At 41.6% G+C, this 144,179-nt stretch overlaps 1 protein-coding gene across 1 annotated transcript; it reads right to left on the bottom strand.

Annotated features, from left to right (window-relative positions):
• Positions 1-33,148: 33,148 nt before the first annotated feature.
• Positions 33,149-129,280, bottom strand: NGFR (nerve growth factor receptor). Its single transcript, XM_088443579.1, has 6 exons — positions 129,214-129,280; positions 97,234-97,369; positions 67,067-67,426; positions 49,615-49,816; positions 47,798-47,946; positions 33,149-39,776 (listed from the first exon to the last, which is right to left on the bottom strand). The coding sequence occupies exons 1-6, from the start codon at positions 129,247-129,249 to the stop codon at positions 39,478-39,480; spliced, it is 1,182 nt and encodes a 393-aa protein (XP_088299705.1). The 5' UTR covers positions 129,250-129,280; the 3' UTR covers positions 33,149-39,477.
• Positions 129,281-144,179: the final 14,899 nt, after the last annotated feature.

The following is a 144,179-nucleotide window of genomic DNA, read 5'->3' as shown; positions in this document are numbered from 1 at the left end:
GCTGCTGCACAAGCCCGGCTGGCAGAAGCCAGTGTGTGTGAAAGGAAACATTGTTTCCTATACACCACTGGCGTGCAGGGACGGCACGGGCACGGCAGCCGTCCTTCTCAGTAGATACTCCCGGCTGTTACACGGCAAACGTGCCATGCCCAGGCCGTGTGAAAGGATCCAACTGCTTCCCTGTTTATCTTTTTTTCAAACCCGACATAAAACTGGGTGGCAAAAAACCGCCCGGTCAAAACAGGCAGGTGTGAAACTAGACAGAGTATCGTGGACGTGGGAACACAATTTTGCTCCAAGGCAATTATCTGGAAAAAGAATGCTTATGCTTATTAACACAAAAGCAATCAAGCTTCTTTAAAGCAGAGGTTAGCAAAGTCATAATATTCCGAATAGATTATAAACCACACAAGAGTAGAAATACAGCAGTATTGCAATCTATTAGTAGTCAACATGATGTTTCCACTTGAGGCTTGATCTTGTGCTGCAAACGCTCCTCTTCTGAGCTACCAACAAGGCAGCCTCCTATTTCACGATCAGCCTGCTTTTGGTGTACACACAAATCCACAAGCCTAAGAGGGATTCACGTAAAAGGAAGAAGATTTGCTGATCCTCAACATCCTTTATGGTTGTCTCAGATTCTTCAGTCTTCAGCTGCCTATCCTGACATCAAGCTCATTATCACAGACAACTCTTCGGTCCCTGGCAAGCTGTCCTTGGATCTCAGGGTTTGGGCTGGCGCATTGATCCCAAGCTCCCTGATTGGAAGGGGTAGAAAGTACGCTGCTCAAAGTTCATACTTTGGTGACAAATGAAGGGCACCAATGGTGATGCAAGTTAGGACTTCTTTGACACATGCCCACCAGTATTTTAAGGAGTCACTGCAGAAAAGAAAAACACTGTTAAACTTGTGTGTCAAGCTATACACCATTAATAAGTATAATTTATAATAAATAATATATAACTGTTAGAATATACAGTGGGTTTTACTGCTTGCTGACAGCCACCTGACTTTGCATAGCAACATCTTCATTCTGGTCCTCTGTTCTGCCAGTTGTCTAGGAAAATCCAACTAGTGTCCTCTTAATAGAACCATCCCTCTCTCCCCTAGGTCAGCGGTTATGGATTGACTGTTAGTGCTCAGGCTATTGTTCCAGGGAAGTTTATATAGCATGCCTGGCAGATTATCCACTCTGGTGTTAGTTCATGTTTCGTTGTAGTGGCCTGTGCTACTGGAGGTCTGCTTCCTTGTTGATAGTTCTGTTTCTTGTTTATATATTACTGACTTGGCTGTCATTTTGAATATGGTTCATCCGCTGTCAGCAGTGGTGTAACTAGGGTATTTGGAGCCCAGGGCAAATTTGAAAAGGGAGCCCCCCCCCGCCCCGATGTGCGCAAAAAAAATGGGCGTGGTCACTTAAAAATGGGGCGTGTCAACATGACACACCCCTTTATTTTCAAACGGAACATTCCTATCCATATGCACCTTAACCCCGGTAGTACCCCTTATACAGTACCCCCAGTATGCAGTTGTGGTCCCTCATGCAGGCCCATAGTAGTGCCCCTTATACAGTATCCCCAGAAGTGGTCCCTCTGTAACAGCCCCCAATTAGTTCCCCTTACTCAGAACCCCCAGTAGTGGCCCCCCAAATGCAGTGCCCCACGTAGTGTTCCCCCTTATGCAGTGCCCCCAGTAGCAGTCCCCACAATGCAGTGCGCCCAGTAGCGGTATCCCCTTATGCAGTGCCTTTTATATGGTGCCCCCAGTAGTAGTCCCCCCCTATGCAGTGCTTTTATATAGTGCCCCCAGCAGTAGTCCCCCCCATGCAGTTTTCCCAGTAGTGGTCCCCTTATGCAGGCACCCTGTAGTGATCCCCCCTATCTAGTGTCCCCTGTAGTGGTCCCCGCAGTGCCCCTAGCAGTAAGCCCCTTATATAGTGCCCCCAGCAGTAGTCCCCCCCCTCCCATGCAGTGCCCAAAGTAGTGGTCCACCTGATGCAGGCTCCCAGTAGTGACCCCCCCTATCCAGTGGTCCCTGTAGTGGCCCTTCCTATTATTGCCCCCAGTAGTGGTCCCCCGAGTGCAGTGCCTCTAGTAATATGCCCCTTTTAGAATGCCCCCAGTGGTAGTTCCCCCCCAAGTAGTAGTCCCCAGTAGAGTAGCCCCCCCCAGTAGAGGTCCTCCCAATGGCGCCCCCAGTAGTAGCCACACCTCCCCCAGTAGAGGTCCCCCCAGTAGTAGTCACCCCCATCCCCCGTTGTGCAGATAGGTTAAAAAATAAATAAATATATATAAAAATATACTTACCTGATTCCACGCTGCTCCTGCTCCTATCCTAGATGCCGCTCCCGCCCGTCAGTCCGCCCGGGCTGGCGCGCTCAGCATTATGGGACAGACGTCATGATGTCAGTCCCATTACCCACTGCAGGAGCCGGACGGAAGTCCAGCTCTTGCAGTGGGTGCTGCAGCAGTCAATGAGAGTCTATCTGACTCTCATTGGCTGCTGTTTAACACACGCATCGCCGCCAGCGCTGGTCGGTCATTGTGGTCGGCGCTACACTGGCTAACTAGGGTGGGCGGGCCGGTACCATGGCGGGCGGCGTCCCCCCGTGCCGCCGGTCCAACGGCGCCCAGGGCATGAACACCGCTCGCCCTGCCCTAGTTACTCCACTGGCTGTCAGACCCTGACTTTATAATGTTTAAAAGTTTTTCTGTCTGTCTCCAGACATGGGCTGGCACAATCAGATTTGATTTATTCTGTTCATGTACTTTACCTAAATTCAGATAGAAGTGGTGTACATTACTATTGTATGTATTTGCAGGCCAGTACTAACTCTATATACTGTACCATCCTTGAATACTCCACTGGCAATTGAGCACTGATTATTGCATAGCAACTTGCCATCTACTCCTCAATAGAGGTTCTTATATTGTAACAAGGTCAGGAGTTATTCTTATATTATATGCCTGTGTGGACAGTTAGCAGGTACATAGGTCACGGTGATAGGGCATGTTTTCCTTTTCGCCAGAGGCGTCACTTGGTCTGGTGACACCCGTTGCGTATTCTGGATATCTCCAGAATACGCAACAGGAGGTGTGTCCGGACGAAAAGGGGGCCATGGCCTAAGGCCTAAATAAAGAGGTGTGGGGGATCCCGATAACATCACTCTAGAGCCAGTCCAGCATCACCGGAGATGCCAGGCTACCCCAAGAGACTGGACAGTGGCCCTGTTTCAGAGCCGGACGCTCTGACAGAGCGCTCGCTCTGAATCAGGGCCGGCTATATTTTTTTAGAACGGCCTCCTGGCCATTCGCATAGCTGTGGGTGACCACCCACAGCTATAGCAAGCGGCCAGGAAGATGGTCACGATGGTCAAGACCATCGTGACCATCGGGCTTGCGACGAGACCCTTGTAGTAGGGTCTCGTTGCCGCAAGCCCCAGAGAGATTTTGGCTCTAACAGAAATCTCTCCCACTAACATCACTCGTGATGTCAGTGGGGCCGCCCCCAAATGGAGGTGTTCACATGGGAACGCCTCTGTTTGGGCAGCCACTCCCCCAGCCTGCCCACCAAAGGGGGCATGCTGTCACTCAACATCGACAGCACGCCCCCTTTGGCACGAGACCCGGAGCAACGGATTGCCCATCACTATCCGGGTCTCGTGCATGTGCACGACGGAGCCGGCATGCGCACTGGCCCACCATCGACCTGGTTGTGAGCGCTCAGCGCTTGCGACCAGGTCAGAATCAGGCCCCGTGTGCACTGTCGGCTCCTTTATGACAGGAGCCGGGTGCTGCAGGAGAATGTCCCACTGCAGCACTCTACTCCTGTCACTGCAGAGGAGTCACCCCCTCTGGGGGGTGACACCTGGGTGCGGCCCGCACCCCCCTTATGACGCCACTGCTTTTCGCACTATGTGGCCCATTTATTAACATTATTTTTACAAAAAAAAAGTGAAAAGGGGTATTTTCACACTCTTTTTACATTATTTTAGTATTACATAAATTTACGAAAGTGCAATTGGAGTAGAATTCGTACAATTTAGTCGGAAATATCACACTATAACCACATTTCAAATGTGCATTGTAGTAAACAGGGCTCTATACATCAATTGGTTACAGCGGGCGATGACACTACTTTTACTTTCCAAAAACCTGTTGGCAGTAAAATTCACTTTCTTTGTAGGCCAGCTCACAAATGTGTATATCTGCAAAGACTGGTGAAATGAATCCTTAGAGCTCTGGGGCAGTATTGCTAGTGTACCACTGTGTCACTCAGCTACCTAGGCAAAGACTTTTTTTCAAATTGATGTTGACAAACATATATTTATAGCCATGATAAGCAGCAAAAAAGAAAAAGCTGACTTATTGGCACGATCAGGGTCATTGTAAATAATATACAGGTGTTTAGTCTGAAATCCTTCTTCCCAATTAAGGGCCGTATTCAATTATAGGCGAAAAACCGTAATCAGTGAAAACGTTTTGCCTATTGCTGCTTTTCACCTGTTCGGAACTTATCTCCAAATTCAATTCCAGCCGGAATTCGCCTAAGCGGAAAGTCAATGCAATGTAATAGGCGAAAAAGTTTCTCCAAAGAATAGCATGTGAAAAGAAGTGCAAACTCTTTATTTTGGGGTGCAAACATGGGGAGATGACCCAGAATCCTTGGGACAGTGCCCCAAAGGACAAATCTGGCCCAAAAAAAACAACCTAAGAACACCCCAAAAAAGTACTTTCATTTTTGGGGCAAAAAAGTAAAAAGTGGGGGGACAAGCAACTAGCGAAATAGACTTCCTGCAGGTCTGCAAGGATGGGTCAGGTGGTTTGGGGTTTGCAGGTGCATGTAGCAGATGTGTTTTTGACATTTTTAAAAAGTTCACTTTAGAAACATTAAAATATGCTTGCACCCATTTTCAAGTACCTTTCACCAAAAAATACTGCTTTATGCCATTCTTCACCACTTATGCAAAGACTCTACTAAGAAGCTATTTAAACTACTTAAGTACCTCAAACACTTTTATTAGGGCCATTACTACACATCTACATTGATTCCCTATGTTACTGCATCTTTTTTGGGGTATAGACCCCCACAGTACTTTACGCCTTTTCCACATTCGCCGCTTTCCATTTTCCCATGTTTAGGAATTGAATAGGGTGAAAAGCGAGGACATGCATGAAAAGTTTTCGCCTCTGAAACAGGCGAAGGAGGCAGAAAGTCAGACAAGCGAAACTTCTCCGACTTTTCACCTCTAATTGAATTGTTTTTGACTATAAGGAATCCTGTATTTTAATCTTATAGATCATATACATCTATCATTTGTGTAGCTCTTCCTGCTTACAGTAATTGGGATACGACAACTGCTGTGCAATGCATAATTTAAACAACTGGTAAAACTGCTTATGTCATCTTCATCTCAGGTTACTTTAATTTATTTACAGCTCTTCTATTTTTATAATCCCTCCATCAGTTCCTTCTCATTTATCAGATAATCCAATATCTTAATATAATATCCAAGAGTTGGATTCATGTGCAGCTTTAGTGAGACCATTTAGAGGTTATTGTTTTAAAACTAGCAGACATTTGTGTTTGGGAACAAAATTATTGTTCTACATTACTAAAATATGGGTTGAAATTAAAAACCAGGTTGACTGAAGACTAACACTTTTTAAATTATATAATAAATTAATCTCTTTAATCGGGTTGTCTGCTGCCAGTGGCGTATTAAGAGAGGAGGAGGCACGTGTGCAGTCTCTGTCCAGTTGCCCCCTCCTGTCTACCTGGCAGCAAGCAGACTCTGAGCACTAGTAGACTCTAGTACTGTGCCAGAGTCTACTGCGTATGTGCAAGTCTCCAAAGAAATGGCGTGGCAGCCATTTTCCCGGAGACTTTCCTACTTGCAAAACGGTGGGAACATGGTCGCTTCACCATTTTTCTGCTGATTTGTGAAGCGCTGCTTCCACTAATGTGGGACTCTGGAGAGGTAAGTATCGAAGAAATGGGTTCAGGGGGTGCGGTGTGGGCCCCACTGGACCCAGGTGCCTGTGTGCACTGTACACCCAGCACATATTATAAATAAACCAGTGGCTGCTGCCATAACCTCCAAATAAATTGCCAATCCAGTAGCAAATTTCATTACATCTGGCATGTTTGCTATTTAATCAGTGCAGCTGTTGCAGCGACTGCAAAAACAGTTCAATTTGCTATGCCACCCACTGAAGCAAGAGGTAGTGACCAGACAGAATTCCACCCTTTATATGTTTCAGCAAATGGAGTAACAGCAACATACCATCTAAACCAGGGTTGGCCAACCCGTGGCTCTCGAGCCACATGCGGCTCTTTTGTTTCTAACTAAAGAAGTAAAGAAGCCTCTGATCGCTTCAGAGGCAAGCATTCCCAGTGATGCATTGTGCGGGTGATGTCATAACATCACCCGTGATGTGAGGAGCCTGCCCTGCCCACCTGCTGGCTCTAGTTAGATCCAGTCAGAGCCAGCGTCAGTGTCAGCGGGAGCCAGAGCAGGAGCCAGAGCCATCATAGTCAGGTAAGTACTGGGCTGGGGCACTGCTTAAGGGGCACTACTTAAGGGGGCACTGCTTAAGGGGCACTACTTTAGGGGGCACAAATACAGGGGGCACTACTTTAGGGGTCACAAATACAAGGGGCACTACAAAAAGGGCACAAATACAGGGGGCACTGCATAAGGGCAAAAACTACAGGGGGCACTGCATAAGGGCAAAAACTACAGGGGGCACTGCATTAAGGGCACAAATACAGGGGGCACTGTATAAGGGGCACAAATACAGGGGGCACTGTATAAGGGGCACATACAGGGGGCACTGCATAAGGGCCAAAACTACAGGAGGCATTGCATAAGGGGTACAAATACAGGGGACACTGCATAAGGGGCACAAATACAGGGGACACTGCATAAGGGTTACAAATACAGAGGGCACTGCATAAGAGGCACAAATACAGGGGGCACTGCATAAAGGGTACAAATACAGGGGGCACTGCATAAGGGGCTCAAATACAGGGGGCACTGCATAAGGTTTACAAATACAGAGGGCACTGCATAAGAGGCACAAATACAGGGGGCACTGCATAAAGGGTACAAATACAGGGGGCACTGCATAAAGGGTACAAATACAGGGGGCACTGCATAAGGGGCACAAATACATAGGGGCCTATAGGTATTGTTTGCCTCTGATGGGTTGGCCACCCCTGATCTAATCCTACACAACAAGCCATGACATAGGGAGAGGGGGGGCGTACCTTAGTCCAGCACAATAGAAAATAGTCTCTGTTTTATGCAAGCTACTGAAACCATTTGAAGTAGTAACTAATGCAGTGAATTCAGACACTGTCAGTTTGAGTCAGGTGATTCCCTTAATAAAACTACTGGAAAAGCAGCTAGAGAAACTGAAGAAGGAGATGAAACAAAATGATTCCGCTAAGTATGTTGGACTTGTAGATCAAGTTCTTTATTCACTTTGCCAGGACCAGTGGGTTTGCAACATCTTGCAATTATATTTTGGCAACCATGCTTGATCCAAGGTTTAAGTCATATGTAATGTCTTTCTTTTCAACTGACATAGATCTTAAGAGATGCAAAGAGCTCCTTGCCAGCAAGTTGTCAGCTCAAATGGCACATGACACGATGACGTACTGGGGGTGTGGATAATGAGTCAACTCTGTGCACCAAAGTATTTAGATACAAGGCCTATTCTGAATTAATTTTTTTAAATTAATCAATCATTATTTTTTTACCTGCCTTCCACTGCATATTCCACTTCCATTGCCCTGTACTGATCTCAGGTCTCAGAGCTAGTTCCCCTTATGCACATAATAAATGTACTACAGGGGTGTGTTATCTAATTAGGAAGGAGGCAATATGGGAAGGGGGTAGTATGGCCAGCTTCTATTGCAACCCTTGTCAGGAATCCTTGGTATTAACATTGTGTTCTTTTATGGCCTTTTCTCTTCTTAGTTGCTGCAAAAGAGCTCTCGCAAAGCCAATTCTCAATTTTAACTTTTTTAAATTAATCAATCAAAAATAGTTTTTATCTGCTTTCAACTACATACTCTATCTCCCTGTACTGCACTTGGGCATCTGAGCTAGTTCCCCTCATACTCAGACTCTCTGATGCACCTTTTATGGTCTTTTCTTCTTAATTGCTGCAAAACAGCACTCGCAAGGCCACGTCTCAAATTTAATTTTCTTAACCTATCAATCAATTAATGCTTTACCTGCCTTCCACTACATACTCCACCTCAATTTCTCTTTACTACCTTCTGCCCTCTGTCTGGTCTATTTTTTGATTAATGAAACATTTTTTACTATGAGGTCGTTTACTTTATTAAACTGCTATGCTGTGTGCCACTGCTGTGCCGCAGGGTTTCATAGATGTGCTATATTCTTTTAACCTGCAGTGTGTTTGTGCCACTGCTCTGTTGCTTAGTTTAGTCATCCATCCTTTGGCCAATATTGGTGAACAATATTGTAAGTTGTGAGGTGGTCAAAATTGACTAAAATTGCTGAAAATTAATGTTATTGAGTTTAACAATAGGAATAGTAGGAACAAAAACAGACACAAAGTACATGATTTAGCTTTTTTATCCATTTTTTTAAAATATAGATCCAAAACCAAAGCACATGAGGGTGATTTTGGCAAATCCAAAACATGATGGTGAAGTATAGCCAAAATGAAAACATGAGGGTCCGCGCACATTTCTACTAAACAGGCAAGGTTTTTGATTAAAAAAATAATATAACAATTGTGTCACCTGTAAATAATAGGACATGATAAATTAGTGGCGCCATTGCAAAGTAAATGAAATGCAAAAATTTAAATTTTTTAACTCAGAAAAAACCCACCACCAATTATTACACATCGCTTTTATGGTAGAATATGTGTAGTATTGTCCTGATGGCACTTCATAAACCAAACAATAGTGTTTTTTAAAAATAAATATTGTAAGATAAAAGAGCAAGAAAAAAGTTCTGGTCAAAAGACACCGTTCCACAATCGATAATGGTGAAGTAGCAGATGACCACTCCTAAAATACAATTTATAATAATGTAAAATGACAACTGTTGCTAACGGCTTTAGAATTGTAAGATATTGTAGAGTAACAAATTCTCAAATATTGTTACAGATTTTAGGTAATCATCCAGACTCTAATTTAATTTTGTCATGGATTTAACTGTCAGTAAACCTTCAAAGTATTGATTTATGCATCTAAAACAGTGGCTCTCAAACTCGGTCCTGAATGCACCCTAACAGTGCAGGTCTTAAGAATATACCTGACTGATCAGAGATGGTTAACTCAAATTTACAGAGCTACTTTTTAAGCCACCTGTGATCGAGCTAGAGGTGTGCAGGCTCTGTTAAGTTCGTATTTTTCCTGCCAAAAATCAGGTCTCTGAAAGAGGCAAAATGTCATCCTTCATGGACAAACATCATCTTCCATTGACAAACATCATTGTTTATGGACTTTTGTCCATGAAAGATGATGTTTGTCCATGAAAGATGATGTTTTGACTCTTTCTGAGACCTGTTTTTTTTTGGCGGGAAAAATTCAAACGTGGCGGGAAAATCCAAACCGAACCGAGCCTGCACATCTCTAGTTCAAGCATGGATACTCTTAGAACCTGCACTGTTTAGATGCATTCAGGACCAAGTTTGGAAACCACTTGTCTAAACATTTGTTAAAGGTAATGTAAATGAAAATAATGTTAACTTATATAATCTAAACCAGAGTTTCTCAAACTCCACATGACAGTCGAGGTTTTAAGGCTATCTTGACACTTTCTTTTATAATTTACTGTTAGAAACTACTACAAGAGACACACAGCAAAATAGCTGCAGACTAATGTTTGCTAATCTATTATGCATACTATAACCCTGCCAAAAACGTGTACTTAAAAGTACAAAACAGTGTCTCAGACAAAATACTTTGAGCATTTATTTACAGGGCCATCTCACGCAATTCCACCAACATCATCTCCAGTCATGATTGATGATTTGGGAGAAGAGAAACACATCATTCTGATGGTCATTGATCCAGCAGTACCTGGGGAGGAGATAGCGCAAGACACCTTGGAGAACACTGTTGAATCCCAGCAGCAGCTGACCTCACACCTAACAACAAGCCTCCAAACTATGGAAGCAATGTTCAAATTAGTGGATGACTTCTGCAGAATGCAACTAGATTTTATAAGAGAAGATACAAAACAAATGAATACAATTACATTCCAGTTAAGAAAAATTGCTACAGCTGACACCACAACACAATGTATAAGGTCCAGAATGGCCACATCTATCAGCAGTTAAAGGGAATTAATCAATCCATTTGGGATCAAACACAAGCACTATGCATGCTGCATAGAGAGCTTATATATAAAATTGTTTATTTGTATGTATGTTCGCAAAAAACTTGAGAACTACTGAACCGATTTTGATCAGGTCTTCACTGATATGTTCCCTGAGATCCTCCGCGTAACATAGGCTATACACACACACCAATCCTTTTTCCTCATCAGGAAGCCATTACAGAGATAGCTTACTGGGCTTCTTCCAGCAGCAGCTCCTCGTGTAATCAGGGGGTGAGGGGGGGGGGAGCTTGTAACTCTGGAGGACCCCAGTGCAGGAGAGAACTGAAGAAGATGCCTGCATGGTTCTAAGCAGGCAGACTGACTGATCTCACTGACAACCAGATGAGAGAGTCCCCATCCACATAATACTTTAATTGTCAGTTCAGTATAATAATAATAATAATAATAATCATTTTATTTATATAGCGCTTTTCTCCTAAATGACTCAAAGTGCTTTACATTTACAGTACAAAATACAAAACAAGCTTAAACAAGGTACATTAGTGAAATGCTTGGGTGAATAGGTGAGTCTTGAGTCTATTTTTGAAGGATGTATCATTGATTAAAATTAATAATCACTCAGCAACAATGGGTAGGCACTGCTAGTCTTGTATAAAGAGAAGCTTTAGCTGCTCCATCAACATACACAGGAAGCAGCCAGCAATCACCCCAACAACCTCAGCTCAGATCATTCCACCAAGCAGTAGTGTGCAAACATGTGGGGGGATAATCAAAGAGCTAAGTAGGGGCAAAGTTGTGGACACGCAACCCAATGAAAAATAATTTAATTTATTATGTTTTGTTTTACTGCATATGTGTTTGTTATTTGTGACTTTAGTAAACTCTGTTGAGAGATATATATGTTTGAGCTTCTGTAATATCTGTAAAGTACATACCACATGTATATATATTACACATTTCCCCATTGTTGAAACAAGTAATACATGCCATTGTGAGCATTTTTTTCATAATTTCTTTTTCATAAGTAGCTTTTAAGACCAATATTTAATAACACACTTACCAGTTAACAATTCAAACACAGTTATGCCAGCACCTCACATAGGTAGATGTATACAGAACTAGATTTAGGGGGAAGGGAGCACAGGGGTCATGTGCCCCAGGCCCTCTATCAGGAGGGCACTGCTAGGCCTCCAGCTATAAAGGCGGAGACTGTAGGGATGACCATTAACTATTGATGATTTAAAACCATTGATGATTAACTACCGATGGTTGATGGTTTTGCTATCGATGGCGAAGATCCAATGGTTACCCCCCATCGATGGCACAGAGCCCCACAACATTTTTTTTTCTACCTTGCTCTGGGACACGGAGCAATGCTCTGCCCCTGGCACTACCTGCAAAGCCCACCCTCAAATCTGATTGGCCACTGCCCTATAGAGCAGGGAGGACTATTAGAGTAGCGCTGACCATTGGTGGGTGCAACCATCAATGGTTTCATGCCAATGGTTACACATCATCAATGTTAACCACTGATTGTACCATTGGTGGTAACCAATGATGGTTAACCCACCTATGGCCATTCCTAGGAGACTGAAAGAGAAATGGAGTCAAAGCAGGGGCGGGGCTACACAGCTGTACAGTCAGTGCCAGAGCCCAGAGAATCATGGGAGAGAGATGGGGAGGAGCTGCTACAGACAGTGTGCCCAGAGGAATGAGGATTATCCAGCCTGTAAGGTGTGAATAGGGAAGAGGGGGACAAAATATTGTTTGTCTGTATGTGTGTGACTTTATGTATGGATGCATGTGAGTATTAGTGTGTGGCTATGTACTGTATGTGTAAGTGTGTGACTGTATGTATGTATGTGTATAACTATGTATGTATGTATGTGTGTATAAGTGTGTGACTATGTCTGTGTGTATAAGTGTATGACTATGTATGTGTGTGTGACTATATAGAGGAAATCAATTAGCGGCAGAATTTACCCCCCTGCACCATGTAGTAAGGCAACAGGGAGGTGTTGGGCTGGAGAGGCGCCGATGCCTTCTCAAGTTGCCAGACACCCACTGAGATTATATTACCAGCAGACAACTGGTGACTCTTCCCCTGCACTCCAGAGCTCCACCTTCTAGCTCCTGCAGTATGTATAGGAAGAGACGGCATTACATCTCTCCCATAGTGCCGAGCACGAGGAGCTGTTGGAAACTGTTGGGTGCAAATATATATATTATATATATTGTGGCAAAGACTGTACTTTGTCACATTCTGATGTCTAGTACAGAAATTCCCCAGGAAAAGGGGCAGATATGGTTAAGAATCTGCTGTTTACTACAGGATAGGTTTCACACACAGCTGCACTACCTGGGTGTGACTGATTTGGTGTGTGAAGGTATAAAGGATTGTGGGATCCAGTGGGCGGGGCATCTGATGCTGATTAGCAGCTGGACAATAGAGTAGGACTAAGAAGCCATCTGATGTATCTAAATGTGATGTGATAACATTTGGAAGAAGATAATAATCCACCTGACTGTGAAATGGTGTCAACAGTTTATATATATATATATATATATATATGTATATATATTTTTTGGTCGGTTGAGTCATGATAAGGATAAAAAGACTAGGAATAATCTGTTTAAGAGTGAACAAGTAGCACTAAAAATTTTGGAGAAGAATAATAAAATAGTTATAAAAAATGCTGATAAGGGCAGGGGAGTTGTTATGATGAACCACACAGATTATTTAAAAGAAGCAAATAGACTGTTGGATGATAATAAGACATATACTTAGGTTATTGATGACCAAAGCAATAGAATTTCTAATGAGATAATTATATTACTGAAAAGATGGTTAGATGATGGTTGTATCACAAATGAGAAATATGGGTATTTTTATGTTAACCACCCAAAAATACCCATATTCTACTTCTTATCTAAAATTCATAAGAGCTTGTGAAACCCCCCAGGATGCCCTATAATCTCAGGGTTTGATTCAGCTACAGCCCATCTGTCGGAGTTTGTAGATTTCCATATTACGAAATATGTGGTGAATTTTAACTCTTTTTTTTTAAAGATTTGAAACAATTATTACAGATTATGAGCGCATTTGTCTGGTGTAAAGATTTTATCTGCATTGCAATTCAATCAACATTGAATCTTTATATACTAATATTCCACATTGAAAAGGCATAGAAGCCATCAATAAGTTTCTACAAAATGACCCAGAAATGAATGATAGAAAGGGAGAATTCTTGTTGTTATGTGTGGAATACATTTTGAAGAATTACTTTTTTATTTTTAATGACCAGTATTTTATACAGAATTGTGGGACAGCAATGGGAACCCCATTTGCACCTAGTTTCGCAAATCTTTACCTTGGTGTTTATCCAAAAGGAACAGTTAAATCCATTCTTTAAAAATATAACATTATTTAAACGCTATATTGAAAATATAATTATAGTATGGTATAGCAATTATGAAGATTTGGTGAATTTTGTTGAGTTTTTGAATATGAATACATATAATTTACGATGCACATTTGATTTCCAAGAAAGAAAATTGAGTTTTTCGATTTAACATTTTATACTATTGATTGGAAAGCAGGAGACTGTATTAATACTTACACATATGTAAAACCTGTGGACAGTAACAGCTACATGCATTTCTAAAGCTACCACTACCATAATTGTAAGAAACACATTCCTTTCTCACAATTTGTGAGATTAAGACGAAACTGTTTAAAAGAGGATAAATATGATGAACAGGTTGAGATTCATGCTGATAGGTTTAAAGAGAAAAAATACCCGTATAAAACAATAGAAGAAAGTAAAATGGAAGATAAGAATTTGAATCATCAGAATCTGTTGTTGTATAAACAAAAACAAGATTCTTTATAGAATAAGCATTAATTTTTTTGTTCCATTTGTGACAACTTTTAATACTAGAGAGAAGGATATTAGTAATGTACTGTATTACCAAGAACCCGAAAATTGTTTTTAAGAGAGCAAGAACTGTAAAAAATAACTCCAAGTCAGTTGTTATACCTTTGGAGTCCAAAAATAATTGGATAGACAGTGCGAAAGAGTTTTATCTGTGCTCTCATTGTAAAGTAGGTAAATAGCTCCAAGTCAGTTGTTACCTTTGGAGTCCAAAAATAATTGCATAGACAGTGCAAAAGAGTTTTATCAGTGCTCTCATTGTAAAGTAGGTAAATTCTGTAATAAGGAAAGAACTACATTTTCCAATTATAATAATTCAGTAAGTAGAAATATTGTAAGTTTGGTGAATTTCCAGACAACCTCAGTAATTTATTTGATTAAATGCCAACATGGTAAAAAGTGTCGAAAATAGGAAGCTACATACTAGAAACATTTTGAATAAAGTAAAGAACCACAATGTACCAATACACTTTATGGAGAATCAGGGAGCTCTTTTAAAATTTAATTCAAAGAAATCGAACATGTTACTTTTGATGACACAAAAGGTGATTTGGCAAATAAATTAGCCATATGTGAGACATACTGGATATGTACTCTGAATAATTTAACTCAATTTGGGCTAAATGAAGGATGTAATATTGTACCTTTTTTGATACGATAAATATGGATTTTGGTATTTCATAAAGATATCTTTCGTTTTGCTATTATTTTAATTAGTCACTGCTGCAATACAATTGTATCCTGTAACATCAAGTAACTTAACTATGGGTGCTTAAATTGAATAATAAGAGTTTTATTGAAACGGCACTTGCCCTAATGAAGAGTGTTATCCCACCGTATTATTAAATAAATTGGTTATATGAGTAACCAATATATGTGCTTAAATCGAACAATAAGAATTTTATGGAATTGGCATTTGCCATAATGAAGATAGAGCTACCATCGTTGTATGAAATATATTGTGTATATCTCTTTTTTATCTTTATCTATTATATTTCTGATTATATTGGTTTTAGTAAGTAATTTCTCTAATGTATTGCAGTTTTTAATATGATAAGGTTAAAATGTGATTTGTAATGAACAGTTACCTTATAAATTAGAGTGGTCTATTTATGTTTTTGGATGATCCATTTATTTTAGATAACCGAGAAAATGGTGTTTACTGTACTAATCAGTTATCCAAGAAAATGTAATTCTCTGTACTTATAAGTACAATATGTGAAAATAGAGATAGTAATTCTATTATGATTTTAAAGTGCATTATTAAAGTATGGTATTATGATTTTATGTAATATTCTCGATGTGGTAAACAACCAGTTATGACATTTATGCTATTAGTGATGGCTATTTAAACATCACCGGCTAGCAACCAAACCATGCCCATGCACTGACATCATCAACCAGAAACAAGCTGGAGATAAGTTAGAGTACCTGCTGGAGTGGTATGGACACATGTTGATACCAAGTACGAGCTGGAGTCGGGCTTCTATTGCTGTTTGTATAACATTGATATGTCTAATACTTTTAAATGATGTACGTATGTTAAGTAAAACTTTAGACTATATGCGCCCCCTATATGTTCTGTTTATTTGTGGATGGGTAAAGAGGGGTGCTGCATAGCGAGTGGTCATCAGACAAAAAAGTGCTACAAAAAACTGCTTATGGACTTTCCTTCTGTGCTATGATTATTGCTTTTTTGAATATATTATTATTATTACTATTATCCTTTATTTATATGGCGCCACAAGTGTTCCGCAGTGCTTTATATAGTGAATAAAACTAGTAACAAGAAACAAGTAATTTACAGTACATTACAGTGCAGGACAAGGACACAATTTATATACATTGCTGCAATAGCTATTAAAACACTCACAATAAGCAGCAGGGAGTTGGCAGTCAAGTGGCAGGTGCCCTTATGGGGAGTAAGGAGTAGAAGAAAATGTATAGAGAAGCACATGAGGGAAGAGGCCCCTGCTCGAGAGAGCTTACATTCTAAAGGTGAGGGGCGGACAGACAGGCGTGACACAGAAGGGGAAGATAGGGAGGAAAGAGCATGAAGTGGGTTAGGATGAGAGCTGGAAGGCCTTAATGAAGTAGTGGGTCTTGAGAGCCCATTTGAAGATTTGTAGAGAGGTGGAGACTCTGATAGGGAGAGGGAGAGCATTCCAAAGGTAGGGAGAAGCACGGGCAAAATCTTGGATGCGGGAGTGGGAGGAAGTAGTCAGTTGGCAAGAGAGGTGGCATGCATTTGTTGAGCGAAGTGGGTGAGTGGGAGTGTGGAGGGAGAGAAGGTCAGAAATGTATGTGGGAGAGGATTTGGTGAGGGCTTTGTAGGCGAGTGTAAGAACCTTAAATTGGCATCTGAAGGGGAAAGGGAGCCAGTGCAGGGCTTGAAGGAGAGGGGAAGCAGATGTAGAACATCTGGAGAGGAAGATGAATCGAGCAACAGCATTGAGAACCAACTGTAGTGGAGAGAGGTGAGAGACTGGGAGGCCAGCTAGGAGAAGGTTACAGTAGTCCAATCTGGAGATGACCAGTGAGTGGATGAGGGTTTTAGTGGCATCCTGGGTGAGGAAGGGTCTAATCCTGGAGATATTTTTTAGGTGGAAATGGCAGGACTGTGAGAGGTGCTGAATATGTAGTTTAAAGGAGAGGGAGGAGTCTAGGATAACTCCAAGACAGCACACTTTGGGGCTAGAGGACATAGTTGTGCCATCAATAGATAATGACATTGTGGAAAGTGAGGTAGTGGAAGAGGGTGGGAAGATGATCAGCTCTGTCTTAAGACATGTTAAGTTTAAGAAAGCACTGGGACATCCATGAAGAGACAGCAAAGAGACAGCTGGAGATATGGGTGAGGAGCAAGGGGGAGAGCTCAGGGGTGGAAGGGTAATTTTGAGTATCATCAGCATAAAGATGATATTGGAGGTCAAAGGAGTTTATGAGTTCACCTAAAGAAAAGGAGAGATCCAAGAACAGAGCCTTGGGGACCTCTTACTGCTAGTGGAAATGGGGGAAAGAGGAGTCATGGAGGAGACAGAGAAGGAATGATCAGAGAGGTAGGAGGACAGCCAGGAGAGGGCAGTGCCTCATAAACCAAGAGAGTAAAAGATTTGCAGGAGGAGAGGGTAATCTACAGTGTCAAAAGCAGCAGAGAGGTCAAGGAGAATGAGCAGAGAGTAGTGGCCCTTGGATTTGGCAGCATGGAGGTCATTGCTGACGTTTGCGAGGGCAGTTTCAGTGGAGTGTAGAACGGAAGCCAGATTGAAATGAGTCAAGGAGGGAGTGGGAGGAAAGAAAGGTGGTAAGGCGGTTGTAAACAATATGCTCAAGGAGTTTGGAAGCAAAAGGGAGAAGAGAGATGGGTCAGTAGTTGGAGGGTATGTTAGGATCAAGGGTAGGTTTTTAAGAATGGGAGAGACAAGGGCATGTTTGAATGCAGAAGGGACAGTGCCAGATGATAGGGAGAGATTAAGGAGGTGAGCAAGATGGGAACAGGCAAAAGGAGACAGGTAGGAGAGGAGATGGGAAGGGATTGGGTCAAGAGGGGAGGTGGAAGGAGGGGAGGACCAGATGAGGGCCATGACTTCCTCTACAGAAACAGGGGAGAAGGATGTCAAAGTTGGTGAGGCAGAAGGGTAGGAGTGGTCAGGGAAAGGAGGGGCAGGAGTGGGAGGGTCTGATGGGATATGATGTCCTCACATAAGGAGTCCGCTTTAGATGTAAAGTAGGTGGCAAAGTCAAGGGCAGAGAGCGAGGGGAGGCGAGGAGGGGAAGCGCAGAGGAGGGAGTTGAATGTGGCAAAGAGATGCCAGGGGTTTGAGGACTGGGAGGAGATGAGGTTCTTGAAATATGTTTGTTTGGAGAGTGACAGGGCAGCACTACAGGATGAGAGAATAAATTTGAAATGGAGGAAGTCAGCCTTAGAGCGTGATTTTCTCCACTGACGCCCGGAAATTCTTTAGCACTTTTGCAAGTATCTGGTGCATTTGGAATGCCAGGGTTCTGGTGTGGATCTGCAAGGGTGAGTAGTTATTGCCGGAGCAACAGAGTCAAGAGCAGAAGTAAGGGAGGAATTGTGCAGGGAAGTGGCTTGCTCAAGACAGGAGAGAGAAAGGATAGGGGAGAGAAGAGAGTCCAGCAGGGAGGAAAATGCAACAGAGTCAATATGCTTAGTAATGGTAGCCTTATGAGGTAAAGGGGGGGAAGGAGAGAGGGATAGGTTAAAGGAGAGAAGGTGATGGTCAGAGAGGGGGAATGGGAATTGGAGTAATCAGAAATATCACAATGGTGAGTAAAGACCAGGTCAGGTGAGTGCCCACTCACATGGGAGGGTGATGGGGTCCATTGGGTGAGACCAAATGAAGAGGTGAGGGTAAGGAGTTTAGCGGCATAGGATTCTGTGGGAATGTCAATAGGAATATTAAAATTACCTAGGATAACGGAGGGAAGATCTGAGGAGAGAAAATGAGGGAGCCAGGAAGTGAATTTGGAGGGAGAGCCAGGGGGATGGTAAATGACAGCTACTCTGAGGTTTGCTGGTTGGAAGAGGCGTATAGCATGAACCTTAAATGTGGGGAATGTAAGGGATGGTTCAGAGGGTATGAGCTGGTAGGAATAACTGGTGGATAGAAGGACCCCAACACCACCACCATGGCGACCCACAGGCCGGGGGAGTGGGAGAAGGTGAGGTCCCCAGAGGATAGAGCAGCAGGAAAAGTGGAGTCAGATGGTGAGATCCAGGTTTCGGTAATGGCCAGGAGATTCAGGGAGTTGTAATGAAAAGGTCATGGGTGGGGAGCAGTTTATTACAGACTGACCTGGCATTCCAGAGGGCACAGGATAGAGACATAGCGCTTGTGGGGGTGATGTGAATAAGATTATCCGGGTTGCTGCAATGTGGAGGTAAGAGTCATTTGGTGGACCGATATGAATAGAGTTTAGTGATGGTGCGGGCACCTGAGCTAGAAAGGGAACCTGTAGGAGGTGGATAGGGAGGGAGATGTGAATGGCAGTGGGGTGAAATGGCAGGGAGAGGAGTGTAGAAGGAGGATTTTGTGTGTGGGGTAGTAGGACAATGGGGGGGGGGGTAGAACAGGAAGAAAGTGGAGTAATGGCAGAGGAGGGAAGAGTAGGCAGACAGAGGAGGGGGAGAAGGGGAGGAGGAGGTGGAAGAGACAAGGGGGAAAGGGTAAAGGTGGAAGCAGGGGGCAGCACAGAGGAGTGATTGAAGGAGGGAGTTGAAGAAAACCTTGTCATGGTGTTTATAAGTAAACAAGAGGAATTAAATTTGGGAACGTAAATGAAATATGAATGCAAGAGATTTGTAGAAATGCAAGTGAAAGAACAGTGTTGGTAAATATATATGCAGATTAACAAGCTTGTAATTGAGAGGATAAAGGGCCTGATTCAGAGCCCGACGTTCTGACCAGAGCGCTCGCTCTGAATCAGGGCCCTCCTACCTAAACTTGGAGCGGCCTCCTGGCCGCTCGCATAGCTGTGGGTGACCACCCACAGCATATGCGAGCGGCCAAAAAGATGGTCGCGGTAGGGTCTCGGTGACCGCAAGCCCTGGAGTGATTTTGGCTCTATCAGAGCCAAAATCACTCCCACTGACATCACTACTGATGTCAGTGGGGCCGGACCCAGACGGTAGGCGTTCCCATGGGAACGCCTCCGTCTGGCAGCCACGCCCCCGGCACGCCCACCAAAGGGGGCGTGCTGTCAATCAACATCGACAGCACACCCCCTTTGGTGCGAGACCCAGAGTGACAGCTTCCCCATCGCTAGCCGGGTCTCGCGCATGCGCACTAGGGCACCATCGACCCACTTGCGAGCGCTCGTGCTCTGGAGGTGCAGAACGCTACCTCTATGTAGACAATGGAAACAGGATGGCACTCCATAGATTGAAAGTATACTTATTAAAACGGTCCTTTAAAGGACCGTTTTAATAAGTATACTTTCAGCCTATGGAGTGCCATCCTGTTTCCATTGTCTACATAGAGGTAGCGTTCTGCACCTTCGGAGGGGCACCCTAGCAAGTATTCTCTTCATCCCCAGTCTGTGAGTGCCGGGTTTTCTGGATTTTGTATATATATGAAAAAACAAAAAAACACACGCTCCATAGTGCATAAAGAGTTTTTTTTATTCCAGCTGTATAGCACCAAAATCTCAAATTGAGACAGATCGACTCGTACCAATAGAAAGTGCGCTGTGGGCTGATTACCACATGGCATGAAACATATAAAAACCAAGGCAGTCACCAACCATCCGTCCGGTATCCACCAGAGCTTGCACCAACGCCACTCGGGAGATGAAGCGTGCCGATAACAGCAGGAGAACGCCAGGAGTAAAGGATTGCGTCACATAGGCCACGCCCTATATATATTTAGGCTTATACACTTCTACTGTACATTATATGGATAATAGAAGTCACCAAAAAGCACCGTCCCCTCACTGATCATGCCGCGATTTGCGTGTGTATGGGTGGGGGGCAAGGCCTAATGCAGTGATATGACCGCCCCAATCAGAAACCAGATACTGAAACAGGCAGCCAGGTAGTGTGTGTGTGCTTGCACATTCTCTCTCCCTCTGTCTCTCCCCCCTCTCTCTCTCTCTCTCTTTGCCCACCCTTTCTGTCTCCCTCTCTCTTTCCCTCCATCTCTTTGTCTCCCTCCTACCCTTTCTGTCTCCATCCCCATCTCTCCCCCCTCTCTCTCCCTCTCTTCTCCCTCTTTCCCCCTACCTCTCTGTTTCCCTTTGACTCTCTCCCCCTATTTCCCTCTCTCTCCTCTCTCCCTATCTCACTCACCACTCTTAAGGTGGGTACACACAGTACGATGCGTACCCACTGATGAGACAGATGACCCCAGGGCTGACATATTGTCCTTATACAACCGCCAGATATGCCCCTCCCCCACCGCATAGACCCGCATGGGATCGTCAGTCTCTTCTCCTGATCTCTTGTAGAAAGATCAGAAGAAGCAACAGATGACACCACGTGAGTACGCAATGCACAACATCGTACATACATACGGAACAATGTAGGTGCTATATCGTTCCAATCTATCGGATTGGCAGCTATATCGTTCCGAGTGTAGGGGCCTTAAATCCTGCATTTGCCCCTGGCAGTATACTAGATTATGTCCGCGATGCTGCAGGGAGTCCGTACCTAGTAGTGTCGTGGACATGATGTAGTATTGCGACCTTGGTCAGTTGGGAGTCCAGAGCCAAGGTAAGGGGCATAATAGTGGCTGTGGGGCACATGGCAATTTTATTGAAGAGGCCCCCACAATTTAGTTGTCTCGGGGTCCCCAAAAGCCTTAATCCGGCTTTGTGTATTATTACTTAATTGAAGGTTACAAATGATATGTAACATATACCGCTGGATTAACATTGATTCACAGGTGTATACAAGTGATCAAATTATAATCCCATGTTTCATTACTGCACTTACAGATGTCCTTGCAGTATGTCATGCTTTATATATTAGGGGTTAAGTATTAAATGAGTGGTTCAACTTTTGAAAAAGTTAAAATAGATCTCCGTCATATGCTTAGTTGTATATTTTACTGTATGGGTCCTAAATCCTATGTAAGCTGTTTCCCAATATACTGTATATATTGTGGCCAGAGACTGGCCAAATTTGGGTATAAAATAACCGCTGTGGTACTGAAGGGGATAACCCCCGTGCTGCGGCTCCATATTTGAACTATTATAGGCACTAGGCGCCCATTTTAAATGTGTGTTAGTGGCACTAGGCGCTGAGTGTTTAAATTAATGTATTTTTTACTGTTATGTGCCGCAGCCCGGATCCCCCCCTGTGGAATCGTGTTAAGCCCCAGTGCACTGCACCGGGAGGGGGATTGTAGTTGTGTGCCACAGCCTCGGAGCAGCTAATGCAGTATGTTAACTAGAGGTAAGGAGCTACTGAGTGCTCCATGCTGGGAACCGGCATCCTAGCTTCCAGGGCCCCAGCTCCACTGTGCAGCAATGCAGGACGTTAATCCCTGGTGCACTGTTCACCCAGAACCACTGCATGCAGGGTTGTGTGCCAGCTGCTGGGGATTGGGAGCTTAGCTCCCGACACCCCAGCACAGAAGTGCAATGATGCTGCTGTTAACCCTCGGTGCGCTGCATAGGGGGACGGAGCACAAAGAGCCACTGCAGCTGGAACATGGTTCCAGGCTGCAGGGCTGTGTGCTGACTGCTGGGGACCAGGAGCGAAGCTCCTGATGCCCCAGCACTACAGGGTTGTGAGCTTGCCAGCTGGGGGACATGGAGAGCCTGCTCCCCGGACCTCCAGTGTTGAGGGCAGACAGTAGTTAGTGCATAGAGCTGCCAACTGTGGGGACCAGGAAAGCCGGTTCCCAGTGAGGCAGTTAAGGCTGCTAACCCATGGTGCATGCACTGGGGGAGATCCCCAGCAGTCCTACACTGCAGGGGTAGGGGAGCCTGGCACTGAGTGCCAGGTAATGGGTCTACATCTGAATCCAGTGACAACAGAATTGTGCCAAATGCTATTCTGTTCTCTGGCTGTTCTGGGATGAACCCAGTGTCTCCAAGCTCAAGCCCCCCGCTAGCTACCGTGTAGAGCACTGCAAGGGATCAGTGGGTATCAGCCGACATCAATCAGGAGGTGTGGCTGCTGCACATCGATGCATACGCAGCAGTGGCAGTTTCAGGTGCCAGTGGTGGGATCCTGGGTGTATGTAAGAAGCAGTTCGAAACACTGATGGTATGAGTTTGGTGGTGGCAGTGCATTACCCAGCCACGGTGCAGTGGGTGGAGACAGTAACAAGCGGTTGCTGATGGTAATAGAGCATACTTAATACCCCAAGATCCAGTGATGATCCAAACTAATCTGTGATCGGATGGAGGCCGAAGTCATCTGGTCACAGTTATTGGTTGGATAATCCCAGGCGACTTTTCGGTCACCCGATTGGAGAAGTCGAGTTACTCAGGAGAGTAAGAAGCCGCTGTGCTCAGAATGGCTCCTACTGTGGTCCTGCAACCCTCTCTCTCTCTCTCTCTCTATATATATATATATATATTTATATATAAGAGAGAATATTGTGGGTTTTTTCATTGGTTCTGTAACCAAGTATTTCTGTGTTTGCCACTGGATATGGGGGCAACCCTACCCCAAAGCCTTAATCCAGCTCTGGATGTAAACTGTATAACATCTATAATGTAAAAAAATGAGGTTTTTTTTTACATGAATTACATGTGAAGTGATGATGGATGTCCCTCTCTAACCTCCATACCCCCCCTCTATCTTTACCACATATTCAGATGTTAAAGGGACTCCTGGCTCATCGCTGTATGCTCCTATATTGCCCAGATCTTTCCTGTATTGTCCTAGGGCTGAATATTATGAAGCATACAGCCAGGGGCATTTCAAGAGAGGAAGGTGCCCATGTGCAGTCTCTGTCTAGGGCCCCCTCCTCTCTCTTTGGCGGCCGGCAGTGCACTGACCGCAGCAGCGCACCGGTGGACTCTGGGCACTAGAGTGTGCCCAAAGTCTACTGTGCAAGTGCAGGTCACCGGGAATATGGGCCGCGCCCATTTTCCCTGTGTTTTCCCCACTGCGCATGCGCAAAACGTGGGGAAAATGGTTGCGGTGGCCATTTTCCAGGCGATTTTGACAGCACTGACACAGGCGCCAACGTAGGACTCCGGAGGTAAGTATTAAAAATATGGTTGCAGAGTGAGCGGCGTGGTTCCACCTGGACCCAGGGGCCCGTGTGCATCGCACACCCTGCACCCATTATAGAAACGCCCCTGCATACAGCATGCATTTACACTTTTGAGGGGTCAAACACCACCCGATTTATCCAAACAACTGAACTTGCTCTTCAAAGATGAGTTCTGTCACGTTCTGGATGGCTATTTGAGCCTCCATGTATTATGTATGGAACTCTCTCCCACTCCCCATCAGACTCTCCACCTCTTTGCAATCCTTCAAACGGGCTCTCAAGACCCACTACTTCATTGAAGCCTTCCAGTTATCATCCTACCTCGCTGCTACATGCTCCTTCCTCCTCCTCTACCCCATCTGTGTCAAACCTGTTTGTCTGTCCCTCCCTTTTAGAATGTAAGCTCTTATGAGCAGGGCCCTCTACTCTCTTGTGCTTCTCCCTACTTTAGTTTCATCTACTTCTTACTCACCACTAGGGCACCTAACACTTGGTTGCTTATGCTCTGTTGCTTATCTGGGTGTTATGGTCGCTAATGTAGCAATGTATATTATCCATGTCCTGGTCCTGTATTGTATTGTACTGTACTGTAAGTCACTGGTCAACAATTGTTTATGTACTTTGTAAGGCACTGCGGAACAATTGTGGCGCCATATAAATAAATGATAATAATAATATTTATGCTGAACAGGGCCATGTGAGGTCAACAAAGGTATCATAAGCGAGAATCATCACCGATATCCTGAATCGCCTGAATTTTTTTTAAAGCATTGCTAATGTAAAATACATCAGTATTGTTCAAGTTTGAACATCAAAGAACATAGGTTACTTTTTAAATAACTCCTAACTGATGCACAGGTGTATTCATTATAACAGCAAAATTACACAAAATCCTAGTGTTGCATTCATTTACTAAACAAGATTTTTGTCAAGACCTACAGGTTAACTGTAAAACCATGGATCATTAGGGTCATTGAGTAACAAACGTGCACACATCTGCTATACCTGAAGGCATTGTTAGAGGTTACAGCAAGCAGTATATACCTAGTAGCCAGCCCTCTGGCATCTCTCCAGATTCAGATTTGTCCTATAGGGCTTAATTACACAGGACATAGGTATCATGATAAGACCCAGGATAACCTGTTACTATACTAATAACTTTTAGGTGTGATGCCTATTGACCAACACTTTATCGCTCAATTGTGGTGCTCTCAGTGCAATATAAGTACAATCAATAGCTATCAGGATATTTGGAAATCCTGAGAGCCTATAGAAGGCAAACTCATGATCCTGTTGTCATGAGTCCCAAGGGCTGCTCCGTGCAAACCCCCTAGAACCCAGGCTAGCGAGGTCTTCCGCCACTAACAGCCACCCCATGTTCCCTTAGAATGAAACATGTTCACCGGTACTTAGATGGCTGCCTGGTCTTAATACTCAGGGTACAGTAGTAGCAGTTTGCATGAATAACCAATGGGATCCAGTGGAGATGTGAGGAACAGGAAGCAAAAAGTCAATGGCATGGCAAAGGAGCCGTTGGTGTGGCTTGAGAGCTGACAGTGTGGCTTAGGAGCCAATGATGCAGCTTGAGAGCCGACGATGCTTAGGAGCTGATGGTGTGGCTTGGGAGCCAGTTCATAAGTTGGTGAACTGGTGGTGCTGCTTTGAGAGCCAATGGTGCGGATTATAGCTGGTAGCAGAAGTTGAGCTACTGGAGTGGCTTTGAGAGCTGATGGTGTGGCTTGAGAGCCAATGGCGTGGCTTTGAGAGCCGATGGTGTGGCTTGAGAGCTGGTACACAAGTTGGTGTACTGGAGATGCGGTTTTGATAGCTGATGGTGTGGCTTAAAGCTGTTAGCAGAAGTTGGTGAGCTGCTGGAGTGGCTTTGAGAGCCGATGGTGTGGCTAAAGAGCCAATGATGCATCTTTAGAGCCGGTACACAAGTTGGTGTACTGGAGATGCGGCTTTGAGAGCTGATGGTGTGTCTTAAAGCCGGTAGCAGAAGTTGGTGACCTGCCGGAGCAGCTTTGAGAGCTGATGGTGCAGCTTAGAGCTGGTAGCAGAAGTTGGTGAGCTGCTGGAGTAGCTTTGAGAGCCAATGGTGTGGCTAAAGACCCGATGGTGCGGCTTGAGAGCCGGTACACAAGTTGGTGTACTGGAGATGCGGCTTTGAAAGTCGATGGTGCAGCTTGAGGGTTGGTACACAAGTTGGTGTACAGGAGATGTGGCTTTGAGAGCTGATGGCAGCATGGAAGCAGTTGGTGTGGCTGGGAAGCCGATAACCAGTGGGTAGGCAATACAGCTGGAGAACCAGGACAAAGTGTAGTGAGAAGGCACAGAATTCTGACCATGCAGCAAAGCCAAGAGAACCAAAAGGAACGCTATAGTCAGTGAGGTGGCAAAAGGCCAGCACACACAAATAGGAGAAGGAACCAATCACACCATGCTGTGGATAACATGTGACCTCCTGTGGCATGCAGGTACCCTAGCAACTGAGGGAACCAGAACCACAGCATCAGGAGAATGAAAACTGCTAGTGGGAGACAAGTCGTGACCGCGACTTGTAACAGTACCCCCCCTTGACGTGGGGTTGAAGAAGCCCTAGAACCTGGTTTGTCAGGAAAATCCTGGAAGAAAAGTCTCTTCAGTCTGAGAGCATCTTGAGCACTTTCAGGAACCCAGGAGTGCTCCTATGGACCATAGCCCTTCCAGTGGACTAAGAAATGTAAGCGACCTCTGGAAATTTTAGAGTCCAAGATTTTCTCAACCACAAATTTGCATTGACCACAATCGAAGCAGGCCTGGATGGAAACTTGGGTTTAAACTTGACTGAACTTAAGACTGGTTTAAACAAGGCACAGTGGAATGTGTTGTTGATACGAAGAGACTTGGGTAATTGAAGCTTGAAAGCTACCAGCATCACCAGGGAAATGATATGAAACAGGCCAATGAACCTCAGACCCAATTTCTGATTAGCTTGACTAAGCTTAATGTTCTTAGTGGAGAGCTAAACCAAGTCACCCTTCTTAAGCAGACACGACCTCCGATGTTTATCAGCAGATTTCTTCTAACGGAGAGAGAACTTCCGAAGGCTTTGATGGACCTTGTATCAAATGCGATCGAGCCGGGAGACAGAAGGTGAAACTGGCAAACTGGGGTCAAAAGAATTTGCTCTGGGATGTTGACCCGTGACACAGAAAAAAAGGAGACACAGAAGCTGAATGACACAAGTTGTTAAAAGCAAATTCAGCCAGCGGCAGATGGGATTTGGAGACATAACAGTGTAAATACTGCTCCAGGGACTGGTTAACACACTCAGTTTGCCCATTGAATTGTGGATGATAAACAAAGAAAGGCTAGGGCAGATGTCCAAGGAAGAACAGAAGGCTCTCCAAAATTGTGCCACAAATTGTGTTCCTCGGTCTGACACTATATCCTCCGGAAGACCATGCAGATGAAAAATGTGGCACAAATGAAGAAATAACTCGGAAAGCTCATTAGCAGAGGGTAACTTAGTTAACGGGATGAAAGTCGCCATCTTGCTAAAGCGGTCCAGTACAGTACAGATGATGGAACATCGGGCAGAAACAGGAAGATCAATGACAAAGTCCATGGCTATGTGTGTCCAAGGTCTTTTAGGTATGGAGAGAGGCAGCAACAGACAAAAAGGGGCTGTCTAAGGTGTTTTGTTTCGAGCACAGTTCTCACATGCCAGGATGAATTCACGTACATCTTTGAACAGAGAAAGCCACTATACTGCATGAGAGAGTAACGCAACTGCCTTACTAATACCAGAATGACCAAAAGCCAGTTGAGAGTGGAAATCCAGTAAGACCGACTTCCTGAATCTTTCCGGAACAAACAAAAGACGGGGAGGTTTTTCTGGAGGAGATTCCAGCTGAGAGGCCTGAACAAGCTTAGCTAAGTTCCAGGTGATAGCACAGTGAATGCGGGACTTCAGGATAATTGGTCCATTAGAGCAAGTGGTCTGCTGGACTGGAACAAAGCTCCTGGAGAGAGCGTCAGCCTTAATGTTTTTAGAACCGGGATGGAAGGAGATAAGGAATTTGAAGCGGGTAAAAAATAGTGCCCAGCGTGCTTGTTGGGAGTTCAGTCTCTTGGCTGATTGGATATATGATAGGTTCAATGGTTGGTAAGAACCATGACTTGATGTTTGGCCCCCTCAAGCCAGTGTCTAAAGTCCTCAAAGGCCCACTTAATCATGAGTAACTCGCAATTCCCAACATCATAATTGCGTTCTGCCGAGGTAAATTTGCGGGAAAGGTAAGCACAAGGATGCAATTTGTTGTCAACTGAATCTCTCTGGGACAGGATGGCTCCAGGTCCAATCTCGGAGGTTTCCACTTCAAGAATGAATGGAAACTCTGCGTTAGGATGATGGAGGACTGGAGCCTTTGTGAAGGCGGTCTTAAGAGCCTCAAAAGCCTGAACAGCCTTAGATGTCCAATTGAAGGTGTCCGCTCCTTTCTTAGTCAGTTCTACTACGGGTGCCACTATGGTTGAGAAAGACTTGATGAATCTTCTGTACTAATTGGCAAAGCCGAGGAAGCACTGAATAGCTTTAAGGGTGGTTGGTTGGACCCACTCCAGTATGTCTTTGACTTTACCCAAATCCATGGAAAAGTACTGAGAGGAAATAATGTAACCTAGGAACGAGACTTGGGTGACATCAAAATCACATTCTCCAGCATAGCGTAGAGGTGATTCTCTTGATTCTCTTGCAACTTTTGCAAAACTTGACGGACATGCTGGTGATGTTGGTCTACAGACTGAGAGAAGATAAGAATGTCATCATGGTAAATTACCACAAAACTTCCCAGGAACTCTTGGAGGACATCGTTGATGAGATCTTGGAAGACCACTGGAGTGTTAGCTAGGCCAAAGAGCATGACTAGGTACTCATAATGCCCTGAGTGTGTACTAAAGGCCATCTTCCACTCGTCCCCACTCCTAATTCGGATCAGCTTATATGCACCTTGGAGGTCGATCTTAGAGAAGATGTTGGCTTGGCGCAGCTGATCGAAGAGTACTGAGATGAGAGGTAGTGGGTAGGAGTTTTTGATGGTGATGTTGTTCAGACCCCTCTGGTCAATGCAAGGACGGAGAGACCCGTCCTTCTTCTCACCAAAGAAAAATCCAGCCCCAACCGGTGACTTAGAGGGGCAGATAAATCCCTTCGCCAATGCATCCTTGATGTAATCTGTCATCGCCCTTCCTCTGGAATGGATAGCAAATACAATTGGCCTTTAGGTAGTTTGGCACCTTGAAGTAAATTTATGGCACAGTTCATGACCAATGTGGAGGAAGGACATCTGCCAGCTGTTTGGAGAAAACATGTTCATGGTACTGAGCTCGGATGGCTTGAAGAACTACGGCAACCGCAAGTTGAACTGACCAAATAACATCAGGAGAAGGTAAACTGCTAAAGGGAGACAAGTCATGACCGCGACTTGTAACACCTGTCACTTTGACTCATGACTGGAGAAAGATATATACAGTAAGTACACCCTAGTTTCTTGAAGGCACGTAACACTTCAGTTAAATGACTAAAAATGTATCCTTTGTAATCCCTAACACATAGCAGCTCACAGACTGAAATTAGCTTGTGGTCATAAAGTGTAGGGCACATAATTGTTTATGCAGTCCAGTTTATGCAGTTCTTCTGGCATGTAACCTAATGGGGCCCTGGATCTGGTGTTGTTCCTACGCCCACCTTTTGCACTGCTCCTCACTTAGGGGTACATTTACTAAAGTGAGAATTTTTAGAAGTGGAGATGTTGCCCATAGCAACCAATCAGATTCTAGCTATTATCTTCAAGAAGGTGCTAGATAAATGCTAAGTAGAATCTGATTGGTTGCTATGGGCAACATCTCCATTTTCTAAAAACTCTCACTTTAATAAATATACCCCTTAGAGTGAGAAGCCCAGTCGGATAAATTTCAACAGCTTTGAAATTAGCAGTCATTACTACAGCCACAGAGACATTAAATGGGATCAGGTCAGGTTTATATAGGGCTTACATGTGTTACAATAGGCCACATATGTGTGATAATAGGCTTCAGATACTGATTATCATTAATCTTACTGGGCTGGTGGCTGTCTATTGTTTGGCAAATTATTCTGGAGAGTTTCCAGTGAGTTTGCAGTATATCAATATTACATATGGCAAGTTGCATGTTTAACATGAGAAACATCTGGAGGATGTGTTGTATTGCTGCAAGAATGGCTATTTTGTGAGGTTATTGCAAAATTGTGGCGAGTTTGCATCTACTCACATTTATTACATGCGGTAACTTCACTCTCACTGTAAAACTCTGGAAACTCACCAGTTTACCAAACTCGCAATCTGCTGCCTCAGAGTGTTTATATAGAACATATAGTCAGCCATAGAACTGCTAATTTGTATAAAAGGGCCAGAGGTAAGTGATATATCTGTAAAAAGTCACAAAGTCTGTGACCAAATGCGTTAGTATACCGGTATCAATTGTACAGATGTGTACAACCTGAATACCCATGCTCCCTCAGACCTCTGGCAATCACTTTGGTAATAATTACTCGGGTGCACTATCTGGCTGGACCATTGCTCTGATTGCCAACCCACTCGCTGTGGTGAAATCTGAACCATATGTGTTTGCTGCCAGCATCCTCAATAAGGGTAGTAGCTGAGGACCTGATACAAGTATGTGCAGATGGCATGACACTTATTTATATACCAAACTTGGGGACTTTATTGTGGAACTGGAGGTTATTCTATCGTCTGGAGCATTCTATGAGAGTAGAAGACTCTGAAGCGGTGAACTTTCTTCTCTAGCTCCCTTCTCCCACTTTATTGCTTAGGTTCCTAATTGCCCTGATCAGTAATACTCAATTTGGCTACATTTGTCTGCTAATAATATAAGAGCACCATTTTAATTTTATACATTGATGTTTCATGCAGCATAAACTGTTTATATTAGTTACATATGAACTATAAAATATTGAGCATCACAAGACTGTTGAATTGACAATTATTTTATATTATCTATTTATCAAACTGTGACCTTCCTGCTTGCAGCCTTTTCTTATGTATATTGTTGCTTGAGACAATGTTATAATTGTTTATATGATACTGTTGCAACAGTGTTGCTTTTATATCATTTGTTTTATCTGTATTATTTATACTTTTAACCTTGGAGCCATTTGATTTGTCAAATCTTAAAGCACTGTTTATTTAATTTTTTTTCTTTTAACTGTAAGAGGTAAATTTACTAAGTGATGTTGCCCATAGCAACCAATCAGATTCTACTTTTCATTTATCTAGCACCTTCTAGAAGATAATACTTGGAATCTGATTGGCTGCTATGGGCAACATCACTTCTTAATAGAACTCCAATCTTGGTAAATTTACCCCTAATGGTGCGTACACACTGGGCGATATTACTGAGCGATTGCACGATTAATCATGCAATCACCCAGTAATCGTGCACAAATCGTGTACCAAAATGTAGGAAACGACCAGCGATGCGCACGCCCGCTGGTCGTTTCCGACATTGTCCATCGCCTGAACATGCAGGCCAATGTGCCGATAACGACAGATTGGCCATGTTCAGGAATGATGGAGTGTGCCTGCAATGAACGACTAATCGTTCAGTATAAGCACTGCAGGGGATCAGGAACGACGGTACGATTACAATGTTGTAATCGTACTGTCTTTCCTGATCGCACAGTGTGTACGCACCTTTAGAGATACCTCGGATAATATTGCATATATCTTTAAAAAATGTAAATAAAACACTACCAAACCAGTAAAGCGTTATTCATATACTTTCTGCATACAGTGCCTGTGGTGGTTTTTTTGGGGAAGGGAGGAAACACAGGGCCTGATTCAGACCCGCTCGCGAACGCACAGCGCTAGCAAGCGTGTCGATGGTGGCCCAGTGCGCATGTGCTGCGCGTGCCATGCGTGTGAGCAAGCCCCGTAGTGAGTGAGACCTTCACTCACTCCGGGACTTGCAACAAAACGGGGCGGCTGTCGATGTTGATCGACAGCTCACCCTGTTTTGTAGGCGGGTAGGGGGGGTGGCTGCATAAACTGAGGTGTTCCCGAAGGAACGCCTGCCGTTTGTAGGCGGCCCTACTGACGTCATTCGTGATGTCAGTAGTTGACTTCCTGCTCTATTAGAGCAGCAAGTCCACTCAGCATTGCGAGTGCTGAGACCCTACCTTAGGGTCTCCTCGCAATGCTGATGGTCGCGATAATCGCGACCATCTCCAGCCCGCTCGCACAAGCTGTTGGTGGACAGCCACAGCTTAGTGAGCAGGCAGGAGAAAAAAAAAAAAAAAACATCCCTGCCCTGATTCAGAGCAGCGAGCGCCTCTGAGTCAGGCCCACAGTCCATCCAACCTATACCACAGTAGTTTCTCCAAAATGACCCCTTATGGACCCCTCTACTGGAAAGAAGACATAGGCTCAGGTAGTGAAACCGCCAATATGCAAGATACACTTGAGGTGCAAACAGTATCAGTTAATGCAGGCAATAAGTTGTTATAAAAGTAAGATAGTAAAAAGCAGCCATTTCTCTTGTCTGCTAGAATTAGTTTAAGTGACTCTTTATATGTGAACAAAGTAATATATTCAAATGAGTTTTCTGATTTATATCCCACAAACAATTTTATTTTATCTAACTGTGTATACAGTAGCATAGAAGGTAAAAAGTGTGTAAGAGTGTACTCATATGCATGGTCCTAGGCGAAAAATGTTTTTGAAATACTACTTCCAGGAAAAAACAGCCTGTTCAGCCCATCCTAGGTTCTGGCCCAGAGAGACTATTGCAACTCTTATATGTATTCACCTTTTGGATTTTTTTTCACTTTTAATCACACACCTCTCAAACTATCTACCCATGCCATAGCCCTTTGTATTACAGTAGACCAAATCATTTTACAATGTTCCCTTTGAATGCCAGAAAATTAAGACTATCCCATAAAAATGTAATCTATATGAAGAGGGGTAGTCATCATTAATATGTATGTACACACACATACATACATACATGGTCCAGCATGCACACACTCGCACAAAAAATTTTCACGTAAAAAAAAATATAAAAATATAATCACACAATGAAGCAAAAAAGCATCCAATTGATCCTAAATATAACAGACAAAACAAGGCAGTAGTTCTGTAATAATTATAATGTTCACTGTAATTGTCAGTCAAATTATTTTACATGGGGTTGGTGGTGGGGAAGGGAGGGTACAGGTTTATCACAGAATAAAACATCAAATATTTACAGTTTTAACAAAAATCAACGCAGAAAACGGCCGAACAATAACAAAAATATTAACAAGAAAAGAAAATCCAACATTTTTATATATTTATATAAAAAGTGCTCTAAAAAATTATTTTTTAAAATAGCAAAAATGCTGCAATTAGGATTTGTTACAGAAAACAATATATATATATATATATATATATATATATAGTAAAATAAAGGCACATTATTTTTTATTTTAAATAATGGTAATTAGGCCTTCCACATGACCTCTGACCCTCTGAACTTGTAGATTGGGTAGGAAAGGTTATGACCGCTGGCTAAGTGCTTTGGCTGATAGTGCTGACTTGTAACTTCAGAATCAGGCAGATCGATCAATTGAAATTCCCCTTTGCTTATTTTAATAAACTTTAAATGTTTACACCAGAAGCGAAAAGATATTTGAGACGTTTGGAACCTTTGCTGATTACCTCTGGCTTTGGGAATTCTCAACACAACTCCTCTAGTGCCTAATTATCAATTGGAACAGAATAATACAGAAAGCAAAAAAAAAAGATTCAAAATCCAGTCCTAAACCTTTGTATTGCAATGCAAATTATTATTTAGCAAAACTATTCAGAAAATGCATCTATGATTAATCAGATATTTCCTTACAATCTGCATGGTTGAGAGAGCCAGAGGACTGCTTTGGGAAATGTAAGGTTGTACAGATTAAGTATAGGACATAGAAGTCAGGGGTATTCATTAGGTGGATAAGTAGGAAAGATTATACAAAGCAGTAATATGGCTTATGCTTAACATTGTCCATTTTAGTTTTCAAAGAGCTGTTTGTGTAGATTTCTTATTTTAACTGGCATTTAACACAGTACTTACTTATAGAAGTATTTAATCCACAGTGTTTAGGTATGTATTTCCCAGAATACAATACCTGGTCTGATGATAGAAGCTGACAATACAAGAATAGGGGCCTATTTATTTATATTTTTCAACCAGTAGTTTCCACGTGATTTATCTATCCCTGCTATTTACCAACAGCAGAACGAAAGGATATATAATAGATTTCTCCTAATTAATGCAATATATAGCATTTCCCATTTCTCTGATTTATCGAGCTCCAAAAAGCAACCTTATACTAATCCCCCAATAGCTATGATATTTTGAGATGGTATCATATTAACCATTGTAGTCAAAGAGCTACAAGGTACTTTAGCATTTTTATCTGGAGCGGGATCTTCAGATCCATCTCTAGTAGACTACTGCATGGCCTGATAAGGTGGTGGTGGGGGGGGGGAACAGAGCAAGGTTTTCATCAGGGGTCCAAAAGGAGCCACAGATTGATAAATAGAGGAGAAAAATACATTACAAATCGCTACAATGAGTGATAAGGAACGTTAATTCTTGGGGGCGCAACATCAGTCTTAATAAATAGACCCCTAGAAGAAAAAAGGGATAGTAAGACAGAGAGGGATGTTATGTAACAATAGGAAATGTGACAAAGACAGCGCTGATTTTTTTTTCATACTGTAATAATCTTATGGATCAAAAGCAATCGTGTCAGATCATCACCCACTGCTCAGAATTATTTAGGTACATGACATCAGTGCAATGACACAACAATGCTAACTTCAGGGGTCTGCCGATAAGAGCCTTCAAACCCTCTCTGCCTCCACTTAGCTGCGATCCTAGTAGTAGGCTGCACAGGTTGGCAAAACATTACATGGAAGACACACACCAAGGGCACTGTAGCAATCTATTACACAGCCCACACCTACCTACCTATAGCAACCGTCTTTACTTTCCTGTTGAGGGATCTGTTTCCTTTACTCTCATGGGTCAGTTTAATGGCAAGAAGTGAAGCCATTTTCCTTGGTCTATAAACTCTAAATATGCCCCCTGGTATTGTATTTATCTATGATATATTGCTATAGCTATATTTGAATGATAAGGGAAATTTACTGGTATTGAGTAAGGATGGTATAAACTTTATTTTGTGTTCCCTGGTTTCTAAAGCTATCAATGGATGTTAGACAGAGAAGTAAGTGTAAGGCGAGGTCAAGACAAAAGTATTCAAACATATGGAGAACTGCAATATTTTACATACAGCAGAATAAATAGTGGTGGTGGGGATTTCTACAGGTAGGAATGTGAGCTCTCAGCTAATGCATTATCTTGCCTTTCACATTCCTCTTAGTAACTCTACTGATTGTTCATATAACTGCCCTCACCTAGTCTTCCTCTTGGTTCAGCTAATGTTGCTTCTAACAGCTGTAAAGGGAATTACACTTTCTAGTAATTGCTTCATACAGTATGAGGGAATAAGATGACCAGTAATCTTTATTAAAATCCTTTTTTTCAGATTTTTACTGGGAATTCCTGAATTTGCCAACAGAGTGCCAATGTGATCTTTATTTGTGAATCATATTGACCATGTATTCATGTTGTTCTACCCAACCAACAGACAACAGAATCTGACATTTGGACATCCAAATGTGACGCAGATGATACTATTCCAGCCAAATGAATGGATGTGCCCATAACACAATGGGCCTGATTCTGAGTTATGAGTACAGCAAAAAGAGCAAGTAACTGTGCATTAGGACAAACCATGTTGCAAAGCAAGGGGTGCAAATGCATTTATTTATTTTGGATTCAGGGTAAATACTGGCTGCTTTTGCATGTAGCCCTCAAATGCTGCATAGCTTTATTTTTACACTGCAATGTAGATTACAGTTTGGACACAAACCTCTCAAATCTAAAGGTCCCTACACACTACACAATATTGCTAAGGATTTGGCCGATTCAGACGCATTGTCAATATCGTGCAGTGTGTATGCACTACATCGGCATATCGGGCGGTTGGGCATCGGATCACCCAGTGGTGATCGGCCCGTCGGTGCTGGGATCGTGGGTCACATCACTAGGTACACAAGTTAAGTGTGTACTCAGCTTTAATCTCTCTGCACATTTTAAAATCTGCCCCCCTTTGCAGTGCAACATGGTTTAGCCAAATTGCGCACTTACTTGCTCTTTTTTGCTTTACTCCCACCTCAGAATCAGGCTCTTTGTCACTCTGCAATCACATATCATTTTGTTTAGACTGAGCTACAAGCAGTATATCATACTTGCCGACAATCTGGCTGCTCCTTCCGGGAGGGAGCAACCAGATCGGCAACACAGGGGGCTTGGCCGGCAAAAGGGGGCGGGTCCAAACGAGGTGAGGTCAGTTTGCGGGCGTGACAGGGGGCGGGGCCACACAATCGCATCATTTTAGCCCCGCCCCCGCTACACAATGCAGGAAAAATAGGCATTGCAAAGCAGGGGGCGGGGCCAAAATTACGCGAATCGCGTCAGCGCCCCCCCCGCTGCGGGGGTTTATCAGGTAATTCGGAGGGGGGGTCGGGGGATCGTCGGCAGGCGGGAGGCTTGCCTGCCTTTCCGGGGGGGCGGGAGCTGCACCCGTTTATCGGGAGGCTCCCGCCCGAATCGGGAGGGTAGGCAACCCTGGTATATTGGTTGATAGTAACAACCTTATCTATTTGATTATTTTTTCTCATTCTGCTTTAAATCCTCAGGAAGAGTTACCAACTCCCAAAAAATTGAAACAGAAAACTGAAACCCTTAAGTTTATGTTATGAGACAACAGATGACTGGTATGTGATAAAACGTATGAACACTAAATGCCCAGAAATGTGTTGTTGAAAATCAACATTTTTTTTTCAAGTGCATTTTAGAAAATAAAAGCTAATGTTTATTTGGTTGCTATGGGTAACTGCCTATTTAATTTGCACCAGTATTCTTGAATGTCCCATAATGTCCTGTATATAATCTGGGTTATGCTTGATTAACAGGTCAGTGATAGGCAAATTACCCTGTTACATGTAAAATTGCTCACTAGTATCTGGTCAGCTCTCTGTGTAGATCGTGCTATATCTGTCCATTTTATCCCTGAGTGTGTCACAGGCTGAAAGTATTTAAGATGGCTGTCGCCAGCCTTGCTATCAGACCCAGGCTGTAATTTGCATACATAGCAACACGCGTGATTATTGGCAACTGCCATAATAACACACTATTATTTGGTACATGTGCATCCAATATACTATTATGTACAGACTGTACGTGTTACTGTCGCGTGTTAATGTGAGAAGCTTGGAAGAGATAGAATTTGCTTTTAAGCATCAAAAAAGGCAGCATGTATCTAAGTCACGGCAACTGTAGGCTACAAAACATGGAGTCGTATTTGCTTCACTTTGAGTTTGAATAGACTGCATCATATATGTACACATCTCTATAGGCAAAGCTACATTTAGCAAACATTAATGTACTTTCATGCACATTGTGATACAGCAGGTGTTTCCTAAAATATTCATTCACCGCTACACAAATATTTTACATAACGTGTACTCATCACCTACCCACATATGGGCTGCTATTTTGTTGGCTGGATCAATATTCTGCCTATTTATTCAGTGTGAACCTGGAACCATCACTGACATGGAGTATATCAGTTATGTCACCAGTTACTAATGAATCGGTGGCCCATTGCCGTGGAGCCTAGGAGCTTAGTTAATGACGTTGCAATGTGCATGTGCAGTGACACATAGAAAACAATTGGATGTTCGCTTTCAATATTTAAACTGTGATTGAAAATCACAGCTGTAATCAAATATGTTGCTATGGGTTACAGCACGCATGCATATGGCAACACATAATTAATGTTAAGTTAATAATATATGTAATAAAATTGTACTTGTGTATAAATAAACTGCCGCTGATATGTTCTTTTTTTTCTGATAAAATAAAATTTGCATTGGTACATTGGTTCTGCATATTACTGTAAATGTAAACTTAGACTGTATACTGTGTTGTTGGTAAGAGATCTTGTTACAGGTGATTGTCTCTGAGCTTGACAAAAATCATGGCGCTATAGTAATTTTAACGCTTGGCAGTGAAACAAGTTTGCTCTATGTAGGCTGCATCAAATATTGGTTTACTTATTAGTGACTGGATGTACTTGTATTTTAAATGCTTTGTATTTGACATCTATAAAACATCTATATTGGTCCACGTAAAATGTTTATGTGTTTAAGCACAACTCTACACTACTATTATTAAATGACAGTATTGAGGATTCAGTGCACATCCTTATGTCTAGACAAAAAATCTTATTTTTTTACACCTGTTTTTAATACCTGGTCCTTTGAGGTAAGGAGTATCTGGTTGTGGGAAAACATGACATGTCTAGTGAATATATGATGTATTTTCTAAACATGTGATACAATGTTGGCATGTGTAGGTTTTTATTTTAAATGGTGGCATGTTTGATAATATCCAGTGTGAAGAAACCACTGAAGACATGATATTATTTATCAATATGTGACACATATTCAAGGGTTGCTAAATACATAATAACTTGTTAAATTACTCCCAGTACCTACAGATAGTGATGACAGTCAATATTTGTAAGAATGCAGCTTATCATATCACTAGGAGTGAGTGACATCACAAAGACCGAAGGCACAAATGTATCAATGATGATATCAGTTCCTAATGAATTGATAGGCAGCATGTTCAAGACCATTGGTTCCACTCACAAAATGGCTGTTGTCACTGTATATAGGAAGGGTTATTCTTTAAAGTTTATGTGTAATAACTTTTAATGTGTAGTTAAAAAATCTAAAATTAAGTCACAATCAGTTGGTTGAATACGCCGTGTGTGACACTTTCTGAAATGGTGATTCTAGTGCCATAATACCCTGATACTGCATCAACAGTCAACAAACTTCCTTAGATTATACAGGGTAGAAGCCGCTCAAGTTATGGGGTCATTAGTCAAGGCCTATAAAACAACAGGAAAATCTAAAATATATATAAAAATGAATGAATGAATGAAGAATGAATGAATGAAGTAAGGAAGGAAGGAGGTGTGTGCACCTTTCAATTTTCAAAACAATGTCTGAACATCCACAGTTCACGATTCCTTATTTGAAAGTCTTATGGTCCATCACAGTGAGAAACCTGGAGATACAGGACTTGAGAGGTCCATAGAGAAGATTACACACCACAATACTGAAAATAATGCTTCAGTGCAGATGGATTGTCCGTTAATACTGGGTAAAAGGGAGAAGTATGGGGATTTCAGGGATGAGGGGCAAACTTTCCTTCACATCTCGAGCGAGATATTCTGTTGAGTTATTTCAACACGAAACATCTTCCTTCTGTCCAACTACATCTTGATTACACTGGTGAGGTAGCAGTAGAGTCGCTGTACAAGCTCTGGGCGATGTCCTCCCTCTGGATTTTGCGGAGAGCTGTATACAGAGCATCGGTGGTAGCACTGTCCTTGCTGGACCAATCAGAAAGCAGCGCTCGTACTGGGCAATCCTCTCTAGTAAAAGAGTCTATAAGCTCATCTTGATAGCCGAGTTCTCCAGCCAGACACTTCCAAGTCTGGTCCAATGAACCAGTGAGAAGTTTTTCCACCTCTTCTTGTTTATGTGGTGATAGGTTGTTGTATAAGTGAAGGTCATTTTTACCTAGAGAAAGGATTAGATCGTATTACAAATTGAACTACTTTATGATGCATACAACTCTATCCACTGCTTACCAGTTTTAGCTATTTGCATGACATTGTTTGTTAAGGGATAATAGGCACCAATCAGATTTAGTTTTTAGTGTATGTGTGTGTGTATATGTGTGTGTACAGATCTAAACTCATTTTGAAATTGCTGTCTCTATATACCTAATGAGTCAGCGTGCAGTATTCTATGCACAAAGGGTACGCACATGTATTTAGCTGGGTCAAGTTGTTAAAACTGATAAGCATGATTGTAAATTAAATAACTTTATCTACTTTTAAGGGCTTTATTATACTAATATAGTTTTATCATACTGTATTTATATTATATAAAGTTTTTTAATACATGTACAGATCTGTCCTCATACATCTATTCACCGCGCGCTACAGGTCACGTTACACATAACACGTGAGCTCCGCGTGGCTCTGTAGTGCCGGGAATCTTTCCGTGCAACGTTTTACCTTCAACTGCATCTTATTCGCACAGTGGTGCAAATAGGTTAACACAAGCGGCTTCTGCTGATTAAAATGATATGCAGCATGCCTATATTCTGTGTGACTGTGGGTGTATCTGCATACAAAATGCTACGTTACAGTGTTAGCGGCTGTGTCACTGTAACATAGCATTTTGCATACAGATACACCTGCAGTTGCACACAGAATATAGGCAGGCTTGCCTACCCTCCCGATTTGGTCAGGAGCTTCCCGAATATCGGGTGCCGCTCCCGACCCCCCGGAAAGGCAGGCAAGCCTCCCGGCTGCCACCTCCTCCCCGGACTACTAGTAAATACCCCCGCAGCGGGGGGCCCAATGACGCGATTTGCACTGAATTGCGTCATTGTGGCTCCGCCCCCTGCTTCACAATGCCTGTTTTTTGCCATTGTGAAGAGAGGGCGGGGCCACAATGACACAATCGTGTGGCCCCGCCCCTGGCCCCGCCCTCAAAACAGCATCATAGCCCGGCCATGCCCCCCGCAGAATGCAGGCATTCAGCTCCCTCCCAGAAGGAGGGAGCTGAATGTCGGCAAGTATGAATATAGGCATGCTGCATATCATGTTAATCAGTATAAGCTGCTTGCGTGTTCTATTCGCTGTGCGAATAAGTCACAGTTGAAGGTAAAAAGTTGCACAAAAAAATGCCCGGTGCTACCGGCATGGCACGACTAGAAGGGCTGTTAAACGTGCAAGGAGGCAAGATGTATGAGGACACATCTGTATAAATGTAAAATATTATGGCTTTATTATTGGCTGAGCAATATTCACCCTATTATCCCTTAGCTGCAAGACAAGTCTTAATTTAACGAAGAAGTTAAACAAACCTATTTCATCTAATTGAAGCACTCTAATAATGTACTGTAAACCTTACAACAACTCCTGCATAGAATCTGCAGAGGACTCCTATTGAAATCTTTAAATCCTGCACGCAATATCGAATGGTATTTGATTGTTCGTAGTCTGTTACTGTTTTGATGAGCAACCAAAATCAAATAACTGGATTTTAATACAGCAGTTTACCACAAATTGCTCAATTTTGCTACACCACTGTAATCAATTTGTCAGCAGCTCCTCCTTTATGATCTAGAGCCAGTAGAGGATCTTAAAGCCAAGCACAAACATACAACACAGGAAAAGAGCTTATAGTGTAGCAGATATTACTAATGATAGAGAACCAGTGTATTTCTGCGTACTTTAGATTGGATGTAGTCAGAGGCGTATTAAGAGAGGAGGGGGCCCGTGTTCACTCCCCATCCGGTGCCTTCTCCTCTCTCCCTGGCTGACGTAGGCGAACTGATAGCAGCAGTAGACTCTGGACACTAGAGTGTGCCCAGAGTCTACTGCGCATGCGCAGGTCACCGGGAAAATGGCGCAGCAGCCATTTTCCCTGTGATTTCCTACTGCACATGCGCAAAATGCATGGAAAATGGCCACGACAGCCATTTTTCAGGCATTTTCTGTAGCGCTACTCTGAGGGACATCGGAGAGGTAAGTATGAAAAAAAAAATTTGCATGCAGGGTGTGTAGTGCGGTCCGCCCCTGGACCACGTGTGCACTGCACACCTTGCACCCATTATAAATACACCCCTGGATCTAGTCATAATCCAGGTAGTAAATAGTGGGGTTAGGGGGAGGTTTAGGGTAAGGCACTAGGGAAGGAGGGTTAGGTTTAGGGTGTGAGGAGGGAGGGTTAGCAGTAGGGTTAGGATACCTACCGACATGTGTCGGTATCCTAATCGTGTTGAGATGCCGGCTTCGGGATTCTGACCGCTGGGATCCCGAGCGCCAGCATTCCGTGCCCAACTCCTTGAGATAAAAGCCTCATACAGGAATGGCAATCTATTTCTGCAATTAGAACCCAGCACCAAATGCAACCAAGAATGGAACCATGCAACACATGTCATTGAACCTCAACTTCATCAAGAATCACTGATGAAAAAAGGAAGTTGAGGTTCAACAAAATGGTTCCTGCTACTGCACCACTAATAAAAGCCCCAACCTGGATACATCTTGACTAAGGATTGAAACCGGTGAACATTGCTGTTATTTACATATGGATGTAATATGTGATATGGAAGTACACAGAATTACAGTGGTTACCTATAAAACTATATATATCTACTACACTATAAGCACTTTTGCTGTTGTGTGCATACACACACACAGTCTATATATACATTGATGTGCCAAAATTCATGGGATAGATGCCTAGTATTGTGTAGGACCCCTTCTAACCTGGCGAAGAGCAGCACCTAGCCATGGCATTGATTCTACAAGTGGACGGAAGACCTCTGGAGAGATGTTGACCCATGCCATCTGGATAGCTTCACACAGCTCCCTGATATTTGTACATGCAGGATCTTGGGTGCGATTTGACCTATCCATCGCGTCCTATAAATGCTCACTTGGGTTTATGTTGGGTGAACATGATGGCCACACCATTCGTCTGAACTCTCCAGAATGCTCTTTGAACAAATTCTAGACAACTTGGGACTAATGACATGGTGCATTATCCTGCTGGAATATCCCATCATTGTAGGGGGTACAAAAAGTCCATGAAGGGCTGCAAATGTTCATCATGCATGGGCAACGTAGCGATTACTGGTCAATGACATGTTCATGTGGATCAGCAGTCACAACTCATGCCACATGTTCACGCCCTACACCATTATGGAACCACCACCAGCCTGTACGGTGCCTTTTTGACAACTGGGGTCCATGGCCTCATGGGGTTTGTGTCACACTCGACCCTACCATCAGCCCAAAACAACTGGAACCATAACTCATCAGACCACGCCACATGTTGCTAGACCTCTGGGGTCCAACAATGTCACAAGCCCAGGTGAGGAGCTGTGTCCGGTGTCATAATGTTAACAAGGGCGCTCTGGTGGGTCTTCTGCTCCTATATCCCATGGAAGCTAAAGAACACTGCACTGACTGGCTGGATATGCATCTGGTATCTCCTGCATTGAATATGACGGTATTCTCACTGCGTCCGGGATCGCGGAGGGGCCGGATACCACCTGAAGACATTGGACAGGTAAGTGTACATGAATGACTACTAAACATCACTATATATTGAATCGATGTGATTAGATATATAGTGATATTTTTCGGTAGCCAGTTCATGTTCTTTATGAATAGACCCATTTCTATGCTAATTGAGAGACTCAGTTGCACACATATTGTCACATATCAAATTAACCAGCACAGTGTCCTGATATATCCTAGTCACATCACGATTTAGATGCTTTTTTGGCAATAAAAAGACTCAAAAAAGAACAACTCTAGCAGAGTCTCACAGAGCTGCAGCAAAGACGAGTGAGGACACATCTGTATAGATATACAGGTTGAATCTCCCATATACAAATATTCCGAAATATGGAATATTCCGAAATATGAATTTTTTTTGGCATAACTGAGATAATGAAACCTTTGATTGTTGATGGTTCAATGTACAGAAACTTTGTCTAAGGCACAAATGACTAAAAATAATGTATAAAATGACCTTCAGGCTGTGTGCATAGGGTGTATATGAAACATACATGAATTTCATTTCTGTACACAAACTTTGTTTGAGCCACAAAATTATTGAAAATATTGTATAAAATTACCTGCAGGCTGTGTGTATAAGGTGTATATAACACATAAATGCAATCTGTGTGTATATTTGGGTCCCATTGCCAAGATATTTCATTATCACATGCAGATATTCCAAAATAAGGAATATTCCGTTATCCAAAATACCCCAGGTCCCAAGCATTTTGGATATGGGAGGCTCAATCTGTATATACAGTCAGGTCCATAAATATTGGGACATTGACAGAATTTTCATATTTTGTCCTCTATTCACCACCACAATGGCTTTGAAATTAAACAAACAAGATGTGCTTTAACTGCAGACTTTCAGATTTAATTTGAGGGTAATTACATCCAAATCAGGTGAACGGTGTAGGAATTACAACGGTTTCTATATGTACCTCCCACTTTTTAAGGGGCCAAAAGTAATGGGACAAACTAAACAATCCTAAATCTAACTTTCACTTTTTAATACTTTGTTGCAAATCCTTTGCAGGCAATTACAGCCTGAAGTCTGGAACACATAGACATCACCAGACACTGGGTTTCATCCCTGGTGATGCTCTGCCAGGCCTCTACTGCAAATGTCTTCAGTTCCTGCTTGTTCTTGGGGCATTTTCCCTTCAGTTTTGTCTTCATCAAGTGAAATGCATGCTCAATTGGATTCAGGTCAAGGGATTGACTTGGCCATTGCATAACATTCCACTTTTTAGCCTTAAAAAACTCTTTGGTTGCTTTTGCAGTATGCTTCGGGTCATTGTCCATCTGCACTGTGAAGCGCCATCCAATGAGTTCTGAAGCATTTGACTGAATATGAGCATATAATATTGCCCAAAACACTTCAGAATTCATTCTGCTGCTTTTGTCAGCAGTCACATCATCAATAAATACAAGGGAACCAGTTCCATTGGCAGCCATACATGCCCACACCATGACGCTACCACCACCATGCTTCACTGATGAGGTGGTATGTTTTGGATCATGAGCAGTTCCTTTCCTTCTCTTCTCTTCCCATCACTCTGGTACAAGTTGATCTTTGTCTCATCTGTCATTAGGATGTTGTTCCAGAACTGTAATGGCTTTTTTAGATGTTGTTTGGCAAACTCTAATCTGGTATTCCTGTTTTTGTGGCTCACCAATGGTTTGCATCTTGTGGTGAACCCTCTATATTCACTCTTGTGAAGTCTTCTCTTGATTGTTGACTTTGACACATATACCTCTACCTCCTGGAGAGTGTTCTTGATTTGGCCAACTGTTGTGAAGGGGTTTTTCTTCACTAGGGAAATAATTCTTTTGTCATCCACCACAGTTGTTTTCCGTGGTCTTCCGGGTCTTTTGATGTTGCTGAGCTCTCCGGTGCGTTCTTTCTTTTTAAGAATGTTCCAAACAGTTGATTTGGCCACACCTAATGTTTTTGCAATCTCTCTGATGGGTTTGTTTTCATTTTTCAGCCTAATGATGGCTTGCTTCACTGATAGTGACAGCTCTTTGGATCTCATATTGAGAGTTGACAGCAACTGATTCCAAATGCAAATGTCACACCTAGAATCAACTCCAGACCTTTTACCTGCTTAATTGATAATGAAATAACGAGGGAATAGCCCACACCTGTCCATGAAATAGCTTTTGAGTTGATAGTCCCATTACTTTTGGCCCCTTAAAAAGTGGGAGGCACATATTGAAACTGTTGTAATTCCTACACCGTTCACCCGATTTGGATGTAATTACCCTCAAATTAAATCTGAAAGTCTGCAGTTAAAGCACATCTTGTTTGTTTCATTTCAAAACCATTGTGGTGGTGAATAGAGGCCAAAATCTGAAAATTCTGTCAATGTCCCAATATTTATGGACCTGACTGTATATATACACACACACACTGTATATGTATACACATCCATAGGACGGTATGGATGGGTGTCCAGTTGGTACCATCGCCCAGGGCGCAGGTCCCTGGAAGTGGCACCATCACTGCCCCACTGCTCGTGTATATGGCTAGCAGGGTGCTTGGAACAGTAGTGCTGCTGCAGTGCTGCTTGGAGTGTCCAAAGTGTGCGGGAAGCTGTACGTGTGTTGGGAGCAGAGCCGGCACAGGGCATCGGGAGCACTGCTCCGGCACTGTATATACATACACATACACACAGGTCACGCACTAAGAAGCCAGTGAGGCTTCTTATATATAAACTTACAGAGGGTAGTTGTTTCCTATTTTTCCAAAGTTTTTCTAATAAACAATCTCTGCCAATGAAAGGTTGCTAAGGCATTGTGGTTGGTATTCCAGGGGTGAGAGTTCTATCAGTATGAACTGGAGGGCTGTCCTTAATAAATGGGGTTTGCCTCAAGTGGGGCAACTCCTTTAATATTTTTAGTGGCAAAAAAACTTGGTTTTCTTGGGGAAAACCAGAGAACACAGGAACATTATATTACTGTAAATTTACTGCTGGTCTAAAGACAGATATTTGTTGATGGAACTTAGGTTAGAGATGTTAAACGTATACAAATTGTCTTTACCTCTAGTATATGCGTACAGTGTTATTTCGCTTGAAAAGAAGGAGACACAAATATGAATGGTGTTCTTATGACATAAATTGTAAAGCCTAGCTTATTTTTGCCACATCATTTAAATGTGGCCTTGTTTAACATCCTAATTCCCAAGAAACCTATAATACTGTACTGTTCAATGAAGAAAAAAAATATGTTATTATGCTATATAACTCAAGGCTATGAAATGTGATAAAATGTTGGCATAAAATCAGTCTTTGAAATTTCATGGAGACCTACAAGGCAAAAGTATATTATAAATCTGGACAAGTTTAAAAAGTGTTACAATACATAATACAAGCCTCCACTTGCTGTGTTTCTTAGGGTGGCTTGCAGCAAATAAAGTGATATATTGCTGCCATATAGCTGAATTCAGCAGGAAAGGATCTCAAGGCTCATTCAAAAGGTCATCCTCATGCAGGAATAATCACTCTGAATGTATTTTATGTATATTATTTAAAAAGATATAAGACCTGCTTAGACGCAACTAAATGCAATAAGTGTGTCATTTGTACTGATGCAGTGGGGCTCTTGGTGGCAGGCAATCCATAATGTTGCTGACTGGGGAGAGGCTTACATGTAAACTCTAATCTTCAGATTCTTAATGGTGAGGTCATTTCCTTAATCATTAATATCCGTTATTTATTTGGTGCCACAAATTCTGCAGTCCAGAACAGTGGGTATATAGCGATTAGTGCCAAGACAGAGGAACAACATGGAAAATGCAAAGCAAACCAAGACAACATACAGAACATTTGAGAAGCATAAAAAATAAGTAGCAAGAACTTAATCATACCAATGTAAATAAGGCATAATACAGTAGGGAAGTTATATAACAAACAAGTGTCATACAGAATATTATGCCAGAGGTGTAATACTGTACAAGCAGGCACAGGTGTACCAGCTGGGAGCGGGCACTAAGAAAGGAGACAAGGCACAGCGTGTAAAAGCTTAGAGATCTGTAGATATAGCTCCGCCATGCTGAGACATGTAGTTTCACAACACCATGACTGGTGAAGCCACTGCAGTTCTAAAGGAGCATGCTATAGTTTTACTTTTCAACCTATATTAGCAACTGTCTCTGGATAACCTACAACATCTCTGGAATGCAGTTCTCTAACTTTCGTATAGGGAACCTCTCTCTGATCTGCCCTAGTTGTGTTCCATATCTTTTCCAGCCATGCAACTGGGCTCTTCACTTTTATGCCATCATGCAGCAAATCTGAAAGTGTTGGATAAACCTGGTAAATTTAGAAAACATGGTGGGGTATAGGCTGGCATATGTTTTCACATTGTCTGTGGTAAAAACAGAAACAAACACATATATTCACTTTTGAAGCCTTTAGTGTTCTAAAAGCACTTCCATACCTTGCATATGTCCTGTTGGCTGTTCGGCTGTACTGTCACTATTGACAGAAATACCACTGTCACTGTGTAGCTTCTCCCCCTCAGGAGATGGGGTCTGGTTTACAGGATGACTGTTACCCCCTTGTTTGTTCTGTTTACAGCTGTTCCACCTATGGAGACATGAGGCATGAGGAAACAGTCACATATTTTCTATAATTTACAAAGTCCCTTACATTTTCACAGTTTATTCCTATAAATTATGCAATTCTAGAATATATTTTATATACAATTTTATATCAGAAATTATATTGTTAAGACCATTTTTTTAAAGTGTCTTCAATGTTAAAAAAAAAGGTCTATTTTATTGTTTGTTACTCTTCTTTTAAACTAGTAATTTCCTTGCTTACTCTCCTGGTATGTCTGTGATAATCCCAGATTTCAGGGAGTTCTCCCACTCACATACAGTAGACCAGCCTTCTGGATCCTGCCCATCACCCAAATAAAATGGGTGATACAAGGGTCCAATGCCACAAATTGTGGCATTACACAGCTCTCCCTCTTCTATTATAGTAAGAATGGTTCATTATTAATTGACAGGCTACATTCCCATGAATATTGTTTCGGCCAATATTGTTTTGAGTGTGAACATAATGGAAAAAGCATCCTTTAAGAATATAGGCTTTTGAATCACATACCAACAAAACAACTATAGGGGCCCATTTCCTGTACATGCATATTTAAAAGCAAACAAAATTTAGACATATTTGGTTAAGAATGAGAGGAACTAAGGAGCCTTCCAAGCTGTACTACCCAGTAGCAATATGCAAATAAGACACACTAAAATGGGAATGGAATTCTGGGTAATGATAATGATATGACATATATCCCCTTGGAGCCAAAGGTTCCACCAACTGGGTTTGTACAGTATGGCAAAGGTTTGTACTGACACAGAACATCTATTGACCTGACTCTACTTGTCCCTTTGGAGTAGATAATTTATATTTAGGGTAAACTCATGTTGCTGGCCTTTCTACGCTCTTCTTTTATTTTTAATTACCAAAAACCTCCACACTGTCTGTGAACTGCCTCATTATTAATCAGACTGCTATTATAATAAAACAAAAGCTACACTATGCGCACATCACATTTCCACCATTTATATCAGCTCTGTCTGAGCTGCCCCCAGTCATCTATGCACTTAACCATCCATTGTCAATGGGAATATATGATATGAGTGGTGATAATGCAGATTTCATTTCTGTAAATGGCTGAGGGCAATCTGGGCAGTGCTGATAAAATCTATTTATCATAAATGATCAGCACCGCCCATGCTTAATATCTGGTGTGATGGCTTGGCAAATCTGATTTTGTAAATGGAAGACTGGGCAGGATAAATATATAATAATACTTATGCATTATTAAATAAGCCCAGTGCCACCCAATTTGTGACTGTCTACCTTAGCTTTGTCAGAGTCAGTGACAGCCAGTGGCAGTGGGTGGCACTCAGGACTGAGAGACCAGCCAGGATGCTGCTCACTCATCCAAGTGTGGTCTGGACGGTACAGTAGAATTAAGGTTACACAGCTCCCTTCATACCCACCAAACTCCAGCACAAACTAAGCCTTCCAGCCGCTGGTGCATAACATTGTTATGCTTGTTGTTTGCATATTGGCCAACGTCATTGACAGGCGCTGCATGGAAGCAGTATAGGTCATTGTGTTCTGCCCATTCTTTAGCAACAGGCAGCACATTAACAGAAGTTGATCTGACATCCCAATAATGTCCTCAGAGCAGATGTGCCCTATTTGTACCTGATACACCCTCCCTGGAGAGCTCACCGTTTGAAGACTATAAACGCTACCAGTCCAGCAATAACAGCCGCCAAAATAGAGCAGTAGACAGGGATGAGGTTCTCAGCTGCCCCCCGTGGATGTATAGGCTCAGAAGGAGTGCTGCTCAACTCCGGATCCGTCACTGTGCTGTCCTGAATGGTGGTGTCTGGGCCGAAAGGAGTCACTGATGCAAAACGTGGATTTGGGTCTAAGAAGACAAAAGGAAAAAAAAACATGTTTTATTTATGCTTCACTTACAATATCTCTGCATGTACCCATTTTTGTTTTACATTGCCTTGAGCAAAGCATAGGATTGGCTGCCAACCCTTGAAAATATTTTTAGTGACTAAATCTGTTTGTACCCTCTTTTGATGTTCTGCCTAAAGCAAGAGAAGTGTTGGCTTCAAACTTGTGAATATATTTTAGTGCAAATTTTAGACATATTCTTTCACATAGAGCTGCATATAACACATATACAGGTCTATTTATATTAGGGCAGTGCTTCCCAAAGTTATTTGAATCATGGCTCCATAGAGTACCAGCATATTTTCCAAGGCATTGGTCAACAGTTTCTTATTGAGAAATTCTGTACAAATTATTCAATTGAGTGAATTGTGCATATCTATATAATAATCAAGAAATTGTGTCTGTCTGTCTGTCTGTTTGTCCTGTATGCACGGCTAGAGTTTTGGATCTAGCTCCACCAAATTTGGCATGGTGGTGTAGTTTGACCAGGATTAGGTTTTTGCCTAGGCTTGAACTTCGTCAGGGCCACACACTGTGACACAATCCCTAAAAATGTGGACACTCTTAAATTACACTGGTTCCGGGGCTGGCTCCAGTAGAATTTGGAAGTCTGCCAAAAACCTGTGAGAAAGTTACAAAATTATCATTATAAACTCGGTTTGAGTAAACTTGATGACTCATGAAAGTTTATATTAAATCCAGAGCCTCTGTGTTTGCATGCAAGGGCGTAACTAGATCTTTGTGGGCCACATAGCAAGATCTTAAAAGGGCCCCCCCAGAGGTAAAAAAATAAACATTTGCCCCCACATAGAGCCCATTCATGTTATGACACACAGACCCCATTCAGGTTATGCCACACAGAGCCCATTCAGGTTATGCCACACAGTAGCACCCCTTATACACCCCTTATACACCCCTTTACATTATGCCATGCAGTAGTAGTGCCCCTTATACATTATGCCACACAGTAATGCCCCTTACATTAACCAGTAATGCCCCTTACACACCATACCACACAGTAGTGCCTTTTACAGATTATGCCACATAGTAGTAGTGCCCCATATAACACATTATAGTGCACTTTACACATTATGCCTCTTCAGCAACTCACTTCCCTATGTCCCTCGAGCAGCCTCTCGTCTTCCCCTGTGTGCCATCAGCAGCCAGCAGGTATGGATTTGGGGCCAGGCCACCAGCCAATTCCAGCTGGCATCCCAGTAGGCAGCAAGAGACATGGACAGACAGTGATGGCACTGGTCCACGAACTCCGATTGCCTTGCAGCCGGCGGCACTGTCTCTCCATGACTGCCTGCCAGTGTGCCAGCTGAGTACAGCACCAAATCAACATTGCTGACAATGGAGCCCCCCTCGATGGACCTCACTGGACCGGCCCACCTAGTGTACATGACTGAGTCCAGAGGGAGCGGTGGGTCACATAGGCAGCTCGGGCACCATAGCAGCCACACTCCTCGCACCCATGGTAGTTATGCCACTGCATGCATGTTAGAAAACAGTGGGGTCCTTTTCAGGATCAATGGAATGGGGTTATAAGCAAGGACAATATAAACAAATAAAGGCTGTAGGTCAGTGGCGTAACTAGGTATTTGGAGCCCCCCTCACTATGTGCGCGCACTGAAGGTGTGGGCGTGGTCACTGAAAAATGGGGACGTGTTAACATGACACACCACCGTTTCTCGTCACTCTGGGACCAATCCATTCCATTCCATATGCACCTTAATGCCCCCCAGTAGTAGTGCCCCTTATGCAATTCCCCCTGTAGCAGTGCCCCTTATGCAGTGCCCCAGTAGTAGTGCCCCTTATGCAGTGCCCCAGTAGTATGCTATTCCCCCTGTTGTAGTGCAGTGCCCCTTATGCAGTGATCCCAGTAGTGCCCATTATACACTGCCCCAGTAGTGCCCCTTATACACTGCCTCCAGTAGTGCCCCTTATACAAGGCCCTCAATAGTGCCCATTATACAGTGCCCCCAGTAGTGCCCCTTATAGAATTGCCTCCAGTAGTGCCCATTATACAGTGCCCCCAGTAGTGCCTCTTATACAGTGCCCCCAGTAGTGCCCCTTATGCAGTGCCCCCTGTAGTAATGCCCCTTATGCAGTGCCCCCAGTAGTGCCCCTTATACAGTGCCCCCAGTAGTGTCACTTATACAGTACCCCAAGTAGTGCCCCCAGTAGTACCCCTTATGCAGTGCCTCAGTAGAGCTCCTTATACAGTGCCCCCAGTAGTGCCCCTAATGCAGTGCCCCTTATACAGTGCCTCCAGTAGTGCCCTTTCTGAGTGCCCCCAGTAGTAACGTTGGCTATCCCAGGATGTATATATGTGTGTGTGTGTGTATGTGCACGTGCACGTCATCCTTGCATTCAGTTATGTGGTGGTGGACATGGTTGCACTGTTTTTCCACATATTTTTTGATTGGCAGCCACCAGCACTGGTTTTGCCTATCACATGGACCATAAATAATTTGATTTGTTATGGACCACCAGCACGTGGCACCCCAGCAAGTGCCCTGCATTGGCCCAGGGTGCCATGGCTACCAGTTTGAGAACCACTGCCTTGGGGCATCTCTTGCCTTTGCCATATATTAAGGGTGTTTTAGCCTACAGCAAACCTACTATTGCTCGTGAGACCGGCTAGAGCAGTGGTCGGGGAACAGGAGTAAGTTATCCCACATGGGGAAAAAAAAAAAAAATGTGGGTAATGGACGGAGAGCCGGGCATGCATATGAATCATTCTATAATATAGAATGATTCACATGCATGCCCGGCTGTGCCGCAGGGAGGCTCTCAGCCGGATGCTCGCTGAGATGTTATTACCAGCGGGTGCCCGGCTTCTTCTCTGCAGCGCCGCGTTAGTCGGAGTCTGCAGCGCCGCGTTAGTAGGGGCACTACTACAGGGGTATTATATGGGGGCACTACTACAGGGGCATAACTATGGGGACACTACTACAGGGGCATACTATGGGGGCACTACTACAGGGGCATAACTATGGGGACACCACTACAGGGGCATAACTATGAGGGCACTACTACAAGGGCATTATATGGTGGCACTACTACAGGGGCACTACTACAGGGGCATAACTATGGGGTCACTACTACAGGGGCATTATATGGTTGCACTACTACAGGGGCATTACTATGGGGGCACTACTACAGGGGCATTATATGGGGTCACTACTACAGGGGCATAACTATAGGGGCACTACTACAGGGGTATTATATGGGGGCACTACTACAGGGGCAAAACTATGGGGGTACTACTACAGGGGCATAACTATGGGGGCACTACTACAGGGGCATAACTATGGGGTCACTACTACAGGGGCATTATATGGGGTCACTACTACAGGGGCATAACTATAGGGGCACTACTACAGGGGTATTATATGGGGGCACTACTACAAGGGCATAACTATGGGGGCACTACTACAGGGGCATAACTATGGGGGCACTACTACAGGGGCATAACTATGGGGGCACAACTACAGGGGCATAACTATGGGGGCACTACTACAAGGGCATTATATGGTGGCACTACTACAGGGGAACTACTACAGGGGCATAACTATGGGGTCACTACTACAGGGGCATTATATGGTTGCACTACTACAGGGGCATTACTATGGGGGCACTACTACAGGGGCATTATATGGGGTCACTACTACAGGGGCATAACTATAGGGGCACTACTACAGGGGTATTATATGGGGGCACTACTACAGGGGTATAACTATGGGGGCACTACTACAGGGGCATAACTATGGGGTCACTACTACAGGGGCATTATATGGGGTCACTACTACAGGGGCATAACTATAGGGGCACTACTACAGGGGTATTATATGGGGGCACTACTACAGGGGCATAACTATGGGGGCACTACTACAGGGGCATAACTATGGGGGCACTACTATAGGGGCTTTATATGGGGGCACTACTACAGGGGCATAACTATGGAGGCACTACTACAGGGGCATTATATGGGGGCACTACTACAGGGGCATAACTATGGGGGCACTACTACTGGGGCATTATATGGGGGTACTACTATACGATTTCCTTCCTTTCAAATCAAGGGGGTAACGTTGGCATATCTAAATATATTTTGGGGTAAAGGGTAAAAGAGTTTCCTGACCCCTGGGCTAGACTTAAGCATTGCTGCCTCCTGCTGGCTTTTTACATCAGAGAGTCTAATTATCAAATATACAGTAAGAGCGGTACAGTACAAGATTGCTAACAAAAAAGTATATATATATATATATATATATATATATATATAGTGACAGGGTCAGTATAATTCCACATGAAGTAAATGTGGAATATCCAGATCTCCCAGGTTTGGCAGAGCAAAGGCATTAGGAATGTGTAATGTCCAGTTCAGGTGTTGCCTCAATCAGAATCTGGAAAGGCAGCTGATTACAGACACCTGTGTGAGGCTGGTTTAAGAACTTCAGAGACACTGGGGAAACTGAGCCTGACGGTGAGATAGTCGCCCAGCTTATAGGCCTGGGGGTGATTAGTGTTAGGGATTCTGGACCTGCGAGTCCACTGAAGAAAATATTGCTGTTTGAAAGACTTTGTGTAACATCTTGCCTGTGAAACTGCCATATCCTGTATACCTGACTGTGGTGAGCAATAAAGCTACTGATGGATTTTACCTGGTCTATGTGATTCTTGTCACAATATATACTGTATATATATATATATATATAAATATATATATGTATATAAAAAGATAAAGGGGGCGCACCATCGTGCATCAAAACATTTTATTACAAGCAATCATACAACAAAGATATTCAAAGCGTGTACCAACGTTTGGCGGTTAGACCACCACAAGTAAAAAAAACATGGGGTTGATTACCAAAAGCAAGTGGCTACTTCCACATAAGGTCGTCTCAGCATCAGCATCAAGCCAAGCCCTCTGAGTCGAGCGCATGTGGAAGGGATGCGCCCCCTTTATCTTATTCGGTTCTAGATTTTATCTACTCGAGCGGTGGATTCGGTTGCCGCTGGTCTTTGAGCTCATGTGACCTAAGTGCAAGTGGACAAAGCTGTGGAAAGTATCAAAGTAACCTGGGACTTGTTGTTCCACAAAAAAAGACTGGTGTAAGCTGGACTGAATAGCGCACTAACTTACTTTGCTTGTGTGTATATATATATATATATATATATATATATATACAGAGAGAGAGAGAAAGAGAGAGAGATTGAACACAGGGGTGCACTCACCAGTCTTCAAAAATATATAGTTTAATCCATCTTCTTAAATACGTACATACAATGTAGCATTATGAATGCCAAGTAAATATGAGTATAATGTAGTTTATTAACCTGGCAGACACAAAGCTCCAGTGTAAAACAACTACCACTCCTTGGGATTTTAACCATTGAGTTGTTTTACACTGGAGCATTGTGTCTGCCAGGTTAATAAACAACATTATACTCATATTTACTTGTCATTCATAATTATCCATTTCTTTACAATATTTACTTTACATATATGATCTAGGTAAATCACTGGCCCCATCCACGGAATCATAGATGAGCGTTTAGTACATAACTACTATATAAAGCACTATACAGAATATCTTAATTAACAAAGGACATGCACAGGCAAGTGTACCAGAAGCTTTCACTAAACCTTCAGAGACTAGATTCTGAGTACAACTATAATAACTAGAACTATACTATACAATACTTACCTGGACTGGGCTATAATTACTTTACTATTCTATCTACAAACCTATCTACAAGCTCTAATGATACATCTATATATAGAGAGAGACACTAATAACAATACCTTAATGCAGAGTCAGTCTACGTTAAAAGATAAAAGCCACCCTGGTGGGTACACACTGGAAAGGCATGTCTGCAGATATATCAGCAGATGATGGTTGTTCATACACACTAAACAACCATCACTGCCTCTGGCCAACCCCCTCCCCGCTGGCCTCTGCAGCAAGTGTACAGGCTGACCGCCCGTAAACACAGCACGATGAGAAGATATATCTGCAGATATATTTGCCATCGTCTGTACTGCATAGCCGATGTGATATGTCTGTGAACAACGTCGTTCAAATACATATCGCCTGTACACACTGGCTGACATGCACACGCTATATTGGCCATTCAATTAAAAGACCGATATGTCGGCCACTATGTACCCAGCATTAGATTCCGATATCCAACAGAAGAAATTCGTCCAGCTTTATTACATAGAACTCTATCTGGAGACAATTAAGTACTTCAAAATGGCCATCTGCTTGCATCTGAGACTAAATAAGCTAAGTGCACAAACAAATACCTACGGTATTAAGTTAGCTTTTCAACAAGTAAGGGTACCAGTACATTTAATGGTATTGTGGAAATCTAGCCGACTGACAAAGTCTTGGGTGGAGGCTCTGTGTAAACATCCGCAGATAGAAGAGATCATTGATTCATTAGATAGCCCCCTGACAATACAGGTAAGGCATGGCTACAAAAACAAACAAAAACTGTTTATGTTTTTGGCTTTACATATTGAGCCTTTATGAAGTTTGCTTTTATCAACTGCTTAATTACTGTGCTGCTTTTGGATAAAAGAAAATACCAGAAGGGAAGCTGGGGGTCCTCATCTAGATTTGTGTTTTTTATTTGGGGGGTGGGAAGGGCAATTTTGAATAGCTGTCTCAGAGACAGAAATGCCTTGTCTCAGCTGTGAATAACCGCACGCACAGACAACAGTTTTTTCCAGCCGCTTTTAAGATACATGCCAAAAGTGCAATGGAATGCGCTGCTAGCGTGTATGAAGTGCAGGAATAGTCTATGTAGAAATATTTAACTTAATATACCATACATACTGGGGAAGTCTTTCACTGAGTGCAGTGTGTAGCTAAAACAGCTGTGGCTTCATAGTGTAGATAGAAATCAATACTGTAGAAGTCTTAGGGGTATATTTACTAAAGTGCGGGTTTTTAGAAGTGGAGATGTTGCCCATAGCAACCAATCTGATTCTTCTTAACATTTACCTACCACCTTCTAGAAGATATTAGCCAGAAGCTGATTGGTTGCTATGGGGAATATTTCCACTTCTAAAACCCTGCACTTTAGTAACTATACCCCTTACAGCATACCAACATTTATTTTATGTGACACTTTGCTCTTAAGAAAGTGAATGTAGGCACATCACACACGGCACTGTTGCCATAGGACGCAACAACCTCCAAAGTGACAGCTTTATTGAATTTGTAGTTTCAAAAAAATAATTCAATAATCATTATAAAGTCCAGAGATAATAGAACATATAGAGAAAGTTTCAGGGACATATGAATCTGATTTTGTCCAGACTAATGCTTTTTCAGAAACTACTCAAACAGAAAGAGATACACCTATGTTAATAGCAAAATATTGTCAGATCTGTCCCAAGCTAACTCAATTTTAACAGTGGCATAGCTGTGATGTCTTACATTTGGAAGCCAATGAAAGTTGTTTCTGAAAAGAAGCTCATCTAGATGAGCATTTAAAGATTGCAGGAAAATACGTTTGTGAAGGGAATGCATAATCAGAACTGGAACAGGGGAACACAGAACATGGCCGTACTGGGGACATGAAAAAATATATATATGTTCTCCAGACTAATACAGAAATAAACTACACATTTACAAAGCGTATGCGGGCGATCACTCTGCAAAAGACTCCGCCTGCAGAGTATTCTGAGTAAAGATGTGTAGGACAGAGATGGTCCTGTTGTGGTATAGGATGCCCACAGGCTCTTTCCTGTCTCAGTTGTGTCACACAATAAGGTCACTGTGAGTAATTAGAACAATGAGTCACAGACAGAAGACCCAGAGCTTTAACTTGATCTTTTAGCATAGATATTCTGCCATTATGAGTATACATGAGTGTGACGACTTCGATTTTACACATCTGTACAAGATACTAAGCATGCATGTTTGTAGACTGTATGCTTCATTTACTGTATGTCTGTATGAAGTAGCTTTTCTATATATAGGTGTATGTGATTAATTTGAGCAGAAAATGAATATTAATATCTGTATATATTTCCTGCCACTATTGCACTACAGAATATTTCCATACTTCCCAATCATCCCCTTCTCAGCGGAAATCTCCCAATTCGAGGAACCTGTCTCAGTCTCACTGTCCCACGAATGGGATGTTAATTCTGATTTGCAGGAGCGCAGAAGTTATTCCAGCGTTGCAGGCACTAGTGGCAGGTAACTCCAGTCCATGCAGCAATAAAATAGTTCTTCTTTTAGCTTTTAGGAATAATTATATGTATGTTTATTTTAATGTGAATAGATTGTATTAATTAAACAATCAAGGATGCCAGAAGACATTAGAATTTTGGTCTGACTGCAGTGCTCTATAATTATTATTAGAGATGTGCATGGACTCCCGTGTTTTGCTTTTGGTTTTAATTCATCATCAGGTTTTGGTTTTGGCAAAGTGTTTTGTTTTAGATTCAGTTTTGGTTCGGGTTTGGATCCCTTAAAAATCGATAAAAACAGCTAAAATCATGTCATTTGGACCGGTTTACGTGCAATCCAAAACCTGAGTTCAATTTTTAAATCCGAGTTCCAAAATGACAGCAGATCTGAAATGGGACTGTTCCACTCAGAACCCCTAAGTGATTCCGAACTGGGACTTGACTTTGAGCCCCTAAGTTCGGGTGTGTTCGTATTTGAGGAAAACCAAACCGCAAATCTCTAATTACTATTATTAATAATTTTTATTATTATTATTTTTAAATAACTTGCCCCTTAATCTTTAGCTGCTTAAATCAGTGATTTTTCTTTTCCAAATAACCACATATGATATTCAAGATATTAATTTAATTTGAGGGATACATTTCCATTGTCCAGGGCCTCTATCAGATAATTTTGATTGTGTTTCACCTTAATATAGTTTAAAAACAAGAAAGGGTAGGACTGTATAATGCAGCAGCTCTTCCTAAGGAAACAGGATATATGTCTACTGAAGGAGACCATCTATTATATAGATGTCTTATGTTCAAATAGAGATTGGGCATTGGGTTTTGTGCTTTGGATAAATGTGCAATGTTACAGATGACTGAGTTACTGTAGGTAGTGTTCTCAGAGTGATACTGGTGACAGTGTAAACCCTAATTGCACATCTCTGGTTAAAGACATAGGGGCCTATTCATCAACACTAAATTAACGTTTTTAAGGACATTTTCCTTAAATAACGTTGTTTTAGTATTCATGAAGCCACTTAGCACAGGAGATATCACTGATATCTCCTTGCTAAGTCCCCCTGCGTTAATTTCCACACGTCAATTATGGTATTCATCAAATTCTGAAAATTATGAATTTTCAGGATTTGATGTAGTTACTATTCGCCACTGTGAGGTGGCGAATAGCAGGTGAAACTTACCTGCTTCCAGCTGGACAGGTCCCTCAGCATCTTCCTCCGGCAGTCTGGTGCGTCCTCTGGCTCCGGAGGCTGGTTGGACACTGTGTTCTCCCAGCAGAACACAATAAAGATTAGAAAAAAAAAACACTTTTTTTTTTTCTAATCTGTACTGTGGTCTGCTGGGAGACCATGTGACAAACCAGCAGGACGGAGCCGGAGGCTGCTGCGTGGACAGGTAAGTGCTGAAGGGGGGGGAGGTGAGTGGGGGGAGGGGGTGCAGGTAAGCGGAGGGGGGGACACAAACTTACCGTATGTGTAGGCAGTGCTGCGCATGCGCTGGCTTAATGAATTTAACAGCGCATGCGCAGCACTGTTTCCAGCTGCGGTAAGGTAGTGCAGACAACGCAAAAATGACATCTTTTCGGAATAGATAGTTATAGGGAGGAGGAATGATGAATTCCTCTGGTAATTAGGTAGAACTCCATGCACGTTCTAAACCCAATTACCTCCAGGGAAAGTTTAGTAATGATGAATATGCCCCAAAATTATTGTATGGCTTCTTTAAATCAGTTACTCAGTTCCCAAAAGTCATATCAAACTCTTGGTAAGTAAAGATGAAAACTTGCAAACTGTAAAAAGAAATCCAAAATATCTTAATAACTTTTTATGAGAAAACTTTCAATTATCAAACTGTAACATTTACTGGTATTACTTTAAAGTAAGCCAACTCCTGTATTAGATGAAAAGAAAAGTAGGTTAAACAAAAAGTAGGACTAATAGTAAATAGGTAGTAGCTAAAGAGCTGGGTCTAAGGAACACCACATAATTTTATAGTGTTCTCCAATATATTATTACCTGATCTGAGCAGAGTATTATGGGTATTACAGTTGGGCAACTAATAGTTTTACAATAAAAAATGCAGTAATATGGGTGATTTTTTTTGTTACATTTTCAGTTATCTCTGCAATTTACCTAGAGAATATCGCTGGAACAGCTCAGCAGTACTCAGCTGACTCGGCATTGCAGATCCAGAGCAGGGCATTGGGTAACAGCACCAGAGCAGGGCTCTATGCCAAACTGTATTACTCCACCCTGCCATGACCCGTGACATCATGCCATGCCAAATGGGCAAGGCTGCCAGCACTAGGAAGTTGAATACTGCCTAATGCTGGGTGCGCACTGGCCAACATATATCTGCACATTGTGCTGTGTATATGTGTAATAGCCCGCTATGCGTAGTATTACGCTGATACTGTGGATTGCGCTGACATGTATATGCATTACACAGGCAGGCTACAACTCCCAGCAGCCTTTGCAGCTGCTGAAGAGGTCAGGAGCACAATGTCACATGAGTGTGTCAGGTGGTAATGCAAGTAACATTTGGAGGTGGTAGTTGATCAGAGGAGAGCTGAGGTAACCTCTAGGGAAGGAGGAGCTGCACTGCTGACAGGATGGCTGACATAATGGCTGGATGTGAGCGCTGCAGTGTGATGGAGACCAGAATTGTGTGAGGTGGAGATTCTGGAGGTACAGACCAGGTAGAGCTGAGATCTAAGACTGGCCACCCCTTCTTGCCAGACAGGCATCCAGTTGTGTCCCTGCAGCATACTGCACATCAAGGCAGACACAGGGAGGTGGCTGTATAACTGGAGGCAGACCCTGTAAAGACACTAATAAGAGTCCTGGCTTCCATAGACTGGCAGCCTGAATGTGGTGCTGAGCTGAAAACAAGGAGTCAGTGAGTATTGCCGAGATAGATAGTGCTGAGCTCCAACTGTGCCTCAGGAGAGGGTTATACCTATACAGAGCAGCACAGACAGTGGCAGCCCTCACTCGCTGTGTTTAATGAAATCTGCATTACCAGAGGACAATCACTAATGTCACCCATACTCACCAGAGCATAATTACAAAGGAGTCCACATAACCCGGGTAGTAGATTTCCCATATATGTGCACCAACGTTTAAAACTGGCCAGGGGATATTCTTTTGATAGAGAGTTATAATTATATTGTGTGGGTACATTGCCTATATCTTATATGTTAACTATTAGTACAGCAAGATAATGTATGGTTGTCAACTTAGTAACTGGAAGTAGTAATTCCTGAGAATTGGTGATGTGATATAAATGTAAAGTATTGCATAATATATTATATTGTACTATATATTGTGATATATATTTAAGTGTTGTTGCTAACTGTGTGCTTAAGGAGACCTACAGTTGTTGAAGAGTTCCAGCTTAGTAAAGTGAACACTGTTTTAGTTATTGTGTCAATTATTGTGTCGTTGTTTGGGAACCACCTGCCTCTCTGCTGTGGCTTGGAAAACTACAAGAAACAGGTACGACTAGAACGGTGAGAAATTACTCATCAATAGATGCTCAAACACACTTTGGGGTATCCCCCATGGGCAGTACACTTGCTACAGAGGCTGGCAATGACTGACATCACAACCGGGCGGGCACATGTAAATTCCCTCCCAGTTCTGACGTCAGGCACGGCATATCTGGCCGACGATTGGTAAGTGAGTATGCACTTACCAATCATCAGATAGGACGGAGGATCGGCAAGCTTTAGGATGCTCCAGGTAGTTCTGCAGGCTGCGCCAAATGCAGATGGCATGGAGCAGCGATGGTGCTGCCCCAGGGCCCTGCTCCCTGGAAGACAGCAGCACTTGCACACCCCTAGTTACGGCCTTGTGGGTTAACTTACTGTTTACTAACTTACTGCTCCGGCATACCAGTTTCTGTGCATATGCATATGTGTGTGAAATTGGCGATAACAAAACAAGAACTGCGGTGGTACAAGTACCTTCACATTATTTGTTAAATTGGATACCTCGTGCAAAGACTTAGGGAAGCTATACTGACAACAGATTAGCGATATTGGCAGTGGTAATCCTTTGGTATATTGGACAAAGTAAAAAAAAAGTCCTATTGCCGGTGAGAACAAAAAAATATTTTAAGCACAATAGGGATTGTAGCTAGAAGTAGCAGATCTTATCTGTCTACAACAATCATGTGCACTTTAGAATATAAGGATATAGTAATTTTAATATGATAAGCATCAGAAAGTAGGGCTGTATTTTGTAGTATATCATCAAATCAAAGACTTTAGCATAGTGCACCATATTTTTTTGGTTAAAGTTTTTTTCCAAAAAAATCAAAGGGCTTTCTCTGTTTGAAGATTAAGCTAGGAGTGCCCCAGGGCTGCCCATTAGGTTATGTTCAGACTAGATATTCTGTGGCGAAAGATAGAAAACAATCAACATATAATTGGTGCCGATCTAATTTTACAAAGGGACCTTAACATTGTTAAGTATGTGCACATTCAAAGTACATTTTCAAATCAGAATCTAAAGGTTAAGCTCTACAGCAATAATTGGATACTTTCATTGCAGTTTCTAATTCCATAGCTGATATAAAATAAAGTAAGGATTGTTGGATTGGAAGATGATTTGATGACTTTCTACAGAAATTCATAGAAACAGAATATGTCAGTAGATTAATCACATGTTCATCTAGTTTGCAGATTTTTATTCCTAAAAAAACTCAGAGTATGGGTAGATGTACTAAGCCTTGGAGAGAGATAAAGTACCAGTCAATCAGCTCCTAACTGTCATTTTTCAAACAGCCTGTAAAGTTACAATTAAGCTGGGTACACACTGGGTTATATACCGTCCGATATATAGATGTGTGCACCCTATATATCTGTGAGCGATATTGCGTCAACTGTGCAGTACAGCCGATGGCCGATATATCTGCAGATATATCAGCAGGGGTGTAATGAGGAATTTGAAAGCCCCATAGCAAAAGTTTGTAAGGGCCTCTATGTACCATTCAATGTTGAAAAATGTATATAACACATGTTACTTTGACAAGGAAGATTGTCCCCCATCAGCTCTGGGCCTCAAAGCAGCTGTACCCCTTGCACCTATGGTAGTTACATCCATATATATCGGTGCATCTGGTGGTGTGTACCGGTGGACTGCCAACGGGACTGGTATGAAATACCACCGGACGCACGTAGGTAAGTATATTCCTATTGACTAACCTAACCCCCCTAACCCACCCTTAGGGGTGCTTAACCTCTCCCCCAAGTGCCTAACCCTAACCCACCCTGTAAGTGCCTAAACCTAACCCCCCCCTTCCTCGCAGCCTAAACCTAAGTCTCCCGTGGGGGTGCCTAACCCTAACCTCCCCCCAGGGGTGCCTAACCCTAACACCCCCTCCCCCTAGCCTAGCCCTAACCCTCCTGGGGGGTGCCTAACCCTAAGCCCCCCTGGGAGCACCTAACCTAATCCTTCCCCCACGGCTGTCGGCGCCTTCGATCGGGATGCCGGGTATCAGGCTCCAGGCGTATGTAAAATGACAGACGTTGGGATTTCGACGCCTGTCATTAGACCATTGCCGGGATTAGACAGTCGGGATGCCTACGGTCGGCATTTAGACTGTCGGCATCGCAACTGCATACCCTGCCAACCGCCTGTACACTTGCTGCAGGGACTGACATCACAATTGGGCAGCCAAATTCAAATGTCCACCCAATTGTGATGTTAGAATGACATGTCAAGCGCCTGATCGGTAAGTGTGTATACTTACCTGCATCAGCCGCTTGGTCGGCGTTATAGCGTGTCGGCCATCAAATTGACTCAATGTGTACCCAGCATTAGAAGCTGATTGATTGGTACTTTATCTTTCCACTTTTATTCTCTCCAAGGATTAGAAAATCTCCCTGATATTTGATCTTTAGTCATACCGTACTTCCCTACTCTACTGGAAAGTATGGGAGATTCCCATATTTCAGGGAGACCACCAAACTCCCAACAGAGTATCCCACCCTCTCAAATCATACTTCACTTAGTTTTTAAGTAGGAGGGGCCTTGATGAGGTGATTTGAGTCCTTGGATTCCACTCCTCACTGCAAGTAAATGCCAAAAAGCCCCACGCATGTCCCTGAAACTTCAGCTCCAGGATATCTGGGAAAGGCGTAGGGGTCTATACAGAAGATAAGCATGCCTTAAGATTTTCTTCAGATGCAGAATTGTGTTATGTCTATCCCAGCATGTTTAGATTCTGCCTGTACCCGCTCTTGAAATCAATGAAGACCATGGGGCTGGTGCAGAGCTGAATGAATGCCCATTTGCGGAAAATTTCAGTACGGACTTTGCAGAGTTGGCTGGAAGTGTAAATAGACCTGTTACCAGTGGTATCTTTTGAACCATGTATAGAGTGGGTGTCAATGTGTACTGATGATAACGGGTATCAAACCAAGCGTACATATAGGGGCATTCCGCTTGCAATAATGTTCACAACTATGCATATGGGTGAAGATATGCGACTAGCTCCATGTATGGAATTACTGCTGACTTCCACTCAGCTCTACATCATACCCATAAGTCATATTGCGCAACTGGTCAGTAGAGGAAAACAGAGACATTAAAAGAAACAGCAATTGCCAAGGACAAAAAACATACTGCTGATGTCCCCTTCTTGTGTTATTTGAAATATGTTTTGGAGAAAAGTAAATGATTAAATAACTATGAGGGGATGTCAAAATCTGATATTAGGCAGTGCTTTCTGGTGATGTTATGCACAGCATGTGCGATTCACTTCCAGATATAAAATCTCTCTATCATTACAATGAGCGATTTTTATTTTCCTGGCCCCTCCAGTACTATATCTTTCTTCAGTATTTCTAATAGTGATTGTTGTGACATGCAATGTTTAAATATGAAGAATCCCAAATAGTTTTAGCTCTTATGTTTTGGCAAAATATAAAAGCCAAGATTTCTTCAGAATTAATGCTTTTTCTGCAACATTTGATTTGAATGTGTGGAGAAACTAGCGGGAATCCTATAATATAGTGAATATTCATTATTACCTGTAATCCTTTTAACTTTTTGAAAACTTTTTGAAATAGTCTTTTGGTCTAAAAAAGGTTAAGTGATTCTTACAAATGTAAATGCCGAATTCACTCCTTTAAATAACTAATCCTAAATACACGTAGTCTTAAAATATCAACTATTAACATGCACATAAATATATCTACATACCTTCCAACATAGGAGGTCTTCAAGGCGGGGTAGTGGCATGGTCCGACTGCTTTATTTTCAGAAATATGCTATTTTCTATGCCCCATGCCCCGGAGATGCCTGCCTCCGCTTTGTGCGGCAGCACATCTCCCAACCCAAACAGCACACTTCCCCGCAATTGAAACTGCAAAAGCAGGACAGTTGAGAGGTGGGTGTATATATATATATATCTATATCTATATATATATATATATATATCACATCTATACAATTCAATGCCAATGGCTGGGGTGTCTCCCACTTTGATCTCTTTCAAGATCCAGATATATAGAAAAAATAAAGGGGCACTCGCCAGGAATTCATCAAAGACAGCAGAAATTGATACCTCACATATTCAGAATGATGCCGACATTTTCGGTCAGAATATGACCTTTATGAGGAAGTATAACCTTTCACTAGGGTCAGTAAAGGTCCGAAATAGCAAGTATTTGCTGGCCCTGGTGAAAGGTTATACTTCTATATTAAAGTCACATGCTGACTGAAAGCGTCGATATCGTTCTGAAACTCATGCTGTCTTTGATGAATTCCTGGTGAGTACCCCTTTATTTTATATATATATATATATATATACACACATACAAACACTGATGTATTTGACTGGTTCAAAGTTTTCAAAATGTTACAATTAGGGAGAGGCGAGCTGTGCATGCAGCCTTCTGTCACTGCAATAGGTTGTACGATGGGCATTTCCCACCATCCCAAAGGAGATGACCACAATTTTTTATTTGGGCTCATTTTGATTTCTGATTTTCATGCAACTATTTTCAACTAATCGATTCTCAATATTATATCACTGACCCCAAGTGTACTTTCTCATGTAAGTTTTCAATGTGTTCTAATATTTTACTTTTCTATAAAATTTATTGTTCAAAAATTATATTTTAAACTACACTTTTAAACGTAATTTTTACCAATTCTTATACTTTGGTTTACTGCCCTTTCTGTTTTCTGCACTAAACATATATTGAATGAGGAAACTTGCTGCTTTTATTTTGCAAGTTGATTGGAAAGCCTTAGTATATGGCTCAGTGACGCTATTGAGTCCCCAATAAGTACCATTAGCATGCATATTGGTTACACCCCAAAATATGGCTTCTTCTATAGTATCTGAAAAATGGGTCCACTTTCAGAAACTGCTCATTTGCAGTAACAACATTGAGTGTCATATGCTCCTCAGACGCAACTGCAGCTTAATTAGTCTAGCTGGGCACTAACTGAATTCTCACATAGTCTAAGATTGGTTTGTAGACTGAACTGCGTGTTATTCAGAGGGGGGCATGCACAGAGATCCGTCTGATTTCAGACTCATCTCTTGCACAAATAATAGGGCTGGTGTAAATCTGTGCTAATTTTGATGACGGCACACAAGGGGTATGTATAGGGGCGGTGCTGACACATAAATGCGACTAACATTGAACACAGAATTTATTTCCGAGAATGCAATGTGACTGCAGATGCAGCTGTATTGCGTACGAATCTGAATCAGACCCTAAGTGCTTCATACATCAGAGAGGTCATTGGTTTGTATATCATTGGAAGGCTTACATCAGGCATGCCTCCAATTTGCATAGGTGAAAAGTAAATTTTTAGCCCTCCATTTTCCACTGACGCTGGATTACAATTCCCAGAATGCTCATGACGTAACATGTTGTTTAACTTTTCTGGGAGCAACGTTCATCAACAACTAAAATGCTTAACTTCCTCTATCTCAGTTCTCTCCATTTATACTCACTGAAGCACACAGTGTCTGATGTCAGTGTACACTCTGTTTCCATGATCTCATCCTCTTCGCAGATAGTGCATGGTAGACAGGGGTCCATGTTGTTGTCCACATTTGAATATGTCCAGTCGGGGCATTTCTCACAGACTGTGTCCTGGTTCATAGAGCAGGAAAGGATCATACCATAACCAATGGGGCAGGTCCTGCATCGAATACACTCCCCACTCTCCTCATTTTTGTAGTATCCATATGCACAAGCACAAACAGCATCATCGGTTTCCACACAGGGTGCGATCATACGTTTGTTACCATCACACTCAGTACACACCTTACAGGATTCTGTGTAACTGGTAGAGTCAGAATAAGTTACACCTGTAAAGGAAGAGAGAAAGACAGTCAGCATTGTGCTATTGAAAATAAATATATGGATAATTTCCTGATGATAACAACATATGTACAAAGAGTCAATCATATACGGAAGTCAATGACACTAGTGACATTAGCTTTTTATGTATGTGAAGGAAAAAATATGCTAGCTCCTATTGTAAACCCTTTCAGATAAGTGCTCTCAGTGTATCCCCACTTTTAAACTGTGGAGGGCAAGAAATGGGCAACATCTTCCAACTGGATTCCAGTTTATTGGCCTTGAGATATTAGCGTGCGAATTGCATCATCATGGTCCAGCCGCACTTATATAACATCACTGTGTATAGGGGAACATGATGCAAATCACGTTGCCATTCCCCTCGCCCTTATCCATTGGACCTCCCTTCAGGAACTCACAAAGGACAGTTCCCAATAGAGTCCCGTGATGTTGACTACACAGTCTTCATGTGGTGGCATGAGCAAGACATGAAGGGACATCCAGATCGTGTGACATCCAGTTCTGGGAGGAATTATTCTTAAATAATACAGTCTGGATGCAAGCCTCACTGTACTGTACAATTGTTAACACTGATGCCATTCATGAGAAAATCAGTTCTCCCATCTCTGACATGTACTTTCTGCTGTAATACTCTGGTATTATGGGCTGGAGTCTAGTGACACTAATCTCTTAGGAAGGTTGGCATTCACATGACAGCCCCTGCAATGCCCATCCTGTACGGAAATATAAATACAGAGAATCCCTAAATCCGGTGAAAACAGCCATTTTCATTGGATTTAAGGATCTTCTCCATTTGATATATTGGACCCTTACAATGATGCCCCCTGATAAAACAAATGAAATACCATTGTTATTTGATGTATAAGTTAAAAAGTATTTACACCAAAAAGTTGTGTGTGTGTTACTAGCCTGAAAACACTTGCTTTTCTTATTAAATAAATTGCCAACTTCATTTGAATGCAAAGATCATGGAGATATATGAATGGCTATACAACCTTAAGAAACAGGAAGCATATATTTTGCTATATAGGGTCTAGTCTAAGTCTGACACATTCCATGTTATCGCATCATCCAGTGATGGAATAAAGAGCTACTTGGCCTTCTCAAGTGGAGAACAGGCAAAGCATAGCTATAGCCGGCTGACTCATGTATGACTCAGAGTAATTATCCTGTACACAAAGGAAGACCAAGCAGTTTACTGAAGACAACAAGCACAAGGCAGAAATACAGTTAATACAATATGTATCAGTTCATTTTTTTCTATAAACATCTCCCAAAAATGTCTCATTTGGACCCAAACCCCCTTATTTCTCTTGTGGTTCTATATCTTTTATAAGGCAAGAAATCAGCACAGCACAAAATGCAGTTTTACGCTGCTGTGCCATCATGTGGCTGCTTTTGTGCCTATTGCACATGTTTTCTATGTTGCTGACTTCTATGGAGGCATTCCACAATAGATAAATATATAGTTGCAACTAAGAGAGTGACAATAAACAAAATGGCAACAAATAGTACTTATACATAATAAGAACACATGACAATTAACTAACAATGTTTCTTCAGATAATTCCTCTATTAGCATGAATTTTAAACAAAAAGGCTTCAAACTAAAAGTAAATGAGATGTATATATTTTTTAACTTTAATGACTGGATAATACATTTTGATATGAAATGAAATGAACTCTTATTTTTATATTTTCTCTTTCTTCACCTTCACATCCTCTGTGTCATACAGCCCACCAGGAACCTCTGCAATCTGGCTGGACCATTATGCAATAGGTACAGTAGCACCTATCCTTGTGTATCAATGCTCATTTCCCTATAGATTGTAAGCTTGCGAGCAGGGCCCTTTTACCTTTGTGTCTGTCTGTCATTACCCAGTATTGTGCTATTACTGTTTGCTCCCAATTGTAAAGTGCAGCGGAATATGCTGCGCTATATAAGTAACTGTTAATACTACTACCTAATCAAGTGCAACATATATATATATATATATATATATATATATATATATACACACATACACACATATAATTATGTATATGGGATATCTGCACATTAATTGCTATGATGAAAAAGAAATGTTCTAAGCTTGAAACATCCCAAAGAGAAAGTATAAAAAATTATTACTATAAACAAGTATTAATATACTACTACTATTACTGAGTTATAATATTCATATTGGATCTTGTTGTACTGTACTTTTATTTTAGCGGTTCTTAATAGTAAACACAGCCTAATTTCTGAAAAAAAAATATCCAAGTATCCATTAGTCTTCATATCCGAAACCATGGAATATTTAGGTTAATACATCTTGCAATAAAATTATTCCCTTTTAAATCATGTCCCAAATTGTAATAAAATGCCATATGATATTGTTAATATACGTTTCCATTTTAATAGAGGAGACAGTTGTCTGCATTGCCATCCTGTGTGGGAACTAGAAATCTGAATAAAAGGTATCACTGCATAATAGTGCCAGGAAAAAGAGGAAAATCAGATTGTTTCACATTTATGGAAAGATAATTCCTTGTAGCCATAGTTTTCAACTGTTAACTATGCCAGAAAAAAGGTGGCTTATATTTTAAATATTACGTAGCTTGCATGCAGTTTGTTGTTTCATAAGGTCACGTTTAATGGAGCCAATGAAGAGGTTATGTGTTAGCATGTAGATCCTAAATGCAAAGATGTGAGGGATTGGCCAAAGGGTTATGAGTGAAATTCACAAATGTCTTTTCCTTAAAATGTTATTATTTGTATGGCATTCACACTTGTTTAATGTTTTGTGAACTACTATATTCTTTATTTACTTTGAATTGCTAAACATTCATTTTATTATTGTCGACCAGATATCAACCGGAATATTACAGAAAATGATTGTAAAGTTAATACAGGGGTTCTTATTTGTAAGGGATATTGCACCTCAGGTTTGTACTGTAGTTATGTATCTGCCTAAGTTGGGCTACACATTACAGGACAACACCCCAGGTGGTATCCCAAAATTAGCTTTTTGAGAAATCAGAGTACTAAATGTCATATATTTACAGTAAAACATTCTATTTTGAACTGCCTCTTTTGGGGTACCAGAACAATGGCACAATCATACATTGATACCCAATTGACAAATTGTTGTACACAAGTGTGATACAGGACATCAGGGTAGACCTTGTTTATCTTCTCCTTACATTAGGTTCTACAATAATATAACAGTAAATACTAGTTTAAGAGGTGGACTCAAGAACTACTTCAGTCTAGAAAGCAGAAGAATATAACATATAAAATAGTATAAAAATCTAAGCTCCCTCCCCCCGATGTCTCCTGCAACAGAACTGGAGATGAGACAGATCATGAGCTAAGGAGGATCGTTGTCCCAATAATGATTATGGAATTGAGGGTAGGTGGTGCGGTTGACCCAGTATATTCGGGTCCATAATACTAATGTTATAAATAAAAATATTGATTGTTTACATTTACTGACCATTTAATGCAAAGGGCACTGACAGTGATATAAAAGCAAGCATTTACTGACATGCTGTGCTTTATCATTTCAGTTCTTTGTATTATAAAAATTCCCCTTTGTCTTAATAGTTGTAGGGTTGCTTTAGCTACTAGTGACGGGTGTGGATATACTTCAACTTTATCTTTTACAATGTAGTTTAAGTTTATGCGCTATGTATTGATATTTAAATGTTTAAATTTAGTTGTTGTTTAAGCTTTTTATGTTGTTTTTATGAGTAATTACACTTTTTTTCATTCTTATTTATTATATTTAACATTTTGTAGGCGCTACAGTTTGCATTTAATGGTCATACATAATGTTTAGTGAATTTCCATGAACTCCTCTGTAAAGCTTTTTTTGGGAAATGCCATGGTTAGCAGCAGAACACAGCATATTGTCCATCGGAGTAAGGTACATTTTGAGAAGACCCTGTTATATATATTGTGTAGATCTTTTATACACGAATGTCAATTTTAAGTGTTAGGCATAAATTCTAAAAGCCCATTACACATTATTGTTCTCTAATAATCTCAAAAAAATAATAATGAATCATTTATGAGATTTGTTGTTTTAACATCAGTGTCAACATTGCCTGCGGAATTCATAAGCGTTAGCTCTCAGTAGAACACAATACAGTTCTATGAGAAGACTCATTACTGTATGTACATATGATCTGATTGGCGCCGGGCAACATTCCTGAAAACGGGGTCGTTTCGCCACCGTTTTCTGGGAGTGCCGAGGCCAGGTTCTGCGTCTTGCGACACAGATATCTGGGCCTCGGCTACAGTTCTGAGACAGCCATCTGAGTAACTTGAGGGTTACTCAGGTGGCCGATGTTCTTCCTCGGATGCAGCTGCGGACCACACAAGCATGCAGGGTCATCTATTTACGCAAGACGCCTCCTGCTGCATTAGCATATGTTAGCACTCTTCATCAGGACCATGGTACACTGTACTGGAGGGAGCCTAGAGAACACACTTTCAACATTCTGGCAAAAGCGAGGACACAGTACAAAGTACAAAGTTTTATCTATGTTTTCAACAAGAGTTGTTTTTCAACAGCCATGTGTATGAGCCCTAAGTGATTTCATGGGTCACCCACAGGACTATGGGCAAGAGTTCAATATTTTGCAATATTTTGTTTACTGTTTTATTTTGCAGGAAGGAAGGAAAACAACCAGAAATTCTGCATAGTCCAAGTAACTTGTTTTTATTAGTAAAGTTAAACAAAATTAGAATAAAGGCTGTTATACGAGGGCTGATTGTAAAGTAATGAGACTGCCTCTCTTTTTCTGTACCATAGGTAGACGTGGCAATGCTATACTTGTTATTGTGAAGCTCATACATCGATGTGTTTGAACCTGCGGTTGGACTGCTGAAGTCTTATTTGTTTGGTCACAGCGAGTGGAAGATTTTCGTATGTTTCATCATGTCGGATGAGGATTACATCAGAGATGTGTGATTGAATTTTGTGTTAAACTTGGAATAAGCGGAAATGAAACTCAGGAAATGTTACGGCAAGCGTACGGTGGAGAAACAATTAGCAGTGCTGCCGTATTTCGGTAGTGGAAGCACTTCAAAGAGGGTAATATGCAAGTGACTAATGAACAGCATTCTGGGAGACCATCCACCGCGGTTACAGATGTCAACATTGCCAAAGCTGCGGAGATGTTGCAAAATGACAGGTATATTGTGACAAAAGAACTGAATAAGCATCGCGTGTGGCCAGGTGGGCACCCAGAAATCTCACAGAAGAGCAGATGCGACGATTAGTTGAATTGTGCAAGAACACTGTTCGAATATCAGAGAGGATACTCGATTTCCTGACATCGATTGTGATGTGGGATGAATCGTGGATTAGTCATTATGATCCGGAATTCAAACAACAGTCCAGTGTATGAAAACACGCAAATTCGCCTCCACCCAAAAAATTCTGTGCGATTCCTGCAGCATGTAAAGTCATGCTTCTGCTGTTCTTTGACGTGCATAGTATGATCCTACAGCACTGGGTTCCCCATGTACTGACAAATAATGGTGACTATTATGCAAATGTCCTGAAAACCCATTTGCATGGAGCAGAGCTGTAACTAGACTTTTTGGTGCCCTGTGCCAGAAAGAGCATTGGCACCCCCCTCATTTTTCAAAGGGACATTATGCACCCAAAAAAGGGCCATGGCCTCATGGGGAAGGGCCAGGGAAGAGATAGGGGAGGCCAGGAGATGCTGGGGATGAAATAAGAGGAAGCTACAAGTGAGAATGATAATAAACAGAAAATTGAAAGGCCCAACAGGCGCCCCCTAATCTGTGGTGCCCTGTGCGATGCCACCGGCCGCACTACCCTAGCTACGGCCCTGGCATGGAGCCATGAGGAAGAAAAGACCACATTTGCTAAAGAAGCAGTTGTTTTTGCTCCAAGACAATGCCTGACCACATATTGTTGCTGTTGCATTGGCAGCGCTAACTAATATTAATGGGACAGCACTGGAACACCCTCCATATAGCTCGGACTTACGCCCTGTGATTTCTTGGCATTCCCAACCCTGACAAAACCACTGTGCAGAAAGAAGTTCTCAACAGATGATGAATTGAAAAATGCCACAGCTGAAACACTAAAGTGATGTCACAAAACAGTCTAAATGTATTGAATGTGGAGGATGCTACTTTGAGAAGAAAAAAAGTTCAGATCTTGTTGAGTCATCTGATTCTGAATAATAAAATCAGTCTCATTACTTTTCAATTAGCCCTCATATAGAAGAAGGTTCCCTACTGGAAGAAAATATTGGAGGCAAGGTTGTTGTTATTGCTTAGAGAGGAGGTGTAATGTACAATTAAATTCCTGTCTATAAATCTATGCAATAGAATAGCTAGAAACTAAAAAAAAAGTCTGTTAAAGGAGATGCACACACAAATAAATGATTTAATATAAAACAAGATGAATGGCGGTCATCCTGACACAGTGAGAGTGTGATATTTAATACAATGTCTAAACTAGCTTTATCTTTGTTTTTCCATTCCCCCTAATCTACCTCCTTCTCTCAGCGGAGGTCAGCAGGGAAATACAGAGCTCATATTATAGTCAAACACCTGACTTGTGGTTTTCATCTCCTCTTACAGTCCTAATATAAGTTCATAAGGTGTTATTGTGTCAAACAAATCCCATATGTTTCTGCAAAAAACTACTGCACAAATAAATAATTTACTTCCTATTCACTGAGTGACTCATGTTTGCCTGTTGCCTACGCATAATGCGGATAGCTAGGGACTGGTGTTATCACTGAAGCAGCCATTTTGTTTGCCAAACCAATATTCATGACAATGCAGCCTATCAATACCCTAGGAACTATGTATGTTACTGGAATAACGGAACTGAGTATTGATTCAGCACAGAAACTGACTCAATGATATCACTAGTTTCTAATGAACTGGAATTACTTATTCAGATGCAATGGCGATTTTTACATAGAACGAGCAATTTTTGCTATTGAGCATGCACCAAAGTCACAGTGCTCATGTGCTGCGATTGTCTTGGGATTCTGCATGCACAGAGAACCCATTCGCAGAGTGAGTGCCCGGTAGTCAGCATTTGGGGGAGGTATTGGGGGTGGTCAGAAAAACACAGGTGTGTCTTACCATTTAAATTCTGTTACATGGGCATGCATAAATTAGCCATTGTGATCACATATGGAGCATGAGAGCTCTCTGCGTGTCAGGAGAGCCGCTGTATTTGACACAGGACAGACCTGCTGCAAGGGCTGCATGGCTGGTTGATGTGCTTCCATGGTACCAATATTTACACTGGAGTGTGAAGTTGGATGGATATCAGAAGGCAGTATTGGGTGTCCCTATGCTCAGGTAAGCGTTGGAACTATTAGCATATTTTCGCAGCTGCTGTCAGTACGAAACCGCAGCTGCGAATGCATTAGCGTCCATCTCTGAATCAAGTCCTGAGTTCTTAGGAATATTGAGTTCAGCCCACAAAATGGCTGCCTCCAATGTAAACAATTTAGTTTCATTCAGTTGTCCCGCTTTAAAACATATGGGAATCTTCAAAAGCATTGACAGTTAACTGGCAAATGCCATTGTTAGTTGTTCTCATTTAAGATTTCTTCCCACAGTGTAAAGTGATTCAAGATGTTGTAATATTTGGCACACTGTTTTATGTATAGAAAGCAAAACTGTATTTATACTATGTATTTTATCCTAGGTCATCAGGTTTTTCATTGTCTGTCATAACATAGTATCACTTCTTAGCTTAGCTACAAAGCTGTTTCAAAGCAACATTTGAACAATTCTGAGAAACCCCACAATATTATAACAATATTATAACAGTAACAGTGTACCCATGATGTCTTTGGCATGTTGAGAAAAAACAACTTTAGGGGAGACGTTTCAAATCTTCTAAAGAGCGGAGAAGTGGACAAGCGAAGAAGCTACCCATATCAACCAATCAGCTTCTGCCTATCATTATATAGAATATACTTGATAAATGATAGGTAGATGCTAATTGGTTGTTATAGGTTAATTATCCACTTGTAGTAAATATTTTAGAATGGAGAAGTGGACAAGTGAAGAAGCTGCCCATATCAACCAATCACCTTCTGCCTATCATTTTATAGAATCTACTTGATAAATGATAGGTAGAAGCTGATAGGCTGTTACAGGTAAATTATCCACTTGTCCACTTCTCCATTCTAGAAGGTTTAAAACATTTCCTCCATTGTCTTTCATTTTTTCATCAAAGCTCTGTTTACTTATAGAATTTTAAAGAGAGTGCTCACTACACAGGGCCATATTTTTTGTGACAATTAATTGGTCAATATTGAAACTACTATGCCAGCAGTAATATACTGTATACACCTTCACTTTCTTTTACCCTATTTATACACAGCCGAGTCATATTATTATGACCACCTCCTATATTTGACGTCGGCAGAGCGTAACCCATGCAGTACGCCACGTGCCATGTGCTGGCTTGGTGGGAATATAAGGTGTGCGATAGGCGGTCTGCACACATATCACTCGTTGCTGTCATAGGTAAAAGGGGCGATTTATCCGAGTTGCAAAAAGGGATAATTGGCTTTCAGGCCAAGGGTGGCAGTATTTCTAAAACCATGTATTTTGTGAACTGCTTGCGTGCCGCTGTGCTGATGGTGTATTGGGCTCGACAGAAGGCACCATTGCGAATAACCGACATAGAAGCTGCAGAGCACCACGTGCCATTGATGTGAGATGTGAATGTTGGCTACGAAGATGCGCGAGGGCCGACCGTCACACTACAGTGGACCAGCATACCATCAAAATGATCCTGGGGGTCACCAGACGTGTGTCTAAAATGATAGTTAAGCAAACCCTGCTACGTATGGGGCTCTGAAGCAAACGGATGGTCACTGCACCTATGCTAACGAAGGTGCATTGGTGGAAAAGGCTTCAATTTTCACGCCTGTATTGGAATCGGACCTCCGCTGATTGGCGAAGGGTTGCCTTCTCCAATGAGTCACTTTTCTGCTTCAACAAATGGATGAGTTGGCGTGTCAGACAAGAAACATCATAGAACAAACACCCTGCAACCATTGTTGGAAGACCACAATTTGGTGGTGGCAGTGTTATGGTCTGGGGATTGTTTTCATGGCATTCTCTGGACCAACTCATCCATGTGGAAGGCATCCTCAACCGAATTGGTTATGAACCCAGAGCAGAGCATGTACACCCAATTGTCTTCCCTGAGGGGGATGGGATCTTACAGCAAGACAATGCAACATGTCACACGTCTACAAATGTCCAACAGTGGTTGGACAAGCATGGCCAAGACTTCCAAGTACTTTCCTGACCCCCTAATTCCCCGAACTTGAACCCAATTGAGCATCCGTGGGACCACCTCGATCGTTGTGTTCGCTCTATGGATACTCCACCATGCACACCCTCCAGCAGCTGTGGGATGCACTGCAGTCAGCATGCCTCCAGATACCTGTGCCAACCTACCAGCATCTTATTGAGTCACTCCCAGCCCGTCTAGCTGCTGTCCGTGCTGCAAACGGTAGTTATGGGCCCCATACATGGTGCGATATACACCTTGCGATGCGACGGCCGATCTGGCGACCAACATATTGGGCAGTCACCACACACTGAGCGATCCGATATGCCAACACCCCCTCCCCCACCTGCATAATGTTTGTTGATCCCACAGATCAATTGAACATGCAGAAAGATCTGGAGGAGTGACAGATGACCCCACGGGAGCGCGGAGAGTGGGCGATATTATGCCCAAACATGGAACAATATAACAGCGATATCGTTCAAAACCGTCGGATCGGCCGATATATCGCTCCGTGAGTGGGGGCCTTTACTCTGGCTATTAGCTGGTGGTCATAATAATGTGACTCGATTGTGTATGTAGTTTGCTATTTTAAAAAGACAATCACATCATAGGACTCGTATCTCTACACCACTGGCATTGAGCAGTGACAGAACTGTAGCCATACAGATTACTGTAATGTTGACAGCAGCACAGAAGAGTTCAGATGAGGTGTGAATTGGTCTTGTGGGAGACTGTAGCCACCCCATATATGTGACGGTGTGAGGACAGGGCTACGTGTGACAAGGGAAGTGTAATAATGTGTTTAGTCACAGACTGACGGATAAGGAATAGAGAAGAGTTCCCTAGTAGAACAGAATCATTTGGGGAACCTGTAAAACGTATACAGGTAGGTTATAGTGTCAACTGCACCTCTACATAAAACACAAATCACATAACTAACTTATTGTTTAGCTTTAATTTTCCATTTTTAAATTACTTCCATCCCAATCTATTATATTACAGATAAATTCCCCAGATAGCAGAATTGTGCGAGTTCCATTTGCAGGGGCCCTGTCTTTATGGTGATGGTAACAGTCACTTCCCCAGGGGTTAGCACTGGTATTAGTAGCTCATTTATATGTGGTAATTTGTATTTTAGATTTATTCTTTAATGTAACACTCAACTGAGGGCTTCTAAAATTTCCAGATTTATGATTTAATCCTGAAACCAACCAGCTCAAGATGCTGTAACAATCTTGTAATTCAAAAGCTATTAGGAAGTCGAAAATTTAGTCTGTGTCTCAATTTCAAGTGAAGTAGGTACAGGAAATACTTTTTCTACTGGCACATCACAGTCCCAACAGGGCATCCGGAATTCCTTACAGTACTTGACACAATGTGCTGCTAGAGGCAAAAATAATTTGCTTTCATGCATATCCCTTGTACAGTGTGAGGCATTATTACTCATTCCTTTTTAAGTGCAGTAAGCACAGCAACTCCTGCAGATAGCGGCTGGCCCCCATTTTCACTACCTTAGGCCAGCAGTGTTATGTGTTACCCCTAATAATAGCCAGTCGCATGGCTGAATCAGATGCCATTGGGTGGACATTACTTGCACCAATCTCTGATTAAGGGGCCTATTCATCAACACTAAAATAACGTTTTTAAGGACATTTTCTTAAATACGTTATTTTGGTATTCATGTAGCCACTTAGCACAGGAGATATCACAGATATCTCCTTGCTAAGTTCCCCTGCGTTAATTTCCACACTCCCCATACATTAGTATGGGGATGTGGAAATTATGGTATTCATCAAATTCCAAAAATTATCAATTTTCGGAATTTGATGCAGTTACTATTCGCCACTGTGAGGTGGCGAATAGCAGGTGAAACTTACCTTTATCTGCGTGTGCAGGTCTCCCGACGAGTCCCTCCGGCGCTCTGCTCCGTCCACAGGCTCCGGAGGCTGGTCGGACATGTGTGCTCCCCAGCAGAGCACAAGAAAGTTTAGAAAAAGAAAATATATATATTTTTTTTCTAATCTGCCATGTGGTCTGTTGGGAAACCACATGACAGACCAGCAGGACGGAGCCGGGGGCTGCTGCGTGGACAGGTAAGTCGGGGGGGGGGGGAAGGTGAGCGGAGGGGGGAGCGGGTTGGGGGAGGACACAAACTTACCGCATGTGTAGGCAGTGCTGCGCACGCGATGGCTTAATGAATTTAACAGCGCATGCGCAGCACTGTTTCCAGCTGCGGTAAGGTAGTGTAGACAGGGAAAAGTATCTATTTCCCAAAAGCTGTCATCGCAAAAATGACAGCTTTTCGGAATAAATACTTATGGAGAGGTGGAATGATGAATTCCACCTATAATTAGCTAGAACTCCATGAGAGTTCTAAAGCTAATTATCTCCACAGAATTTTTACGTTTAATGAATAGGCCCCTAAAGCTCCACTTTTTTTCAGTACAGCATTGGGTGCTGGTTCTTAAGTTCTTTATGTCTGCGGCAGACTGGGTGAATCTGACTACATATATTAGAGATGTGCAAAACCACCCTCAAGTGTTTGGATATCTTTTAAAAAAATTATAAAAACAGCTAACATTATGTAATTTAGACCTGTTTTTGTTCCTACGGTATAATTAACACCAATAACATTAACAAAAATTTCCTGTAAATTTTGACCACCTCAAAGCTCGCAATATTGTTTTCACCAATATTGGCCATAGTCTGCAGCAAGCTGGCTGGCTAAACTAAGCGACAGAGCAGTGGCACAAACACATGGGAGTTTAAAAGAATATAGCACATCTTCAGTATGAAACATAGCAACACGGTAGTGGCAGAAAGGATGGCAGTTTAATAAACTATAGGACTCTATAGAATGCTTTTATTTATCAAGAACTAAGGGATATATTTACTAAAGGTCGATTTTAATCAATTTACAATTTATCAAAGTCAATTAACATCGATGTTGTGTTTCTGGGGCTAAATCACACATTTACTTACAGACAATTTTTGATTTAGTTTTTTACATTTTAGTAAATGTGTGATCTAGCCCCGGAAACAAAACATATATGTCGATCAATTTTGCTCAATTTTAAATCGATTATAATAAATTAAAATCGACCTTTAGTAAATATACCCCTAACAGTCTAAAAGATGAAACTATAATAGATTACCAACACACTTCTCCAAACAGCAAATCACAGGCCTCAGACCAATATAAATTGATAATTGTAGAATCAGAAAGTAGAAATAGCTAATTAATTAATTAATAAGTCAAAACAAAGTTCTCCAACCAGCAAATCACAGGCTTCAGGCCAATACAGGCAATTCAAGCCAGAGTAACAGCCTAGTAAAATAGATAATAAATTAATAACTTAAAAATAGAAGTAATAGTTATTTTTTTTATAAAAAAAACATGGGATCCCTCCATCCATGTTAGTAACCAGGTCCACCTCCTGTGGGATATCTAGATCTAGAAAGGAGTGGAGTTTCACTCCCAAAATGGGCATTTCTGGATGGATCAGACAGAGCTTAGGTGGATCAGGGTGGAATTTGTATTGTTTGAGTATGGGGCTTATTTTGTCTTTATTTTGCATGCCTAAATGTTGGAAGTTATGGATAAAATGTACTTTTCCTTTTCAAATACAGATATGTGACACAAGAGACATCTCTTTGAAAGTGACAATCTGCTATAAGATGACTACCTTTGCAAATTAATTGTGTCTGCAGTAAGTGTCAGGAAAGATGATTGGACATATGTGCATGGCATGGCTTGGCCAATTGGCATTTATAACACACTTTCTGGCCTATTTATTTACAGATTGTCCTGTTTACCTGCTCATCGGAATGATAGATAACCTCCTATCACTTTAATTTCTCCACAAAATGTCTGTGAGGTAGCTGAGTGATCATCAGCTGCTTTGGCGATACTGTCCAGCAGCATTATGAGGTAGCTATGTGCATGCATAGCAATTATCAGCCTCCTGTATGAAGAGGATGTGGCCACTATGAGTGGGGTTGTGGCAGGCCGTGTTGTAAAACTCTGGCTCCATCTATAGATGCTTGTGGTGATGCAGAGCTGAAGGGGGCAAGGCAACATCATAATGGGGCTGTGGCTGAACTTGTTTGGCTGACCCGTGCCATGCTACTTAGTACCAGCCAGCCACCCTCTATGTGCCCCTGTTCATGACCTGTATGGCTGATTTGTCTATGTGCAGTGGAACAGAGAGCCCAGACTTTAGCTTTCAGCTCCACTTGCTGGAAACAAAAAATGTTTAAATATAAAACTAATTAAAAACATATATTTAAAACTATTCCCATGTGAAGAAATGCTTATTTAAATAGTCAAGCATTTTTTCATTGAATTCCCTCTGCTAACAGAAATAGGATTTTGGCAATACTTTGCTTGGGGTAGCTTTAGCTGTTGAGACATGGCAAATCAGTTCTTCAGCCATGGCTACCGCCAGCAGGGGCGACACCAGAAATCTCGGGGCCCCAACCTTGCACCCACACATAACTCCCCTGCATGTATGATATGTAAAGATTGATAATGTTATCTGAAAGATATGCAAGCCTTTTAATAAAGTAAACTACACTATGGCTTACAACACTGTCACTGATGATGCAGGCAGGTCTTCTTGATCAGTGCTGTGGATGCATCAGGGGTAGGAGGGATGGCGTCTGTAGACAGCCATCCTTAGTCCTCAGCCCCTCATCACCTTCCTCAAATTCAGCCTCTCACCATTCTCAGCCCAAAAGTCCCTTATCACCTTCCTCAGCCTTAGATCCTCATCACCATCCTCAGCCCTTAGTCCATCACCTTCCCCAGCCATCAGCCCCCTTCACCTTCCCCAGCCTTCAGCCCCCTTCACCTTTCTCCGCACTCAGCCCCTTACTCCACACTCAGCCCCTTCCTCTGCCCCAGCCCCTTCCTCCGAACTCAGCCCCCAGCCCCTTCCTCTGTCCCCAGCCCCTTCCTCTGCCCCCAGCCCCTTCCTCCACTCTCAGCCCTTTCCTCTGCCCCCAACTCCTTCCTCTGCATTCAGCCCCTTCCTCTGCACTCAGTCCCTTCCTCTGCCCCCAGCCCCTTCCTCCGCACCCAGCCCCTGTGTGCCTGTGCAGCGGCGTGACCTATCACGTCACAGTGCTGCGTTGCTGAAAAGGTCATATCTGGCCCGGGTCATGTCTGAGCCACTGGCAAGTCCAGCCCAGTGCTACCCTGGCCAGAGTAGAAAAGAACAGGGTAGCGGATATGTGTACCGGCGGTCGCGGCCGGAGCACTTAAATGCTGTCCGTGGCCCTGCTTTGTGCCCGTCTGGTCCTCGGGGCCCTTCTAGACCTTGGGGCCCGGCACGGGTGCACCTTTAGTCCCCCACTGTCACCGGGCATGACCGCCAGTAAGAGCATTGCTACTAAAGATGGTGAAACTGATAAACCAGCTCTAGATCACAGCAGAGAAATTGGACTACAGCTGTGGATGAGTTCCCCATGAAATGTCTAAGGAGTGAGGCTCCTATTATTTTACTTGTTTGTAGACAGAGACAGCCTATGGGACAAATGAAAAGGGGCATCTACCAAAGTATTTGTTACAGTTCATGAGCAGAAACTGCATTGCTTGTTTTTAGTATGATTATGCAAGAAGCGATATTTTGCATATGATGTTCTCACTGTTGTGTATAGTAATATAGAGTATTCTTGCCTACCCTCCCGATTTGGCCGGAGCCTCCCGAAAATTGGGTGCGGCTCCCAGCCCACCGGAAAGACCGGCAAGCCTCCCGGCCCCCAATGACCCATCCACCACCCCTGCAGTTACAGTATAAATCCCGTCAGCGGCGAGGGGCGGTGACGTGATTCACGCTGAATCGCGTCATCGTGGTCCCGCCCCCTGCTTTACAATGCCATTAATATCGGCATTGTGAAGAGGGGTTGGGGCCACGATGATACGATCGTACTGTCATGCCTCCATGCCCCACCCGCAATGATGCATCGTCTGCCGGGCCAAGCCTCCTTTTCAGCGACATGCCCCACGCTGTGAAAGCCCGACAGCTACCTCCCAGAAGGAGGGAGCTAAATGTCGGCAAGCATGATGTAGAGTGACATTCCTTCTTCACTAGAATCCTGACATTTATGAGTGCCATTGGTAGTATTCATAATATAGATATACTGTTGCTGATTTAGATTCGGATGCATTTGTGCGCTTTTGTGCGGATAGATGCCTGTAAGAAAAAGCATACTCATGATGTACCCCACTCATATCCACTTGTATGTCAGATGTACAATTGTGTATGCTTATGATAGCTTAAGCTGGGTACGTACTAAACGACTTGTGTACCCAACAATGCACCAGTAGGCTGACATATTGGGTGGCCGGTACACTCTAGACGATCTGGTCGGTCCCTGCTGCATCCCCACTGCATGGTGTCGTCAGCCGCATTGTCAGGTTAGGCTGCATGTAAGGCTGACTTGAGGATGTGGCTGACGACCCCATGGGAGTGTGTACTGCACAACATTTGAACGATTTGTCATTCCAATGTGTTGGAATCAGGAAAATCGTTCAAAAAATTGTCTTGTGTGTACGCACCTTCAAAGATGTGATGCGACAGTGCTGGATAGTCAATGCTGAAGTCACTATATGTATATTAGTGACATGCGGTAAGGTAAATGGCTGGAGAGGCACTGGCTAGTATCAGAGCCTGATTTACACATACATATATGAACCCGAGGTTTCATGTGGGCATTATACAAAGGTGCAGCAGTATATAGTGCTGGAAATTTGGTGTGTATTAATCAGGGATGTGCGGAAAAGGTAGACAGGGGAGGCAGTGCCTCACCTACCATATACTTTTACTCCAGAGTTTTGACTACAAAAATTATTAGAATAATACAAAGAAGATATTTATAATATCTCCTTTAATTTTTTCTTATTATTTTTATAGTCAAAACTTTGCAATATGCCTAAGTATGACAGGACTGTATATATAAGTATATGTATATATATATATATATATATATATATATATGACTGTATATATATATATATATATATATATATATATTACATGCAAATCACATTTTCAATATAAAACTTAATAAAACACAAACTCCTCTACATCACTCTTTCGCCCCAGCTGTATATATTTATAGTGAATAGAGTAATGTACATGTCTCTGATCTTTAAGAAGAAACCTACAGTATTTTTGAATAATATGCATTATAAAATAAGGAAAATATGAAAAATAACACCCCATAAAGCAGAAATTACAGTAGCCCTTAGGATAGACTGCCAATAAGCTAACAAGTAATGTGCTCAAATAAGAATTTTAAAAGACGTATTTTTGCTTAGAAAAACTATCCTGCCATTTCATGGAGATTTTGCAGTTGAAGCCTTTGGCTTTTCCTCCCTCTAAATTCCTCAATAAGTTCTGTAAAAATCAAGGTAATGTGTTATACCATTTTCTATTGATAAATAGTAGTTGCAGAGAATTTTTCTTACCCACGGGATGAACGTAAATATTACTTTACTAAGTTTCAGATGTGAGAAGCTGCATTTTGCAAAGGCAACACTTGCAGGGATAGCCAAGATAATATACAGAACAACACGGCACTTGGGCTATTCTGCACACAAATTATTTGAAAACAAGTAAATTAGAACACATCTTACTTGGAACAGATCTCCGCAGTATATCAATCTCCTCAGACAAATTTATGTAATCAAAGTCAAGAGAATCATTGCCATTCATTGCATGTTCCTACTTATTCCTGATCTGCAGTTGGGATCTACTTTACAGAAACCCATAATAATCTGCATTTTATTTAAATATGTGAAACCATGAATCTACAGAGCGGTTGAACGGATCTGCAACTACTGTACATAAAGGACACCTTGGGAACAGCAAGTGACTGATCTTCATGTTCATATGTTCACTTGTTTCTATTTTTTTTTCATTCAAGAGGCATTTTCATTTCCTCTGCTGTTTCATTGGCTGAAAGGTACGGCAGATTGAAATCCTGCAATGCAATAATTCTTTATCATATGACATAAATGTGGCCATTAAATAAATAAATACATAACCAACTAAATATATAGCCTGTCCCTATAGATCCAAAATCTCTATTCTGCATACTGTATGCCTAATGTCACCGCTATTTGGAGAAAGAGGGAAAAAATCATAATGATAAGGATGAACAGGACAATCTGCCTATTTAGAAATATGTGGAAATAACAAAGATAAGAACTTATCAATCTTAAGGTAACTTTAGTTTATTGTCTTTTACATGCAACTTATACTAAACGCCCTTATACATGCAACTTATACTGTACTAAACGCCCTTATACATGCAACTTATACTGTACCAAACGCCCTTATACATGCAACTTATACTGTACTAAACGCCCTTATACATGCAACTTATACTGTACCAAACGCCCTTTTACAAACAACTTATACTAAACGCCCTTATACATGCAACTTTTACTGTGCTAAACGCCCTTATACATGCAACTTATACTATTACTAAACGCCCTTATACATGCAACTTATACTGTACCAAACGCCCTTTTACAAGCAACTTATACTAAACGCCCTTATACATGCAACTTTTACTGTGCTAAACGCCCTTATACATGCAACTTATACTATTACTAAACGCCCTTATACATGCAACTTATACTGTGCTAAACGCCCTTATACATGCAACTTATACTATTACTAAACGCCCTTATACATGCAACTTATACTAAACGCCCTTATACATGCAACTTTTACTGTGCTAAACGCCCTTATACATGCAACTTATACTATTACTAAACGCCCTTATACATGCAACTTATACTGTACTAAACGCCCTTATACATGCAACTTATACTATTACTAAACGCCCTTATACATGCAACTTATACTGTGCTAAACGCCCTTATACATGCAACTTATACTATTACTAAACGCCCTTATACATGCAACTTATACTAAACGCCCTTATACATGCAACTTTTACTGTGCTAAACGCCCTTATACATGCAACTTATACTGTACTAAACGCCCTTATACATGCAACTTTTACTAAACGCCTTTATACATGCAACTTTTACTAAACGCCCTTATACATGCAACTTTTACTAACCGCCCTTATACTTGCAACTTAGACTGTACTAAACGCCCTTATACATGCAACTTTTACTAAACACCCTTATACATACAACTTTTACTAAACACCTTTATACATGTAACTTTTACTAAACGCCCTTATACATGCAACTTTTACTAAACGCATTGATTTTTCTTCCATGATATTGTTCTGTACTTTTCTGCTTAGTCTTTATATGAGCCAGCAGTGTTGTTTATTTTAGTTGTTACAATTTAATTTTCCGTATAAAGTGTGATGTGTCATATCCCATTAGCAAGACTAAACAACTAAGCCTGATCATATAATGTTGTGGGAGAGAACAAAGAAGAAAACTGTTTAGTAAATTGCAAGATGGCATGTACAGGCCAATAAAGTCATGCTGATGTTGGGTCTGTCATAATGAAAAGATGCCCTCTGCCATAGTATAATGACTTCAAGAGTGATACCTAGTAGACACAATATAATACATTAAAAATGGTACTTAAAGTAGCTTTTGAACAAAGTAAAGTTAAACTTAGTAGACTTCAGTATAATATTCTCTTACAACATAAATTGATAATTTAGGGGTACAGGTAACCATTTTGCTGCCTGAGGCACAACTGCGGCCCTAATTGTCACTTATATAAATTGACTTAAACTATCTTAGCATACTTCCCAACGTGGAGGTCAAAGTGGCATGGCAAGGATAAGGGGCATGGTGACATGACTCCTGTCTTCATGACCCTGCCATCAAAATTTTAAAATGCATCTTTATACATTTGGCTAGAACTGGTGTGCACCTTAAAAGATACTGTATATATTGTGTTGCATACCACAAAATTATTAATTTGCATTAAAATGGAAATTTTTATTTTAAATTCATTTATTTTACTGTCTCCACTCCCAAAAGCTATAGACCTGAGGCATCAACCTCCAGTTGCCTCATTTTAGGAAAACCACTGGGCAGTTAAAATATTTTAGTAGGCAGCTAGAACAGGCAACAGCAATAATAAGTGTTCAATAGCAATAGTAATTCATCTCCCTAGCATAGAACCAAGAAACAGTCTGACTCATTAACAATTCTATAATATACTTTTGGCATGTCTAGCAGCGGAACACTTGGCGCCTGAAAGCTACAGTATGGCATACATTGGTTCTAGACAAGATTGGGAAATCAACAACTCAGCATTTCAGTAGATGAGATTAAATAATTAGATTAACAAGGCACCACTGTTTTACATCATGCAGTAATTATATGATTGAATTTAAGTATACAAAATGCAGCACTGACTTTGTGGCTTGGCATGCAAGAGCACAATATGATAGCACTTCTATTCTGAGTTGAATATTTTTACCTGGTAGCAAAAAAGGTGGCTTAGGCAGAGGAAGGAAGAGGCGGAATGGGTAAGAAACTACCATTACTGCTAAAACGGAGGAGTTTGATTACCTAAAACATCAGAGTAACTAGCAACCTATTAAGATCCCTGACAGGGAAAAAATTATCTCTGTGTTACAACTACAGACGAATCTTATACCCCTTTTACACCAGAGCTAAAACCCAGGTTATTGCAGGGTTAACCCGGGTTGCTCCTAGGTGTAAAAGGGGACAGGTTGAGTGACCTGGCAATCCAACCCAGGTAACTTGCAAGGTTCTATAAGGGAACAACCCGTGAAAATCTGTAGTGTAAACGGGAACCCCGTGTCATTTGAACTGGGTCCCGTTTACAGCATGGGGACATCCAGGTTTCTCGCACTTGGAGATTATGTCATCTCCAAGCGCCGGGAGAAGTGTTCCATTGCACACGTGTGCAGTGTGAACTGCGCCGATCAGGGAATAATCCGGATCGGCACCGAAGTAGAAAAGGTCTGTCCTGGGTCTGACCCATTTTGGAACTGTGTTTCAAATCTCGGGTCAGACCCAGGATTTAGGTGTAAAAGCAATATTACTTAACTTTGATCTCAAACTTCATGGAGTTATATTGGTAAGCAGACTGAAGAAGCCTTTATCTTTATTACAGTTATTACATGTGATACAGCTAGAACAAGTGGGATTTATCTCATTTAGATAAGTCAGTAACAATACCAGTAAATTCATTCTCCTATTAACATATGCTAGAGCAAAATATATACTGCTATCGATACTGTCTACTGGATCTACTGGGGATTCCTAAAGGCCACACTGTGCAGATGGAACTTGGCAAACTCTTTAATCAAAGAGTTATGGCATAACTCATCAACACAATGGCAAACTCCATGTTTGCCTGCAATTGGCCTTTAATAAATCTCCTAAGGCTCTTTATTTAACAATGTAAATAATGAAATCTGAAAGCATTGAAAATAAAAGGTAAAAAGAGTTCATCATAGCAATAAATGTCACGTTTATGCATTTTTATAAAAAAATAAACCTCAATGTTCCATTAAATTTCAATTACAATTTTTATGAGATTCCCGTATTTGATTTTGAAATAAGAGACTTTGAAGTAAGAGAGCCTCCAGACTGTACTCAGAGAGGGACTGAATATCTAGTGTCTATAGTTTAATGCCATTTGTCACACTGGTATTAGAGTAATTAGCCTTGTTAACGTATCCCATTAAACTTTTTTGTTTAATAGCTGCCTGACTTGTGAGTCATACGAATGATGTTCTTGGATTGATTCCTGTAGCAGGATTAATCTATTGTTCTCCATCTTCTTGCCATAACTGGTAATGTGAGGGGTGGTGGCTATCTCAGAAACATAATGTTTTATGATAACCGGGATAGTGTAAACTGAGATTGCGATAACATGTATATTTGAGATTGCATGTTCTAGGTCTTGTACACAAAGGCTTTTAACGGTTTCAAAAAATAATCGAAGTGAAGAGATCTGTACACCAATTGCTGCTTTATGTCAATTTTAGCATTGCCTTCATTGTATACATGTGTTAAATATAAAATATCATCGAAAATATAATGGCATTCTATGAGGCTTCATGAACACACCTCCTGCGCTCTGTTAAAGTGTGAACACTGGCCCTGATTCAGAGCCGCTCGCAAAAAGCGAGCGCTCGCTCTGAATCAGGGCGGCCGCTTTTTTAAAAAAAAACAGCCTCCTTGCCGCTCACTAAACTGTGGGTGACCACCCACAGCTTTTGCGAGCAGTCAGGTGATGGTCGCGATGGTCATGACCATCGCGACCATCGGGCTTGCGATGAGACCCTTGTGGTAGGGTCTCATCAACCGCAAGCCCCAGTGAGCTTCCTGCTCTAATAGAGCAGGAAGCTCACTACTTACATCACGAGTGATGTCAGTAGGACCGCCCACAAACGGCAGGCATTCCTTCAGGAACGCCTCCGTTTGGTCAACCTCCCCCCCTACAAAATGGGGCAAGCTGTCGATCAACATCAACAGCCGCCCCGTTTGTAGCGAGCCCCGGAGCGAATTAATTTCTCACTCGCTCCGGGGCTCGCGCAAGCGCAGTGTGCGCGCTGCCCGGCCATCGACCCGCTTGCAAGCGCATAGCAATGTTGTGCAGATGAATGGTGTAAATGTTAGTTTACTGCCTCACAGCACTGAGGTCTTGGGTTCGATTCCCACCACGTGTTGAAAGAAGTGAACTCCTGCACTGCCTCTCTACAGCATCTGACAAGACTGAGTCGCTGTCTCCGTTCGTCCTTGGGGATGTACGGACCCTGGAGACGACCACATTACAGAGCCACATACAGATGCACCCAGGCTCATTGTGGCTGATCGCGCCACAAACGTAAGCGCGCATCACGCTATGCTCCACGATACGCTATGGAGCATCCCAGATTGCGGGAGTGCTTCTCCATTAAATCCTATGGAGGCATGAATGCGCGTCTCCGATCGCGGTAGTCCATCTCGCGCCATGCATGGAGTGATTCGTTGTGCTACAGGCAAGGATGTAACTGGGCATATCTGTAGCTCTCTCTCTCTCTCTCTCTCTCTCTCTCTCTCTCTCTCTCTGTGTGTATATATATATATATATATATATATAAATGCAAGTGGAATCTGTATCTAGGCCATCACTGTGCACAAATCTGGCTGCCAAAAGTCCAGATACCCTTGGTGTGGAACAGACCAATACCAAGATCAACAAGACTGCAGACAACACGTAATAAGAGTATCTGAGTGAGTACAGACAGACCCTTATCCATCTATTTGATAAAAATGTACAATGCAGGTTCTGTATTTGGCCATCTGCTCTTACTGTATCTCTATATACCTCCTCCCTGGGGGAACTCATTAGTTCCTTTGATCTCCAGTATTACTTCTATGCCAATGACACTCCTCTTCCCTCCTCTCTCAGGTATGTCCAGTTGCCTCTCTGCCATCTCCTTTACGCTTTCACAGACTCAACATGGTCTAAACTGAATTAATTGTCTTCCATCCCACCCTTTCTTTCACTGTCAACAACATCACTATCTCCTCTGTTCCTCAAGTCCTCTAATGTTATTCTTGGCTCTTGCCCCACACATTCAATCTCCTGCCCTATTCTGTAACTTCCAGCTTTGCAACATTGCTCGCATCAGACCCTTCCTGTCCCAGGATGCCACCAAATCTATTGTCCACTCACTGATCATTTCTTGTCTCATTTACTGCAACCTCCTCCTAACAGGCCTCCCTCGCTCCCATATCACTCCTCTCCAATCTATTCTCAACACTGCAGCCAGACTTATCTTCCTCTAGTGCTGCTCCACATCTGTCTCTCTTCTCTGGTTCCCCTTCCCCTACAGAATCCTCTTCAAACTCCTCACCCTCAGTTACATAGCCCACTCCAATTCCACTGCTCCCTACATCTCCAACTTCATCTCCAAATATACTCCCTCCTTCCCTCTCCAGTTGGAAAATAACTGCCGCATTTCCACCCCTCTGGTCACTACATCTCACTTCCGAATTAAAAATTTCTCCTTTGCAGACCCCTTCCCCTCACTGGAACAATCTCCCCAATTCTATCAGACTATCCCTCAACTCAATAGCTTCAAACGGGTGCTGAAAAACCATCCCTCCCACTCTTCCTCCCTATCCACAGCTCCACCTACACCTCAACAGTTCTCTCCCTGTGACATCTGTTTATCTCCCCCCTTCCCTCTAGATTGTAAGCTCCTATGAGTAGCCCCCTGCTCCCTCCTGTTCTCTGATTGGCTGAGAGCAGACACTGTCGTAGCAACTGTTTCCCCTCTCTCAGGCAATCAGAGAACAGGAGGGAGGAGGGCGCCAATCAGCACTTCCCCATTCATTTCAATGGCATAGTTCCAAGTGAGTTCATTGTTGATAGACTGCATGTGCTTTCTTCCCAGCATTCAGCAGATGGCTGACAGGGAGGTGCAACAGCTCCTCACCACCACTCATGTCCTGCAGCTTCAGTGATGGTAGGTGATGTGGGCAGGGCCACCATCAGTGGGGGACTGCCGGAAATAGAGTTCCACAGTAGCACTCAGATTCCCCCCCCCCAGCGGACTACACAGGCAGCCAGGGACAGATTGGGCTTGGGGCTCCCCAGCAGCTCCAATTGCGCTTGTAAATATAACGAGAGTGGTCAGGCAGCATACTTCTGCCTGTCAAAGTCACACTGAGTGTCACTCACCACTACTAGTACTCCGTGACTGCATGCAGCATATTGTTTGACTGCAATCAATGGGGTGCCGCTGCGCAATGCTGATTGGTTAATGGCTCCATCCATCCACCAACCACAGTGGTGGGATGTATTCATGCACTGATGCAGGACCAACCAAAGGAAGCAGGCCCACTGGAGGATTAGATATTCTGAGTACTTAACAAGAGGTGGAGAGAAAGTGTAGGGTTTTTAATCAGTGAGATTTGGGACATGGTTTTTCAATGATGAATGGTAAATTGAAGATTTAGGGTATGATGTTTATGAGTGAGTGGGGAGGCAGATCTATGGTATAATTTTTAATAAGAGAGAGGGACCTGGATTTGGGGTGTGATTTCTAATGAGGGAGTATGGGTATGTATATATATATAATTATATATATATATATTTATTTATTAACTCCTTCCGACAAACCTGCGCTTGACCCTGTACCACTCCCCACTTCTACCCCCCACCGCATCTACCCCCCACCGCACAATAGCAGTGAGTGACTGACAGGCCCAGCCCGAAGACGCCCACCCACTCGGCCTCCTATCAACGTCGCAGCTGGACACTCAGTGGGCCTGCCCGCATCCAGTACCGCCTGCTCACTACTAATATCCCCTCTAAAGTGAGTGACAGGCCTAGCCGGGGGCCGGCTCCTACAAGCATGCCGCCCACTACTTCTCACCTAGCCTTCCAGGGCCGCCCTCCTGCTCCGCCTCCTACCTATGCCGCGGCTGGCCCATGCAATAACGTTTTTCTTGTTAGCCGGCATGCCATGCCACTGAATGAGAGAGGAGCTGCGTTGTGTAAGGAGCACTTAGGAGCAGCCAGAACAGAAGAAGGAGCAAGGTAACTAAGGTAAGTGTCCGGGGTTGTGGGGGGGGCCTGCTTATTTTGTCAGTCCCGGGCCCCATAATTTCTGATAGTAGCCCTGGATATGTGGGAGACATGTATGTATGCATGTGTATGTATATATATATATATATATATATGCTGCTGTATGTATTGACTATATATAAGGACATCATTGTATGCCCGTGTGGCCTACCTTATGTGGGCCAGACTACTCATAAATTCAGAGAAAGAATGAATGCACACAGATCAGCAATCCGCATGACATGGAATGGTAAGGATATATGGGTTGATGTATCAAACTGTGAAAAGAGTGGAGAAATGAACCAGTGGAGAAGTTGCCCATAGCAACCATTTAGCTTTGAAGTAGCATTTATCAAGTACAGTCTATAAAATAATAGGTTGGAGCTGATTGGTTGCTATGTGCAACTTCTACACTGGTCCACTTCTCCACGCTTTTCACTGCTTGATACATAAACCCCAGAGAAATGCAGGTAGCCAGGCACTTTAAAGAGACTGGTCATGCACTAGATTCTTTGAAATACTTTATCGTAGATCATGTACTCTTTTCCTTAGGAGGGGATGATAGGGCTAAATCCCTCCTTATTAAAGAGTCAAGATGGATCATACGAATAGGGACTACAAAACCTGGAGGTCTTAATAATAAGATCAATTGGAATAGCATTTTATAAATGGTGTATAGTGTAACCATAGGTGGCTAATCCCTGTTCACTGACAATTGTCTTACTGACAATTTGGGTATGTATTTTTTTTGTATTAGTATAAGGAATATGAATATATTTTGTATGTGTGGCCATTTTTATATTGTAATTTCCTCGTGGTTTTTATTATATGTATTGTGGTATTTGCCTAAAAAGTTCCTTGTTCTCTCCAGGCTCCTGTAGGATATCCCCCAGACAGTGGTTCCTGCTTCAGCACTGGTGGAACGCAGAAAGTTAAACCGGTGGAACACAGGCCTGCAGTTCCTATGGTAACGGCAGCCGCAGACCTGGAAGTGTGGCCAGGAGCTGTTACGGCAGGTGGTGACTGGGAGCACGGAACAGGTGGCATGTAACGAGGTATAAGTATGGGGCAAGTGCACTTTTGTTTTTATATGGATATGCATTCATTCTTTCTCTTAATTTGTAAGCATCGTAGACATGGAAGACTGACAACTTGTAGCTTTCTATTTAGCTCAGAGTTGCCACTACTAGTAAAAGTCTTCAAGCTGTATTGTACCTAATAAGGACAAGTGGTTGTTTGGACTATTAAATATCTGGCTACATAGACAATGTTATTAAGCTTGCTGTTGTCAAAGTAATAATTGGATGACCAGTCTAGGGGATGATGAACCTTACCTCTTATTTACAGTATTTATAAGGCAAAAAAATAAATAATATGGCTTACACAAGGCAATCATTGTGCTAGTTTAAAGCTTGAGGGCATATCTCTGTTGTGTCGTCCTGTACTCAATGCTGAAACCATCGCAGCAGCAAGTGGTGTGGTTGCTTTGGGGACTAGAGGTGAGGAGCAAAGAAAACGCTGGTTTACCTTCCAAGTTTTCTGATCTGTTTTCAGAATAGGAGAGTGGGTGAGTGAGTGCCTCTTCTGCGTAGTGTGCACTCCTAGTACTAAATGTTTTCCTGGTGCAGGGGCGTCGGAACGATTTTATGTTGGGGGGGGTCAACATAACATCGTTCTGGCGCCCACACCAGATTCTATCTATTATCTTCAAGAAGGTGTTAGTTAAATGTTAAGTAGAAGCTGATTGATTGCTATGGGCAACATCTCCACTTCTAAAAACTTTCACTTTAGTAAATTTACCCCCTGGTCTCTGTTTATTCCTGGTTCTCTGTTTATGCCTGATATTTGTGTACTCCTGGTACTCTGTTTTCTTCTGGTACTTTGTTTATTCTTGGTACTCCATGTACTCCTCCCCTTTGTGTATTCCTGGTACTCTGTATACTTCTGGTACTTTGTTTATTCCTGGTACTCCATGTACTCCTCCCCTCTGTTTATTCTTGGTCTCTGTATACTTCTGGTACTTTGTTTATTCCTGGTACTCCATGTACTGCTCCCCTGTTTATTCCTGGTTTCTGTATACTTCTGGTACTTTGGGCATTCCTGGTCTCTAATTACTCATAGTAGTCTGTGTACTGATATTCCACTATTCTTGCAATCGTATGTTATTTCAGTGTACCTGCAGTTATGGCAGAATTTCTATTTGTGTTTGACGCTTCCATATGTAACAAAGTTAGGGCCTGATTCAGAGGTGAACGCAATGCTCATGTAGGACACAGTGGAGTAATTTTGTTGCCACTGCGTATGCAGTTGATTAGTGGCGACGGATGCAGTGAGATTTTAGTTGCATAGTGACCATTGGGGGAGGTAACGGGGTGGCTACAAAAAAGCCGGTGTGTCTCCACCATTTTCTGGGCATCTCTTAGTCAGCCAGTGCAAATTTGTTTGCAGTGGGACTGATCCCGGTGTCTTAGTTGAGATGGAAATTCGGAGACACCATAGGGTTGCTCAGAAGTTCGATGGTGGGACCGATGTTCCCGATGTTGTGGCTTTTGTATGTAAGCAGCGGATCTGATACGTCAGCTGTGGGCATTGCTGTTTACAAGACATTGGCTTAGTCATTAGCATATTTTTGCAAGTCCACAGTCTGAAAACTGTGAATCAGGCCCTTAGGGATCATATAAAATATGTATGCAGTAAGTTATTTTGCATTCATTTACATTGACTTTTAGAGACCAAGGATAATTTTCAGGTACAACAGGAGAAATGGGGTTGGTTTCCATTCATAATTAATACAGTTACAGGTCTTTTTAGGTCAAACATCTTGTTGCAGCTGACTAAGCTGGGTACACATTTAGCGATATTTTGAATGATTTGCCCAATTCCGACAAATCGGAAAGACAAATTGTTCAAATTGTCAAGTGTGTTCTGGCCCCGGTGTCTGAGGGCGGGCAGTGCACGCCCCTGTAGAGTTGTCAGTGGAATCGTCCGGATCGGCACTACAGGCAGCTCAACCTGACGATGTGACTGACAACCCCATGCAGCGGGATTCAGCAGGGATCGACATACCGGGCACCAGATTGTCTAATGTGTACCAGCCCCCCTTTGGCAAGTGGGTGATCATCAGTCACATCGCTGGGTACACACATCGTTTAGGGTATAGTCATCTTTATACCTAGAACCTGTTTTAAAAGTGTTGTAACTTCAAAGACAAGCTCATCAGTGTAAGTCACTCTCCTGGGACCCCAGTTATGCCTCTATAATAGCCGCTGCTCACTGTTGCTGGACAGGTGGCGGAACAGTGTCCTGTTGCTGCTGTAGGACGGAGATGTGTATTGTACATGATAACCAATTATAGAAATACTGTGGGCTTCATTCACTGCAATCCTTTCACTGTAGCAGTTTTACACGGAGGACGTGATCCCTTGTCTATTGGTGCTGTGTGGAGGCTAATATAACGTTATTGTTCAAGGTAAATCACTGAATCTATGTAGTAAATATATGTTTTTACTAAAGTGGACTATCACATTAAGCAAATCATGCAAAAACAGTCATTTTTTAGACTTGTCTCAAAATTGTGACTTTTTACCTAATGACCCTGCAGTTAACACAGTGAGGCTACCTTTTAATGAGCACACAATAATTTATGATTGCGATTGATTTAAAATTATTGAAATGAAAAACACTGATGAGGAATATTAGAGACAGTTCTGTGATTCAGTCTACGACAATGAACATTATCTCCCTTCCCAAGGTCACCGTCAAGGGCACAACAGGAAGAGGGGAGGGTGCCATTGATTTTGAAGTAATGAGGTTTATATTATGGCAGATGGAATCCAGATTTTGATTTGAAGGACATAAAGAGAAGCCTCCTGAGGGGGGCAGAGCCATGCCCAGGTCTGGGGCGCAGCTGCCGAATTAATCCCTTTAATGCGACAGGGCAGCAGTACAAGGAATTATTAGCAGCAGTAATATAAAATTAAAAGACTCATCAAATCAGAATAAAAACTGACAAATTAAAGGAGGGTTAATAACAAAGCTCAAAGAACAACTGTGCCCTAAGCCAATGTAGCTTAACAGCATGGCAGTGAAATGCAGTGAAGTAATGATGCTTGCCTTAAAGCATTTACACTGATGTAGTAGATTATTATGTATAAAGTAGATTAGATAAAGGATTCAGGACCTCATCCAGAGTCGGTCGTTGCGGCCGCACGGTCGTACGCCACCGATGTTCGCTATACTGCGCATGCGTAAAGTTCGCAATGCGCAAACTAGCCGCTACGATCAGAAATTTCTCTCTCCTTGGACACAGCCAGGTCGGTAGTTTGAGTGACAGATGGAGGCGTTTGTGGGTTGTTCCAGGGGAAGGTGCTTGAAAACGGGGGAGTGGAGATCCGAACGCAGACGTGCCTCATTATGCGAACAGCGTTTTATGGGAGTGCATACAGATTATGGGAGTGCATAATTAACAAAGTAGCGTCATGGCACATGTGACATGGGAGGTTTTTACACTGACATGATCGTAGAGCTTAAGAGGGGGTATGGTCAACCTTTAGCTCTACGACCAGTTCCGATGGTTCCCGATGGTCTCGATTAATCCTTATATGCCTGGAGATGACGTGGAATGCGTACGAGAAGGGGGCGTATTTTTTTGTCTTCCGACCGCTTCCTCCCCTTGGTCGGCCAACTACCGATCCGAACTTAGGGACGCAACTTGCGAGGGAATCATTTGAATATCCGGCCCCTTTTCCCGTACGACCGTGCGGCCGCTTCGACCGACTCTGAATGAGGTCCTCAATCCTTGACTTTTGGTTGTGCAGCCGCTTATTGCAGCAGCTTATACTAAAACATCATGTGACATTTATATACAAATCCCTGAAGTGACAAAGTTTTACTTGCAACAACACTTATTTTGAGGCTACTTACTGTCCAGACAGGGTTCACAGACAGTCTGGTTTACGCCACATTCATGTAGGACACCTTCTCCAGCTCCGCATGGTCTGCAGCACTCTCCACTCTTGGTGTACTGCTTTGTTGGACAGTCCTCAGCTCCAACCAACAACTACAGAGACACAAAAAAACACAGAGCTGACACAACATAACACAACTGTGTTTATCGAGACCAAATCATTATTCAGATTTTCATGCCACAATGCAGCTTCCCAAACTCCACCATTGCAGTGCTGTGTTTAAGGATATTCATGCTTGAGCACAGGTAACTTAATTAGTACCTCAGTCAATTTGATTTAACCACCTGGACTCATACATAGATATCCTTAAAACCTGGACTGTAATGGCGGAGTTTGAGAAACCCTCACTATAGTTTTAGATGTATTTAGATATGGATTAGGCTGATAAGTTTCAGAATATTTTGAAATAAATATATGTTATTTAATGAAAGTGTGTTTAGAAGCAGGGAAGGAGGTTGAACACGGATGTTATGTTTATTTATATAAAATGCAGCTACATACCATACATGCCTACCCTCCTGGAATTCACGGGAGGCTCACGATTTTTCAGGAAACCCCCTGCACCCCCGGAAGGGTAGGCACTTCTCCTGCATTCTGCCCACTTCCTAGTCAAGTAGGCAGAATGGGGAGAATATTAGCGGGGATCGGCAGGTCGCATCATTTAGCCACACCCTCTATTTAAAATATGCATCATGACAGTGAATTCCTGTGAGGGGAGGGGCTTAATTACAACATTTTGGTCACATCTCCCCCAACTCCACCCACATGCTGCTCCTCCCCGGGCTTCTCCCGGGGAATAGAATGTCTAAGTCGGCATGCATGCTATATACTGTACATACATCTGAACAGAAATTTAATACAATACAAATATAACACTGTTTCCTGAAACCTGAGTAACTTGTTAATAATAATAAAGGAAATATCTATCCAAAGGAAATTTTGAATATTAAAACATCCCTCCTCAACTAAGTGCAAAACAGAGGAGCAATGTTTTGAGGTCTTATAGCATGCGATGAAGTTAGTAATTTCTGAGTAAGGTCAGAGCTTGTGCAACTGTGCGTGAGGCTGCGATGGTACTCGACTGTACCAATGTTTTCTCAGTCTTTCTAAACATTACGGATGTGTGTAAGGTAAAGTGGGCGTTCCTGTGTAGTGCTGCGGTGGCATAGCGATCGCAATGAATTAGCATACTATCGCAGTTGAACTGCGTGTGTAATAACTGTTGCATTCGCAGTTGCATTCCGTAGTGAATCAGGCTCTCTATCAGTATATATAAATTGTGAAAACACCTCCCAAATAGACAATACAATGTTTACTACACCATTTGCCACTGCTGCCTAAAAATAACTACATTTTAAGCACCACTGTGCTTAAATTGTAGTTTTCCTCTCTGCTGACTTGCAGCACTATGGACCCTTTGGCTGTGTACCTGTAACAGATGAGTCACTAGTGTGATCACTATAAGACTGGCCTGAGGAAGGTGCTTAACAATGATGGACAACTTCTTTACATTTATGTTAAATAAATTTTACTTGTTTCTATAGCTATTTTCTAGACCAGCCATGTGCAACATATTGATCGTTATGGGGACACTCAGATGTAGATCACCATCCTGTCCAGGATTCCTCCAAATGGGTCAAAGACCAGGGGCTGCCTAATCCTGGACAGGTGGTATCTGGGAATTGTTGTGTGGGTCATGGTGCTGGTGTTGTCACTGAAAGTGTGTCACTGGCTGACCCTCTTTGCTGCTGCAGTCTGCACTAGGTCCCTTCCTTTGAGTAATCCTTCCTCCTGTGGGCAAGACTGGAGCTTCAGCCTGGAGCCTGCCTTGTGGAGTCATCTGGAACCTGCTGGTGCATAGAGCTTATTGGCTGGTTCTTTATCTCCGTTCACTTTATCTCCATCCAAGGCTTAGTAAATAGACCCCATTATTCCTTGTGCACCTGGGTATGCTAGGATATTCTTACACAACAGTTGGAAAGTCAAAATTTGTATTCCTCTTCATACACAAATTTACCAAGCATTTGAAGCTATTACAGCCTTACTGTTCTAAATAACAGTGATCATCCTCTTTAATAAATTAAACAAAAATTTGCTGAGAACAGAGGGAGAGTTTGAGGTATAGTCTATTTAAAAATGAGCTGCCCCATCAATTAGTAGAATAGTCTTCCAGTTAGAGAGCCTGCCCTCCAGTGATTGAGACTCCTAATAAACAAGACTAATTTGCCATGAGAGAAAAGGACAGCTCTCCAATAATCAAGCTGCTATTTTTCCACACTCAGCATTGTAATAAATATACTCAAATGACTATAGAGTGGTGGTTTCCCATATTAATTTCCCTTCCTTTACCCTCCCCAATCTGCCTAAATAATCACATCTTCGAAGTATCCTCACTAGAGCACATATGGTGTGAGGTATATATGTCACTGACCATCTGTGCTGTGTGCATTCTGAATTACATTCATTAATGCTGCTTTAGCATATAAAATACAAAATGTTGCATGCCTGCATAGTCATCCAAACCGATCTCCATGCTGTCTCGTAACAAGGGTCATCCAAACTGATGCCTATGCAGTCTCACAGCAAGGGTAATTCAAACTGTTGCCTATGTAGCCTTGCAGCAAGAGTCATCCAAAATAATCCCTTAGCTGTGTCATAAGGGTCATGCAAACAATTCCTATGTAACCTAACAACGAGAGTTATCCAAACTGCTCACTATGCAGTCTCGCAGAAAGGGTCATTTTTAAATAGCTGATTAATCAACTCTATTAACGGTACTAATTCAGGACATTATAAACCAAAGCAAAGGATACAGTATTAAGTAGTGACAGCAATTCGACAGTTGCAAAATAAAAGCAAAGATAGGGGAACCTGAGGACCAATGTGCCACCATCTTCCCTTCTACAAATGCCAGAAAATTCCACGTTTTTAATCACTTCGTGTCAAGGAATATTGTTTAAAGGTTTTTTTTCAAAGTTGTAGTACCACTTATGACCATTTAAAATGGATTATTAATTATTGTACCATATAATTTGTAGACTCTATTACAGTTGGATGCATATAAACCATATTCGTGAATTTCATATAAAAAATAAGTAAAAGTAAATGTACACCATGATAGCTCACATTAAACTATAACATTATCTCCCAGCTCACAAATTCTAAGCTTGCCCTGATCTTGTATTCAGCAGTGGCTGCAGATGAATGCAGGTAGATGCAATTACATTGAAACTGATCAATCCCCGCGTTGCTCACTAATGCATGTAAGTTGAGTGACCCCATACTTTCTTAATTATAAAGTGTGTCATTTTTAGTATTATAAACAATAGAATTCCCTTGAATATCATGTATCAGTTAGTGTAACCACTTAGAAGTGAGATGTTTAAAGAAAAATCACAAACTGATACACTGTTTACATTCCAATGAAGCCGAGTAACTTTTTAGATTGAGTTCCTCACTATTGCTTCAAGAAATAAACTAAATTACAAATATTTTCCTGTAACAATTTGTTGATTTTAGGTTGTCTTTTGCATAGGTTTTTTTATGATCTTTGAAACACACATTTTTGGTAATTCAGTCATTTCAAGTCAGCTGGTTAAATTCAATACAAACTATACATATAATTATGATTATTTCTTCTTGCGTAGTGACCCTGAAGGGTTGAGAAATCTCAAGTAATTAGTATGAACAGGTTAAATGGAATTGTCAGAATCATGATACAGCTGGCTATAACATGTAGAAACGTATCACAGAACATGCACCATAAGATCAAAAGTTATTAAAATTAAAATCTGTAAAATGAATAGAACATGTTGTACAAAATCACATAATTATGTACTGCTACTAAAACTAGTAGTCCTAATTTATGAACAGACAAAACTTAGTACAAGTGATGTTTTGCAAGGTTACTTGCTTACTGTTACACTTTTTAGCTTTTTCTACTAAAAATGGTAGTAAATGGAAGGATCGAAGATGCTCTTTGCTGTGTTGTAGGCATAGTAAGCAGTGTTTATATTCTCACTGTACTCAATGATAGGCAGTACCGGCACCATCTCTAGGGCGGAAGTCCCTATCCTAACCCACCCCGCGGCTGTCCGCGCCAGCCGCCCGGCTTGCCTTCGATCGGTATGCCGGGCGTCGGTCTCCCGGCGTAGGTAAAATTAGAGGCATGGGGATTTCGACACCTGTCATTAGACCCCTGCCGGGATTAGACAGTCGGGAAGCCGGCGGTCGGCATTTCAATCGTCGGCTTCCTGACTGCATCCCATCTCGGGTATACATTAACACTCCTGCCTGAAATATGTGTCACCAGACCAGCTGTTCCAGCTATTTTACTGAATGGAGAGAGGTAAAGGGAGAGGAGGAGCGGTACTTACCTAGACAGCAAGTCGAGGATGACTTTAAGGTGAGTACTGATACCTTTGTTTTGTGGCACAAGATTTATTTACATGAGTTAAAGGGGTAGAAAAAGGCAGATTTAGTAGATCATTCCTGGTTTGCTGGAGGACACACAGTCTTCCTCTCCACAAAAGGTTTGTCTTGTCCATCATCTATGAGGTTGCGGACATTGATTTCTTCCTATATTTTCAGTGGGACACATTCTGCATCTTCCAGATACACTTTTGTGGCAAACTGTGTTTCGAAGCAACCCCCACCACACTAATAAATGTGCAAATATACACAAGTGATAGTCTTGATGACCCCTCAATCTTATTATTTATGATATAAACTACATTTTCAGATGTATCTACACAGTTAGGCACAGAATGATTGCCTGCAGACAGTTACAAGGAAAAGGGGAATAAGTGAACACATTGAAATGTCTGTATTAATGAAAAGAAAGGTATTTTAATGGTACATAAGAAAGTACAGTTTCTGATTAGAAAAGGGGGACATATAACATTTTACAACAGATGAAAGAGGTAGAAGTCAATGGTGTGCAGGAGGAGGACGGAGGGAAGGGAGCCATAGGAACATAAGTAAATTGGTGAGAGAACAGATAAATTATCTTCAGAATAAGTGAAATGCTGTCAATCAAGGAGGGAATACACAGATAAATTATTAAGGATTAAGTGAAGTGGGAGGAGAAGGTGATATGGGAAATAATAAATGGAAATGGTGAATGATGGGGTGTTACCGGAGGGTGAAGAAAACAGAAAACAAAAATAAGTCAATGGGACCATTATAAATCAATCACCAATCTTATAGCGTAGGTATCACATGGAAAACATATAGTAGATAGTGAGTGATCAGCTATAGCAGGGATGGGGAACCTCAGGCCCGGGGGCCGTATCAGGTCATTTGGTCTGGCCCTTGGAGCTTTTTTCTGCTAGCCTCATCTGGCCAGCAGAGTGCCTATAATGGCACCCTGCAGCCAGAATCTATGCAGCAGTGCCACCTGGATCGTCCTTAGGATGCTTCAGACAGTCACACTGCTGCCCTTACAGCTCTCAGAGCATCCTCAGGATGCTCTGGGCATTGCTGTAATCACCGGCGATTGGGACCCCACCCCTGTATGATGTCACACGGAGGGGGCGTGGCCTGCACCAGGTCCACAAATAATGTTATGTATATCAAAATGGCCCTCAGCAGAAAAAAGGTTCCCCACCCTTGAGCTATAGACTGTCATATATAAACATATTTGATGTTCTGTCACTATCAAACTTTTTATCATTCATACACTGTGAGCTATGCCGGACCAACAGGGTGGCTGGGGATGTCGCCCAGGGCTATCTCACACACTCGGGTCTCTACGCCTAGCTAAATCACCATCATCGGACAGGCCCTTGGGGTGCAGGGTGCAGACTGCAACAAATGATGCAAGCATAAGTGATGTTGTCAGCACAGAAGGTGTCAAGTGGGAAGGGCAAGAAGGAGGAACATGAAGGTCCCAGGCAGCACCAGCTATGACCGTGGCGCAGCATATGCTCCTTCAAAGATCCTCCCGCAGGTTCCAAGATTTGAGATCAAAGGGTGGTGAGTAGCAGTGGGAATGCATGTGAAATGGGGGCATTGTGTGGCAGAATGTGAACTGGGGGCACTGTGGAATAATATGAACTAGGGCACTTTGTCCATGATGTGATCTGGGGACACTGTGGTATGATATGAACTGGGTACACTGTGGCATAATGTGAACTGGAGGCACTGCGTGGCATATTTATTAGGGGACTACGATGTTTTCAACACATTTGTGGTGCTGGGAGTATTTACAACTTATTCGTTTTAATAACATTGCCAGTACATAATCTTGCATTTTTTATTGGTAGGGTCCCCCAGAAATTAGTTGTCCATAAAAGTTAGTTGCCCTGGGGCGCCCCCAAACCTTTATTTGGCCCTGACTGTAAGTATACTAATTCACATTTTTCTTTTCTCTGCAGCCCAGAAAACATTCTTAGAAGTCTTGGAACAAGATTCAGTAGAGGTTCCACACCATTTCATTCTATTTTGGATGTAACTTTGGAATAATATATTATAATACATTTATTTTCTCTTATAATCTGGGTTATTAACAAAGCAATGACCCATAGCAACCAATATGCAGGAAGTCCCCTCCTTTAGAGTTAGGAGCAAATCCAGCTATTAGTGTATATTTCAATGTAAAGGGTACAAATGAAAGTTGTTTCCTACATGCAGGGAAAACATGGTGGCTTTGCTTATAGAACACAAATACTGGGCAGCTTTGCAAATTTAAGTTCTACCAGTAAATCCCCCCCCCCTACTCTAACTGCACACTTTAAATTTGTCACCCTACAGCTCAGAAAGGTTTTGACACTGTACAAACTTGCACCTTAGCTGGACTGAGTTAGACCTAACTCTAAACCAACTACCTTGAGACATTTTGGAGTAGAGCATAATATACATATAATAATAAGACATAATCATCATCAATTTTATTATTATCATCATCATTAACTATTTCAGTTATTCTTAAAGACTGGAATTACTTGACCTATCAGGAGATGATGTTGGTTAAGACTGGCTACAGGTTCAAAGCATTAGAAAGGTAACACCTGCACGGAATATTTCAGCTCTGCCAATAACTACGTTGTAAGTTAGTGTGGGGGGAGCTAGTAAAGTGGGAAGGGCTATGACAACAAGTAGCCAAGCTAAGTATCTAAACATTAACTACAATATAGAGCTAAGGTTCCAATGAATCTGCAGCAGTAGAATTGCGGAATCAATGGCATCTCTTTATGAAATTAGGTTCATACACCCAATGTGTTCATTTTCATTATAATGAAATGTATGAGTGATACATTTCTATTTATTGTCTCTTTGAGTGTGTTATAGTAGTACTGTTTCCTGCTACTCTCAAGAATTGACAGATCAGTCAGTGCCAACATGGAACCCTATAAGATCACACAAAAAAATCCTTACATCGTGGGTGGGCAGGAATGCAGATCAGTGCAGATTTGTCAAGTTCTTGCAGATGTTTAGCAATTAAACTTGTGAATAATTTACCTGCCAGATTCCAAGTGTTGATATTTCTAATGGCGATTACCACCATACACACCAAATTGGGCCTCAATACTCTTTATTCAATTTGACATACCAGTCACTATTTAAATAGCTCACCAAGCATAGTCCCAAAATGTTTCAATTATATAAACATCAGTAAAGTAAACATAACCTTTTGTAAAAATAAGATCTACCTATTACTTCTTCTGACAGAAAAAAAATTACTTAAACAAACAACGATTTCTAATGGCATGCTTGAGAAACTACTGCTATTTTTGTACATAATAATAACAAACGTAATTTAAAATTGCAATTCTTCTAATGGCTTACTATATTGGAAATCATTACAAATGCACTTGATGTTATATTTTACAAGCAAACATATAAACAAAATTCTAAAACAAGCTAAAAGTTAATGTAATAGAAACCAGACTTCAATATTTCTTTATGTGTTTATTTTTTAATGAGATAGAAAATGAAAAAATGTAAAACTGTTCTAAAATCTATAGCCAAGAGATATTATTAATCCAAATGCTATGGATCTGCGCCAGCATGAAAGTATTAGAAGGAAGACGTCTACAAACATGTTCAACTAACAACATATACAGATAGATAGATAGATAGATAGATAGATAGATAGATAGATAGATAGATAGATAGATAGATAGATAGATTGATTGATTGATAGATAGACAGACAGATACAAATTTTGTTAGTTTTATATATATATATATGTATATATATATAAAACTATCATTCTTATTATACTTTGGAACGATATACTGACACTTCTCTGAGAGTTCTTTCCATCTCTCAGTCTGACTCATTACTTAATGATCGAGTGTAACAATTAAATTTGTCTGCAATGCCAGAGCCATGGTGGATGAGTTATTTATGTAGGACTCAATGCAGTTTGATCTCTTCAAAAATGGCTGTCACTTCTACAACCCAGTCAGTAATAGAGACATACTGTGCAGTAAAACTTAATTCGCCTGAAACGGATATCTGGCAAAACTTTATTTAGCCAGTTATCCTGAGCAGAATGAACAACACTGGAGTTTTTCCTAATATGCAAGTAAGGCTCCTTAATGTCAGACACATTTCTGCATAATGGATGTTATTATGTCTCTAATTATTCTTTGTGTGTCTTTCTGTCTGTCCTACTGTATGTGTGTGTGTGTGTGTGTGTGTGTGTGGGGGGGGGGGGGGGGAGGAGGGTCTGTGTGCCACATGTGTGTTTGCCTTAATTTGTATTTCTTAATAGTGTTGAAAACTAACAAAAATTTGGGTTAGTATTAGATTAAACCTATCAAAATCCCTAAAACTTTGAGCGGTTAGATGGCTTCTTACCATACTTGCCTACTTTTGAAAAAGCATTTCAGGGATATTGTGACAGCAACACCTATGAGCGCGGCGGTAAAGTGGACGTGTACTGCTATATCTGAGAGCTGTGTCATAAAATTGACTTACATCCAAATGTAAATGAGCCCCAAAGCAGTTAGTAAGATCTACATGTTGATGAAAACACACTGATACTTTTCACAGAATGCATGTAGCCCTAGAGCAGAGGTTCCAAAACACGGTCCTCAAGGCTCCCCAAAAGTCCAGGTTTTAGAGATATCCATGGTTGAACACAGGTGGATTAATTAGTACCTCAGTCAATTTGATGTAACCACCTGTGCTCACCCATGGATATCTCTAAAACCTGAACTGTTTGGGAACCTCTGCCCTAGGGATCATTGTGCCTTATAACCAATGCAGGGATATTATACTAATGATCCCATTTGAATATATATATATATATATATATATATATATAAGCTTCTTAATGGGGTAAGGTGCAGGAAGATTGCTAGACTCTACAGGGAGATTACTACTATTTCAGGGAATCACCCTGACAAACAGGGAGAGTTGGCAGGTATGCTTCCTGCTATTTCGATTTTTATATGTGCTGCGAAGCGGATTCCAGACTTTGCTTCTTAATATCGTTCTTATTGTTATGAAATATTTCTGTAAAAGAAAGATAAAGGTCCTAATGTTTGGCTGAATCGATGTTCAAACGGCCAAAATAGATAAATCTACAGTAGATGTTGGTACAACACATACAGACATGTGCAAATTGTGGTCATTGTCTAACTATAATATTCACCGGTGCTGAATAATATCTGAAATATACTGAGTGGCCTATATTTTGGGCCCATACATGCTGCAATTTCTGATTAATTATCTAAAAAAACAAATGGCCTCAAAATTAAAATGCTATATGCATTTTATACATATGCATGATGCCTGAGTATATGTACAACCACCTGTGCTTGTTACTTCATACTAGGAGGCCCATTTTACAACAAGTTTAATCATATTCGACAAGTTTTAAAACTTGTTGCGTATGATAATGGTGCTCCAGCCAAACAGTTCCCAACTGTCAACTGTATGAAAAATGACAGTTGGGAGTTGATTGGCTGGAGCACCATTTATCATTCACAACAAGTTTATCACTCGTTGCATATAATAAAACACGTTGGTAAATGGGCCCCTAAGGTAGTACACACTGAACTGACTTCAGAGACAATCCAAAAATGCAGCGTGCTGTGCTCATGGTTCGCCCAATGTCTGCAGTCCATATTGTGAGTTATAATGCGGACCTTACAGTATTTATCACTATTATGAAAACCATTTTTCCTGACTTCGCTTGTCAGTGTCATATCAATAGGAAAGCTTTGTGAGCTGTTTATTCTCAGCAAGCATAACATAGCTGGAGGGGATTTTGGCAGTATAGCCTGTGTACATTTTAATGTAATGTATGAAATTACCTGAATCTGATTATGATTAAAATCATCAGAAATGTGCTGTATTTAAAAGACAACAGTTATAAACCAGCATTTTACATAGCTCACTAAATGTTTCTGAGATGAAGAAAAACTAACAATAAGGTTCTAATTCCAAGCCAGGCTGCATGGGGTCACCCTCTTCTTAATACTATATATGAGAAGCACATGTCCCCCACTGTGAGCTCTCCCTCTCACACATGATCCACATCAAAGTTCATACACCGCCAAAGATCACAGGGCTCTGAATCCGTGAACAAGTGGTATAAAAACGCTCAAAGGAGGGAAATTATGTTTTAGGTATAGTATGAATGCACACATGTGTTTATCACAAGTATGATAAACTGTGAGCTGGGGTCATGTTCTGTATCATTAGTAGATGGAAAGGTTTTAGCAGAAATGATATAAAAAGTTTATATAGAAATAGGAGATACAGTACATTGCTGCAACTTAAAACTCTCAGGGAGAGATGAACTACAGTAAGCTCTGGAAAGTAGTAAATGAATACCTACCAGCCACTCAGCTCCTAACTGTCATGTTACAGGCCATACTTGCCTACTTTTGAAAAATCATTTCAGGGAGATTATGAAAGTAACACCTACTAGTGCGGCGGTCATGTGGGCGTGTACTGCTACATCTGAGAGGCGTTTCATAATACTGATTACATCCATATGTAAACAAGCCCCAAAGTAGATAGTAAGATCTAATTGTTGATGAAAACACACCGATACTTTTCCGAAAATGCATGTAGCCAAAGAGATCATTGTGCCTTATAACCAATGCAGGGAATTATACTAATAATCCCATTTGAATGTATATATCTCTTATTTATATATATATATATATATATATATATATATATAAACAGCTTTATAATAGGGGTAAGGTGCAATTAGGGAGATTGCTAGACTTTTCAGGGAGACAGGGAGATTGCTACTATTTCATGGAGTCTTCCTGACAATGAGTGAGAGTTGGCAAGTATGTTACAGGATGTGTTTGAAAATTGACAGTTAGGAGCTGATTGGTTGGTCGTTTATCACTCTCCAATTAATCACTTTCCACAGATTAGTACATTTGCCCCTCAGTGGTTTCTTACATTGATCTTTTCATTATTCGCTCATTTCTTGTTAACCTGAGAAATAGAAGGAGTTGTAGGCAGGGGTTATATAGAGCAATAGAAGTAGTTTCAGGGCTCTATTTATTAACATTATTTTTACTAAAATAAAGTAAAAAGGGGTGTTTTCATACCCTTTTCACATTATTTTAGTTTCACCTAAATTTACTAAAGGGTAATTGGAGTAGAATTAGTAAAATTCTACTCCAAGCCCTAATTATCACATATTTTTAGTAAGCAGATCACATTTCCCATAATTGTATTGGGAAATGTGATCTGCCTGAGATTTACTAAAAATAAAATGTGAAAAAATACCGGGGGAAGCCCTGTGATAATAATGTCACCTGGAGATGGAGTTATCCAGGCTTTCCCCCCGATTCCTCGACTCTTGCTCTGCTCTAACAGACAGAGCAGAGCCGGGCTCCAGTGATCAGCTGTGTGGTCTAAAACTCTCCACAGGGGGGTGGTCGCGGGGGGGTGTAGCGGTGGCCGGTCGGCGCATGTGCGGTACCTTGTCACTGTATTTTTTCTGAAAAATACAGTGATAAGGCTGCGGAGGGGATTTTCTGGGACAGAGCTTTATCGCAAGCTCTGTCCCGACAAGGGATACTTAATAAATCCCTGTGATATTGCCTGAATTCGCAATGCAAATTCAGTCGAAAATATCACACTACAATCTGCATTCTAAATGCGAATTGTAGTAAATAGAGCCCATAGTGAGGTGTTTTAGAGTATCATGAGAGCAGTTATGAGAGGGAGGTGGAGTAATAAGATGAATAATAATAACAATTCTAGGAGGCGTTATAGGGAGAGATTAAGTGGAGTAAAATGAAGAGTTAAGGAGAGATAAAGGGGGGAGTGATAAGTAGTGGTTATATAGAGTAATATTATAGAGTAAGAGTTTTATAGTAAGGGCCACTCAGACTTGTGGATATGCCCCATTGTTGTATACATTACAATATTGTGCACCACTGTGCGTGGAGGGTCTTGATCATGACATTGCAAGGGGGTGTGTGGTTAAGCCTCTCCCGCAATCCTTGGCCCCTACAGACGCACGGGTAATCTGAACCTGTACCACACACCCACTTGCCTTTTCCTGGCGCCCCTGGTTATATTTAGTGTGAGGTTACATAGAGTAAAAGGAGGGAATTTAGGCAGAGATTAAGTGGAGTAATAAGAGGAGTTATACTGGGAGGTTGGAGGAGTATTATGGAGCAATAAGAACAATAGCGCATACTTACCTACTTTGCAGGGCACTTTTCTGGGAGCCACCGAAGAGGACTTGCTGCTCTCATCTTCGGGGGGGCGGGGCCAGACTATAGCTGTCATTAGGCACTGCCCCCTTTACAGGAAAACCCCGATTCCCATGTCCGCGAGGCGGTGGAGCTAAATGACACGAATCATACCGTTTAGCCCTACCCCCTCCCTACGGACCTGCAAATTTCTCGTTAAATCTCCCCATCCTGCCCACTTCACTAGGAAGTGGACAGGATGTGAGTGATTTGCCTACTCTTTCGGGTGTGTGGGGGGTTACCCAAAAAATCAGGAGCCTCCCGTGACTCCCGGGAGAGTAGGCAAGTATGCAATAGCGGAAAGGTTACATGGAGTAAGAAATGACATATACAGTAAGCAGATATATGTGGTGCGGGAGGATTTATTTAGAAGGATAAGATGAAGTAATAGAAGTTAAACAGGGTTTATATGGATTTTCGGGAAAAGTTATATCAAGTAACAGATACTCTAAGTGTGATTATATAGAGCAATTAAATTAATTAAAAGGAAATAATGTTAAAAGAAAGTACTACTTACATGCTGAGTGTTATAAATGAAGACTTGTCATAATATTCAGCTGGAAGCATGTTTAAAATTCCCAAAATACATCAGTCTAATTTATGGTTAGTTAAAAAATATCTAATAAACTGAAGTTAAGATATAATGAAAAATAAAACCTTAACAAGAAAGGCTATTATTAGAAGAGACTGGGTTTATCATCTTTTACAAGGTAAGACTATAAAAATAAACAGTTGCAGGAAAAAAGTTCTTAAGCTATTCAACAAGCGGATGAAGAACTGTCCAAGGAGTTTTGTGTACACATTAATCAGTTTTAGACAATTTTTGCAGAAGAGAGGCCAGCAGCTCCATTATAAAATTTGTAGTATATATAAAATATATTTTGATTGCTCCTGTGCGGTGTCGCCTGGATGAAAAGCAGCTGTTCCCGCCATTAGTAACACTGCCAGGGGAGTATCTATAATGGGTGCAGGGTGTGCAGCGCACATGGGCCCCTGGGTCCAGGGGGGACCTGCACCATACTTGCCGACAATCTGGCTGCCCCTTCCGGGAGGGAGCAGCCAGATCGGCATGACTGGGGGGCGTGGCCAACAAACGGGGGCGGGGCCGGCCAGTGGATGAGAGTTTGCGGGCGGGGCGGGGGGCGGAGCCACGCAATCACGTCATTTTGGCCCCACCCCCACTACACACTGCCTATATTACAGGCAGTGTGAAGCAGGGGGAGGGGCCAAAATGACGCGATTCCACGTGAATCGCGTCATCGCCGTCCTCCACTGCAGGGGCTTTACATGTAAGTACGGGGGGATAGGAGGGGTCGCTGGCAGCCGGGAGGATTGCCTGCCTTCCCGGAAGGTCGGGAGCGGCACCCGATTTTCGGGAGGCTCCCGACCAAATCGGGAGGGTAGGCAAGTATGACCTGCACTGCACACCCTGCATCCATATTATTTAAAAGTTACCTCTCCGAGGTCCCACGTCAGCGCTGTACAAAAACATTTAAAAATGCCCACCGTGCCCAGAGTCTACTAATGCTCCGGTGGCTGACCAGCTGTGTCAGTCGGCTGCCAGCCACCAGGAAGAGAGGAGGGGGCCCCAGACGGGGAATACACACGGGCCCCCTCCTCTCTAAAGATGTCCCTGAACACGGCTATAGAAGTAACAGCATTACTTATCGAAGAGATTACCTCGCCAACTGTGCATGCGTGATCTGAGGCCACGCATGTGCACAGCCAAAGGTCATGTGGAGGTGGTCCCTCCTTGCAACCCCGCAAATCCTTTCCACTGGAAGGTGCGGGGCAATCTGAAAATACTGTAGCATTGCTTATCTGAAGTAAACTGAAAACTTTGAGTTTAAGGAGCTTGCTGAATATTAGGTGGTTGTATCGGCCCCCTAATAATGAATTAACCCGTTACATAAAACATGTGAAAACTATGGTTTATGCATGTGTAACGGGCCCATTAATGATTATGAATAGACCCCATAATATAAAATAACAATGTGAACAATACAATAATAAGGCAGAATGCTTGAGAGTAGTGCAGCAGCTTTTAACTTACAGTATAATATGAACAACAGGTTAAAACAATAACTTTATAGCCCTTCTGCTCCACAGGAGGTTTCTGTCTTCCCTGAGCTTGCCTTAGGACTGCTCCGGGGACAGTTACAGGTGGGGAGTTTGACTGGGGTGGTACACCTGTCAAACCGTAACGCAAGGGTCCTAAGGCGAGCTCAGGGAGGACAGAAACCTCCCGTGGAGCCGAAGGGCAAAAGCTTATCCCTTCTGCTTCACGGGAGGTTTCTGTCCTCCCTGAGCTCGCCTTAGGACCCTTGCGTTACGGTTTGCTAGGTGTACTGCCCCAGTCAAACTCCCCACCTGCCACTGTATTACTGTCAGTAATGTCAACAGCATATGACATAAACATTGAATGTCACAACCTTATACACTGGATCAATATATCGGATGCTAACCTTACTGGCTCTTGGTACTGGGAATTATCTCAAGGGGTGAATGTATATATACACATCTAAAATTTGGGTCAATATATATATATATATATATATATATATATATGTCTCTACAAATAATTAAGAACTAATTAAGCTAATTGGAAATTGCTTAGTCATTATGGGGGGTGTCCAAAGGGTTCCGCAGGCACAATAATTTTGGTATACTTGCACCTAATTGAATATACCTCTATGTGTTCAGTTTATAACTTTCAGGGGTCTTTCAAGCACTTAGCAGTATATTAAAACAGTCACAGTATGCAAACTTCCTGTAGCAACAAATATAAAAGCACCAGCTAGTATCCTTGTTTAATTGTATCCTGGGACTTGTAGTTCCACCACTTTAATTTCCCACCAGAGAGAGTACAATATAGTATAACCTCAAATGCTGATTAAACAAACACTTGGTGCACATTTACCTGCCCACCCATATATCCGTGACTCTCCTGCCCTTGTGGCCAGATATAGTCCAAACCCACATGAATAGCAGAGATAAGTAAATTACCCATGGTTACTTATCTGCACCAGTGCATGTCCCGGGACCTGATCTTGATTCCTCCTTCAGTACAGCTGACTTGCAAAATAACCTGCCTCAGATATGCATTCAGACCTCTTTTGCTAACTCCAAACTGCGACTTCACAGCTCCTCCTGCTCTGCAATCACTCAAGGCTGTGAGCTCTCTCTTTGCAGAACACCAAGCCAGTGCCCTTCTTAGGGTCACCTTCTCTGGACTTGTCACATAGCTAAGTCTCTCTCAAGAAGCTCCTCCATCTACTGCCCTCTCTGCTCTTCTGATGGCCAATGGTTTTACCAAAGATGGCAGAGATCCACTTGTTCTCTGCTATCGATGGCAGACTAGGAACCAATGTTTTTTTCTTCTTCCTACTGCACAAAGCATAGCCACGCCCCCTGATGGGCCGCTAAGCCCTACCCCAGATGCTGATTGGCCAATGGCCCACCGCGTTCCCCAGGAGCGGTGGCCATCGAGGGCAGCAATCCATTGATGGTTCACTGTAAATGTTTTTGTGCCATTAACAGCAATCACCGATGGCACCATTGATGGTGACCTTCAGTGGTCAGCCCACCGATGTCCATACCTATTTGCCAGTGTCCAAACACACAGACTCATTAAGCTCCTCCCCCTTTTCACAGTAACTATCTGGGATATTACGTTTTTGGTAAAAGAGAGTGCCCATCTCTCTTCTTACTGAGGCAAAGGTCAGTAGTAGCCCCTGAGTGCTCAAGTCAGCTGCAGCATCCCCAGGGTTTATATATATAGAAAATATACTATGAATACCGCACTAACTGTATTTTAAAAATTGATTATTGAGGATGTTAGGTCATAAAAATATCATTATAGTTTAATTTCAGACAGAAATACCCCAAGATCAGATCAGCACACTTCACAAAAATTGATGCAAAAATATGAATCAAATGGGTACAAAAAAAGTTCTAGCAAGGTCCCACCGTGCGTCAACCAGAGCCCTAGGTTATGATTGCAGATGGCTTTCTATATGCACCAGTATGATAAGTATACTATTGACATATGATGGAACTTTGCTTGCAACTTTTTTGTGTGTCCAGTTATTTCATGCATGGCAGACTTTATCTTAATAACTTCACTGAAAGGCAATGCAGTCAGACTATTTATGTCTTAAGTGGCTGGTAATAGAGAACAATACATTGCTCTTACTGTGTGAGTATGAATGTTATTTGTACCTCTTTTATTTAAGACAACTTTACTCCACAAATCTGTGGGGGTCTTCTGTGGACAATAGTTTATCCACTATCTGCCTGCCTCATCTTCATCTCATTAGTGCTGACAGCCTTAACAAATAAATAAAACAAAGGAACTTTCAAGTTATTAAAGTATTTTACTGATATTCATAGTAAATCCACTGGTGGTGCTGTTTCACTGAAGTACATGACTGATATTCATTTAAATTAAGTCAAGAAACTTCTATGGCAGCTTCCACTAAGATAAATATATGAAATGTGTACCAAAATAAGAATACCTGTGAAAATTACTAATAGATTTATGTGGCTCACTGGTAAGGTTTCTAGAAAATAATGAAAATAATAATAATAATAATAATAATAATAATAATAATAATAAGCCTATAACAAAACCTATATACTTGAGTCATCTTACAGCATTATTTGGATAATAGTATATAACAAGAGACATAGTTAAAGGGATTGTCGACTTTGTAAAAAACACTGTTACTCAAATATAGTCCCTGGCAAAAAAAATAGGAAGTGGATGGGGTTTCTGTAAGTGCTCTTGGCACTATATTACACATGAACTCACTGTGCTTAAAGAAGCGTGCTGTGACAGCTGTGACATCCATCTAGACTGAAAGGGTTAACTATATGGTTTACTTCATGACAAGGATGAATGGTCTGATACAATGTCCCCGTTGTGGTTAAATTCAAGTTTTCCTTAGCCGTATCTTTGCGGTTGGTACTATCTTTAGAGATAACATTTGACTATGAAACTTAGTTATAATAAGAATGTATCCCCTGTAGTACCATAGCTCCTGATTCCGAGATTTACGCTATTGCCGTCGTGACAGAAATTCCATATGTAGCGGCTGTACAAAAATATGCAAATGTTGCGCCCACTTGGATTTGAATTGAGACGCCCACCGGCGGCTTCACAAAGCCAAGCGACTATGTACAGAGACGCAGCTTGGTCGCAGGTCAATAAGTTACCCTATGGACACGGCACCTCCCTGTTGCCGCCCACAGGCGGTTCCTGCCTCTCGATCACTTTTTGTGAATAAATCCTCACTGCCAGCGACATCGGTAATGAAACTTGGTGCATGGGCTTGTGATCCACACACACGTGCAGACCACCTATAATCACCTCACTGCGTAAGCATAGCCATTGCGTCCATCTCTGAATCAGGACCAATGTCAGGAGGTATGACATTAGGTGTCAGCAGACAATGGCCCTCATTCAGAGCCGCTCGTTAGCGGCAGTACGCTCGTTCCGAGCGATGTTTGCACATCTGCGCATGCGTACGCTTTTTAGTACGCATGCGCGAACCAGTCAGTGCGGCCGAAAATCCTTTGTACGCTATATAGCGAGTGCCTGCTATTTTGAGTGACAGAATGAGGCGTATGTGGGTGGTAACAGGGGAAGGTGCTTGAAAATGGGGAGTGGAGATCCGAACGCAGGCGTGCTTAAAGGTCAAAACGGGCGTTTTATGGGTGTGTATATTTAAAACAGCAGCGTCATTGACCACGTCACTGGGTTATTTTATAGCCAGAACTGCACGCAAATTTGTGGTAGCCAACACCAACCACAAGAATAGCGAGCAGTTCATACGCTGGTCGATGTACTCGATTAATCTAATAAATAGCGGACATGACGTAGGATGCGTGCGGCCAGGGGGCGTTTTTAACAAATAAACGAGCGTATGTTTTGCTCGTTCGTTCAGACTTAGAGGTGTGAACACACTGCAATGTGCTTACGGATCATTTAAATAGCCACCCCTTGTTTTTAAACGAACGACCGCAAATAGCGTCCGGCTCTGAATGAGGGCCAATGTTTCTTTTAAAGTGGTTACAATTGAATTTAATGTCACAGGCATAATTGTCATCTCATGTACCGAATTCTAGATTTTCCTTTGTGTGCAGAGAATGTGTTACCGTATTTACACCTGCGCTGCTTCTCCTCAAAGTGTCACCTGCAAAGTGTCACTTGTGCGATCTGCAGAGGACTTCACTGTCCCTCCCTCAGATTTTTTACATTCTTTCAGTGCTTTTTAACAGCTGCTTTTGGCCCTGTACTGACTGACATAACTAAGTGACGCTGACAACCTGCAGGTGCAAGTTTACCACAGTTCGCAGCAGGTTCTTAGTAAACACACATTGCCTGGAGCGTCTCATGTACCTGCCCTTTTCACACCCTCCGCAGGATTACAAGTTTTTACCTCACACACTGACATACAATCACACACATAATGTCATGGAAACACAGAAACTGTAATATAATACGTATTTGGGTATTTATTCCAAGTTTTAATACTTAACTTGTAGAGAAGATTAGTTCATTAGTCCTGTCTACCTCTTTCCAGAATTTCTGCTATGGATCAAACCACACTATGGAATTATAAAGTGTTGTAGACAATGCTGGTGCTGTATACATACTGTATATGTTCATAAATAAATGTGTATGAAAACGTCATTGTATGCTATTTACACAGTGCAAAAACAGCTACGGTGCAGCACAAAGGGGCATTTGGTGATACAGTATGATGAGACCCTATTTGAGATGTTGCATCTAGATTTCCACCAAGGTCCATGGGTTTAAGAAGAAAGATGATAGTATTTGCAGACCTTATACTGTAAATTTGGCACTGTCAAATATGAGCTCAGCAGAGTGAAGGTGCATGTAGCTAAGTACAAATTTCCGAGTATAAAAACAGCATAGCCTCATTTACTGAAATGTGTGGTTCTAAAGTGGTAGGGGTTAGACTTTTATGTGACAATTACACTTTTTGTCCACTGCACCAACTAAGAATTTTCCTCTTTCCGGCAAACCTAGGTGCAGGTCATGGTCATGGTGGTGGCTGCCTTAAGTAAAGGAGTAGGCGGAGCTTCTAGGTGCACAGATGGAAAGCTAAAAGTGAATTGTAAAGCTGGCCATACACCTACACGACCAGCATAAGATCCGATTCATCATACGATTTCCCTACGACTCCCCGGAGCTCCCTGGCAGTCCCGGCAGCATGTTTGTTGTTTTTCTTAGCACAGGATCTGTCGTAAGATCGATCCTCTGTCTCACAGGCTCATAAGGGAAACAGTCATTGAAATGACTTGAATTTCCGCATGATGGATTGCATGAACATAATAAATGGCACGATCTGCACACGATACGATGGACAAGATGTGCTGCACATCTGATCATAAGATCAGATTATAGGAGCTACGGGAGCACGCATCGGATCGAATCTTGCTAAAAAAATACACGATTTTCACAAGATCCATCTTATGACCCATCGAAAAGCGGGCAATCGGCCCAAAATCGTGCAGGTGTATGGCCAGCATTAGGTGCATACAATGAGCTTTGTTAATGACATTCATTGATGCAAGGTGCGCCCCATTTCTATTTTCTCCACAGAAAGTTACAATTATTTCTCTTTTCTTGAAAAAAAAAAGAATAAAATATACAAATGCAATATATAGATTCTACCGCTTCTGCGACTGCATTAGTGTCTATTACAGTAGTTGCATCTGCCACTTTATGTTAACACTAATACAGCCTTTGCTTTAATGTACAGCCGTGCATGAATGTGCAAGGGCTGGGATGCCCACTTGTGTTGCATCAGACGCACTGTTGGGACTTGCACCAGTCCCATGTAACTGTAGGTGCAGAATCTCCATCAGAGTATGGCCTTCAATGCACCCAATTAAGTGTCTACCTTCACAGCCACTCCTGCAACACACCGACAACACCCCTATAACAAAACATCAGATGGAAGATCACTGTACTTCTGTTTAGCCACCTCCCAATTGCTGCCCAGGAATGCTCAACAACTAGAAGTCAGTAAGGCTCAAGTGGTCCAGAGACTCTGGACCTCATTCAGAGGCGGTCACACAGAGCGATTGGATGCAGCGAGCGATGTTTTTTTCAACTGCGCATGCGTACACATGGCAGTGCGCGTGCGCAAGCCTGTCTTTCTGACCGCAATCCTCTTGCTCGTTAGTCACTACGAGGTCGTAGCTGTGATTGACATTTTGTACCGTTTGTGGGTGGTTACAGGGGAAGGTGCTTGTGAACGGGGGTGTGGTGGTGTGAACGCAGGCGTGGTTGACCTTAAAAAAGGTCATTTTAAGGGCGTGCATATATTACTGAGCGAGTCATCACACACGTCATCTCGTTGCAATAACGATGCTACTGCTCATAGTGCTAAAGGTAGCCCAGGGTCTACCTTAAGCATTGCGAGTACAGGCGATGGTTTCTGCCTCAACCGATGTCTGTAGGCAATTAACAATGTAACAGGTGTTAATCGTGCTGATGTAGGTTGCCGCCTGCGACCGACTCTGAATTAGGCCGTAGAGATAGGAGGTGTGCTTTCAATATAGTGGGTGTTTCCGCGCTTACGATGTGCGTTGCGATTGAGCGCTCGTTTTGCAAATTCTCGATCACTTTGGGTGCGACCGATCACTCCCGAACGACCGCCTCTGAATGAGGGCCTCTGTGCGCTCAGACCATGGGATGCATATTCATGCAGCTTTTTATGAATTTAGGCCCGTATTCAATTAGGAGCAAAAAGTCGGAGGCGGACTTTTCGCTGTCATCGGAGGTTTTGGCGTTGAAAACTTATCGCGCACGTCCCCACTTATCCCCGTATTCAATTGCAAATCGCCGAAAACGGGACCCGGTGAAAATGAAATGAGAGAAAAGTGATGTAATTTTTGGAAAATCAGCAAAAAATCAACGATTTCTGAAAACATCAGCATTGCCTTTGCCTCAGAATCAGCCTCTCTATCTCTTACTAGACCATTGTTAATTAGGTCTTGTGAAAAAAAAGCAAGTAAAAGCAGAGCTTATCAAATATAAGAAAGAGTTTAGAAACGGTACTGGGTTACTGTCAGTTTAGCTTGTAGGCAAACATTTGGAGTCCTAAGCCCCTTCTTATCCATTAGCCGCTCCCCTTTTCACAATCTTTACAGAGAAATCAGAATATAATGACACTGCATAATTCCCTCTGCAGATGAATCATGTAATTTTTTCAGTAGATGAAGAAAGTATATTCAGTTAACTCACAACAGTTGATTATTTTCATACACATTTTTCTTTGCAGATGAAAAAACAGTGCATCCTATATTCACACATTCTCTGCCACAGTGTCTTTATCTGGCCCTGATTAGGACCCCATCTCAATTTTTTGGGGAGGGACAAGCAATGCCATTTACTCCTCAAAGGCCTATGTTGTGCTCTGAGCAGGGGCGTTTCATGAGAGAAGCTGGCCCGTATACAGTCTTTCCATCACAGGCCTCCTCCGCTGTCTGGCGCTGCACCACACTGATAGACTCTTGGCACTAGAGTGTGCCCAGAGTCTATAGCGCATGCGCAGGTCACCGAGAAAATGGCCACAGCAGCCATTTTCCTTGTACGATGGAAAAATGGCCGCGGTGGCCATTTTATAGGCGTTTTTAAAGTGCTGACAGCGGCGCTGACATGGAACTCCAGAGAGGTAAGTATAATATGGGTGCAAGGTATGCGGTGCGGGCCAAATCTGCATCCATTATAAGTACGCCCCTGGCTCTGAGCATGCATGGGTGCGAGAGCATGCTCAGTAGTGACTGTTGTTCTGTAATACTTATACTGAGCATGTGAAAGGGCCTAAGAAGGGTACACTGGAAAATTCATGTACGCCTCCAGGCACCATAGCTGACACACCCATTGCAAGAGAAGCAGTTAAGCCACTGGTGATGATTTGTATGCCATATCCCAGTCCTGTCGGGTTCCGGACTATAGATAAACATCTGGATGAGATTTTAAATCGTGAGAGTTTTTTTAGTCTGAAAAACATGCGAGTTTGCTCTGTTGCTTTGTTTTGGGATTATTACATTGGCCGAGTTTAAAAAGTGTGAGAAACCTCTAAAATTTTGTAAATACTCACCCTATTACATTTGGCCCCAGATGTTAAACAGTCAATAGGCCAACAGGGACAAAAGGTTGACACACTTAAAGGTCGACATGTAAGAAGATCGACGGGTACAAATGTTGACAGTGTGCAAAGGTCGACACAGTTATGGGCGACACATTTTTTTTATGGTTAGGTTAGGGTTAGGCACATACCGGAGGGTTAGGGTGAGGCACTTACCTCAACGGTTAGGGTTAGGCACTTACCCCGACGGTTAGGGTTTGGCACCAGGAGGGAGGGTTGGGGTTAGGCACTTACTCCGACAGTTAAGGATAGGCACCAGGATGGAGGGTTAGGCACTAGAAAGGGCAGTTAGGGTCAGGCACCTACCCCGATGGTTAGCTCCCCAGTAAGCTCCCCACTGACATCACTGCTGATGTCAGTGCTGCCGCCCACAAAACGGCATGCGTTCGCTTGGGAACGCCTCCGTTTGTGTAGCCACCCCCCCCGCCCCTACAAAATGGGTCGAGCTGTCAATCACCATCGACAGCCGCCACTTTTGTAGTGAGCTCCGGAGCTAGAGAAATTCTCTCTCGCTCCGGGGCTTGCGCACGCGCAGTGCGGCTGCTGCGCGTGCACAAGGCCTTAACATCGACCCGGTTGCGAACGCTCAGCGCTTGCGACCAGGTCTGAATGAGGTCCTATGTCACCTACACTTGTCTCTATAAAACCTCCTCCAGAATCTCCCAAAGGGGAGATCAACAATGTTGTCATGTATGCAGCTGTGGATATTTGCTAACACCATACACTATAATAAACATTGCAACATTAAAAGCTTATTTTTGAATGATTGCAATGGGTTTCTCAACAGCTGTATTTTGAATGCTAGCATGCAATCACAAACTGTATACAGTATGTGCAAATTCAGAAACACTTTGATTAAAGTTTGTAAAAATCAAACTCATAAATAGAATAAGCCTGTACAGACACACAAATACACATGATTACACAATTAACAGGAATAAGCATGCACAAGATCGGGGACACACATGCTGGCATAGATGTGTGAACTATGTGATGGCTTAGTTTTCTTTAAATTAAACTTTTTGAATCACCTGGTCCATCTCCATAAATGTCACAGAGGCACTCACTGTGTCTCCAACAACACAACCTATTAGTTCCTTTGCTTCACCATTTAACATTGTACTAAATTCTGGTGAGATTCTACTCTGTAAATAGAGGTGAGAAGACTCATTCTACTGTATGGTGTGGTTGGATTATAGTAAGGTAAAAATCCAGGAGAAACAAAATTAAGGAGTATCCCACGTAGGGGGGGTTTCTCAGTACCTAGAACCCCCACCCCCCTGCCAGGTCGATCCATCACCGTAGCTGCTCCAATCATTATAATTGTTTTTTTGTGAGATGGAGAGCTTTGCCTCAACAGTGCACCCTCTGAGCTCAGAACGGGCAGAACGAAATCCTCCCTCCTTGGCAGAACAAAACTTTGTTTACAGCTCCTTTTGCCAGCTGCACTATTGAGAGGTACAACATGGACATTGTGGAACTATCTGGAGAGTGCAACTTTTAAATTATTTCATTTAAAGCCTATAAAAGTAATTATGTAAAGTTGAGAACTTCACACTAAAGCTGCATACACACACAACGATTTTGTTACCAACGATTTTATGAATGATTTTATGAACAATTTTCTGTCAGATTATCTGTCAGATTTTTTAAGGTGTAATGAACGATTTTTTTGAACTACAAACGATTTTTGCATATTCCCTTAATGAAAATCGTTGAGTTGACAAGTCTGACTGAACTACAAACTACAAACGTGAACGTGCATGAACGATTATCGTTCATCATTTGACTCAGAAAGTGAACGATTTTTTCAAGCAATTATCGTTAAACGATATCGTTTAACGATAATCGTTGAAAAAAATCGTTGTGTGTATGCAGCTTAACACCATAAAAAATTAGTTACTAAAAATAGTAATACAAATAGTCCTATATATTTAGAAATAATTATAAACCTTACCTATAATGGTAGCATATATATGGTGGACTTGCCTACATATGTAGTGTATATATATATATATATATATATATATTATTAATTTACATATATTTATATAGCTGCATTGGTTATTTAGGAAAGAGAAACTTTTTGGGTCCCTGACACATTTGCAAGCTGCAGATGAAACTGTAAAATATATATATTTAGTGAAAGTCTTTATCATATAAGTGTCCCATGTGTACTATACAGTATTTACAACTGTGATATTAATTTACAGCTGTGTTACTTTTAAAATAAGCTTCCCCATACCAGCATTTGGAAACCCCCCCTCTAGAAATCCTGCGTTTGCCCCTGCCACGCGTAACATATAAGCCAAATTCCACTATAGAAACATGCCTATTCGCAAATGCCGAACTAATTAAATATTCCACAGAAATTTTTAAACATTGCTTGTCTGTACAGTAATCAGGTCACATGAATGTATATTGTATACTGTACAAATTAGCATTGCAGGCACATACAAATAAGACTTTCTGCAATGCTACAATGTGTCTATTGCTTGGTGTGCATTTTATAATGGTGTGCTACATACAGAGTATTTTACATATAGTATATTATGTCACTGTGCTTCTGTCTATTGGTTATTTTTTAAGCATGTTTATTTACAAGGTCTGAACTATTTATTACAATGCTAGTACTATTATATTCCAGAACGCGGCAGTATCTGCTGTGTGCGTGCTAAAGTGCAATTGTCAACTCTGTGCTTGATGGGTCTATAGCTTGTGTGCAATTAAGGGTGGAGTAATTAACAGCTTTTAGGAATGCTGCTCTAGGTCATTTAATGTTTTACACAGGAGTTTGACAAGAGGGTTTCCTACTTTAACTTTCAGCACTACCTTTCACCAAATATACCTGTATCTGTATACAGTGCCAGTATGCATCCTTTATACAGCTGCTACTCCTTCCTGGATCCACAAGCACAACCGTGCTTCATCTCTTAGATATAAAGTATAAAACGGGAAGAGTGCAATAGTGTATTAGTCTCCATATACTTTCATGTGATGTGACTATGAAGCATACATTACTAATGTAGTTATGTAGCTTATCTGTTTGATTGTGTTTCATAGGGCTCCACCAATGACCCTACTGCACAAACCAGATCAGTGTTCTTCTTTTAAGCTCCCAGCTGCTTCTCTTGCTCTGAACTCAGCCAGAAAAACAGCAATTAATGTTTCTAGCATAACCAGAGACAACTATCTAGTTCCTACTTACTGTATGTCTCATCTCAGAAAGTCAGCAATACATGCTACTAGAATAACCAGCGATGACTATCTGTACTGTACCAAGCCAAATATTACAGTACAAAATCACATTTCAATGTACATCTTGATTTGTGCAAGTGGACTTCGGTTCCCTTCAAAGAGCATAGGTTTATAGAGCAAGATAGTGATGATTGTAGAAGAGCAGAAGTTTGCACAATCTGCAGGGAGTAGTTGGGTACACACCTATACAATTGTCGGGCCGTTCTTTCGATATCGAGATAACGCCCGCTGGTTTGTATCGGTGTGTATGCTGTCCCGATGCAGGAGCGTTAGCCGATTAATGGCTTTTAACGTACCTGCAACGGTCGGGACTGGGAGGTCGCATCGAATGTTTTGTGCAAGTTTTGTCGGCTCGACTGCCCCATCCCATAGAAGCCCGTACACACTGTGCTGTGTCTGCACATTGTGTACAGTGTTCTGCGGCAGCTGACAGGTGGTCACACTGGCTGATCGGGAGAGTTTTACCCGATCAGCCTGTTATTGAAAAGGTGTGTACCAAGCTTAAGGCCGTGAATAGGAGTTGGGCAAAGTTAGGGCATTCCTTGCCAAGCACATAGTAAGTATACCAGTGCCTGTGGTCTTTGAATCATATTCTATACTTTTAAGGTAAATTATTTTGCACATTCATGTTACACATCATCAGGGCCACATCGTACAAATGTCCGCCGAGTATTCTGAGCTGGGTGGCCTTTTAAGGTGCAACTGTGAAATACAGAGTAGTTTGGTGTGTAGTCATTATGTCGACATGGTTGAACTGTCAACAGTGAAAATGTCAATATGCACAATGTCGACAGTACAATTCAGTGTTTGGTTTAGGGTTAGGTTAAGGGTTAGGCTGCAGTTTGGGTAGGGTTAAGGCTTAAACAGGAGTGTAAACATGATGACTGTCAGCATACACAATGTTTACATACCATCCATGCTGGTATTCTGAATGTTGACAGGCAGATCAGGTTGACATTCTGATGTTGACATTTTGTACCACACCCAGTACAATGGGTCTGACGCTGCTATGGATTGGGGGTGTAGTAAGTATTATGGCCGATCACACGGCTGGCGGTTCATATCCCAACAGCGGAAGCCCAGCAGGGTTGAAGATCCCGAACGTTAAAAGGTAAGTATTTACTAACACTATTCTACCCCCTAATCCTCCCTTAGGGGTGCCTAACCCAAGTGCCTAACCCTAACCCCCCTCTAAGTGCCTAAACCTAACCCCCCTTTCCCCGCAGCCTAACCCTAAGTCTCCTGGGGGGGTGCCTAACCCTAACCTAGTCCCCAATTAGTAGAATGGTCCTGGTCTCTGCATCCCAAACGTTGCAGTATGTCAATCATGCTACGTCTAAAGGGAGACTGAGAGCAATAACGCAGAACCTGTTCTGCACATGCGCAGACCGGATCCTGCACCAGCCCAAAACCATCAGATTTGTACGTAAACCATTGGGTTTGCGTACAAATTAGAATCAGGCTCAGTGTGTATCCAGTGCATTTTATAAATTAGGCCCAACGTGGTGTTAGCAGCTATAACCATTGTAAAAATGGCTCCTTCAACATAATATAATAAATTAGAAATGTAAATATCCTAAACTTCAAAACATCTGAATACAATACATATTAGCAAAACATGACAGGATTATTTACTAACAAGGTGCCAATGTAATGTAACTCACTGAAATCCAGAAGGTATTTGCATTCATTACATATATACATATCACTGTATCCATAAAAAGTTAATGATTATTTTTTTTAAGACACTTTTGCCCTGAAATTATCTTTAACAAAGAGGGAAGGGGTGGGGGTATCCAAATATTAAAGCAGTAACTGCTTTAACCTAAATTATTCACCTTTGCAAATATCGCCTCATGCTGAAGGGAAGCCCAGCGCACAGTGAGCAAACCATTTAAGCAATAAAGCGAATAGGTAATTATATAGGGTGTGAACCTACGCATGCCCAGAAGTGGGCACTATAGAGATAAATGTTACAGAGCGCCATTTAACGGTCAAGGGTTCCTGAAATCAACACAAATCATGTATCCAAACAAGCTTCCTGACCCCTGATTCATTTTGTATTTATTATGATTCCTATCTACCTATGTACTAAACATTTCTATTCATTGTGAATATAATATCAAACTGTGGACTTGTACAATGTATTAAAATATAATTTGTTTGTTAATTATATGGGATCATGTCGACCCATGACAAGTAGCATACTGGGCAATGTTTGTGTCTCTCCCTACCTATAGGAAACACATTTTGTATCACTTTACATAACGATAAATGCCACATAGTCTAATTGTAGTTCTGCAGCATCACTTGTCAAAATATGCATTACATTAAATTGAACATTAACACTACTGAAGTGTTGTAACCCAAAAACCTCATTATGTTTGTTTCACATTCTTTAAATAATCACTAGAAATAGCAGCATTACTCTAGTACATTACTGAAATACCCATGACAGTTTAGTGACATTTTATTCTCAACTGCAATGGAGGAAAGGCTACGCTAATCTGTCATGAATCACAGTACTTGTAAAAGCCCAAATTCCAATCTACCACTTAATATACAAATGAAACCACTTACTTCCTTTCTAGCCCAACCAGACAGCAGCTGGGACACATCCAACTATACCACCAGTCCACTTAGCTGGCGCTTACCATTCTGTATACATTACATTACCTAGGCATTAACAGCAATAATCTAATATAGATAGCACAATTATAGCTAAACTAGTGCGCACTAGTAATTTTATGTAGAAGTCACCAACCCACAGAAGTAACACAATGCAGAAATTAACATCCAATAGAGGTAGCACTATGATATACATTCAGGTCCAACTCACTTACAATGTGTATATAGTATAGTTAAAACACTTCACCCATTAGGAATAAAGGCCCCCATACATCAGCAACTGATTGCAGCAATCGTGCAATTTGCAATCGATTGTGTATAAAAATCCTTCCCTTTTTTAATCGATTGTGGCAATTCTGCAATCTGCAATCGATTGAAAAAGGGAAAGATTTTTATACACAATCGATTGCAAATTGCACGATTGCTGCAATCAATCTCTGTATGGGGGCCTTTAAGCCATAGATTCATATGTAGTCAAATAGGGCGGAGGTTCCTAATTAATCCAAATTGTGTCAGGTGCATTCCCTGGTGTTTAATAGCTGATATGCTTGGTGGAGGTCTTGCCTTTAAAAGCCTGTGTGCAGGTAAGCCTGAAACTAGGAAGCATATTCTATATTTAACATTAATGTGATAGTAATTGCCTTCTTTACAATTGAAACTGATATTCCGTTTATAAAGCATAAAGAATAAAGGGTCCATGTATCAAGCTTTTTTTCATAAAATTATGTACAAACTGCACCCTGGCAGAGTGCTAATTAGCACTGCAGATCGCACTCCCATTCTTATCAATGGGGACTACGAACTCAACCCCATGTACCAAACTCTAAAAGGCGAAGCTTTCGGAGTTTGTTCCCGTTAGTTTACACTATCATCATTTGAGCCTACTGTGGCTACAAGTAGGAGAGAGATTTCCGATCTCTCTCCCGCAGCCTCTGGCCGGAAGCGGGAACTGACACTGTGCAGTGTCAGCTCCTCCTGGTGAATCGCATGGACAGTGGTTACCGCAACCGCTCTCCCTGCGAGTTTCTCTTGGTACATAGAGGGGATATTATCAATAAAAATATCTGCTGCGATATGGAACCTTAAAATTGCAGTTCCACATTTATTAATACATAGACCCCTAAAGATTGCAGTGTTCAGAATGTGTGGTGAATGCAGTGCTTCTATGAATATTATTTAAACAACATGGTCACATACTGCGTGCACCCCAAATATAGGAGTGGAGAGTGCAGTGATTCAATTATGTATTACTATATACATATATATATATATATATATATATATATATATATATATATATATACTGTAGGGAGGGGGGTGTTCAAGAATGTATTAGGTGTTCTTTTATGTGCAGTTACTGACACTTTTTGCCTGGTAGTTATTAGACACAACATATAAGCTTGTTGACCTTTAGTATCTGTTCAGTGATGTTAATCTAACCATCTAGATACAGAGACTCCTCCATATATCGAGCTCCACACATTCTTGTTTGCTAGGGACAGCAAAGGTTCATACTAGTGAAAATTTCTTCTTTGGAATATTCATTTTCTAAAAATGTAAACTTTAACAAATGTGTTTTGATGAATTAGTTGGGGAGTGATGTAGATGTTTTAGTGCATTTTGGTTTAATAAATAAGCGCGAGATAACCTACTGTCTAAGACAAATGTATGTCCAAATTGTGTCACTGTTTTCCATTCACAAAATATAAGAGTTCCATCTCTATTCCTGCAACAATCCAAATAAATGAAATATTCTGCAACTTCAAAATCCTGTCTATAGTAGCTGAGCCTCTTATTTCCATCCAACCCAGAAACACCCACTTGAATTAAGGTTCTATTCAGAATACTCCTTCCCAATTCATAAAGCCAGATCAGTCCCTCAACTATCCCAGCCCATCTAGATCACCGCCCTTTCCAAAAGTTACCTCCCAAATCATGTCCCTATGAAATATCCAAACCATCTAAAACACACTTACGCCAAAACTTTGCATGCAGAGAAAAATCATTATGTAATTACTTCCCACCTACAGCAGCATAATCTGTACATCTGTGCTGAGCTTCAGAAGAACCTACATATTCAGTCTGTGAAGATGAATGTTTACTGATCATATAAGGACATGTATTATTAAAGCTGCATTTAAATATGTCATGACTCTAAATACTCCCTTAAAAACCAACAAGGTTTTTCAATTAAGTGCTAAAAAATGAATAAGAAAATTAGCGTGTACAATTGCAGATGATCTTATAATTCCCCTCACACACCATTATATTATAATGATGAACTCCTCAGTTATATCAGGGTAATGTACTCTGAGTGGTACAGTATGTGTGTTACAGTCACAGGTGTGATACTGTACATTAGAAAATGCAGAATACTGTATGGCACTAAATGGACAAGAGCAATAGACAGACGGGAGGAGGAGCAGAATGGAGGCAGAGTGACAGTTTCCATGCACCAACTAACCAATTGATATATTCCATTAATGGATTTTTACAAGGGGAGGGGGTGAAAGGTTTGGGACTAGCTTCTGGATTGAAGGGCATGCATTGTGCAGCTTCTCCTGAAATCTGAGTATGTAGGGTTTTGTGTGCGCAGTAATAGGAAGGTAATTATCACCACTGCATTATCCACAAGCCAAACCCTTATACACTGCAGATCTGGGCTAGTAAGGTTTACTGCAAGGCACACAGTACATAAATGGGGACCATCTCTTCTCACACCACCAACATTATAAAAATCTACAATAAAACTGCATGTAGTAACAGTCTCTTCTCTCTATAATCCATCAGCAAGACCACCCCAACAAATGGGTGATGTAAAGAGGGCTGTCAGTTACAGGGTCAGCCTTACATGACACTTCTAAACTGAGAATGACAATTGATGTTAGCTGAATAATCTTCTGTGACATCCCAGAGGGGAGAAAACAAATATTGTGCGAATGAAGCAATCAGTTTTGCAATGTGTAGATGAACAAATATTATATAGATATATTTGCAAAAAGAGATAGTGGCAGTGATAAGTGTAGGGATGATATAAGCTATACCTATTTAGGAAAGTAATATATATATATATATATATATATATATATATATATATATATTATATATACATTTCATAAGGAAATAAATCTGTGCAGCAAGGCATTGGAGCTGAGGATCTGTACTTACTATGCTGCATAAGATGACAAGCAGTGGGGCTTCCATTCTTGTGGTCCTGTGAAGCTGATGGCTGTGGGGAGAGATAGGCAGATACAGAATGCAGCTCCACGATTCAGCTACACCTGCCCCTAAAGCCTTGACAAGCCATCCCCTTCTGTATAAGGAGAACCATCCCCTCAGCTGTCCTCCCACTGGCTGCAGCCCGTCCCACAGACACACCGGCCCCCCCGCCTACACACACAGCAAGCGAGGGCTGGCTGTCAGGGATGGATTTAGGGAATAATGTTTGGATCCTAGCCCCGAAAACACTTAACTACTAATTATTTCAAAGAAAAAAAGATGCTGCATTTTCGTTCGTTCTTTTGTTTATTCTCTTTGTTGAGCTTTTTGTCGTTCTCACTGGGGGTTTGACAGGAAAAGTCAGTGCATTACACTGTATTATGCAGCTCTTATGGGGAAAGTGATGTGCTGTGTGTGCCGGGTAATTATTTCTCTGATAAAATATTGACCCTATACTAACAATCTCCGTTGTGTATTAGAACATAATATGTGAGTCTCTTAGTTACTACATTTCAGTTTACAGTATAATAACAATAAAACCACGTTTTTGTTAGATACATTACCAATCCAGTTTCACTAAGATTAATAGCCTTTTTCCTATGATATCCAGGCGATTGGTCGACATTGAGAAGGGACACACATTGTGAATGTCGACATGGTCATCATTAGGTCGACCATCATGTAATTAGGTTAACAGGGTAAAATGGTTGACATACAAAAGATCAACATATACCGTGTTGACAATAAAATGTCGACATTATTTTTAGGTTTAGGGGTTAGGTTAAAACAACAAAAACACTTGTGGTCATTTTTGCGTCGACATGCTTAATGTCGCCATTTTCTATGTGTCGACCATTTAATCTTGTCAACCTAAATACAAGCCTACAGAATGATGGTTGACCTAATGACCATGTCGACTTATTGACTGTCCACATTTAGAACCAGACAATCTTTTTGTGTCGGCCTTCTGAATGTTGACCTTTTCACTGTCAATCTTTATTACCTCACCCATTTCCTATATGCATTATTTTACTTTCCAGAGGCTGTACTAACATTCTTTGCAGGACTTCTCTTTGCTCCCAACCTACAGATGTATCCTTATTCTCCTAGTCTATTTGCGCTATATGGTGCAAGGTGCCTGGCGTTACTTAGATGCCACGCCATGGATAGCTAATTGTGTACTTTAGCATCTGTTTCACCCCGCATCCTATTGAGGATGGGTTAGTGAGGACGCAGTTCTGCGCATTACCCAGCATAGACAATATCTGATAACCCTACATTTGCTTTGCTGTTGCTAAACAAAGACACTTGGGGGCTCATTTAATTGGCTGAATGTTTCAGAGCGCTACATTTACGCATTTTTATGGTTAGAAAAACCTCACCTGTTAATGTTTGCAGCCCATAGATATGCAAGCAAAAATACAAACAAGTTTTCCCTCTCATACAGTATTTACCTATTATGAATACAGCCGTACATTGCGAAAGAAACTGATGGAAAATTGTGCCTAACTGCATTGACTTTATGTTGTATTTTGTTTTAAAGGTCTCCAGAAACATGTTAGATAATTTAAGGCACAGAACGTGCAATGATTATAAAATATTTTTGCTTTTTTATATTTTTCGCACTATAGTTTATTGGTGAATCCTTACCACTGATCAACGAAATATAGTTTGCAATATCATATATAAACAAACATGCTGCTATAGTATTTATCACCCCCATTGTGTCAATACTTCAGTCACAGCTGTATGTCTGTTGGGTACATTCCTATCAGCATTGCACATCTGGCCAGTGCATTCTTCTCACCTGATTTGTTTTCTTTTGCATTGTTGCAGAAATCCATTAGCTTGTGGATCATTGGTGAACAACAATTTTCAAATATTTCAATGAATTCTCAATGGGATCGAGATCTACGATTTGTGAGTAACTCCAGGACACTGGAGTATTTTGTATTTAAGCCATGCCAATTTGGCTTTTGATATATTCTTTGGGTCATTATCCTGCTGGAATATAAATCGCAAATCTTTTTGCAGACTGCAGCTGTTTGGTTTTCTTCCAAGATTTGTCTATGTCTTGCTTCATCTTTTTTTGCATTTACTTTGCGAGGTTTTCCAGCCCATCAAGCAAAGAAGCATCCCATGGCATTATGCTCCAAGAACAGTTGTTAATTATATGGGCGCTGTATTGTGCTGGGTGTCCCTTGCTTTGGTGTGCAGGGTACTGCCTTTTCTCTTCCATTCTTGTTGCTGCCTGGGGTCTCCCCCAGTTTCCCATCCGCATGCTGCCCATCTCATTCATAATATTCTTGAACAGCTGGCAGTTGGTGTCAGAGGTCTTGAACATAGGGTGTTTGACCAGCGCTAGCTGTTTGGGCATCAAGTATTCCCATTTGCCCAAAATAACCGAGACCTTGAAAAGACAGATTGCTTGAGTCCATGTCAGAGTAGTGCTTGTTTATTAACATATATTGCTCTATCCTTCACATTAGAGAATATTCATGGGAAGATGTCCAGAGTTAGGCTTAGAACAAACATACAGCCTAGTGCCAAAAGGGGGCCCAAAAGGTTAAATTTAGGCCTCTAACTATAAAATATTCCTTCACTTCTCATTTGGGATGTAATCATGTTTTCTGACAATCTGTAGGCAAGATTTCATAACAGTTTTTTTCAACAAAAGTTTCCCTTGCATAAAGCAATGACTTGTGAAGTGCCATAGCTATTATTGAAACGTTTTTACTGTCTTACATGAGTTGCCATAGACCTCTTGGTGGTTTTCCTTAGTAGTCCTTCCTTGCATGGATGCTTTGGAGAAAGGCCTGTTCTAGGTAAATTCCCAGTTGGGGCATGTTCCATCAATTTCTTCATGTTTTACTTATCACTGCAATGAGCAATAGTAAAGGTCTTTGAATCTACTTTCCTTCTTTTCTCCAACTTGGTACTTTGCAATAACATTTTCGCGGGTTTGCATTAAACAATCTTTGATCTTCATGATGGAACTTTTCTTTGTAAACACACTAGCTGTGGAACCTTACAGGTAGATATATTTAGGGATATAATTATTAGGTCGACAATAATAATGTTGACATTCATAAATTCAACACCGCAATGTGTACAGGCAGCATGTCGATATTCAAAGAATGTCAACATGTGAAATGCCGACATTGTCAGAATGTCACTGGTAAGCAGTACTACGTAACGCAACATGTCAATAATGTAGCACAATTTCCGATGTATGAGTCATCATTTACCCATCCTTATCGCTCCATGTGGCACGAGACGTATGGCGCGATCAGATGCTGCGCCATGGGTAGCCCCTTTATGGTCTCTTGCCTTTTGTCTCAGATTAGTGTCTGTGTCACATTCACATTGCAAAACGGACATATATTCTGAGCTACGGGCACATGGAGTAGCTTGGTTACATTTTTCATGGCACGCCAAACCCGGCTATTTGGTGTACTATGAGGATAAGTTATTGAGGACACATCTGTAGAACCACACCATTTTTAGTTTTCTTTCCATACACAAATGCTCACAATATACATATATTATAGTAACAGTCACTATTTCCATAGCAAGGTGCTCATTTATTTTTGTTTTATTTAGTCATTTTCAGGACTTTATGACTGTGACATTTTGTTATAGATCTGACACTGTTTATATGATATCTGCTTTGTATGTTTGCAGCAGGCAGTCAGACATAAGATGTATGACTCAGTATAGCATGTCTCACTTCCTGTCTTCCCTATTCCATAGTGGTGCATCATAAAAGAACATCTCCATCCAGTATTAAATATGACAACTTTTAACAAAGGGAAAGAACAGATTAAATGCTAAACTTAATCTGTAAAATAAAGAAAAGGTGTTTCAGGTAACATAATACAGTTTGGCAAGTGTTAATAAACACTACGTTCCAATAGTTACTATAATCACATTTTAGGTTGTACAAAAACTTGTAATCCAACCTCACTTAGCCAATTCTATAACTACATTTTCTGCTTCTCTAAGATAATGGCTAAGAGCAGAATAACCTCCCTGAGGCTGTTATCATATTTCTATATGTTGATTTTTTTTATACTTTGTGAAAGTAGTGATGCACGATAGGCACTCAGGGGTTCAGGGCAACCATTCACAAATTACTCTTTCAATTAACAATTCCAAAAATGATTTATGTGGTTTAGATTAATTGAATCCTAATGGTTTTACCCTAATATGCATAAATTCTTCAGGCAAGTTCATCAGTTGCCAATGTATTACTGCTACCTTGAAGCTAAAATATGCCGTTTTTTTCTGTTACATGCTTTATTTAACCAGCTATTGTTTTGCTAATCATTTGCACATCATTTAAGTAATTGGTCAATGTGATTTCATTTATTGGTCTTTACCAATTTGTGCTATTGCAATCCGACAAATTATTTACTGAATATGTTCTTTATCTTTGTATCTTTCAGTGCATTTTATATATTCTTAGAAACTTTTTCATTTTCATTTCCGTGAAATACTACACAAAACTACTCTTTACAATTGTATTCAGTGGTAATAACACAGTAGCGATGCTCTGTCATAACTCAGGGCAATTAAAATAGACAACTGACTGATGAGTTAAACACATGTCTCAAAGTAATATATTTAGTAAGTGGGAGGAGGCACGTACAAACTAATAAATGAAAGTCATCTGAATGGGAAGGAACTCCTTTAATATATGCACTAATATACACAGTAAATCTGAATGTCATCTGGCCTATTCTAAGGTAAATCTGACTGTTCCCATTAGATAAAAGCAGCAACAGAATGAATAAGTGGTACGCTAGTAGAGACTTGCCAGCTCTTGTGGAACTATAAATCCCAGCATACCATGCCTTTGGCCGAAAGAGAACCTATAGTTTCATAGCTGCTGCTGAGCCACTAGTTGAATACCTCTCTCAAAGGCACAACCTTACCAAGGATTTAATTACCAAGTTTGTTGTTTACGCCATCGCAATCATCTGCATTTTATCATAGTGCTCATAGTTCTCTGAAGTTTTGCAAAGTAAACATTGCAGTGTTTCAGAGATTAAAACAAAATTCAATTTCTATATGTTCTATATATTCTCTGTTCAGCACAATGTGATAACAATCTGTTTGCCATTAGCACACTATTTAAAGATGTTATTCTACAACCCAAGAAAAATGAAGTTCTCAGTTACCTTGTAAATTGATCAATTCCGTTACAATAAACAAGAAAATTGCAGACTTGCTCTCATCGTATTTATATATAGATGCAGATTATATGTACCAGCACTGAATGAGTTACAATGCTACCAGCAGTTTGGTTTCTCAAGAGGAATCAGCCTTCTAGGATTGAAAGAGTTGAGGACTGGAATTTCTAGCCTAGGGCTTTTGGGGTTTGTGTTGAGTCAAAAGTCCTGGACATTAGGAAATGTGAAGACCTTACTCTTATGGATAGAAAAATCTTACTGACCCGAAGCTGCCTTTGGCTGTCTTGATATTATATGGGGATATGAAGAGCTCAGAAACACAGATTACATTAAAATGTCTAAGTGGCAGCATCATGTGTGGCTATTCAAGGAGAGAGAATTGTGGGTTATGTTCTACTTGAGAGCTTGCTTGACCAGGTGACTCATTTCTTTCATTGTAGATCATTCTGTGAAATGACAATTGCTACACTCTTAGCTTTTGGACATAAATGTCAAAGAAAGCAGATGCACAGAAATAATAGGTTACAGTACTGTATCTCACATTTTCAATCTGTTCCTATAAAGTGTAGGTGGAAATTACATTTACAAGTAGATCATTTCTGAATAGAGAACAGCTCGGAGAGAGCAAGAAAATGTCTCTTACGGAATTTAGCATGGAAAGTATGAAATACATGCATTATTTGGACTGACTAGAGAATATATAAAGAGTTGTAAAATGTAAAATATGAAGTTAGGGAAATAAATAGTATGGATTAATTTGATAACTAATTGAATGACTCTGAAAATGTATAAAGTGTAATGGAGAAAATTAATATAGTGTATCCGGAAGTATGGTACAGTGTATACAGATTCATAAGGAAAGGTATGTGTAAAGGTTATATAGAGTACGTAAAGCTGAAGGGAGAGATAATGTGGAGTTATACAGAAAGAAAGAGAAAAAGTTTGAAGAAATAGGAGGAGCTATATATAGGGAGTGTTTATTTGGATAAAGGGGCCTATTTATCATTGGTGTCAGAGGGGCATGAAAAACTATAGTTATAAATTGCTGTATATCGCACCTAAAAATAATTATTTTTCAGGATATTTCATTAACAGGGCCGGCTCTAGAGTTGTTCAACCAGTGCAGTCGAAAAGAGGCACCACCCCATAGAGGCGCAGTCCTCCCAACCATCCCGGCCGGTCGGGAGGTTGGTGATAAGCACTGCCGCAGCTCTGCCTTGCAGATGGCTGGGGGCAGCACAGCTGCTGATGAAATGCTGGGCTCACCCCCAACATGACGGAAAATGGGAGGCATGCCATACGGTCACACCACCAAAATAGCATCATCTAAGGCAGGAGTCAGGGAACTATTTTACCCTTTACCCTCCAAAATATATTTAGATACGCCGACGTTACCCCCTTGATTTGAAAGGAAGGAAATCCTATATTAGTGCCCCCATAGTTATGCCCCTGTAGCAGTGCCCCCATAGTTATGCCCCTGTAGTGCCACTTGTACAAAAAAAAACGTACCTTAATCCCCGCTACTGCATCCGCCGCCGTCCTGTCCGCCCGGCTGCTCCTCGGAACTATGAGAGAGACGTCATGACATCTCTCCCATAGTGCACATGGAGAGAGCCGGAAGCTGGAGTTCAGAAGAGAACTCCAGCCTCCAGTTAATGTGGCGCTGCAGGGAAGGAGCCAGGCGCCCACTGGTAATAACCTTTCAGCGGGTGTCCGGCTTAGAGCCTCCTTGCGGCGCCGGGCTGGAGGTCACTGACGCCAGGTGCAGCGGGTGTGCCACTGCACCCGGCACCAGTGACCTCCATTCCTGGGGGTAATGGATGGACAGCTGGGCATGCAATGATTCATATGCATGCCTGGCTGTCCGTCCATTACCCCCAGGAATTTCAGTTTTATCCCAAATGGGGTACTTTACCCCTGTTCCCCGACCACTGATCTTAGGGGCATGGTCTATGGAAATTAGGTTTCGCCTCCTTTTCGGCCACATGCAGACACTAGCAGCACTAGGTTCTGAGGGCAACAAACAGTAATTGCACAGGGTGCTGCTCCATCTGCCTGCCCTGTTCATTAACTTCAACTGGCCCTGTTCATTAACATCATCTTGCGGAGTTGTAGTGCTCAATTTGTATAAATTACTTTGCGAAAAACACTAATCCTAGTGCTTAGTAAATTATAATCGACTTTTTATGCAGCTACAATGCAAATAAGATCCTAATTTAGGAAAAAGTATTAAAGTCCAAAAATTGCTTCCCATGGGTAAGCATCTAAGTTGCAACATGCGTCTCACATCATATTGCAACAAAATAATAGGTGTATGAGGACACCTCTGTGTAGGGAGAAGTTATATAGAGTAACAGGAGGAGTTATAGAGAGAGGTTATATGGAGTAATAGGAGGAGTTATAGGGAGAGGCTATATGGAGTAATAGGAGGAGTTATAGGGAGAGGCTATATGGAGTAATAGGAGGAGTTATAGGGAGAGGTTATATATGTAATACCCCACTATGTGAGTTATTACATACGACTTGGCATTACATAGGCAGACAATTCCCAGCAGTCTCTGCAGCTGCTGAAGAGGTCAGGAGCAGCAGGTCACATGACCAGTTTCAGGCCAGTGACAGTTGGAAGTAAGCAGCAGTTGGTCGGTGCAGTTTCATGAGGCAGCTGAGTGGAGACGGGTCCCCACAATGACAGCGCTTACCATTAACATCAGCAAACTCCCTCGGTAGCGGGTGGAGTGCGAGGTGGAGGCGGCAGTCACATCCGAAGGCAGTGTAGCATGGTCTAAATGCTTCCTCTTCCATCTCGTGGAGACAGGCTGATGGAGGTGTGCCCGGTGTCACCAGGAGGTGCAGCGCGGGCGGAGCGGTGGATAAGATGAGAAATAAAGCTGGAGAGGCTGGTCAAGTGACAGGCGGACTGGAGGTGGGACTCATGAGGGTAAGGAGAGCCAAACACTCACCCTCTCATCTCAGTCTCACACAGACAGCACCAGTGCTTTAATTAACCATACTGCCTCAGTACAACAGTTACCCCCTGAGCCTCCATTAGGGACATACTGCTGCCTTATAAAATGAGAGCCAGATCAGGAGCAGAGACTAGCCCAGAGACTTTCGGTTACCCCTTCATTGGAGGGCAACTGCCTGTTATTCGCAGAAATTATAAGAAAGTATAAAACTGTGGATAAACAGCCTTGAGGTAGAATAAAACGCCTCCTTCCCTGGAAAATCACATTGAGGGAAATCGTAGATTATAACAGATGAATTCCCAATGAGGGACCTGCTCCAAATAGTGCACACTAACCACCAAAAAGCTTTGGACAACCCGGGTAACAAGCAGTGCACTTTACTTTAAATTAGAGAGCGCTGAACTGTGTACCTTAGTGACAATTAACTAGTAGAAATAGGGAATTTGCAGTGGAGGGGAATTAAAGCTACTTTAAAGGTTTAAAGGTATATAAATTAAAAGTTGATAGCATAGGTAAGGTAATGTGTTGTACATCGTACTGGGAATCAATAACAATTGTATAAATCATATATACAGTATATATACTGATTGTAACCTGGTAGATGCTAACCTTTTCAAGCTCACAGGTACCTTCCAGTTGGCGGTAGCAGAGTTCCAGTGTCTTGACTATAATTTAATTGTATTGATAATATACATTGAATGTAAGAACTATTATTTGTTTTGTTCTAAACAACCAATAAAAATAAATTATTAGGTGAGAAGATCTTGGAGATCTTATTTGCCTGGGTATTGACCTTTACCCATCTGTGAAATTAATAAAGAACCATAGACATACACTTTCCCTGTAGTAATTCAAACAACAAAAAGGATTTGTTTAATACAGATGGAGTAATAGGAGGAGTTATAGGGACAGGATATATAGGAAGGGTTATAGGGAGAGGTTATATGGGGTAATAGGAGAGGTTATTTGGGGTAATAGGAGGTGTTATAGGGAGAGGTTATATGGGGTAATAGGAGGTGTTATAGGGAAAGGTTATATGGGGTAATAGGAGGGGTTATAGGGAGAGGTTATATGGGGTAATAGGGGTTATAGGGAGAGGTTCTATAGGGTAATAGGAGGAGTTATAGGGGGAGGTTATATGAAGTAATAAAGGTTATAGGGAGAGGTTATATGAAGTAATAGGAGGAGTTATAGGGAGAGGTCATACAGAGTAATATGGAGAAAGGAAAGAAAAATGGTAATAAGAGTCACCATTGTTAACAACTCATATCTAGGACATAGGCCCTCATTCAGAGCCGTACGCCGGGCTCCATTTTCATGGAGCGTCCTCCTGGACGCTCGTATAGCTGTGGGTCACCACCCACAGGCTATACGAGCGTGCTTTGTGATGGCCGCGATGGTTTTCAACCGCAAGCTCCGGAGTGATTTTGGCTCTATCAGAGCCAAAATCACTCCCACTGACATCACTAGTGATGTCAGTGGGCCGGCTTCTGACGGGAGGCGTTCCCGTGGGAACGCCCCCGTCAGGGAGGCACGCCCCCAGCACACCCACCAAAGGGGGCGTGCTGTCAATCAACATTGACAGCACGCCCCCTTTGATCGGACACAACGAGCGAAGGACTTTCCTTCGCTCGTCGCGTCTGGCGCATGCGCACGACGGAGCTCCCTCCGTCGTGCGCATGCTCAGTCCATAACATCGACCCACTTGCGAGCGGACAGCCGCTCGCGAGTGGGTCTGAATCAGGCCCATAGTCTGTAATACTTTGGGCCAGCAATATTTAGGGGTGGGAGCATGACCAAGGTGTAGGGGTGTCATCATGTCCCATTATGAATAGTAAATAAACTTTACTATACTTTACTTGTTGATTCACTACCATACGCAACTGCGATTACGCACTCAGACAATTGCATGCGCAAACTAGATATTGTGATCAGGATCCCTATAACTCCTCCAATACAGAGTAATTGGAGGAGTATTAGGGAGAAGTTATATAGAGTAATAGAAGAAATTATAGGGAGAGGTTATATAGAGTAAGAGGAGGATTTATAGGTAGAGGTTATAGGGAGCAAAAGAAAGAATTATAGGGATAGGTTATATGGCATAATATGACTCATTAAAGAGATTATAGGTTATATAAAGTGATGGAATGAGCTACAGGGCAGCCTAAGCATGCATTTGTTTATTGACATCATGTCAGATTGCTTTATCATATGCTGAAAACTTCAATATATACATTTGTAAAAGTCAATTACGACAAGTTTATAGTAATTTAGATTTATATGTTTACTGGTTGTGTAAATGGATGTTATATGGAGCAATAAGAGAGGATTCTAGGAGGAAAACATAACCAATAAGATGAGTGAAAGGAATACTCTTAAATTAACAGGAGTTACATATATACAGTACTGTGGTAATGGTAACCAATGAGTTAATATTTTTAATATACATTAATAAGTCTTCTCTACACACCCCAGATATAACGCACACATGCATGTTATTTGTCCCTTATGGGATTTCTATAGTATGCAAGTTTATGCAGCTGTTTGCATCTGGAACTGACCCTTATAAAACTGTGTATTGCTGTAACCTGCTAGTAACTAACCCAACTTACAGCACAAGGGACATTAATTTCCTCTTGTACTAAATACTGGAGGTCCTCTGTATCAAAGTTCTGGCACTCTTCATCATTTTTTACAATGCTAAGAGCTTGTTACTTAAATGGATATAAGGAAAGCTATTAAGTACAGCAATTGTCTTGCATTGAAAATGTATCACTTTGTTTTGATCCACGTAATATCTCCTTTAACTTCTACAAACTCTCTCTATACTTTTATCTTCATAACATTTACACCAGACCATGGATGCAGCTTTTATTGTAGCACCATTATTAATTCTCTCCCAATTACCCTATATAACCTCTCCTTGTAATGCCTCCTAGTTCTCTATAACACATCTCCCTATAAACTCAACTTATTACTCCTAATAATATTTTTATATAATTTCTCCTTTTACTCAAATAATCTTTCTAATTCTTCTATTATGCCAAATAATTCTCCATACAGTATATCTATACACAGTACTCTATGTAATTTCTACACATTAATCCTCCTATTGCTAAATATATAATATATCTATAATGCCTAGTACTACTACATATATTATATCCCTATAACTACTTCTGCAACTACATATAACCTCTTCCTGTGACTCCAGCTATTACTTCACATAACTTCTATTATTGGGGCATATTTATTAATGTATATGGTCAGCTCCCGATTATAGGGATTCCTTTATACCCACAATTCACAGCTTTAAAGAATTCTTATTCAATGGAATGCATTATAACTGAGTCTTCGGGAGTCCCTCTCCCGAAAAAACTCTGCAGAGTGTAGCCCATAGGTTACAACGGGCTAATGCCATCTAATGCTGGCGTTAACTGCTTGGGCCAAGCTCCGGAATGTTTCTCATTCCAAAACTTGGTAAATCTGACGGCTACGCAGCCCCCATAGAAAGCTATGGGGGCTGTAGCTGCTGTCGGAAGTGAACGATATCTGTTGTCATTACTTCATGGTACTTTGGGGTGGTACTTAATATTTGCTGGTAACCCCTGAAAATGGGTGTTTTAGGGGATATCCCATAAATATTATTTGATAAGTAGACCCCTATATCTCCTCCGATTGCTTCATATAACCTCAACCTGTTACTCCATATAACCTCTCCCTGTATCCCCTCCTATTACTCTATATAACCTCCCCATGCAACTCTTCCTATTACTCCATATAACCTCCCCCTATAACTCCTTCTATTACTCCCTATAACTCCTCGTAATACTCCATATAACATCCAACTATTACTCCTCGTATTGCTCCATATAACCTCTTCCGATAACTCCTCCTATTACCCCATATGGCAGTGTAGTATACACACACTGGAATATACTGTATATACAGTGGTATGGCGTATTATTATTCATCATATTACCCCATATAACCTCCCCTTATAACTCCTCCTATTGCTCATATAACCTCCTCCTATTACTCCTCCTATTACCCCTTAAAACCTCTCCCTTTTACTCCTCATATCCTTTATATAAATCCTTCCATTACTCCTTATAACCTCTCTCTATAACTTGTCCTATTACTCCATATAATCTCTCCCTATTATTCCTCCTATTACCCCATATAACCTCCCCCATAACTCCTCCTATTGCTCCATATAACCTCCCCCTATTACACCTCCTATTACCCCTTAAAACCTCTCCCTTTTACTCCTCATATCCTTTCTATAACTCCGTCCATTACTCCTTATAACCTCTCTCTATAACTAGTCCTATTACTCCATTTGATCTCTTCCAATAACCTCCAAAATTACTTAAAAAAATAAAACACCCATATCATTGTAAATATCAAATACCTCTCATATATTATAACTATTCAGCATAACTGCTATCAATGTATAAAAGCTTTGCCTTTGTAGTCATATTCTGTTACATATTCTTTGATAACATTTCCCTTGCTCCTTCTGTAGACATCCTGGCAGTGAAGGAGTGTTTTCCATATAAGAGCCCCTTTTAATGAAAGATTGGAAGCAAGCTTCCAAGTGACATCCATTATTAAAACCCGCAATAAAGCCCATTTATCCCTGGATAAATCCCTCAGGATCATCATAAAAAGCTTTTTAGCTGTGAAATCTTAGAGGACGATAATTAACCTGGCAATTCTGCATCCTATTCATATTACAAGTTAATACATTTTAATACACTACAATGTATATTCAAGTGCACACAATGGGTCTCATTTACATTAGGCTGCAGAGATGTGTGGCCCCACAATTGTGGCACTGTGTATTTGACGTTGCACATACCTTAAGATGTGCTACTGAAAATACTATGTGAGAATGAGGCCGCAGTAAAGATACACCACACCAGTCATCATTCATTTAAGGGTTCAGAATAAATATATATATATATATATCTCCCTGGATAGCCTGGCACTCAGGTCGAAGTGAGCAAAAATCGGGTGCCTCCTCAAGTATAAATAACAAGTCCCAAGAGTCCTTTAAACAAAGAACAGAGCGGCACTCCAGTTTAAGGCAGTAAAAAAGGTGCTGTATTCAAATCATTGTAACAGTGATAACAATATCATGATGATATTGTTATCACTGTTACAATGATTTGAATACAGCACCTTTTTTACTGCCTTAAACTGGAGTGCCGCTCTGTTCTTTGTTTAAAGGACTCTTGGGACTTGTTATTTATACATATATATATATATATATATATATATATATAATTTTTTTATTTTTTTCAGTATCTGTTTATTTTGTTACAGACAAATTAAACATCCAAACAAACATTACAAAATTATATTTGTCAGAATATATGTTGTACAAAAGTAACCAATAAGCAACACGGAATTGGTGACCAATATTCAGTAAGACAACAATACAGTTTCAAAAGAATCAAACCAGCTAATCCATACAAGGTCAGACAAAATATTATTGGTTTTGTATCAATACAAATAAAAACAAAACAAATACACAATTAATAATAACTAAAAAGAAAATATAAATAAAAGGGGCAGGGGGGGTCCAAGGGAAAAAGTTGGGTAAGGAGCGAATCACAAATCAGTATAGTCTCAACACGCATATAGAGAACTTATCTCAAATATATAATGAACATATAAGGAAGCTATCATAGCTAAAGCAGTGTATTAGTCATTGTAGCTGTTTATACAAATACCATTCCGTAGACTCAAAAATTTTGTTAATATGCATTTGAGTATCATTATCTAATTGGGATACATAAAATCCCCATTTTTTCTGAAACCGTATCACACCTCTCTCAATGTCTGGGAGGACAGCTCTGTGATCAAAATATAAAATCTGTAAAAGCATACGTTTGACTGCCATCAAGAAAGGTGGAGTATTAACAGTCCAGTTGTGTAAGATGACTTTTTTTGCTACAGACACAATAGTCGTAAGTAACGGTATAATATCTCTCTTTGAGTGGGGAGCCAAATTCCATTTATCAATATTCGCACAAAGCAGTGCTAAAGGATCTCTAGTAAGGTGTAAAGAAAAAATAGCATTAATAAAATTGACCACTTTGTTCCAAAATTTGCAGATAGCAAATTTCCCAGAAGCAGAGAAAGAAGGTAGCTTTTTGGGCTCCACATTTTAAACAATTCCCGGATTCATCCAAGACCATGTGTGCTCTTTGGCCAGAAGACATATAAGCTCTATTAAGCACTCTAAAATGCATTTCTTGCAGTAATGCCGACTGCAATATTTTCATAGTACTGTCATAGTATTTCAGCAATGGATTAACATTCTTTAGGTCAGGAATTAAGTTCAACCAAGCTGTATAGCTGTTATTCCACAACTTCTGTGTATGAGCATCTTTTATATCAGTCATCAAAAGATTAGTATGATATGTATTAGTTGATAAGAAGGAAAACAGGGACATCAACGTGTCCTTAATATCTGGGCCTACCACAGGGGGCTGCATAGTTTGAATGAAATTACGTATTTGTAAATACATATAATAATGGGTATTAGGAACATTATATCTATCTTTAAGTGCTTAAAAAGTAAGTTGTTGGCCACCCGGGTCAGACATCTTTAATTGCGGACAGACCTTTATAAGGGCAAATTCCAATCCGCTAACTGTTAGGTTAACTTAGAGAGCAATGGAGTAAAATTAGCTGAATATAAATTGGAAGTGGCTGGAGTAATTTGAATCCCAAGATATTT

This window comes from Taudactylus pleione, unplaced genomic scaffold, assembly GCF_031769625.1.
Source record: "Taudactylus pleione unplaced genomic scaffold, aTauple2 ptg000331l, whole genome shotgun sequence".
NCBI lineage: Eukaryota > Metazoa > Chordata > Amphibia > Anura > Myobatrachidae > Taudactylus > Taudactylus pleione.
The sequence above is the reverse complement of the archived record's forward strand: the minus strand, read 5'-3'. Positions and strand labels throughout refer to the sequence as shown.

What these genes read in the sequence shown, in the direction of transcription:
- NGFR (XM_088443579.1), bottom strand. Translation starts at nt 129,249, where the DNA reads ATGGAAGCCCCACTGCTTGTCATCTTATGCAGCATA. An exon ending in TTGTCATCTTATGCAGCATA is followed by an intron (nt 97,370 to 129,213) that starts GTAAGTACAGAT and finishes GTGTCTCTGTAG; the next exon opens with TTGTTGGTTGGAGCTGAGGA. An exon ending in ATCAGACACTGTGTGCTTCA is followed by an intron (nt 49,817 to 67,066) that starts GTGAGTATAAAT and finishes TTGTCTTCTTAG; the next exon opens with ACCCAAATCCACGTTTTGCA.